At 36.2% G+C, this 142301-nt stretch overlaps 14 protein-coding genes, 1 long non-coding RNA gene, 2 other non-coding genes and 1 pseudogene across 27 annotated transcripts; 8 read left to right on the forward strand and 10 right to left on the reverse strand.

The window, feature by feature from the left end:
- The first annotated feature begins 3032 nt into the window (after positions 1 to 3032).
- Positions 3033 to 6012, forward strand: LOC149388961 (universal stress protein PHOS34-like). Its single transcript, XM_089622974.1, has 4 exons — positions 3033 to 3340; positions 3428 to 3522; positions 4929 to 5050; positions 5668 to 6012. The coding sequence occupies exons 1-4, from the start codon at positions 3160 to 3162 to the stop codon at positions 5753 to 5755; spliced, it is 486 nt and encodes a 161-aa protein (XP_089479100.1). The 5' UTR covers positions 3033 to 3159; the 3' UTR covers positions 5756 to 6012.
- Positions 6013 to 11831: 5819 nt separating this feature from the next.
- On the forward strand, positions 11832 to 14197 carry LOC149388962 (universal stress protein A-like protein). Its single transcript, XM_089623650.1, has 5 exons — positions 11832 to 11902; positions 11974 to 12181; positions 12269 to 12363; positions 13095 to 13216; positions 13905 to 14197. Exons 2-5 carry the CDS (start codon positions 12001 to 12003, stop codon positions 13990 to 13992), a joined length of 486 nt encoding a protein of 161 aa, XP_089479776.1. The 5' UTR covers positions 11832 to 11902; positions 11974 to 12000; the 3' UTR covers positions 13993 to 14197.
- Positions 14198 to 27618: 13421 nt separating this feature from the next.
- Positions 27619 to 30197, forward strand: LOC149388963 (universal stress protein PHOS32-like). Its single transcript, XM_089623651.1, has 5 exons — positions 27619 to 27750; positions 27837 to 28044; positions 28132 to 28226; positions 29248 to 29369; positions 29938 to 30197. Exons 2-5 carry the CDS (start codon positions 27864 to 27866, stop codon positions 30023 to 30025), a joined length of 486 nt encoding a protein of 161 aa, XP_089479777.1. The 5' UTR covers positions 27619 to 27750; positions 27837 to 27863; the 3' UTR covers positions 30026 to 30197.
- A 2505-nt stretch (positions 30198 to 32702) lies between these two features.
- On the reverse strand, positions 32703 to 33990 carry LOC149388964 (uncharacterized; annotated as a pseudogene).
- On the reverse strand, positions 33932 to 34057 carry LOC149388965 (U11 spliceosomal RNA). Its single transcript, XR_016301094.1, has one exon. It is a non-coding gene; the product is annotated as a U11 spliceosomal RNA (small nuclear RNA).
- On the forward strand, positions 33972 to 36820 carry LOC149388966 (E3 ubiquitin-protein ligase RFI2-like). Its single transcript, XM_089624092.1, has 4 exons — positions 33972 to 34416; positions 34807 to 34979; positions 35176 to 35237; positions 36226 to 36820. Exons 1-4 carry the CDS (start codon positions 34296 to 34298, stop codon positions 36656 to 36658), a joined length of 789 nt encoding a protein of 262 aa, XP_089480218.1. The 5' UTR covers positions 33972 to 34295; the 3' UTR covers positions 36659 to 36820.
- Positions 36821 to 38329: 1509 nt separating this feature from the next.
- Positions 38330 to 40640, forward strand: LOC149388967 (nitrobindin heme-binding domain protein). 2 transcript variants are annotated; one of them, XM_089623629.1, is made up of 4 exons: positions 38330 to 38584; positions 38670 to 38810; positions 39618 to 39686; positions 40356 to 40640. In XM_089623629.1, exons 1-4 carry the CDS (start codon positions 38420 to 38422, stop codon positions 40473 to 40475), a joined length of 495 nt encoding a protein of 164 aa, XP_089479755.1. In that variant the 5' UTR covers positions 38330 to 38419; the 3' UTR covers positions 40476 to 40640. The 2 variants fall into 2 exon arrangements, with proteins under 2 accessions (XP_089479755.1, XP_089479756.1); XM_089623630.1 differs by having other exon boundaries at positions 38691 to 38810.
- Positions 40641 to 41339: 699 nt separating this feature from the next.
- Positions 41340 to 42933, reverse strand: LOC149388968 (transcription termination factor MTERF8, chloroplastic-like). The gene has a single exon (XM_089623840.1). The coding sequence runs from the start codon at positions 42808 to 42810 to the stop codon at positions 41644 to 41646; it is 1167 nt and encodes a 388-aa protein (XP_089479966.1). The 5' UTR covers positions 42811 to 42933; the 3' UTR covers positions 41340 to 41643.
- Positions 42934 to 43541: 608 nt separating this feature from the next.
- Positions 43542 to 43645, forward strand: LOC149388969 (small nucleolar RNA R71). The gene has a single exon (XR_016301107.1). It is a non-coding gene; the product is annotated as a small nucleolar RNA R71 (small nucleolar RNA).
- A 10345-nt stretch (positions 43646 to 53990) lies between these two features.
- Positions 53991 to 54847, reverse strand: LOC149388970 (uncharacterized). Its single transcript, XM_089622537.1, has 2 exons — positions 54821 to 54847; positions 53991 to 54770 (listed from the first exon to the last, which is right to left on the reverse strand). Exons 1-2 carry the CDS (start codon positions 54845 to 54847, stop codon positions 53991 to 53993), a joined length of 807 nt encoding a protein of 268 aa, XP_089478663.1.
- Positions 54848 to 54938: 91 nt separating this feature from the next.
- Positions 54939 to 61559, reverse strand: LOC149388971 (uncharacterized). 6 transcript variants are annotated; one of them, XR_016300467.1, is made up of 8 exons: positions 59776 to 60244; positions 59444 to 59524; positions 59282 to 59369; positions 59037 to 59207; positions 58742 to 58853; positions 57889 to 57925; positions 57741 to 57792; positions 54939 to 56061 (listed from the first exon to the last, which is right to left on the reverse strand). XR_016300467.1 is itself a non-coding variant. In XM_089621605.1 (4 exons), exons 2-3 carry the CDS (start codon positions 61181 to 61183, stop codon positions 60748 to 60750), a joined length of 390 nt encoding a protein of 129 aa, XP_089477731.1. In that variant the 5' UTR covers positions 61184 to 61279; positions 61482 to 61559; the 3' UTR covers positions 57446 to 57792; positions 60730 to 60747. The 6 variants fall into 6 exon arrangements, 1 of the variants encoding a protein (XP_089477731.1); XR_016300466.1 differs by having other exon boundaries at positions 57731 to 57792; XR_016300463.1 differs by lacking the exon at positions 54939 to 56061 and having other exon boundaries at positions 57446 to 57792.
- A 105-nt stretch (positions 61560 to 61664) lies between these two features.
- LOC149388972 (uncharacterized) lies at positions 61665 to 62713 on the reverse strand. The gene is made up of 5 exons (XR_016300874.1): positions 62671 to 62713; positions 62469 to 62577; positions 62085 to 62355; positions 61852 to 61975; positions 61665 to 61771 (listed from the first exon to the last, which is right to left on the reverse strand). It is a non-coding gene; the product is annotated as an uncharacterized LOC149388972 (long non-coding RNA).
- Positions 62714 to 74240: 11527 nt separating this feature from the next.
- LOC149388973 (transcription termination factor MTERF8, chloroplastic-like) lies at positions 74241 to 75410 on the reverse strand. The gene has a single exon (XM_089622538.1). It carries the CDS (start codon positions 75408 to 75410, stop codon positions 74241 to 74243), a length of 1170 nt encoding a protein of 389 aa, XP_089478664.1.
- A 10972-nt stretch (positions 75411 to 86382) lies between these two features.
- On the forward strand, positions 86383 to 88270 carry LOC149388974 (chalcone synthase 1-like). Its single transcript, XM_089621886.1, has 2 exons — positions 86383 to 86712; positions 87088 to 88270. The coding sequence occupies exons 1-2, from the start codon at positions 86535 to 86537 to the stop codon at positions 88080 to 88082; spliced, it is 1173 nt and encodes a 390-aa protein (XP_089478012.1). The 5' UTR covers positions 86383 to 86534; the 3' UTR covers positions 88083 to 88270.
- A 15438-nt stretch (positions 88271 to 103708) lies between these two features.
- EID1 (F-box family protein) lies at positions 103709 to 105068 on the reverse strand. The gene has a single exon (XM_089624583.1). It carries the CDS (start codon positions 104921 to 104923, stop codon positions 104006 to 104008), a length of 918 nt encoding a protein of 305 aa, XP_089480709.1. The 5' UTR covers positions 104924 to 105068; the 3' UTR covers positions 103709 to 104005.
- A 10032-nt stretch (positions 105069 to 115100) lies between these two features.
- LOC149388976 (cytochrome P450 CYP736A12-like) lies at positions 115101 to 119612 on the reverse strand. Its single transcript, XM_089623799.1, has 3 exons — positions 119295 to 119612; positions 117124 to 117495; positions 115101 to 116021 (listed from the first exon to the last, which is right to left on the reverse strand). The coding sequence occupies exons 1-3, from the start codon at positions 119607 to 119609 to the stop codon at positions 115179 to 115181; spliced, it is 1530 nt and encodes a 509-aa protein (XP_089479925.1). The 5' UTR covers positions 119610 to 119612; the 3' UTR covers positions 115101 to 115178.
- A 2825-nt stretch (positions 119613 to 122437) lies between these two features.
- Positions 122438 to 127324, reverse strand: SR34B (RNA-binding (RRM/RBD/RNP motifs) family protein). Of its 5 annotated transcripts, XM_089622984.1 has the most exons (14): positions 127189 to 127324; positions 126853 to 126943; positions 126307 to 126372; positions 126151 to 126225; positions 125925 to 126057; positions 125793 to 125839; positions 125571 to 125628; positions 125202 to 125251; positions 125050 to 125106; positions 124714 to 124829; positions 124538 to 124639; positions 123436 to 123469; positions 122829 to 122923; positions 122438 to 122707 (listed from the first exon to the last, which is right to left on the reverse strand). In XM_089622984.1, exons 2-14 carry the CDS (start codon positions 126937 to 126939, stop codon positions 122704 to 122706), a joined length of 924 nt encoding a protein of 307 aa, XP_089479110.1. In that variant the 5' UTR covers positions 126940 to 126943; positions 127189 to 127324; the 3' UTR covers positions 122438 to 122703. The 5 variants fall into 5 exon arrangements, 4 of the variants coding, with proteins under 4 accessions (XP_089479110.1, XP_089479113.1, XP_089479112.1 ...); XM_089622987.1 differs by lacking the exons at positions 122438 to 122707; positions 122829 to 122923; positions 123436 to 123469 and adding exons at positions 123806 to 123945; positions 124027 to 124114; XR_016300682.1 differs by lacking the exons at positions 122438 to 122707; positions 122829 to 122923; positions 123436 to 123469 and adding exons at positions 124027 to 124114; positions 124192 to 124369.
- A 7825-nt stretch (positions 127325 to 135149) lies between these two features.
- Positions 135150 to 141273, forward strand: LOC149388978 (zinc finger (CCCH type) helicase family protein). Its single transcript, XM_089623938.1, has 14 exons — positions 135150 to 135415; positions 135802 to 135979; positions 136074 to 136247; positions 136323 to 136470; positions 137041 to 137358; positions 137924 to 138070; positions 138141 to 138321; positions 138424 to 138704; positions 138798 to 138920; positions 139006 to 139150; positions 139291 to 139556; positions 139647 to 139832; positions 140124 to 140666; positions 140756 to 141273. The coding sequence occupies exons 1-14, from the start codon at positions 135244 to 135246 to the stop codon at positions 140969 to 140971; spliced, it is 3078 nt and encodes a 1025-aa protein (XP_089480064.1). The 5' UTR covers positions 135150 to 135243; the 3' UTR covers positions 140972 to 141273.
- Positions 141274 to 142301: the final 1028 nt, after the last annotated feature.

The raw sequence follows: 142301 nt of genomic DNA on the forward strand, positions 1-142301 counted from the left end.
TAGATATATACTTGTGCAACAACCCGCAAAGATCAGGTATTTATGCCGCAATTTTCTCTATTTCTTTATAGGAAACCTGGATATCCAGGAACTGGATCAAGGCATATTAGCCAAACAAAGTTCTACAGCTTCTGGGGGAACATCATCCACCCGAACAGGACGGTCGGGAAAAAGTAAAGCTTTTTTCGCCAAAATGTGAGCAATCCGATTGCAAGTTCTAGATAAATGATAGAAATATTACGCCTTCTTTTTCGGAATTGATTATTGGTGGAGATTCATAGTAGACGAAGGATAACATTGGTTTGTTGTGAGAAACGTTTGAATTATTTTAGATGTTTCAACCATTAACTAATCACTTATGGACGTTTTCATGAGTTGGATGAGATGCCTTTGTCATCTCAAGTAACATCGATGGAAAAAAAATTAGATGTTAAAGAAGAAAGAAAAGACTAATTAATTGGGACAAGAATGGCAGGGTGAATCGGCAGGTTGAAGCTTGGCAGGCTCAGTCGAACGAGGTCAAATTAGGTCAAACCGATGCCAACCAAAGATGGACAGGGTATCAACAAACTGGCTAGGACTAGATGGGTGGGAACCATGGCCGGATTAATGACCTCAAGCAAGGTTTACCCATTGCGCTCGATAATTTCATTTAAGTTTGAAATGCACTCAATGGTTTATTAATTAAATGAAGGAAAAAAAAAAACCAAAATGAAATTGTTTTAGGCCAGAAAAATATATTGAGTTAGACTTGATGGGACCTAGAAGGTTGGGATGTGGTTGCATCAAAAGATGAAGCCGTATGATTCTGAAAAAGGTCACGAGGCAACTTAGGGCCAGGTTTAGTTCTATATGAATTGGACATTTCATCTTGTATGCATCCTCAAATTATTAAACCTACACTCTCAGATGGTTTTGCAACTGATTTGCAAAATAACATGTTGAACTACTATTACTACTGTTACTTTATGATAGATCAAACAAGCACATAATCAACGCAAATAGTAAAAATATAATGGACACATAGAATTGGTAACGTAGTTTCGTGATAAAAACACCTTGCCTGGGGGGTAGTGTGCTAATAGTGAAAACAAATTCACTACAACAAATAGAAGTACAAGGACTCAAACCCTCTCTCTCTCTCTCTCACGAACCTCTCAATGATCATTCAATGATAAAAAAACACCACGAGTAGTCATTTTCCACTACGGTGCGCACATAGATTGTCAACAAGAATAATAAATTACCGAAGCTAAGTCGGCGCATGTGACTGTAAATTCGATAATCCAAGCCCTATGAATTTTTTGTTAGAATCAAGAAACAAATTTTTCGTAGTATCGCGCGTAGATCGTTTAATCAAATCTTCAATCATATCTTCAATAATATTGAAAGTAGAAATCAAAGATATTTTAGTTCAATGTGCACGCGAAAGAGCACGTGGCTAACTCTGGAGCCTTAACAAATAGATTGCACAACATTTTGAATACATGAGTTCCTCTAAAACTAAACCATGCGACAAATAGCGAACACATCCCGTAGATCTTACATGACAATTCTAAAAATATTTGTAGAAAATGATAATATTCTAATCGGCTTAGATAAAAATTGCTATAAAAAAAAAATCAACTGTGTAAAACATAAATGACTCTTATGTACACCTCTGTAAGTAGGTGCACTTTTATTGATTTCAACCATGCTGAATAGTGCATAAACCAAATGTACAATTTAAATTGATAAATTAATCAATAAGAGACAAAGTTTAGCACCATTCTTAGTCAAATTTCACCTAGCGACGAAGTACGGCAACATTCTCAGCGAGATTGCCCCTCTTTGTATGATGTGAGAAGCTGAGAATATATAACTCACTGGCTGATTACTAATTAAAAAAAAAAAAGATCAAAATTTTGCTAAAAAAGGATCAAAATTAGGTATGAAGTATCAGCTATAATTTTTCAGATATTTCATGAACACGTATGTACCCATGCTAGTATAATTTACCATACGATAACAGAATCTTATCTTTAAAGTTATTTTTTCATATAGGTAGTATTTTTTTTAAGGTTACAATTTGCGTTATTGCTCATGACTTTGCTTTTTCATGTTGCCAGTTCAATCACGCAACTAAAATATTCGGTTGTACTTGTACTAATATAAATATCTATTGGCACAAATATTGAATCTGATCACACTTGCAGTATTTTGTTTTATGTAGTTGCCCAAACATATTCCGGGTCTTAATCTGTGAACACCTATATGGTTTAAATTAAATAAACAGTCACACGAAAAAGAGTAATCACATTCGTCGCTGTGTGTTTTAATTATGTAACTCAAATGAGTTTTGTACGTATGTTAAAGCATACCGCGCACAGTTTTGTATTGCATGCCAACTGGAAATTCAAAACTCCAAGCTCCTCTCACACGCCACGTGGACGACAGACATGCCTTCCCCAAATGGCCCGTTTTGATATCACAGTAGCTACTTTTTTTTTTCTTTTAATTTTTTTTTGTTAATTAATTTTTTTTAACTAAAAAAAATGAGAAATTGGACCTTAAATCCAAGTAGTATTTACCTGTATTTATTTTTTTTATAAATAAATAAAAATGTATTAAAAAAAATTTAAATACATTTTTTTAAATTTAAATATTTTTTGATATATCTCTATATATTTATTCCTTCGAACTAAAATATATTAATTATTACACGCAAAAAATTAATTGTAAATTATAAACTTACGATCCAATGAGAAAATAAAAAAAAATTAATTGAATCAATAATAAATGAAACATATCATAAAAATATGAGAAAAGATTTTCGGCACGATTCACGATCCGAAAACGATCCACTCACGGATTGACACGTGGATGTTCAGTGCCACGTGTCAATCCGTGAGTGGATCGTTTCGGATCGTGAATCGTGCCGAATAGCTTTACTCTAAAAATATTCAATTAATGTCTCTCTATCTTCTACCCGTCTCGAGCGGCTTCAAAAATCCTTCTTAACTTAACTCTCTCCCTCTCTCTCCCTCTCTCTCTAAGGTCTATAAATATATGTAAGCAGACACAGGGTCTCACTCTCACACTCTCTTTATTTCAAGTCAATAAAACTTGGAAGATTAATTATTAGTATTTCAACTCTAATATTATAGATCGTGAAAATCAATGGCAACGATTGAGAAGCCGGTGATGGTGGTGGGAATGGACGACAGCGATGAGTCCACGTACGCGTTGGAGTGGACGCTCGCGCATTTCTTCGGGCCGTACGGTTCGGAACCGCCCTTCAAGCTCGTCCTCGTCCACGCCAAACCCACCGCCACGTCAGCCGTTGGTCTCGCCGCTGGAGGTTTTTATATACTCGAATAATTAAATAAAATAAAAAGTATACCTTAATTGAAATTGTGAGATTAATTGCTGATATGGATCGAATTAGGCGCGGCTGAGGTTATGCCCTACGTGGATAAAGACCTCAAGAAAATTGCTGCGAGGGTCATTGACAAGGCTCAAGAAATATGTGCTGCTAAATCGGTACATAGATTCTTTCTTTTGTCTTTATAATTTTTTATTTATTAATTTGATGTGTTTGTTTTATCTCAAGTGATTTGGAAGAAAAAAAGCCAGCTTTATAGTTGTTAATGCGAAATATTTAGTGGTGACCATTACATGCTAAGGCAAGTTCTTGATAAATCTAGAGAATAAAATTTGAAAAAAAAGTTTAGAAGTTTTTTTTTTTTCTTTTATTTTAAAGCGACAACAAATTCCTTTTTTTTTTTTTTTTTTTTTTTTTTTCTCTAGGGGATACTAATAGTTTGTATGCTTAATTTGGTCAGTCTATTAACAGAGCGAACTCCATAGTTTTGCTTCTATTTTTTCAGCAATTTTTCCTACATTGAACACGTGTACCTACCGTTTATAGCCTTATAAGTTCTCGTGGAGAAAATCGTTTTTTTTTTTTAAGGGAAAAAGGCCTCACAGAGGAGACCTAAATGGAAAATTCTCATTAACGAATAGAACTTGACTACAACCATACAAAGATTCAACAAAATAAATGTCCTGAAATGAAAATGAGAATCAGAAGACGACAAAGCATAGCAAAAGAGTCAAGGTTTTACTTAGTTCGGAACGACGTCACGAACCCCTCGGACTCCTTCAAAGAGATCTTCTACCATTCTTGAAACGAGCACGACACCCACACCACTCTCGGAAATTTGAGAGACCCCATACTACTTACAAGCATATCCTTCCGTACCACGATTTTTTTTTTTTTTTTTTTTTACTTTCCTTTTTTTTTTTCCCCTGACGGATAGCACTTCAAAAACCATATAGGTGAACCAAGAATACAGCCTAAAAAGATAAACTGAAACACAACTACAATCCATAATGCAAAAACTAAACATAAAACCCCCAATCTCCAGACAAGCTCCTCAAGCCCTCACTCAACTCCACTCCATGGCAGCCCCGGCCGGAGAAGAAAGCAGAGCCAACCCCACTCGAACACCCGAACCGGACCCCCAATCGGATAGGAAGAAGTGCTGGCCGACGCAGCGGGAGGAGGAAGAAAGGAGAAAGAACTCGCCTTCCCCCAATCGTACTACCGACTTCCGGGTCTCAAGGGGGACGGCGGCGAGAAAGCAACTAGGGATTTAAACTTGAGAGAGAAAAGTGTGAACAAGTTGAAAAATGTTACGTGATTCATATTTTGGGGATACGATCTCATGGCGCGCAGCGGACAAAATCATTAACCGGTTACACCTTTAACCATTAACCCGATTAAAGGTTTAACTAGTGAAACGTGCTTTTTAGAATGATTAACAAATTTTATTATTTTTTTCTTGGTGATTGAAATTGACCAATTGATTAATTTTAATCAAAACCAACCGTAAAAAAAAATATAAATTAATCGATTCTATCAAAATGTCCACCTTTATTCGCAGGTAAAGCCGTTTGTGGCTGAGGTGGTTGAAGGAGACGCGAGGAATGTGATGTGCGAAGCAGTGGAGAGACACAACGCTGCGATCTTGGTCGTTGGTAGTCACGGCTATGGAGCTATCAAGAGGTTTTTATTTTTCTATTTCGTTTATGTCATCCAATCCAATTCAACCATCAAAATTATTGCTACTCTTATTTTGACCACATCAATGTATTTATTCATCTTCATATAAATATTGAACTTCATCATGAAAATTGTCATCTAAGAAACTTGATTCATGCACGTCAAATTCAAACAACTTGTTAATTTTATTTGGGGAAAATAATCTTTTAAACTATATTTTATTCTTAACCGTAAACACAGTTTGATAACAGCAGTTAAAAATTTGTAGAATAAGACGGTGTGCTATAGGGTGGTCATGATTTTTTTAGTTTAAATGACAAACAAATTTGTAAGCTTTTTAGGTTTTAGATTTTATCATATAAGCTAAATATTTATTATGAAAAAACTTGGAGGATTATTTTTCTAAAACATTAGTTTATGGACTACGTTTCTAAAAACTAATTAGTCTTTACTTGCTCTAAAAACTATACAACTATTTAGCTTTTGAATAATTCAACGTCGTGTTCTCCCTCGCTACGATTTCTTAAACATACAATACATATATTGTTATGAGGTCAACTATTTAGCTTGTCTATAACCTAACTTTTATTTGTCACTTTTTTTCCCCCCCTGATTTGCAGAGCGTTTTTGGGCAGCGTGAGTGACTATTGCGCTCACCACGCTCACTGCTCAGTGATGATAGTGAAGAAGCCCAAAATTAAACACTAAATTGAAGGGCTTGGTTCAACTTCAGAAAAGCAACGAATCCGGGTTTGGAATTGTGGAAATTACGTGATAATAACTTTGTGGTCTAATTATGTAATGTACGAATATGTATGAGGTATTTTGGCTGCTTTTATATGCTTGGCAAACTCGATCGGTTCTGTGTATATCAAATAAATTGATGTTTGTGTAGTGGAAGATTTTATGTTCACACCATCTTTTTGAAGCGTTTATATATTGAAGGTTTGAAACATTTCGTGCGATATCTCATTTTTCACACAGCCGCGAGAGTGGTTTGATTATCGTCCATATGCTTCAAGCGATATTTCACCCCTTGCGTTCTTCAACTGTTAATTTTTTGTATTTTCAATCATATTATTTTTTTTACTTTTTATTCAATTCTCATTGGTTGAAAAGAGAGTGAGACTCATTGGTTTTGCTAGTGCTCCATAAAGCAAATAATCAATAAGTGAAATAATGATAAAGCTAGTTGCTTCAATTTTATCTTATTGAATAACAAGTCCTTTGGACAACTAAAGATGCTCTAATAGGTTATTCATCAGAACATTGTTAAAATTCATCAAAGATAAGATTCGGTCAAATGTTTTAAATGATCTTTTTTTCATTAAATGAGGTATTAATTAATTTTGGAAAGAAGAAAACAAAATCATTAAAAATTAAAAATAATCTTAATAGAAAAAATAGACTTAAGATTAAGAGATTTGTAAACTAGCCTACTTATAGAGTGGACTTTTAAATTATAGCCCAACTATCTATTTATTTAGGGATATAGCTCATATTTCTCATACTTCCAAAATTGTCATTGGTTTCATAAAACTTCGTTTTTATTTGTTTGTTAATTTCAAATTTTTTCCAGTTATCATCGGATTTGAATCATGGAATCGTTCGTCAAATCGGAGACAGGTATTTTACTTTTTCGAATGGTAAATAATATTTACTATCGAATGACCGACTGTAAATATTATTTACCATTAAAATTATCATGTGATTTGCAACCAGGATATTCGACGACTCATTTGGAATAGATGTTTAGGATCACCGATTTTGTAGATGTTCTTCTATTGTTCTTATATTATATGTTCGTCTAGGTTAGTCATTTAATCATTCTTAGTTTATTTTGTCTAGTGTAGGTGTTTAGGTTCTTTGGTTTCATAAAACATCGTTCCTATTTTTTTGTTAATTCCAAATTTTTTCCAGTTATTCATCATCAGATTTGAATCATGGAATCGTTCGCCAAATCGGAGACAAGTATTTTGCTTTTTCGAATTGTAAATAATATTGAAAAATTAGTCGATCTAAGCCACATCAAACGTTGCAATTGTAATCTAGCCAACGTTTCGTTTAATTTTCGAATCTAGCCAAATTTGATGACGTGTCATATTTATGTAAGATGGTATTTACTATATTAGCCTTGGTTTGGTTTCAAAAATACTAGCCCACGTTTTGAAACTTGGTTTTGTAGCCGAATTTGTTATATTCGGTTTATATTTCGAATTTAAAAAAAAATTTATACTTGGCAAAGTTGTTTATTGAGCGTTTTTTTTTCTTTAATGAACATTATAGCCGTGTAAGCAAATACAGTGTAAATGTTCGTAAATGTTTGTTAATCTCCGTTGCTTTGTTAATTTCTGTTAATTATGGTAAATTTACATATGTGCAGGTAGAGCCGATTTCTTTCTTTTCCTTTAATATGCATTTAATACGGTATTTTTGTTTTCCAAATTTATTTTCTAATTTTGAATGGGATTTTATCATAATTATGTGTATTTATTATCTTGTTTGACTTATTCAATCAAATAAATATTTCCTTTCCCTTTTAATTACATCACCGAATCTCATATTATGAATTCAAAAAGCTGAAATTAAATTGCTGAAATTATAACCGTGTAAGCAAATACAGTGTAAATGTTTGTAAATTTTTGTTAATCTCCGCTGATTTGTTAATTTATGTTAATTATGGTAAAATTTTTGTGCATTTATTGCATTAAATTTTCTCTTTTAATTACATCACCGAATCTCCTATTAAATTAGCTAAATATCCAATTAAATTGCGAAAAAATCTGAAATTAATTGGCTGTATACAATTCAAACCGGTCAAACGTGGGCTAGTGTTTTGATCAAGTAAGTATAAGAAAAAAGGTAAATTAGGTATTTTTTATCCGTAAATTTCAGTAAATGACTAGATTGCAAAATTTACCAAACGTTGGCTAGATTCCAAAAACCATGTTTCAAAATGGCTACGTTGCTAGTTTACCCATAATATTTACTATCGAATGGCCCGACTGTAAATATTATTTACCATTAAAGTTTCAGAGTTTCGGTTATGGTGTTCTATGGGTTAATCGAATTGGAAATATTATTTACCATATTTTATAGTTAATCTAACAGAGAATTGATCGGAGAAGCGGGCTAGGGTTTCGATTATGGTGTTCTATGGGTTAATCGAATTGGAAATAATATTTACTTACCATTTTTTCCAAGTATGAGAACGGAGACGTCTTCGTCGGCTTCGGAAGTGACGAAATCAGAAAATTGGTGGCGGAAAAGGAGGTCGAACGCAATATCAGAGGATTGAAGGATTCGAAATCGACGGAGAGTTCAGAGGCAATATCGGAGGATTGAAGAATTCGGAGTCGGATGCGAAAATTTTGGTGTGTATTTGATGAGGGGTAAGATAGGAATATAATATTGTTTGGTAGTGGATTGAGCTAGTTACCTAATTTAAGTAATAGTTGGGCTATAATTTTAAAGAAGGTAGCCAATTTGGGCTAGTTACCTAACCGGCCCTAAGATTAATTGGCCGCAATCAACTATGAATTCGGATTCATCCAATTTTAGTGTATCTAGTGAGCATACTAGCCTCCCTCTCACAAAACACTGACCATTAATTTTTTTTTTTTGAATTTTTTATTTTTTTTGTTTAGAAAAAATAAAGATTGTATCATAAATACAAGTAGTGTTCAGTCGTACCGATTTTTTTTATCAGAAAGATAAAATAATTTTCAAAAAACTTTAAATACATTTTTTTCCAAACCTAAATATTTATGGACATATCTTTATATATTTTTTCTTTCAGACTAAAAGATATACTTTAAAAATATATTGCTTGTATATATATAAACGAAAGCAACACGCCACTGTTCATGTAGACACATTTTACTATTAAGTCTACAGTATAGTGAATAAATTATTCTTTTAAAATTGTACAATTACAAAACTTGACACTCGATAATAGTACAAAATTGTCACTCTGATTTATCATAGACAATTACATGTGAAAAGAAAAAAAAATTACAAATTTGTCACTTCTTAAAATTACTAATTTGCCACTGCTTAATTGGTTCTAAACTAAATTATTTTAGATAAATGACGGCCGGTATTTTTCGTTTGTAAATATAGCGGACTACACTCACGGCAACGCGTGAAAATTAACTTGTTATACATATAAGAGAAAATGACGGCATAAATACCTGATGTTTGTTGCTTGTTGCACTTATATACCTATTGTCTAAAAGTCGCGGGAGTCACTACCAAATTGTTAATTTTGGATGTCAATGTCATGTGTCAACATCTGGTGATTTTGATAATTAAAAAATAAATAATTAATTTTATTTATTAAAAATTAAACTCTCTCTCTTTCTCTCTCGTCCTTTCTTTTCAATTTTGCAGTGGTATAGATCTTACTAATTGGAAGAAGACAATAATGGTAAAAGAAAAAATTTGAAGTAAAAAATTAAAGTGTTTTCAATCTAAGAAGTTTAGCTGAAATTTTGAATTTTTTTAAGGTCATGAAATATTAATAGGGGATAGACTAGTCTTCATCGGTGATTTGGTGAATCAAAACGTGTGAGAATCGGTTAACTCGGTGAAAGATCCAAGGTCTCTAAATATGTTCTAGATCCTCGAAAAAGAAAAAGTGAACAGGAAAACCAGTACCGCTTTTTTGATTGTCCAGGCTATCATCTAAGATCTGTTGATCATCTTTGTCCTCGTCGTTCTCGATCTCCACCTCTTAGTAGTTCATGAGCAGGAAACCATGCCTGCCTCTATGTTGGACTCAAGAACTTGTTCCACGACAACTTTTGAAATCGTTGTGCTCTACAGGTTTTGTTTGGGATTTCTATTTGGCTTAATGGGACTGAGTTTATGTTATTTGGGCTGAAATTAAACAAATAAGAACCTCAAAAAATTAGACCTCAAATGTATTCATTTGGTTTTTGTGAATTTCTCTATCTGTTTTGAAGAAGTTATAGATCTATATAGGAATTTAGAAGTTAAGGTACTGATTTCGATTTGATTCGATTTGATTTTTCTTATATAAGAGTTAATATCAATGAAATAGAAATTTATAACACTGTTATTTATTTCAGGGTATAATTTCATCATTTTAGCTAAACAGATAATATGAACTCGATATTTTTAAAACTAAAAATTAAACTACATTTTAATAAAACACAAAATATATATGTATTATTTTCTCTCAAAGTTATCGTGTATATACATATAGCTAGTATTTTTTGAAGGTTACGATTTGCGTTATTAGCTATTTAGCTCATAACTTTACTTTTTCATGTTTCCAGTTCAATGACTTCAATCAAATACATAAAATATTCGTTGTACTAATATAAATATATATGGGTACAAATATTGAATCTAATCAATGGACACGAATATGATCAATGGACATTTGCACTATTTTATTATTACAGTAAATTAGAAAAATAGTCGACTTAAATGTTTCACATTGTTAAATAGTCGATGTTTAGTAAAGTTTAGGTAAGTAGTCACTTTCAGACATAAATCTTTAATAAATAGCCAACTTTTTGTAGTTCGTTATTTACTTAAAATTTACGTCTGAAAGTGGCTATTTACCTAAAATTTATCAAACGTTGACTATCTAGCAATGTCAAACATTTAAAGTGACTATTTTCCTAATGAACCCTTATTATTATTGAATCCGATCAGCGCCAACTTGCACTATTTTGTTTTATTAAGTTGCCCAAACATATTCCGCCTCTTAATCTGCAAACACCTATATGGTTTAAATTAAAGGAAAAATATTACATATATATCTTGTGTTTTAGTGAAATGTCGAGTTTAACTTTTGGTTTTCAAAAATGACAAGTTTGTATATCTGTTTAATTAAAATAACGAAATTATACCTTATAATAGATAACATCGCCGAAAATCTATCTTTTTCTAGTTTTTCATTGATGTTAACTCTGATATAAAAAACCGAACCAAACTCCAAATCAGTAACGTAACCCTCAAATTTTGAATTTTAAAATAGAAATAGCCCTAGATCGAAATAGACTAATAAAATTCATACCTCCCAAGAGATAGTTTCTTTATGTGTTCGAATTGCAAATCGGAGTTCTGGATTTCATGCTCAAATCATTGATTTTGATGACTATTGTCAGTTGATTGTTATCCTTTTCTTCTGGTTGCTTTCTCGACGATTCAGAAATTATTGATTGTTTTTTCGTTTTTAAATTAATAACATGTAAGACGCGAATGAATAATGGTAAAAATGAATTTTATATAAAAATAATAGAGTCAATATCAATGAAAAGAAAATAAAAAGATGATTCGAGACATTGTGATCTATTTTAGGGTAATAATGCCAATTCAATTAAATAAAAGTATAAACTCGATATTTTAAAAAATTAAAAATAAATTTGGCATTTAACTAAAATAAAGAATATATACATGTGTCATTTTTTCTAAATTATACAAACAGACACAAGAAAAGAGATCACATTCGTCGCCATGTGATTTATTTCTGCCACATTTTAACTCAAATGAGTTTTGTACGTATGTATGTTAAGGCGTAACACACACAGTTTTGTATAGCGTGCCAACTGGAAGTCCAAAACTCCAAACTCCTCTTACACACCACGTGGACAACAGACGTGCCTTCCCCAGAATCGCCGTTCTAATATAAATTATAAGCTCACGATTGAATGAAGAAATTAAAAAAAAAAAAAAAATTGAATCAATAATAAATTGAACATATCATAAAAATATTCAATAATGACTCGATATCCTCTATCTGTCTCGAGCGGCTTCTAAATCCTTCTTAACTTAAATTGTGTCACACACACTCTCTCTCTCTAAGGTCTATAAATACATGTAAGCAAACACACGGTCTCCACTCTCATTTAAGTCGAGAAAACTTGGAAGTTTAATTATTAGTATTTCAGCTCTAATATTATCGATCGTGAAAATCAATGGCGATGATTGAGAAGCCGGTGATGGTGGTGGGAATCGACGACAGCGATGAGTCCACGTACGCGTTGGAGTGGACGCTCGCGCATTTCTTCGTGCCGTACGGTTCTGAACCGCCCTTCAAGCTCGTCCTCGTCCACGCCAAACTCACCGCCACGTCAGCAGTTGGTCTCGCCGCTGGAGGTTTATATATACTTCAGTAATTAAATAAAATAAAAAGTAGACCTTAATTGAAATTGTGAGATTAATTGCTGATATGGATCGAGTTAGGCGCGGTTGAGGTTTTGCCGTACGTGGATAAAGACCTCAAGAAAATTGCTGCGAGGGTTATTAACAAGGCTCAAGAAATATGTGCTGCTAAATCGGTACATAGATTCTTTCTTTTGTCTTTATAATTTTTTCTTTATTAATTTGATGTGTTTGTTTTATCTCAATTGATTTGGAAGAAAAAAAGCCAGTTTTATAGGTGTTAATGTGAAATATTTAGCGGTTACCAGTACATTGCTAAGGCAAGTTCTGGATAAATCTAGAGAATAAAATTTGAAAGAAAAGTTTAGAAGTTTTTTTTTCTTTTTAATTTTTTTTTTCTTCTAGGGATACTAAAATCTTGTTTGCTTAATTTGGTCAGTCTATTAGCAGAGTTCTGGATAAATATCTAGAGAACAAAATTTGAAAGAAAAGTTTAAAAGTTTTTTGTTTTTTTTTTGTTTTTTTGTTTTTTTTTCTTATGGGGGATACTAAAATCTTGTTTGCTTAATTTGGTCAGTCTATTAGCAGAGCGAACTCCATATTTTTGCTTCTATTTTTTCAGCAACTTTTCCTACATTGAACACGTGTACCTACCGGTTATAGGTGGTCGTGGACAAAATAGTTAACTGGTTACACCTTTAACCATTTTGATCGAATTAACCATTAACCCGATTAAAGTTTTAACTAGTTAAACGTATTTTTTAGAATGATTTAACAAATGTTATTATTTTTTTCTTGGTGATTGGTTACCGGTTAAAATTGACCAATTGATTAATTTTAATCAAAACCAACCGTATAAAAAATATAAATTAATCGATCGGATCAAAATGTCCAACTTTATTCGCAGGTAAATCTGTTTGTGGCTGAGGTGGTTGAAGGAGACGCGAGGAATGTGATGTGCGAAGCAGTGGACAGACACAGCGCTGCGATCTTGGTCGTTGGTAGTCACGGCTATGGAGCTATCAAGAGGTTTTTACTTTTCTATTTCGTTTATGTCATCCTATCCAATTCAACCATCAAAATAATTGCTACTCTTATTTTGACCACATCAATGTATTTATTCATCTTCATATAAATATTGAACTTCATAATGAAAATTGTCATCTAAGAAACTTGTTTCATGTTCGTCAAATTCAAACAACTTAATAATTTTATGAAGGAAAAAAAAAACTTTTAAGCTAAATTTTATTCTTAACCGTAAACACAATTTGATAACAACAGTTTATATATATATATATATATATATATATATATATATATATATATATATATTTGTAGAATAGGATGGTGTGCTATAGGTTGGTCATGATTTTTTTTGGTTTAAATGACAAGCAAACTAGTTAGGTTTGTAAGCTTTTTATGTTTTAGATTTTATCATATAAGCTAAATATTTATTTCGAAAAAAACTTGAGGATTATTTTTCTAAAACCTTAGTTTATAGGCTACATTTCTAAAAACTAATTAGTCTTCACTTGTGCTAAAAACTATATAACTATTTAGCTTTTGAATAACTCAACGTCTACGTCATGTTCTCCCTCGCCACGATTTCTAAATCATACAATACATATATTGTTTTGAGGTCATGTAAGGGGAAACTAATACATGCTTGTCTATAATCTAACTTTTATTTGTCACTTTTTTTTTTCCTGATTTGCAGAGCGTTTTTGGGCAGCGTCAGTGACTACTGCGCTCACCACGCTCACTGCTCGGTGATGATAGTGAAGAAGCCCAAAATTAAACACTAAATTGAAGGGCTTGGTTCAACTTCAAATAAGCAACGAATCCGGGTTTTGAATTGTGGAAATTACGTGATAATAAGTTTGTGGTCTGTTTATGTTATGTATGAATATGTATGAGGTATTTTGGCTGCTTTTATATGCTTGGCAAACTCGATCGGTTCTGTTTATATCAAATAAATTGATGTTTGTGTAGTGGAAGATTTTATGTTCACACCATCTTTTTGAAGCGTTTAAATATTTAAGGTTTGAAACATTTTGTGCGATATCCCATTTTTCACACAGCTGCGAGAGAGTGGTTTGAACATCGCCCATATCCTTCAAGATAAATTTCACCCCTCGAGTTCTTTTAAGTGTTAATTTTTTTTTTCTATGAACGTTTTAGTGGTACGGTTAAAAAATCGTATATGGTTATGTTAAATTTTAAAGAGAAATTATAACCCTTGATGCACTGGAATATCATTCAGTTGTAGGCAGATGAGAAATTTATGGATAAGTTTAAGAGTACTGTGAGTTCTAATTGAATGAGAAATAAATGTGTGTCTTTTAACCGGTTAAGGGTTTAAGAACATCTTTAATGTTTAATGCTAAGTTAATATGACATTAGCTTTATTTGTCATATAACTTTCTCAATTTATTCGGGCAACAATCATCTTTAATAATCTTTAATGGTAAGTTAAATCATCTTTAGTTTTAATTCAATTCTCTTGAAAAAAGAGCGGGGCTCATTGATTTTGCTAGTGCTCCATAAAGCAAATAGGCAATAAGTGAAACAATGATAAAATTAGTTGCTTCAATTTTATCTTATTAACTAGCAAGTCCTTTTGGATAATCAGTAAAGATGCTTTAATAGTTATTCATAGAATGTTGTTAAAATCCATCAAAGATAAGATTCGGTAAATGTTTTAAATGATTTTTTTTTTATTAAATGAGGTTTTAATTGATTTTGGAAAGAAGAAAACAAAATCATTAAAAATAAAAATAATCTTAATAGAATAAATAGACTTAAGATTAATTAGCCAATAAGTGAAACAATAATAAAACTAGTTGCTTCAATTTTATCTTATTAACTAGTAAGTCCTTTTGGATAACCATTAAAGATGCTTTAATAGTTATTCATAGAATGTTGTTAAAATCCATGAAAGATAAGATTCGGTCAAAGAATTAAAGACAGAATTGCCCCCTAAACTATGGTTGTGACGAGAATACACTACCTGTAATATAAAATCGACTGTGTTACTCCTCAATATCACGGTTTGTAATAGTTTTGGGTCTTCCGTGTATTTTAACTCCCAAACTTCAGTTAAGTCAGCACGTTTTGATCACGTGATATTCATTTTACGTTTTTACCCTTATTTTAGTCTAATACTCGTGTGAATGTCGAAATTGGTTTGAAAATAGGGATAAGAAAATTATAAGAATATCGTTCGTCATTTTCAGAACTCTAGGGTTTGGTTTGAATCGATTACCCAGAGAGCTGTCCGATCGATCCTCCGCTCGAAATAGCTTTGCCTTTGAATCGATTACCCAAATCGTGTCTTAGTGTCCGACTCGCGATGGATACTCACAGCAGCAGCCCAAGTCGCAAAAAATCACCTGTCAATGATGACCTGCGACAGCGAAGATGTTTTTGCGGTCGGAGTAGTGTCGAATGGACGTCGTGGACAAAAGATAATCCCGGACGGCGATTTTTTGGATGTCCTAAGGTTTGTGATTGTGTGGATTTTTATCTGCCATTAATGTTGTTAATTTCTTTCTAAATCGTTGGTTTATTGTTTTTGCAGAATAAGAACCTGAAATGTGGGTTTTTTGAATGGTTGGATCCTCCAATGTGTTCACGATCGAAGCAAATCATCCCTGGGTTGTTGAAGAAAATCAACAGACTTGAAAACGATACCGAGTCTTTGTCGATTGAAGGCTCTGAAGATTATGGAGAAAATGGTCAATATTCAGATGTTGAGACTAGTGTTGTAATAAAATTGATAGCTACTGAATGTAAAAAATTGAAGTTGTTACTTGTTCTCATCGTTTTGCTTGTGGTAGTGATTTTGTTCAAGTAAATTGATAGCTACTGAGTGTAAATTGAAGTCCTGTTGTGTCTTTTTTGGAGTTTGTTTTAGTATGGCTAATTTCCTTGTTTTGTAACAACTTATTTTGAATTCTGTAATGTTGCACTGGCAGATTGAGTAAGTAATCAAGTTACCATGTTTCCATGTTTCATGAAGGACTTTATTTCTATACAAAGAAAGTTGCACAAAGCTGTAATAATTTGTAAAAGAATTCAAAGCATAAAAGTGTAGATAGCAGATTGATAAAGCATAAGAGAATTCTATTAACAACTTCAAAATACAGGCCAAAACAGCCTTGAAACATGTTTAAAATGCAGGTGAAAATGCTTCCCAAAATTAGTTGCACATTACAAAGTACACATAAAGACAATACACCTACATAAATTCAGAACAAAGTTTATAGGATTACACTTGTGCTTAAATAACCCTAACCAAAAAGACTACAAAATAACACGTCGTTCTAATCCCTGAATAAACCGCGGGGCTCCATTTGTCCTCCTTTAATGCAGGTGTGAAGTCGGAACCGAGGGCTTCGCTGTAAGTAGTGTATAAAACACATGAATCAGATACATGTAAGAAAATGAAAAGAGATGATCATTGGTTCTTTACCCTAAGCATCGGTTGTTGAACTTGAATCGTCTGAGTAGACTGTGTCGGTTCTGTGGTTCCTTGACCTTGACTCGTCTTAGTTGACTGCGTCGGTTGTGTAGCTCCTTGCCTTGTACGTCTTGTGTTTGCTCTTTCACGTCTCTGTAAGAGTTACAATTTCAAAACCTATGAAAATAAAGAACTTCATATTATTTGGTACAATTTAAAAACCTATGAAAATAAACCTTTTGTTCTTGCTCTCTTCTAAAACATGTTGTCTTGTTGTGTCCCTGTTTACCACAGTGTGAGCATGTTGTGGTAACATACTTCCGAGTCAATTTTGTGCCTCTACGAGGAACGACCTCGTCGTGTTCAACACGTCTTAATTTCTTGGGTCTTCCAGGCTTAGATCTATTTGGTGGCATTGACATAGGATTGAATCCTGTTTTTGGCCATTGATCTACAGGGTTGATTGGATTGATCTTGTTCATGTATGTCTTCTTGTAGCAGTCTTTTTTATACCAATCTGATGTGTAGTTAAGTGGTTCTTGATGTTGCTGCCATATGCAACTAATGGCGTGCGAACAAGGAATACCTGCCATAATTGATAAATTACACATTTAAGTAAAGAATTCTTAAGGAAATACGATATTAAGGTACCTGTCACAATTAAGCAGTTACCTGATACGTCCCAACGACGACATGAACATGTTCGTTCTGCCAGATTGACCCTGTAGAAGGAACCATACATGTTCGACACTTGAAACTCAGAATCGCCAGCCCAATAGGCTATATTCTCTGCACTGAGGACCTTGTTCGTCTCAAGAATTTTGTGAATGCGTGGTCCAAGTTCACCGGCCCATTTTTGAGCAGCAAGACGTTGTTTTGTGAAGCGCTGCAGTAGATACATTCGTATACGCTCAAGCATTGACATAATTGGCTTTTGTCTTGCCATTAGTATTGCTCGTGTACCATTGAAGCTTTCGCAGAGGTTGTTCAAAAGTATCTCACATTTAGGACCAGTCCTAAAATGACATCTAGCCCAGTTTTGAGGGCCTTTGCTAACTAGCCAGTCATAGGCATCCTGATTTTCACTTTTAATACTATCCATCTCTGCTTCAAACCTAGAGCTCGAGTAAGCCATCGCAGCCGCCATCATCCTGGTTTTCAGCGACTGTCCTTTGAAAACCTGAAACCATCAAGACAATTCTCAATGAGTATCTTATTTGCACAAAAACAAATCTGAATTATTCTCTCTTGTATCTCTCAATATTACATGTTTTTGGATTTTAGTCAAAGTACATGAAAAATAGTTATGATTTGAGTCAATAAGTCTGTGTACCTTAGTGAAATTGCCTTGAAGATGTCTAGCACAATGTCTATGTTCTGCTTGAACTGATCCTTCCTCCCACATCTCTGTCAATGCCTCTTGAAGACCTTTTTGTTTATCAGATATGAAAGTCCAGTGATGACCATTGACAATACTAATATCTTCTTTCAACAAGTTTAGAAACCACGTCCATGAAGACTTGCATTCGGACTCAACGACTGCATAGGCTATCGGAAAAATGCCATTATTCCCATCGATACCTACTGCAGTTAATAGCTGACCGGTGTGGTGGCCTTTAATGTGGCAACCATCAAGGCCAACCACAGGTCTACAATGTCTAACTCCAGATTTGCAACATTGGAAACAGACATACATTCTTTTGAATATTGGATTACCACTTGAGTCTGGCTCGGTTTCAAACTGAATAGTGGAACCTGGATTAGAGCGTTTCAATTCAGCACCGTAATCCCAAAGCGTAGAATATTGTTCTTTATAAGAACCCTCAATAACTTCTGCAGCAAGTTTCTTAGCTCGATAAGCCTTCACACGTGAACACTCGAGCACAAAGTCTTTTTGGACCTGATTCATAAAATCAACTGCCGACCACGATTCACTGTCCTTGAACTGCTGCATATACGTCTTAGATAGCCACTTTGACGTGGCAAACCTGTTGCGGTTAACCCTGGCGCAAGTATGTTCAGGTCGATACGTTTTAATAATGAACGTACCAGTGTTGCCCAATAATGACGCGAAACATGTCCATTTGCAAGTAGGATCTCTGCATTCTGCGCGAACACGTTGTGGATCGTTTTTTTTTAAGTGGATATCTTTACCGGCTCTGATTGCGTACTCTCTGATGGCATCTTTGAATAGTTTTGCGCTCTTGAAAACCAGTCCCAACTTCAAGCTTGGATTCTTCATGTCTGCATCTTTAAACTCCGTGAAGTTTGGGAGTTTTTTCTTCAGGTTTCTGTAGTCTCTAAATTTATTGGGACTTGAAGTTTCCCCAATATCTGCATCTTCTTCTTCTGATGACTCATATCCCACACCCATGTCTGCATCGATGTCATAGTCACTGTCTGTGTCGCTCAAAATACATTTCCCTTTATCACGCAATCCCGACAGACCAATATCAACAGCGTCTCCGTCAACTTGCACGTCATCGTCGCTGAACTCAAACCCTACATCTTGCTGCACTTCTTCATGCTCAGAGTGCTCTTCTACTTTAGCTTGCTCTTCAGGTTTCTCTTCAACATCAGCTTGCTCTTCAGGTTTCTCTTCAACATCAGCTTGCTCTTCGGGTTGCTCTTCTACTTCAGCTTGCTCTTCATGTTTCTCTTCAACATCAGCTTGGTCTTCAAGATCAACTTGCACTTGCTCTTCAGCTTGCAGTTCTGGATCAGGTATGTTTTGTATGCCTTGTATGTCTTGTGTGTCTTGTGTTTGGTCTCCCATGTTTTGAGGGTGATCTTCGACGTCAACTTCATCTGCAACATTCGTTGGAACCACGACAATCTGCCTGTCGTTATCAATGAGCACATCAGGCCATACATTCATAGGGTGATCGCAGAATATATCCACGTGCCACTTTGTTTTCAGTGTGGCCGCCATATATTCAAGCAAATCCTCGTCGTCTTCAACATACACCAACTTCTTACCACTTGGATCTCTCATGTAATATAATGGGACTTGAAGATGACCTAGCCTCTGCTTCACAATAGCCTTCAGTACAACAAGTGATATCCTGTCCAAATCCACACACTCCAGATGTGTTGCACTACCACCGACGTACTTGCACCCACCAGACTCAAAAATCATCGACCCCCCATAGTAAATATTGAGTACAAAGTTGTTGACCAAAGCATCTGCAGAAATAAACAAACAATGGAATATGAAATATATTATTATCACTCCACAACCAACCAACCCCACAGCAGGTGAATAATATTATGGACATTCTAATATTAAACAAACTGATATTAAACAAACTGGACCCACAGTTCTTCAAAATTTCCGACAACAAATAAGCAACAAAACAAATAAGGGGACAAAAATAAAGGAAAGAAACAAAACCAAGAATCTTTAATGTGTGGTCCCCAAAATCAAACCCTATTTATACTTTAATGTTTGTATTGACATACCAAAAACTTCTTCTGTATGAGGCTGCGTAAAACCCTTTTTTGGAGTCGATTTTTTCTTCTTCGTCAACTGTCTAGTCTCTGGGGAGTTTCTCTTCGCCGGGGATTTCGAGGTGGCCGGCGATTTCGACGGAGTCTTTGCCGGGATGACGATGTTGCAGCAGAAGTTGTCTTCGTCAGTCGTGGCGATGACCGCGTCGGAGACTCCACCGGGAACTTTCGAGGGGATTTAGTCTTGGCCGGCGATTTCAAGGGAGTCTTTGTCGATGTTGAAGCAGAAGTTTTCATCTTCAGTCGTTGAGACGACCGCTTCTCTGGGGATTTTCTCTTCCCAGGGGATTTCGCCATTTCTACTCGTTTAGGTTTTTTCAAAATTCTTTTATTTTTCCCTTCTTGATTTCGCCATTTAATAAAAAGAAGAATTCCAAAAAGAATGAAGAGAAAGAAATTGAAATTACACATAACACCCTGGACTGGTTTGATTTAACTGACGTCCGGACTACATAATAGACGGAAGGACATTAGTGATACCAACACAAAGACTGAGGAGAAAACATCGAGTTTTAAAACTTTGAGGGGTTTATTTCGATAACCACCATAGTTTAGGGGGCAATTCTGTCTTTTATCCATGTTTTAAATGATTTTTTTTTTATTAAATGAGGTTTTAATTGATTTTGGAAAGAAGAAAACAAAATCATTAAAAATTAAAAATAATCTTAATAGAAAAAATAGACTTAAATTAAGTGGCTGCAATCAACTATGAATTCGGATCCATCCAATTTTAGTGAATCTCCAATTAAAATAAATCATATTATCATAATATTTAATTATTAGTTTATATTTATTTAAGAATAAATTAAAATAATTAAATTAGCTTATTCTAATTGAAAGGAAACCAGGAGAAACACCAATAAAAGACAGAAAATCTGATACCTTCAATTGACCACAATCAAGCGCAACGGACCGCATAAAATAAAAGTTAACTTTAAAATTTTAAGTTGGAAATTATTTTATTTGAAAACTACGTCTAAGAACATTTAAGTAAATATTAAATTGTACATATATTTTATATTTTTAATTGTTTACGTACTCATTATATATATATATATATAAACGAAAGCAGCCCGTCACTGTTCACATAGACACATTTCACTATTTAGTCTATAGTGTAGTGACAAAACTATTCTTTAAAAATTGTATAATTATAAAACTTGACACTCGATGATATTACAAAATTGTCACTTTGATTTATCATAGGCAATTACTTATGAAAAGAAAAGAAAATTACAAATTTGTCACTGCTTAAAATTAATAATTTGCCACTGCTTAATTGGTTCTAACCTAAATTATTTTGGATACATGACGGTTGGTATTTTTCGTGTGTATATATAACAAATTACACTCAAACTTGTTATACATATAAGAGAAAATTGCGGCATAATACATGATGTTTGCGGGTTGTTGCACTTATATACCTATAGTCTAAAATTGCTGGATAAAAATTTAATGTTGACTTTTTGTATCTCCGTCACTAACAAACTGTTAACTTTGGATGTCAATGCCACGTGTCAACATCTGGTAATATTGATAATTAAAAAATTAATTAATTAATTTTACTCTCTCTCTCTCTATCGTATTTTCTGTTCAATTTTACAGTTGTAAATACCTTACTAATCTGAAGAAGGCAATAATGGTAAAAGAAAAAATTGGAAGTCGAAAATTAAAGTGTTTTCAATCTAGGAATTTTTGCTGAAATTTTTTAAGGTCAGAATTATATTGAAAATCTTAATAGGGAATAGACTAGTCTTCATCGGTGATTTGGTGAATCAAAACGTGTGAGAATCGCTATTAACTCGGTGAAAGATCCAAGGTCTCTAAATATGTTCCAGATCCTCGAAAAAGAGAAAGTGAACAGGAAAACTAGCGCCGCCTCTTTGTTTGTCCAGGTTGTCATCTAAGATATGTTGATTATCCTTGTCCTCGTCGTTCTACCTCTTAGCAGTTCATGAGCAGGAAGCCCTGCAGCCTCTATGTTGGACTCAAGAACTTGCTCCATGACAACTTTTGAAATCATTGTGCTCTTCAGGTTTTGTTTGGGATTTCTAATGGGACTGAGTTTATGTCATTTGGGCTGAAATTAAAAAAATAAGAACCTCAAAAAATTAGACCTCAAATGTATTCATTTGGTTTTTGTGAATTTCTCTATATGTTTGGAAGAAGTTATAGATCTATATATGTTTTCAATTTGGAATGCATACAGAGCAAAGCATGAGTACAGAGAGAGATATTTAGTAATACCTTTCGGTTGAGTAAAAAATAATCCGTTTTTATATTGATTCTTTATTATTATTAAAATATTATATAAACATTCTTTTAATGACAAATTGCTTAATTTTTATAAAAATAAAACCATAACTGTGGAAAATTTATGGAAAACGAAACGTAAACATAATAAAATATATCCTCCATATCAATTGTACATATTTACATTGCCAGGAAAAAAAAGCCAACAATCCCTTCTACAATAATCATTTGAATGCTTGCAATATGTTTTGTTCAATTTAATTTCTTAAATTGTGAACAAAGTGTCATTCGTACCATCTTATAAGTTGTATTTGAAATACAGCCAGATGTGGCATAAAATTTCCATCACTTTTTTTTATATCGAAATTAGGAGAAACAAATTTATTTTCCCTCACCTTTGCATAGTTACAAAAAAAAAAAAAAAAAAAAATGGCATCTTGAATTTTCTAGATTATTGTGAGTTAATACCAAACTACATTCGTTGTTTTTGAAAAGAAATAAAACGTAACCGCCTTTGTTCTTTTACATTTAATGTTGAAAACTGTATAATAATTTGATCCTAAAAAAAAAAAATCTTTCTCTTATTTAATGTTTATCTTTATCCATGGCTTCTTTTTAATATCTATTATGCCGTTATTTTTCACAACTGAAAATGACACTCCTAATAAAAAAAAACGACAAGCAAACGACTCTGAAGGTTGAGCCGCAAAATGGCTCTGGAAGCTGAGCCACAAATGGCTCTAAAGGCGGAGCCTCTGACGGCTCTGAGTCCCAAACGTTCCCACAAGCGACTCTAAAGGCTTAGCCGCAAAACGGCTTTGGAGGCTGAACCACAAATGACTCTGAAGGCAGAGCCTCTAACAGCTCTGAGCCTCAAACGCTCCCACAAGCGACTCTGAAGGCTGAGCCGCAAAACGGTTCTGGAGGCTGAGCCACAAATGGCTCTGAAAAGGCAGAGCCTTTAACGGCTCTGAGCCCCAAACGTTCCCACAAGCGACTCTGAAGGCTGAGCAGTAAAACGACTCTGGAGGCTGAACCACAAATGTCTCTGAAGGCAGAGCCTCTAACGACTCTGAGCCCCTAATGTTCACACAGTGTGAAACCACCATTTGAGACAAGTTAAAGTTCAACTCTCCCTATAAATACCATTCATGATGTAGAAGAAGGAGAAGCTAATTCGAAGAGAAGAAAAATACTACAACTTCTCTCTCTCTAACTTCTCTCTCTCTTTCTCTCTCTAAAAATTCACTCAACACAAACGTGCAAAATAATACTGGAGTTACTCCACATCCCTCATCTTTTATTTAGAAAAACACAAAAGAGGAATGATCTACTTTCTTTTTCTCTAGAACTGAAGAATAATTATTCTCTCTCTCTCATATTTTTTTTCACAAACAAAACTGAAATTATGTCACATTACATTCCCTCTAAAAATGTGTCCAATAACTTGAGAAATCCAATTCTCATGTTCTTTACTTAGTAAGAGAAACATTCCATTATATATCACCCTTTGTGTCTTCTATTTCAGCTAAGGAAAAGGAAGATGACGGCAAATCACACCACCCACGTCGAGTTCCCGAAGGTCTCCACTACAGTCGTAACGCCACGGGATATCCTCGACCCGTTACGATCCATTCGGAGCAATAGGAGATTCGATGCCTGCAACCCAAGATCGATACACGTTGCAAGCTAGCGCGCCGACACGTGTCTCATGAATGTTGATAAAAAAAAATGCATTAACAATATCCAATCTCTTTGTTAATATTAATGGTGTATTTGGTTGAAGGTATGTAATCAGATTTCAGAGAATGTAAGATCATAGTGTTTGATTCTAAAATTAATATTTTAAGAAAATTCATGGGAATGTGACATTACTGTGTTTGGTTTAACAAAGTAAAATAAACTGGTTAGGACTAGAGGTGTGGGAACTAGGGCCGGATTGATGACCTTAGGCAAGGTTTACCCATTGTACTCAATAATTTCATTTTAAGGTTGAAATGCACTCGATGGCTTAATTAAATGAAGAAAAAAAAAAATTTGTTTTAGGCCCCACTATAATTGCATATAGACTGTCAATGAATAACAAGAATAATAAATTACCGAAGCTAATAAGTTGGCACATATAGATTGTAAATTCGATAATCAAATTCCTATGAATTTTTTGTTAGAATCTAAAAACAAATTTTTCCGTATCGCGTAGATTGCTTAATCAAATTCAATCATATCTCCAATAATATTGGAAGTAGAAATCAAAGATATTTTAGTTCGATTCACACGGGAAAGAGCATGTGCCTAACTCTGAAGACTTAAACAAATAGGTAACATTTTGAACACACGAGTTTCTCTAAAACTAAACCATGCGAAAAATAGCAAACACATCCGGTAGATCTTACATGACAATTCTAAAAATACTTGTAGAAAAGAATAATATTCTAATCGATTTAGATAAAAATTGCTATAAAAAAACTCAACTGTGTAAAACATAAATGACTCTTATTTACACCTCTATAGGTGCACTTTTATCGATTTCAACCATGCTGAATAAAGCATAAACCAAACGTATAATTCAATTGATAAATTAATCAACAAGAGACAAAGTTTAGCACCATTCTTAGTGAGATTTCACCTAGCGACGATGTACAGCAACATTCTCAGCGAGATTGCAGCATTGTGGGAGTTTATTTCTGTTTTTCAGTCTCTTCCTTCCTAGAAAAGGAAACTATATGACATAATATAGCTAAATATATTTTTGTATTCGAGTGGACAATCGTTAGTTGGGATTGGCCCTTCTATGTATGATGTGAGAAGATTAGAATATAAAACTCATTGGCTGATTACTAAATAAATAAATAAATAAATAAAAGATCAAAATTTTTCTTAAAAAAGGATCAAAATCAGTTATGATGTATGAGCTATAATTTTTCAGATATTTCATGAACATGTACCCATGCTAGTATAATTTACCATACGATAACAATAGTGTACATTTAAAGTTAGAGAAAATGACACACACGCGCGCGCATATATATATATATATATATATATATATATATATATCATGTTTTAGTGAAATATCGAGTTTAATCTTTGGTTTTCAAAAATATCGAATTCATACCCCCTGTTTAACTAAAATGACAAAATTATACATTGAAATAGAAAACAGTGCAACAAATCTTCTTTTTATTGAATTTGTATTGACTTTTCATTAACGTTGACTATAATATTTATATGTAACCAATTATCTTTATTCATTCGCGCCATATATGTAAGTTATTTAAAAACTAAAAATTAAGCAACAATATCTTAATCGTGAAAAACACAAAAATAGATATATGGGTAAAAATAGACAATAAATAAACTGTTGCTAGTCATCAAAATCACATATTCGAACAAAGAATTCAGAATTTAGAGTTACAATTCGAACATGGAATGAAGTCATATCTTTAGGAGATAAGAATTTTATTATTTAATTTTAATATAAGGCTATTTTTATTTCAAAATTGGGAATTTAGAAGTTAAAGGTACTGATTTGGATTTGATTCGAGTTTTCTTATAAAGTGAAAGAGAAATTTATAACAGTGTTATCGATTTTATGGTATAATTTTGTCATTTTAGCTAAATAGATAGAATGAACTCGACATTTAGAAAACCAAATATTAAACTCGACATTTTACTAAAACACAATATATTTATGTGTTATTTTTCACTAAAGTTATCATGTATATTCACAGTTAGTATTTTTTGAAGGTTACAATTTGCGTTATTAGCTAATAACCGTTGCCAGTTCAACTTCTATCACGTAAATAAAATATTCGGTTGTACTAATATAAATATCTATTGGCACAATTATTGAATCTAATCAATGGACACGAATCTGATCAATGGACACTTGCACTATTTTATTATTACAGAAAATTAGAAAATAGCCAATGTTTCACATTACTAAATAGCAAACATTTGGTAAATCGTAGATAAATAGTAATTTTCAGATGTAAATCTTACATAAATAGCCAACGTTTTATATAAAAATTGTTATTTATTTAAAATTTCTGCTTGAAAGTGATTATTTACCTAAGATTTCTCAGACATTGGCTATTTAATTATGTCAAACGTTTAAAGTGGCTATTTTCCTAATGAACCCTTATTCTTATTGTTATTATTATTATTATTGAATCCGATCAGCGCCCAATTCCACTATTTTGTTTTATTTAGTAGCCCAAACATATTCCGGCTCTTAATCTGCAAACACCTACATGGTTTAAATTAAAAGAAAAATAATACATATATATCTTGTGTTTTAGTGAAATGTCGAGTTTAAACCTTTGGTTTTCAAAAATGTCGAGTTTGTACCTCTGTTTAATTAAAATAACGAAATTATACCTTATAATAGATAACATCGCTGAAAATCTTCCTTTCACTAATTATTCATTGATGTTAACTCTGATATAAGAAACCGAACCAAACTCCAAATCAATTACGTAACCCTCAAATTTTGCATTTTAAAATTAAAATATTCCTGATTCGAAATAGACTAATAAAATTCATAACTCGCAAGAGATAGCTTCTTTCTGTGTTCGAATTGTAAATCGGAGTTCTTGATTTCACACTAGAATAATTGATTTTGATGACTATCGTCAGTCGATTGTTATCCTTTTCCTATGACTGTGTTCTCAACGATTCAAAGATTATTGTTTATTTTTTCGTTTTTAAATTAATTACATATAAGATGTGAATGAATAATGGTAAAATGGAATTTATATATAAATATTAGAGTTAATATCAATGAAAAGTCGACAAAAAGATGATTAGAGACACTGTGATCTATTTTAGAGTAATAATATCAATTTAATTAAATAAAAAGAACAAACTCCATATTTTTAAAAATAAAAAATTAAATTTGACGTTGAATGAAAACACAGAACATAGATACTTGTCATTTTTCCTAAATTAAATAAACAGTCAGGAAAAAGAGTAATCACATTCGTCGCCATGTGATTTAATTCTGTAACATTTAACTCAATTGAGTTTTGTACGTATGTATATTAAAGGCAGAGTTTTATATTGCGTGCCGACTGGAAATCCAAAACTCCAAACTCCTCTCACACGCCACGTGGACGACAGACGTGCCTTCCCAAGAATCGCCGTTATAATATAAATTATAAAACTCACGATCGAATGAGGAAAAATAAAAATGAATCAATAATAAACTGAACATATCATAAAAAAATATTCAATAACGCGCGTCTCTATATCCTCTATCTGTCTCGAGCGGCTTCTAAATCCTTCTTAACTTAATTGTGTCATACACACTCTCTCTCTCTAAGGTCTATAAATACATGTAAGCAAACACACGGTCTCACTCTCATTCACTCTTTCTTTATTTCAAGTCGAGAAAACGTGGAAGTTTAATTATTAGTATTTCAGCTCTAATATTACCGATCGTGAAAATCAATGGCGACGATTGAGAAGCCGGTGATGGTGGTGGGAATCGACGACAGCGATGAGTCCACGTACGCGTTGGAGTGGACGATCGCGCATTTCTTCGGGCCGTACGGTTCGGAACCGCCCTTCAAGCTCGTCCTCGTCCACGCCAAACTCACCGCCACGTCAGCAGTTGGTCTCGCCGCTGCAGGTTTTTATATACTTCAATAACTAAATAAAATAAAAAGCAGACCTTAATTGAAATTGTGAGATTAATTGCTGATATGGATCGAGCTAGGCGCGGTTGAGGTTTTGCCGTACGTGGATAAAAACCTCAACAAAATTGCTGCGAGGGTTATTAACAAGGCTCAAGAAATATGTGCTGCTAAATCGGTACATAGATTCTTTCTTTTGTCTTTATAATTTTTTATTTATTAATTTGATGTGTTTGTTTTATCTCAATTGATTTGGAAGAAAAAAAGCCAGCTTTAAGTGTTGTAAAGCGAAATATTTAGTGGTGACCGTTACATGCTAAGGCAAGTTCTCGATAAATCTAGGGAATAAAATTTGAAAGAAAAGTTTAGGTAAGTTTTTTTTTTTTTTTTTTTTTTTATAGGGGATACTAAAATCATGTTTGCTTAATTTGGTCAGTCTATTAGCAGAGCGAACTCCATAGTTTGCTTCTATTTTTTCAGGAACTTTTCCTACATGAACACGTGTACCTACCGGTTATAGCCTTATAGGTCATCGTGGACAAAATCGTTAACCGGTTACACCTTTAACCATTAACCCGATTAAAGGTTTAACTAGTTAAACGTGTTTTTTAGAATGATTAACAAATGTTATTATATTTTTTCTTGGTGATTGTTTACCGGTTAAAATTGACCAATTGATTCAGCGGTGACCATTACATGCTAAGGCAAGTTCTGGATAAATCTAGAGAATGAAATTTGAAAGAAAAGTTAAGATTTTTTTTTTTTTTTTTTTTAATAGGGGATACGCACTAAAACTTTGTTTGCTTAATTTGGTTAGTCTATTAGCAGAGTTCTAGATAAATCTAGAGGATAAAATTTGAAAGAAAAGTTTAGAAGTTTTTATTATTTTTTATTTTCTTTTCTTATAGGGGATACTAAAATCTTGTTTGCTTAATTTGGTCAGTCTATTAGTAGAGCGAACTCCATAGTTTTGCTTCTATTTTTTCAGCAACTTTTCCTACATTGAACACGTGTACCTACCGGTTATAGGTTTAACTAGTTAAACGTATTTTTTAGAATGATTTAACAAATGTTATTATTTTTTTCTTGGTGATTGGTTACCGGTTAAAATTGACCAATTGATTAATTTTAATCAAAACCAACCGTAAAAAAAAATATAAATTAATCGATCGGATCAAAATGTCCACCTTTATTCGCAGGTAAAGCCGTTTGTGGCTGAGGTGGTTGAAGGAGACGCGAGGAATGTGATGTGCGAAGCAGCGGAGAGACACAACGCTGTGATCTTGGTCGTTGGTAGTCACGGCTATGGAGCTATCAAGAGGTTTTTACTTTTCTATTTCGTTTATGTCATCCTATCCAATTCAACCATCAAAATAATTGCTACTCTTATTTTGACCACATCAATGTATTTATTCATCTTCATATAAATATTGAACTTCATAATGAAAATTGTCATCTAAGAAACTTGATTCATGTACGTCAAATTCAAACAACTTGTTAATTTTATTAGGGAAAAAAAATCTTTTAATCTAAATTTTATTCTTAAACCGTAAACACAATTTGATAACAACAGTTTTAAATTTGTAGAATAAGATGGTGCGCTATAGGGTGGTCATGAGGATTATTATATACTAAATATTTATAATGAAAAAAACTTGAGGATTATTTTTTTATAACATTAGTTTATAGGCTACATTTCTAAAAACTAATTAGTCTTTACTTGCGCTAAAAACTATACAACTATTTAGCTTTTGAATAATTCAACGTCCTCGCTACGATTTCTTAATCATACAAAACATGTATTCTTTTGAGGTCATGTAAGGGGAAACTAATACATGCTTGTCTACAACCTAATTTTATTTGTCACTTTTTTTTTTCCTGATTTGCAGAGCGTTTTTGGGCAGCGTAAGTGACTACTGCGCTCACCACGCTCAGTGCTCAGTGATGATAGTGAAGAAGCCCGAAATTAAACACTAAATTGAAGGGCTTGGTTTAACTTCAAACAAGCAAAAAGTCAGGGTTTTGAATTGTGGAAATTACGTGATAATAAGTTTATGGTCTAATTATGTAATATATGAATATGTATGAGGTATTTTGGCTGCTTTTATATGCTTGGCAAACTCGATCGGTTCTGCGTATTTCAAATAAATTGATGTTTGTGTAGTGGAAGATTATATGTTCACACCATCTTTTTGAAGCGTATAAATATTGAAGGTTTGAAACATTTCGTGCGATATCTCATTTTTTACATAGCTACTGGAGAGGGGTTTGACCTGATGATCGAATTACCGTTATCGTTAACGTTCTGGGATTTAGATTTTACTGGTATCCGAAGGTAAGCCAGATAAATACCATAGAATTCAAAAAAGGAAAATGAAAATTGTACCGTTGAGAATACCGTTACCATCGAGAAATACCGTCAAATATCGTACTTACTGAGAGGAAATACCGTACTTACCGAGAGGAATGTTGTGAATAAATATTAAAAAAAAATTCATAAATAATATAGGATAAAAATGGAAAAATCTATAATAATAATTCAACAAAAATCTAACACAAACTTAATGACATAGATCAATACAAAGTACAAAATCAAAATAAGGATAATATTCATGAAATCAACTAATTATACATAAATTTCATATTCTACAACTAATTTAACAAAAAAAAGCCAAGAACACGTTCAAATCTAAACCTTATTATCTGATGTAATAAAAAAAATTGAAAAAAAATTAGATACATATTCCAATTTAAACATAATAATGAAGTTAGAAACTAAGAATTTGAACTAAATCATTAAAAGCTAATGAGAGATTTCGTGAAGAAAACTAAATATCATCAGATTTTAAGAATTGTTGGTATTTGATCACTTACCGATAAATTTCCATCGGAATACATGAGAATTTGCCTAAAGACAACCAGAAAGTGCAAAGATTCCCTCGAAAACACCGAAAACTGGAACAGTTTCCTCGGAATCCAAGAAAAAATCCAGTTTTGTACATATCGATACCGAGACTTTCAAAAAACCGGTTTTCGATCCGGTTTCTGATCCAGAATCCGCGAAATTTCAATCCTTTGTTTGAACATCGCCCATATGTTTCAAGCGAAATTTTACCCCTTGCGTTCTTTAAGTGTTAATTTATTTTTAATTTTTTTATGAACGTTGTAATGGTACGGTGAAATTTAATAGAGAAATTATAACCCCTGATGCAGTGGAATATCATCCAATGAAAATATTGTAGGCTGATGATAAATTTATGGATAAGTTTAAGAGTACGGGTATAAGTGTGAATGTGTGTATATATATGTATGTATGTAATTTAAATAAAATATGTATGTCTGAAAAAAAAAAATTAAATATATACGTAAAAAAGCATACACGTATAAAATTAGAAAATAATAAACAAGATTCTCATGAGATTATAATATGAATAATAGTTATTTGGTGATATTAAGATTACACTATTTTTAAGATAATCACATTATCTAGTCAATCACATTTAGAGACATTAGCTTATGACAAACAAAATCATTTTTAAGATTTTTGGAAATGTGATTAACATTAGGCATAACCAATCACCCTGATTTGTTTAGACAATATTTTAGATGAGAAAATAGGACATGACGATAGTGTCACTAGCAATTTATTTTTAAAGTGCACTATATAATAATTCAGAAATTCATCTGGACATATCCTATTATATAGAAGTAAGAACAAAAAAAAAAAAAAAAAAAAAAAAAAAAAAAAAAAAAAAAAAAAAAAAAAAACTTCAGGCTTCAAGCGGTCCTCTTTTAGTGATATATAACTTCATTATTTAATTTAAGGGTTTAGTTATATCTTTGAATAGCATGTTACTTAATAATTTTAAATTGTTCCGAGTTTTACATTCATTTTAATTAATTAGCAGGGTACGAGTTAGATTATAATTAGAATAGAAAAGTTGTTTTCAATTTTATTATATAAATATATTACAGCTAATTGTTATTAATATAAATAAAATAAATTGTAATACTGTATTTATAAAATTTATATAAACAAATGACACAATCAGAAATAAAAGGAGTTGAGGAGACCTTAACAATGCGATTTTTAATGCATGTACATAAAGAAATAAATACATATACTCCATCAATGTTTATGTACACACTCCCTCCCTTTTGTTCAGATTAAGATAAATAGAACTAATAAACTAAAATAACTATGAACCTAACATACTACAATTCATAAGTTAAAAACTTACATATAAGTGTCTTATAATTTTAAACTACATGTTATTATTTTTTGGGCCGGCTAAACAATTAGCCAAAACAACACCCTTACTTTAAAATTATAGCCCAACTATTAACATATTTAAAAAAATAACCAATTTATCATGACAACATTCTAATATTCCAATAATAGTCTTAGGTTAATATTATTAACTATCATAATAAATAATATCATCCATAACAAAAAAAAATAGTAAATCTTATTTACCGTAACAAAAACAATAGTAAATCTTATTTATCGTAACAAGAAAACAATAAATGTTATTTACCGTAACAAGAACAACAGTAAATCTTATTTACCGTAACAAGAACAACAATAAATCTTATTTACCGTAACAAGAACAAAAGTAAATCTTATTTACCGTAACAAGAATAATAGTAAATATTATTTACCGTTACAAGAACAATAGTAAATACGATTAACCATAACATTTTTTTGTTAAATCCAACAAAAAAAAAATATCAGAGATGAGGACTAGTTAATCTAACAGTAAATATGATTTACTAGTTAGTCTAACCGTAACAAACCCGACACCTCCACAAACCTCGCCTACGACACCTCCGCCGCCGATTTCCTCGCCGACTCCATCTCCCTCTTCGGCTTCGGCACCACTACAAACCTCGGTGCTGGAATCTCCGACTTCTCCACACTCTCTGGGGCTGGATTGGAAGCCACCGTACTCTCCTCCTCGCCGTCCGATCATCAACGATGGTCGAGAAACTCTTGCGAGGACGAACGTACGGACGCCAAGGCTTCCGGTGAGAGAAAGCTCCATCTTCGGGTGGACGAGCTTAGAGTATCTGTTCCTGACGAAGCTCGAGAATCCTGACCTAGGTTTCATCGTCAGATACTCTTTCGCCGTCCTCGCCGATTTAACCTCCACGAATCTCGCGAAGAATCTCTCCCTCCGCCACCGCTTCTCCTCCTCTGTCTCCGGCTCCGATGACGATCTCGAAACCCTCGCGCTGTGGAAATTGGGGAAACAGAAACCTTCGAAGATCTCCCTAGAGACGCGACTCCACAGCGAAATTCTGGTGTTCTTCCCGCCAGAAAACCGCCTCCGGCTGAATCGTCCTCACCACGGCGTTCAGATCCCAGCCAGACGACCTCATTCCGTTCCAGATCGTCCTGGTGAAGCCTCGAATTGATCTCGCGGCGTGACGGAGCACGGCGACGAAGTGCACGGAACTCGGGCCGGAGAAATAGAGGTTGTCGAGGAGAGAGGAGAACTGACCGTTTTGGTTCAGCTTCTTCTCCATCAATCTATTATTTCCGTTTAGATCTTCGAGCTTCTCTATGAGAGAAACGAGTTCGGTCTCTTTGATCATGGCTTGATACTCTAGCTTCCTCGCCGTGTTCTCGTAAGTCTTCAACAAGCTCTTCTACTCCTGAATCTCGGCCTTGGCAAGAGCGATCTCCGGCGAAAAATGGAAATGGTGGGCGAACTAATTTTGACGAGAGTTGTGGGGACATTTTGGGCAATCGAATTTCATGTTGACTATTGTTTTAAATAAATAAATTTTAAATAAATAAATAGATTGACTATAATTTTAAATCACCTTTCTAATTAGGCTACTTGTTAACAAATCTCACTAATTTTTTTTTAATCAGACAGGAGGGTCGGCCAAAGCGAGCCAACCCTATTGAGGGTTCCACAAATTATGTCGGCCATATGTCTTGATAGCCATACAGCACTCACTCACAGTGAGCGTGGCATATATAGCCAACCGACCCTTTTAAATCCTTTTCGTCGGACTACGGACTGTATTTATACTCTCTCTTCGCTCTTATTGTCCCGTTTGTTTCCGATGTGGGACTACTTAACTTGGCTCACATGCCAACAAACAAACAAACAACCCTTTTCTTTTGGTTCATGAGTTGATGCAACACATGGCCTGGGCTTGCGCAGTCAATCCTAAACCCTTTTTATAAAGTTAACTTTCTTTAACCGACGGAAAAACACTTTACATCATCACCATGGACGATCATCATAGCTCGTCTTCTGAGGATATTTCGTGCTCGATTTGCCTTGATTCGGTTCACGCCAATGGTGTTAGATCCGTCGCGAAACTCAAGTGCGGGCACGAATTCCATCTTGGTTCGTCTCTCTCTCTCGTTCGTTCATTAGTTTAAAATTACGCTTTTTGAATTTTGTTTGCGTATAAGAGTTGTGTATCTAAGGCAACCGATTATCTTAATTAAAAAAAAAACGATTAATCTCTGCGAATAGTCACTAAAAACTGAGAAAGTCGGTTCAATTTGCTACGAAGAACTTTCATTATAAGATTACTGTAGTCCTAAAAAAGGATGCTTTCTTGCCATGTCTCTGTTTACAATGTGTTTGGTTAATCAGCTGTACTCTTGCAGTGACTGTAATTTTCAAATCTAAGTACGGATAGTTCTAAGTGTTGACCTCAAAAACGGTGTTAATAGTTATATATTATATGATTTGCTATATTCATATTCTGACTATTGATATTATCTCTAGATTGCATCGGTTCGCAATTCAATATGAAGGGTAAGATGCAATGTCCGAACTGCCGGGAAGTTGAGAGCGGAAACTGGTTATATGTGAACGGTTCTACTTCTTCGGCCCCTGAGCCTAGCATCGAGGATTGGTTTTCTGATGTAGAAACCTTTGATTTCCTTGATACTGATATGGTAAATTAATATCACTTTCTTTTTTCTTTTTCTTTTTCTTTTTTGTATAATGAAGTCATCGATACCCTTTACAGCTTCAGTTATTCTGTCTAGCAATTGAGATGCACATTGTACCCTGGATTTTTTACTCTTGTTATTTATGATTCTTATTTTTTTTTTTTTACTTCTCTTTTTTGGGGATTGCTTGTTCTTTCAGGGATCAAGTTATCGCTGGTGCCTTGTTGAGAATGCAAGCCAAACGCAACCATCTTATCACGAGTAAGCAGTATTTCTGTCATGTTACTTATTTCTAGTTTTATTTTCTAATTTTAAGTTGTGAGTGAATCGATTTGAATAGCCCTGGCTGGTCCAAGTGAGGCCAAACTCTTATCACATTGCAAACCTTTCGAAACCTAGCGTTCTCTTCTGATGTAACCTTAAAGCTACATGAATCTGATACAAGTGTAGTACTATAAGTCACTCTCTCTCTCTCTCTCTCTCTCTCTCTCTCTCTCTCTCTGTACTGAGGTGAGATACATGAATTAAATTCATCCCTATCTGGTATTTCACTCAATAATGCTGAATAGTATCCCATAAAGTAATTTAATTCCAAAAGTGATAGTAGTGGGGCCTAGCATTTTGATATCTTACACGGATAATATTATCTCTTAAAAAGAGTTTGGGAGTCATTTTGGTCCTTATTTTTATCCTCGTTGCCCTGTCTGCGACTTTGAGATGTAATGATCCTCACGGAAAATAATGAAATTTCTCATCGATCCCATGTAATTATCAATTAAATTGACTGACTACTGACATTTGAGGATCTTCCGGCGACTATTGAATTAGCTTTAGAGGGCACATTAATTCCCTTAATCATCATCCTTTTTCCTGCAATTCACTTTTGTCCCATCTAATAGTGATCGAAACACTTCAAATCCGTCAGAAACACTCTCCGCGATTCTAGTTCTTTAGTGAGGTCTAGAGCAAGCGAGTATGTCATAGTAAAATTAAAAAAAAAACTTCAGAGAGTGAGAATGTGCTTCTGTACTTTCCATCTAAACTCCGCTTATTTTGTTGCTACTACGCTTTGGGTTTGCAGGCCACATTTGAGAGTAAAATCGCAAAAGGTGGTAAAAAGCTGTGTCAATGTTGGGACACCATAACAAGTCAATATATCAATGCCATAGTTTTTGAATGAATATTGGTTAAAATGGTTGAATTTTAAATAATGATTGTATTTTTTTTTTCTTTTTTTGCCACCTGATAGGCGTGCTCGTAGCACGGCGAACATATTCCCGGGAGCACTTGCTCATCAAGCCAACACGAGGGTCGAGGCCGTCCATGATCACCATCATCATCACCAACACCACCTTTGGCATTGGTACGATCGTCATCACCAGCAGCAGCAACGACAATATAGCATCCCATCGCCGGATGCTCCAAGCACGAGGCGGTTGCTCAACAGTCGCCGGAGCTCGCCGGAAATCCCGTGTGATTTGGGCTCGAGTTCGTCGGAGACGGGGCATCACTTTCCCGGGTGTGGGAGGGGGCGAGACCCGAACGCCTTCTCTGAAAGAGACTCGATTTGGGGACCGCCACCTCATCGTAGCTACGGTGGCGGCACCCAAGATTCTTCTGGTGTCCGGACTGGGGGTCCTCAGGGAGTGGGTGTGGCCTCGGTGAACTCTTGGTTTATATAGTTTTTCTCTTTCTTTAATTAAGAAAAAAAATAAAAAAACAGTTTTGTTTATTTTATGGATTTGAACCAAGATTATTATATTGTTTTATAAGGTTTTAGTTCGTTATATCAATTTATTTTTTATTTATAAATTCCATTTAAAAAAAGGATGAATCGACATTAGGGCTATAACCCCTATTTCTCCAATTAAACATTTAGGCTGAACTTTCATTTATATTTTATATGGTTGGCCAGAGGCTTATGGTGACATAAATTATAAAATTATGATATAAATATAGTTATATTTTCTATGTCATACTTAATAGTGACATAAATTATAAAATTATGTACATCTATTTATGTTTTTTGAAACAAAATAATTGAATCTATTTTAAATTGCAAAAAATTGTGTGCTGCCACATACAATCATATGCTATCGAATTTAGTGTATACTATCAAATGCAAATGTTGTCAAATAAATTCTAATGTGTGAAACAGCACAAAATTCAATAATCATGTGCTAAGTGATAAAATTTAGAAATCATGTGCATAAATTCTGTTATGTCTCATCAATCTGCTGCACAACACGGCAGTCCGTCGTACGTTGTCGTAGTAATGAACTCATTTTCGTACAAAGTGTGTGCTGCTTAATCTTCGTAGCCCCTCAATGATTCGTTTCTCTGCCCTTTTGAAATATGTGGTTCGGTAGTTGGTAGAGAAATATCCCTAAGGTCCACCAATCCACCGTGGTCCCCACTAACGACATGGACCGCATATTTGTTGGCTTGGCCATGAGCTCCCGTTGAAAATGCCCTGGTTTGTACGCTATCCTGTTATGAGGTTCAGTGGGTAGCAAGCCCCTAGGGGGAAGCGCAAGGGATGTGAAATAGGACAATATCCCAAAGGGCCACCAGTTGAAAGGGTTGTGGCCGGACAATTTTCGGTGGCAACCATTCGTGGGTCTGCATCAACCAAACCGACCACAGGATGATGAACTATGTTAGTAACAAAATCAAATTAATTTTTACAAGACAACATCAACTCTAAAAAGACTCATTGTTGGCCGCCATTAATTTTATTTAAGACATAAGTGTAGAACAAGAGCAAATATGAACATAAGATGTACTTATTTAAATATGTACTTATTTTTCATATTTTCAAAATTGTATATTTGATGGATAAAAAATTATCGCTCCCATTAATTTCTTTGGACAAAAAAATGGAAAAATATCAACAGTATCGCATGTGTTTGATCGAAATGCATGATTTATCCTTTCAATTTTTAGAAAATATCGGACATCTTCTTTTAATTTAATATAAATGACACACAGATCCCCTAAAAATATGTTATATCGCAAATACCACTTTTAAAAAAATAAATTTCTCAAAATGTAATTAATAAAATTCATGTTTATTTACTATTTTATTAAAAAAAAATCAAAACCTCTCTTTACAAAAAAAAAAAAAAAAAAAAAAAAATCTTTGAGTTTTATAAAGAAATATTTTAACTTAATTTTTTTATATATAAAATAAAGAGTTATTTCATTAAGAGTATTGGGGGGGTTTAAATTTATTTATTTGTTTGTAAAAAATAAATTAAAATAATAGTATTTGAGATATATCATATATATATTTTTTTTTCTAAGGATACGTATCATTTATATAAAATTAAAAAGAGATGTCTAATATTATTTTATTGAAGGAGAAATCGCTATAGAATAATGTTGAAATTTCATATAAGAATGGAGGAAGTAAACCGGCAATTTAGGCAAAGAACTTGAATATGGCACAGAAGATGGGCGAGTCTGATTCGCCGGCAATTCACCCAGCCGTAGAACCTATCTCATTTCTCATCGGGAAATGGAGAGGCCAAGGAGATGGCAGTTTTCCGACGATTAATTCCTTCTCTTACGGCGAAGAGCTTCATTTCACTCACTCTGCTGCCAAGGTAAATCGCTCTCTCTTTCTATCTCTCTCTCGCTCCAATAGTGGCTCCGAAATTGATATGTATTCCGTGAAAAAAATGTGAGAAGCCCGTGATGGGTTATACGCAGAAGACGTGGAAGTTAGGGTCCGGAGAGGCAATGCACGCTGAGAGTGGGTATTGGAGGCCTAAACCTGATGGCACTCTTGAGGTTGTTATTGCTCAAAGCACCGGTCTTGTTGAGGTTCAGGTACAATTGTTATCATTCATTTTTTTGGGATTATTTAAGGAACGCCGACCAAACACATGATGAATAAAGTTCTCTGGTATAGCATATATTTCAGAATAATTTTGCGACCATTTCATTCGAATGAATATTGAGATTTGGCATGAACAATACGCGTAGAAGGCTTTTTTTTTTTTTTTTTTTTGAAATGTATATAGAAGGTTAAGTATCATGAGTTTCATTGGTCCTTGTTAAGCCGCGTTATTTGTGTGACTTAGATCCCAGGCCTACCTGTTTAAGATGGTGAGTTTTGTAGGCTCTGATACAATGTAAATATTACGTGGTTTGATCTCAAACTATGTTGCAAAAAACTAAGTAGCTCGTGACCTTACGAAGCTTGTTGAGTGGGAGATTCTTGACATTTACAGAGATATGGATGCCTTTCTTCCTCAGAAGTGGAAGCGTCTCTTAAACTGATTTTTTAGATGGGTAAAACCTAATGGGGTTTTTAAACTTATGGCTGAAACAAATATGTTTTTGTGCTTATAAAAACAGAGTTTGGCTTGCAAGTTAAAAAGACTTGTTGAGGATTCTTTAGACCAGCAAAGTATTTAGTATGAACTGGCTTTTCTGAGACAATGGATGTTGATGCTTATAAAGGTCTAATAAGAAAGCCTTTCTTTTTCTTCTGTATCTTGTTTTGGTCTTTGTACCTGTTTTTATTTTTATTTTAAATCCTCGAATTCATAACTTGGATGTGAGCTGATCTGAATTCACTCGTTCTAGATTTATCTCAACAACTTGATTCGCCATTTTCAATTTGATTTGCAGAAAGGGACATATGATGCCAAAGAAAAGGTGATAGAGCTAAAAAGTGAACTTGTTGGGAATGCTTCCAAGGTAATTAAACTTATTATCTTGTTGGGCATAATTCCCCTAAAATATCAATGGTCTTACCATCTTTACATGGATGAGAATATCGATGCCTGATTCCCGGTTTCGGGCTGGATACATGAAGTTAAACTATCAAGGTTTGGTTAAAATGATAATCTTTTCCGTATTCTGCCGTGTTGAATTAGACCTTTAACTTTTCTTCGACTTGTCGAGAATCGCTGTTCTTTTTCTGAATACAAGACAACTAAAAATAACAAATTTGATCGAATTCCTGTGTGGTTTTTACTTCCATCAAAAGGCCGATTCGCCCAAAATTTTCTATCACCATGCTTTAACCTCAGTAGCTCACCACAATCTCTGCATTATAATACGAGTTTTATCAAGCTGTGAATGTAGGCTCTTCAGCACAAAATATTTAGTGGTTGAGGTTTCATAAAGTTCGGAATCTTTCATTCCTGCACCAAAGACTTCACCAATCATTAAAAAAAAAAAAGTTTAATTCATCCCAGGAAGTAGAGATCTCAAATTCCCGTGACATTTATTTTCTTTGGTTGATGATCAGTTTAAAACTTTAAATGGGATATATGATTTTCTTCATTTCTCTATAATGGCATCGGCTGCTAGAATGATTTTTATATTTACATTTCAAGTTTTTTTTTAATCTTGTGGGAACAGGTAAGGGAGATTACCCGAGTTTTCGAGTTAAAAGATGGAGAATTGTCATACACGGTTCAGATGGCTACGAATCTCACTACACTCCGTCCACATCTTAAGGCTTTGCTCAAGAAACTATGATGATGCCGAGCACAAGGATTGGCAATCCATTACTCAAGTCACTGAGTTTCTCTGTTGGATTTTGCTATATGAGGCTGTAATTTCATAGTAACTTAGCCACCTAAAACGTTTTAATTGCTATATAACCAAAGTTTAATGAATGTTTACAAAATTGTATTTTTAGCATACGTGGCATTACCAAGGTTTTTGTTCATTTACAATTTATCTCTAGAAAGTTGATTTTTTTTAATGAGAGACGAAAACCCTTTTTAGAACTGTGAACATAACTGTGTAACGAGTGCTATTGTGTATACCGGAGCACCGTAATATATTGTACACCTCAATACTTGTCTACATAGATATATGTAACACTTACACCTAAGTTAAAGTCAGTCAAAGAAGTAATAACAGATTCAATCCTTTGAGCTAACACTTTCTCTGTATAACCGTAATCTCTCTGTGTTTCTTCATCGTCTTCTTCCATGGCTGCTCAAACAAATATCACTTAATCTCCGCCGTCCAGTAATCCAGTAACAGCTAATCCAAATGTCAGTCCATTTTTAAAGAAAAATGATGAATCGACAGTAGGGCTATAACCCCTATTTCTGCAACTTAACAGTAAGGTTGAACTTTAATTTATGTTTTATATGGTTGGTCAATTTTTTTTTTTCCTCGAGGTCTGAGATTCTGTATGGAAATGGACGTGGATTGGACTAAAATCAAGGCAAAAGACAAATGCCTTTCTTTTTTTTTTTTTTTTGGTAAATAGACAAAATAACCTCATGCAAATGTGAAATAATTTTTTATATTATTTTTAATATTCAGTCTGGTCCGAACTCAATTTTTACAAACAAGTCTAAAATGATATTCTGGTACATATTGAGCTTGTAATAATAATAATTTTAGTCGTGCGCGGTGTTCATAGTGATTAGTAAATAAAACAGGAATACCAGTGTAGAAGAGAGTATTAATGAAAATGTATTCTCGATGGCAGATATGAAACGAAGAAACTACACTCCATAATCATGTTCTAATCGCTACTTTCTTCTTTTCCCCTTAATACAAGTGAATATCAAAAAAAAAAAAAAAAAAAAAACAGCACATAGCAACCTGTTGAAAGGAGATCCAAAATTATACCTGCAATTCATCGACTTTTGAAAGAAAGAAAATATCAGCATTGCAAAAGCATCTAAGCGTCGTCGATGTCAAGTTTGCCTTGATACACACTCATCAAAAGAGGCACTTCCTTCTCATACTTGCTCACATACTTGGCCAAGAATGTATTTTCATTGGCCATTACCAAAGCATAAAGCTTGAAATCGCCTCTCTCTAACAATCCCTTCCTCAATAGAACTCTGACAACCGAACATCTCGGCCGTATTCTCTTCTCGAGGCTGTAGCACAGAATCACAGGGATTCTCGCGATCTCTTTTGTCGGATGTCCCATCACATTCACCAGATAATCCATTAGTTTATTGATTCTCTCCTCGGAAAACACCATACAATCCGGGTGATATTTATACGCGTCCAAAATATCGGATTCAGACCAACCCCACTTCTCGTAAACCTTGAAATTCTCTCTCCATCTCTTCTCGTAGCACGGCATTGAAAATGTCCGCAGCGCAAATGTAAACACAGATTTATTCGGATCGAAACCCATGTCCGTGACCTTCTTCACAACTTGATTCAATCTTTCTGGCTCGAGGACCATAACAACTGGAAGATTTACGAACACAGAAACAATTCTCAAATCGCTGATTCCTAAACCTTGTAATAGCCTGACGTTAGAGAAAACCCTTTCCTGGTGTTTCTTGATTGAGATCCTGTGCTTCAAGACACATAGAACTTGTTCGTCGGACGCGGAGATGCTCTTGAGGAGGTCGTAAGTCGGAACAATACAGTTAGTCAAGCTTCTCCGCAAAACATATGCATTTGAAGATAGAGCTTTTGCCACGGTCTCCTTCGACATCCCTTTCGAGTAGAAAAACTCGAGCTTGGGCAAAAATGACTTCGAGTGATCCGACAACAGATAATGTGGATGCTTCATAATAAAATTGGAGATCTGGGCATTCGAGAGCTCGTGGTCTCTGAGGAATGCGAGTACAGAATCGGGGGTTTCAGGGTTTCGGAGCCGTACCTTCTCGGAAGCGACAATGGCGGCTTCAGGGGTCAAGCCGCAAGAGTTCACCAAGTAAGAGACAGTAAAAGATTGAGCCTTTTGGAGTTCATCTGAGTCTGAAGAAGAAGAAGAGGTGGTCGAACTGAGAAATCGAAGGGAGGGTCTTGATTCTGAGAGAGAAACTCCAGTAATAGCTGCGGAGATTCGGAGCCTTCCGTACAGAAAAACACGAAACATAACTGGTATGTGAGACTTCGTTTACGCTTTAAATTACGCTTTGGAGAGAATGCAAACACAGAAGAGAAAGAGAAAGATTGTGCGAGCGGGAATCCAGAGTCCTGAGTTCTTACACCTTTTTTTATTTCCTTCCGCTCTATCAATATTTCATATCTGCATTTCTAGGTTTTTGATAGCATTAAGGAAAAAAAAAAAAAGAGTTTTTAACTTTAATAATTTTTGAAAAAAAAAAATCTAAATCAATTAGATACATTAAATTAGAGGAAATGGTGGCATAAAGACACAAAGTTTTCGGCTTATAATACTTAAGTTGATTGTAGTTGTTATAATTCTTGTTGGGCGGCCGATTGTTGACGAAATTTGCTTGTGGGCCATTGTCCCCTGACGCACACTCATCGCTAGAATGAGGGCCGGCACACCAGAAGCACGGCTCGGGAGTAGGGGCTTGGACAGCCTGAACTGTAGCTTTCTGCTCGTGGAGCGTTTTGGTGAGGTCGGCCACCTGTGCCGCAAGAACTTTTATCAATTCCATCTCGGGCGTGACTGGCTCGCGCTTCTGAATCCTTCGCTCGGAAGGACATTGGTCGTTGTTGTACGCGAGTTCCTCGAGGATGGCATGAGCTTCTTCCTCAGTCTTTTGGAAGAAGGATCATCCCGCGGCGGTGTTGACGAGGGTGCGCGATGAAGGAGAGAGGTCGCCATAGAAGATTTGCACCATCATCCACCCTTGGATGCCATGATTGGGGCACTTTCGCTCAAGCTCTTTGAAGCGCCCCCAAGCTTCAAATAAAGACTCACCATCGAACTGGGAGAACGAATGGATTTCATTACGCCTCTTATGCATCTTCTCGAATGGGAAGAACTTCGAGATGAACTTTACGCGCAAGTCCGCCCACGAGGTGATGGAGCCAGGAGGGAGCGAGTTGAGCCAATTTTTGGCTCGATCTCGCAGAGAGAACGGGAAAAGGCGGAGGCGGATTGCTTCGTCAGAGATGTTGTGGAGCTTGAACGTGTTACTGATCTCGACGAAGTTGGTGAGATGGTCTTGCGGGTCTTCGGCCGGTGATCCCGAAAATTGGGATTGTTGCACCATATGGATCACGTCGGTCTTGATTTCGAAATTCTGATTACCCGCCAGAACCGGAAGAACAATGGCCGATTGTGTGGCATCGGTCGGTGGTAGCCCGTATTGGAATAGGGTCTTGGGCTCCTCGGCATTGTTCCTGTTCTCTTCCATTGCTCGTTCCTTTGATTCTTTTCGATTTTTCCTGCAAAATTTTTCGATCTCGGAGTTTATTGGAACGAGAGCTGATGACCCGTATTTTCGCATACACCTTCAAAAGTAAGAAAGTGACACAAAAAGTTAGAAAACAAAAATTAAGAAATTAAATAGCAAGAGCAAGTAAATTCAATCGCTATTGTAAACTAGTCCCCGGCAACGGCGCCAAAAACTTGTTGCGAAAATAACTCGCGCACGCAAGCGTACGTGTGTCGCTCAAGTAATATAGAACGTAAATTCGAGTATCGTACCCACAGAGACTAGTGAAACAGCGATTTCCTAAAACTTGATGCTAATTAACTCCAAATAATATTAAGAAGATGTTTGTAGCAAGAGTAATAATAAACTAAAGCAGAGAATTAAATACGAGTTTTGCAAGAAAAGAAGGTAGGTGTCGCGATTTCACCGGAACTAACTAGGTTGGGGGTTTCGGGTTTGAACAACAAAATCTACTCCTATGGATGCTAATCTCACTCTATCAAAATTATTCACTAGCCTCTCTCGAGTGTCCTAGCAAACCTATGTAATTGACGGATTATTATCCTCTCGGCATCTAATCCTATTAAAACAATCACACGCAATAAAACAAGAGTTCAAACGATTACATAAATTGCCTAGATTTTCTAACCTAGGATCAACTATGAAGACATGAACAAAAGCACGATTATTTATTTGGATAGATTCTTTCCATCATTGGATAGAGCTATCTCTTAGCTTTCCAACGCATATTTATTTGCGAAAATCGGACATCGGAGCAAGAAGATACGGCCGATACAAAAACAGTGCGCGCGTCCGGAAGAATCCTCGCGCCGCGAGAAAAAAGTGCGCGCCGCGAGGATCTCCAGACTACCAGTGCGCGCCGCGAGCATTCGACACACACACCGCGCGTTCCTTCGGGTTTTGACGGACTTTCTTTCCGTTTTTGATGTTTTTGGGTCATTTGAACCCTTCCAAAGGCCCAATATGCTCCGAAAATCACCCATTGACCTATATAATCGTGCTTTTGTCGCACCTGATGCCCATATTTGTAGTAGTGAAAGCGTCGTCGTGGGACCCGTATAGCCTTCTAGTGTCATCCTCGTTAAACGAGATCGTGGTATCTACTTTCTCTTGAGATTGCCTTTCCCCTTTTTGGGGAGGGATTTCCTCGGGGTCTAGCGTTAAATTCCTTTTTCTGTGGTGGTGGGCCCAGATCGATATTCTTTAGCTCTCCGTTTTTATATTTTTCGATGAGCACTTTCCGAGCTACGACACAATCTAAGGAGTCATGTCCGTAGTTCTTATGGAAGTCGAAATACTTCTTCTTGTTACGAGGCCATTTTGAGGCGCCTTCCTCAGAAGTTCCCTCATCGTTTACTTTAAAGGTATGCTCCGGGGCGTTCGGGGGCTTCCTCCATTCATTGTTTCGGTACGGTCTTACGCTAGGTGTCCTAGCCATGGCTGGGACGGGCGTCATGGAATGGGCCTTCCTTGGATTGTGTCTCTTGGCTAAGAGGGCCCTCTCCTCCTCAGCCTTTGCGTAGTTTGAGGCGCGGTGAATCGCGTCCTCGATGGTGGGTGGCCTATTCACGGTCATTTCCTCTCGGAATTTGGACTCATGCCAGAGTCCATTTTTTAGAGCATTCAGGGTTGATTCCCTTTCAACGGAAGGGATTTTTGACATGACGGTCTTAATCCTTGTCATGAAATTCTTCACAGTTTCGTCTCGGGTTTGCTGGGTGTTCCACAGGTCTGCCATGGTCGCCTCGTCTTCCACTAACATCTAGTAGTGTTTTATGAAGGCGGACGACAGCTGTTGAAAAGAGTTTATCGACCCTTCCTCGAGACGTGAAAAGCAATCTAAGGCGTTTACTGACAAGTTCTCGGCGAATAACTGACAGTGTCCAGCTTCTCTCTCATCGTCTCTCAAACATGCCTGACCCATCGCGATGCGAAAGGCCGTCATGTACGTTTTTGGGTTAGAAGTACCAGAGTATTTGGGAAGTCTTACCTTCCCGGCGTCCCCAATTCTAACCTGGGTTATGTTCGGAGCGAAAGGGGTTCGCCGAGTGTCTGCCACCAGCCAGTCGATCTCGGGGGCCGAGCTCGCGGCATAGTGCATTCGGGAGTCCACAGCTCGGAAATTTTCCTCCACCATCTGGCGGAAGGCATTGAACGCGGGATGATCGTCTCCTGGGATCTCTACGACGAACTGTTCTCCTCTTGCTCGGACTTGTCTTCCCTGGGGGTTGTTTTCTCCTTGTCGAGCTGCGGGTTCGAAATAATTCGGCTCCTCTTGAATCCGTTCCTCACGAGGGAAGTTGATGATTTGAGGGACATATCCAGGAGGAGGGACTCCTGGAGGGGGGAGGCAGATCGCCTTGAGTCGGTCGAGCTCGCCAGTCACTGGCCTCGACCTGTCCATCAGACTGACCAATTCCAGCCGTATTGCGAGGGCCGCCTGTGTTAGAAGACATCTGAATTCCGGAGAAGCTCAGACGCCTTCTGGGCGGGGCGAACCTACGCCCGTTTATGGTGGTCGGACCAGCAGAACTCAGCAGAGTAGCTCGCTCGGCATCGAGCTGATCCTGAAGCGAAGACTGCCCAACTGTCAAGCTATCGAGCTGGGATCGGGTTGATCTCTGGAACTCGGCGGTGGTTTCGACAAGTTTCAGCAGAAGAGCCCGCATTTCTGGATTGACTCCATAAACTGGTATTTCATGCTCACTGTTAGAGGACGTATTTTCAGATTCGATTTGTGCTCTTCGGCGTTAGGTTTCTGATAGTGTTTCCCATAGACGGCGTCAAATTGTTGAACCAATTTCTCGTTCAAACAATCTATACGAATGTTATTGAAAGTTGAGGATTCATATGTTTATTTTAAGAGGGAAGGGTCTTGGAATCCGATTATGAAGAAGGGACCGAAATTTGAAGACGTTAAGATATAAATATATAGATATTAAAAACGAGCGAAAGAAAAATTTCTTTATTGGATTATTAGCATGAACAAAACAAATAAATACAAGAGGAGCGTGAAACAAATGAACTGAAGGCAAAAAGGAAAAACACGAAATTGTATCAGCTTCTTTTTTTTTTATAAGAAAAATCATTCCCTTTAAAATGGTAAGTGATCGGCTTTTATAGCTAGCTCGCTGGTCATCTCCTTCTCTCAGCTTGTTCTACGTGTACGGCGGGAAACAATCTCTATCTCGCCGATCTCGGGTTTCATCCTCTTCTTTAGGCGGCTTGACCGCTACCTTGAAGAAGAGGCTGGTATACGCTATTTTAGGGGGCTTATCTTTCAGAGACGTAAAACTTATGGGCCTCGGACTTGGAACTGGGCCTTACTGCTCCCTTGCTGGAGAGATACCATCACTGCGCTGGGCCGAACTAGCGATGATCTTTTATTTGGGCCGAACTGGCTTTGGGCCTAGTTAGTCCAACTCGCCTGGGGGGCGATATCCACTCTCACAGTTACTCTATTGAATTATTTGCTTGATGTACAACAATTATAGTCACACCCTCTTCATGTATTTATGTAGTAGATAATTTATTGGCCTTTAATAGTAATAGACAACGTTGTGGTTAGACTTTCAATTATTAGCAACACCACATCTTTATTTATGTAAAGTTTGTTATTTTGAATTAGTGCAAGTTTAATTATTACTTGAAATATGATATGGCAGCAGGGCAGACCCAAGTGGTAGAAGGAAGACGCTTGGGCCCCCCAAAACTGAATGGGCTAATTCCCCAATGGGCTAGGATCGCCTTTATATGGCTGATTGTAATTTAAAACCAAATCAACAAATCATGATATTTATTGATATATATATATATATATATATATATATATATATATATCATTAAATCTGCAAACACAAGCTCAAATTTGATGACACGTATGTCAACAAATAATGTCATTTGATCACACAATAATCACTAAAGCCCCAAACCTAATTGTACAGGGAATAATTCACACTAACCCAAGCAAAATTCACAAAACGACCGAGACTTTCAAAAACCTCAAAGAAATCTTAAAGAGAAAACTAGAAGGTAAGGTCCGACGAGAGAATAAAGGACAAAAAACAGCGGCGAAAAAAGACGATAAATCCTATCGGCGAAAGGAACGTCGGCGTGGCGAGCTCTAGGGAGAGTCTAAGCAGCAGAAGCTGGTCACCTTGACGAGGATGAAGAGAGTGAGGATGGTCGAGCCGCCGTGCGCGTCGGTGTGGCGACATGTGAGGAAGACGAAGAGAATGGTGATGAGGTGAGGGATGAAGAGGAAGTTGGCGGTGGGTGAAAAGAAAACGCTGGTGGAGGAAAAAAAAAGTCCGATGAGAGAGAGAGAGACTAAAAGCATTCAAAAAAATATTCTCTAAATTTTATTAACAGTTTTGTCCTGATTATAATTTTGATTGGTAAAAATCTTTCAAACTACTAATATTATTTACCAAATCTCATCTTAATAATTCGCGTTTCATGAATTATTTGAATATGTGACTGAGTTTGACTAAATTTTTCTCGAGTTAAATTTGTAGCACATGCTTGGGATACTTATAATATATCCATTTGTTCTTCGTGCGGGGTGGGACAAGGATTCACCTTTAATGAGATTATAATACTCCATTATTGATAGTCCTTTTGTCAAGACACCAGTTGTTGTCCGATCCACGATTGCTACCATGTCACTATGAAAAAAATGCACATTTAAGGCATGGTCTACGAAGTTTGTAGCAACTGAGGCGACTCCGATGTTGTCACGCCATATCACCGGAGCTAGAGGAAGTTTCACGCGAGCGCGCGATACTCAGCCTCTGTACTCGAGCATGCCATCGCATGTTGCTTGCGTGAAATTCAAGACACCAAACAGGCACCAAAAAATACGTACAAGCTAGACTATATATTTATTCGTCGAATCCGTAAGGGAAAAAATGCGCTAATTCTCAATGCTCTTTAATGTTTTTTCTCATATTTAACACTAATAATTAACATTGGTACTCCCGAGTAATGGTCTCCTTTTGTAAATGCCTGGGTTTGTCTTCAATATTTAAAGTTTAAAGTATCTTTGTAATTCATGTTTAAGTGTCCAATATAATTACTATTATACACATTCATCACAAGTAAGAATACATTTCTATTGTAAGAATAAAAGGGTCAAACTTGTCCAAACCTCAATTTATGTCAAGTTTTTTTAAGAGGAAATATAAAAGTATTATTAATATATAAAATGATAAATTACGCTGTTGCCATTTTAACTATATCACTTGTAACGTATCACTCCTTCAAATTTAAAATCATGCACCACAGTCCCTGAAATACTACATAGTAACAAACACCTCTTTCTGTAAAAATATTTGTGACGGCCGTGCAGTATGAGATTATACTTTATGCACGTGAACGATTTTTTTTAGAAATTACGATAATACCCCTTACTGATGACTAGAATAAATCATTAAAGAAAAATATTAAATAAATATTTGTTGTAGCATTTTTTTTCTTTTTTGATTTATCTTCTTCTTTATCTTTCAAGTCCTTCATCGAACCTTCATGCCCTCCGTCGAGTTCAACAGCAGCTACATAATTCTCTCCTACATCGACCTCTCCTATGCGCCCAACCACACCAAACTCAAGTTCCTCCTTTTCTTCCTCCTCAAATCCCGGCGCGAGAGAATCATCTCCGAGTCCGAGTCGTGACCGTCCCTATATTGTCAGTACCAAATTCACCAAAGCCAGAAGTCAATGTCAACGAGTCTTGGTCTGTTTTCATTCTCGAGGAAGAGATAGAACGATTCATATCAATGTAACCTCATTTATTTTTGTGGGGTCATTTATTCGAACTTCTTGTGTGCACGCTTGTGGAGGCGATGAAGCTCACTGATAGAGGTCATCATGGATTGGTAGCGCGGGGGCTTACTCGTGCGTCGGTGTGTGGCAACACGACTAAGTCGTAATCAACACCGAGAACCCCATCAACACTATCTTCGATGTGAATAGGTTGATTGTAAAGATATTCAATAATGCCAGACTGAACCGCACGCATATGTGAGTTGTTTTTGGCCTAGAAACGGACCGCACGCAAAACAACATGTCAGACCCGTAAAAAGAAGACCGAAAAGAAAAACCACCACCAAACCAGAAAAAAAATGTTTTCTTTACATTATATCTTCTAGCTCCTAGCCAGTCCCTAAGGATGAATTATTATACTTCGAGCACAAAGAATGAAGCCATAATAAAAACATGTTTTGATTTACATTCTCAAGAAGTGACATTCCATCTTTCGTTGTTGAAAAAGACTTCCATCTCTGACCCTTTTTTAATTCCAAAATTCGGCCAAAACACCGACTTTGACGGCCTCAACCTACTATGAGCCCTCGTTTGATTTCGATGCAGAGAAAATAAGTCGATGAATGAAAATTACGGCTTTTCAAATACCACGATATTATAATTTCAAAAATTTCACCGACGAAATTTCAAAAATTTAAGCAAAAATTAAATTTCAACACTAAACTTTTGTTAACATTTTTCTCAATTAGTCATCGATCATCGACATCTTTATCACTAATTACACTTATGACACGTATTTTATAGTTTATTAGACTAGCATGATGAATTAGAAAACTATAATCATCTAAATGATCGAGACTGCTATCTATGAAAGATATTTGCAGGAACAAACTCCCTTCGAGTTAATTGCAATACCGTGGCTCACCAAACCTTCAAATATTGCACTATGCTCGTCAAATCATTGTTGAGATAGAATTGACCTCTCATGTTTTAGCTCTAAAACCTCTTAACTATACTCGATTGGAAGCTTTGACATTCTCTTTACTTCTCTTTATCCTCGATCAAAGTTAAATAGATTCTAACTTTTTTTATTTTTATTTCAAGTCTTCAAACTTTTCATATCGAAAAAATGTTTTACCGTCTTTGTTATTTTAGAACCTTTTCATACAAACGATAGTGATTTGCAGTAACTTATATTTTTCATAGTTACTCAGACTCCCACATCGGTCACCATCCAGGCTCAACCGCTTAAATTGTTAAATGAAAAATGAATCAGCAACTTGAAACATAAATTGTTGTTTGAAAAAAAAAACACATTAATTATAGTATTAATGACATTATAAAATTTAGATACTATATATTTTTACATTATCATATTTGATACTTTAAATTCTTCTTTTCGTAGGTGCATGTTTACGTGAAGATCCGAAGATAGCAATTCTTCAGAGCCAATAGTTTGATTAGCTATATAAAAAAGACTATAAAAAAGATAGAGTCAACTTCGAGACAAATCTCAAAAGATAACTCATCGACATTTTAAACCAAAAAACAACAAAAATACCAACAAAGTAAAATGCTCCAACAGACTGCCATTTGGGAAAATAATGATATCACGAGAAACAAAACTACCAACCAATGTATATCTAAAATGTATTGATAAATAAATAAAACGAAGTTATAAAAAAAAGGCCTAAACAGCTTGCATAAAACCACCATTAAAACTAGGGTCCAGTAGCTATCTAATCATATGAAACATTAGAAATTTTAAAATAGCAAACGTTAAACCATGTAAATCTATTTACGCTATCAAAATAATAAAAAAAAAACAGTATAAATTTCTAGTAAATACGATTATTTACGAAATATTTACAATAGTTTTTGGTTATTTATGAAAAATTTACAAAATATTGGCTAAAATGCAAACGTTTATGTTTACGTGGTTTATATCGTTACATTTTTGTTAAAACTATCATAGTATGCCACATCAATACAAACGTATATAGACTGATTTCTAAATCAAAAGTTGACTGAATAAACATACAAATTTTATATTATATATATATATATATATATATATATATTAGTGTAAATATAAATAAATAATGTCTATCATGCACTATGAAAGCATAATCTACTGACCAAAACAAATAAAATACACCGTGAGGTAGACATTAAATAAATAAATAATCTCACCGTCACACACCCACACGACATAAGAAAGATAGAAAGCTAACAACACGAACATATAGTATAGACTAAAAATCATATCACAAAAGGAAAGTATAAACAACAAACAAATAAATTACACTGATGAGCATCATACTCAAAACCAATTTTTTTTTTATTATGCCACGATCATCACGCACTACACAAAATACAAGTATTTAAAGCCACACACCCACAAAAATAAAAGACAACCCATTAAAGAGAAAGTAAACTAAGTAAACAATAATGAGTACAAGCTCAAAATATATTCATAAGGCTACATCTTCAAAGTACTATCACGCGCAAATTCATAGAAACCAAACAAAAAATGAAGAATTTGCATGAACGATACTACAAAGGGATCTACTTATAATATAACTAATATAGATTATAAAAGAAAATGGTAAAGCTAAACAAACAGTACTGTATACATCTAGAGATTCAATCATCAAAAACCAAGTAAAAAAAATCTAAGAAATTCAATCATTTAAGAACCAAGTAAGAAGAATCTAAGAGGTTAAATCATAGAGTACCGTAAAAATCTAAGAGATTCAATCGCAAACCAATTAAAAAAAATCAGCAATAAATGCAAGGAAAGCCAAAAGACATAATATGGATATTCATGCAAGACCAATAGCATCTTGATACTTGACCTCCACGGAGACCGAGAATAGAACTTTTCTCCCGGAATGATCGATAATCCAAGCATGGTGTGACGATAATCAGACGGATCACATATAAGAATTCACCATTCACAGATTATACCGATCCTCACAACCAGAAAATAAATACTCGAGACAGCCAGGGATCCAATATCAAAGCCCAACGCAAATCAGTACCCACCAAAAAGAAGTGTTGACCAACGACTCATTCAATTCCCTATTATAACCAGCAAAGAAGCTTGACATCTGGAAATACGTGTCTGTTTATATACCAAAACGTCCTAAATTCAACCATTTAACCTCAAATAAAGGGCACAAAAGCATCTAGTACCGGCTCAGAAGCAAATCATCATCCCAAAATAGAAGTAATCAAACCAAAATATAAGACCCTTGAAGTCAATACACGGTCCCAAAATAAAAGCAACCAAACACATGGAATAAGCCCCTTGGAGAACTGATACCATAGTGACTCTCCACAGGGAAGAATCCGTACAGAAAAACTGAGAACCAAATAAGTTCTAACCACTGATCAATTCCGCAACCAGGTGTCGCACTAGGATCATGGCAAGAAACTTACATAAGAGAAACCCGATATAAAGAACAAATCAACATCACTCGGTATAAATGCCCAAACCATCTTGAACAGAGAAGTATGCACAAAGGAAATATACAATCTCGCACATGAGCAACCTCACAGAGACCAATACCTTAAAGAAACTGCGCCCCAATCCATGAAGTAGTTCTCGAAACAATTGCGAAATCTTGACTGATTTGCAAAATAATAAATTTCAAATAAAGAAATTGCTCAACTGCACAATGAAACGTGATTTTAATTTTTAATTTGGCTGCAATTTTATCTAAGATACTTACCTCCTCCGTCCCTATCTTGCCCTTATCCATTCACCGATGCCACTTCGAATGGCGTTTCGATGTCTCTGACAGAGGATCCGCACGAGAGCGACCTTTTCACGTCAGAAGCGGCGTAGACCACGTTCCGAATTTTGACACTCCGCCCGACTTCACCATGATTTTGTCACATTCCGGAGTGGGTCCTGAGCACAAGGCCAGGTACATCTTGGAGACCTCGCTGGCCGTCAATGCACTTTGTGGGACTTTGTGAAAACAGAACTCGTATCGAATAAGACATCCATAGTTTAAAAGAAACTGTTGACTTTATTATAACTGCGGCAAAGCCGGAAAATCCAGAACAAGAATTACAAAAAACCACTAGGGGAAACCCCAGTCAAAACAGAAACCCTAGAAGAATAAAATTACAGCGAACTAGACCAATCCCTAGCCAAGTCCGCTAAAGAAAAGGACTCGAACTCGTTACAACAGGAAAAAATCCAAAGAGCGATACAATGATTAACACTATCAGTCAACACGTTCAAGTTCCACGCCTCGTCATTGAAGATGGATTTATTCCGGGTGTTCCAGATACACCACAAACCTGCCAAAACCCCGGTCTTAGCAGCTGCGACCCTTTTGGAGTTAAACCCTGGAGAGCCATATAATAGAAACAATTCCTCAACGGAGTTAGGACGTGAGACGAGACCCAACTTTGTGCAAAGCCATCCCCATAAAGTAGTAGCCACTCTACACCGGATGAAGAGATGGTCGGCATCTTCGCTTGCGCTGAGACACATCGGACAAATATTTGGCGACAGAGAAAGGTGGGGGTTTAGCTTTTGAAGGCGATCTTTTGTGTTCGTTCTCTTAGTAGCCACCAGCCACGCAAAAATTTGGACTTTGTTCGAAACCGGAACTTTCCATATCCCTTCAAAAAACAGAAACAGGGGCTTAGAGGAAGCGGGGGAAATATCGAAAGCCATTGACTTCACCGAAAACACCTCTTCATCACCCAACCACATGCGTCGATCCACCAAACCTTCCCACAACTTAAAAGAATCTAGCACCCCCATCAAATCAGTGGCTTCTTCCAGCTCCCTAATCGACAGGTTCCTTGGGAAGCCAAAGTTCCAATCCACATGACCGAGAAGTGACGGGGTAGAAGACAGAGTCTGGCCAAATCCGGGAAACGATCTTTCAAGCTACCACACCAAACGTCCTCCCAAAAACGCACAATGGACCCATCGAAAACCTTCCAAGAGCAACGGGTCAAGAACATGTCACGGACTACCGAAACTGAACGCCATGGACTTCGAAATGTACGATCCTGAGAATCCCCCGGATCCCACACGTTGGGTAGTGTACCGTATATGGCCCTTATGACCTTGTGCCACAAAGCATCTTCTTCGATCGGGAATCGCCATAACCATTTTGTCAGAAGAGCATTATTTTTATCCTCAAGCCTACCAAAGCCTAGTCCCCCTTTGTTCTTCGGCCAGCAACACTTATTCCAAGCCACCACCGCACGAGACCTATTGCTCCCAAAACCCTCCCAAAAGAACCGATGCATAATCTTCTCAATGTCGGCAGCGACACCCATCGGCATTTTAAAAACCGACATGAAGTAGGTCGGGAGCGCCGAAAGGACAGCGTTAATAAGCGTCATCTTCCCACCCTTAGAGAGGAAACCTTTCTTCCATCTGTCAAGACTCTTCACCACTTTAGCCAAAACCGGGTCCCAAAACGCTTTCCTTCTCGGGCTGTCTCCCAGGGGCATCCCCAAGTAACTAATCGGCCAATTAGCTTCTTGGCAGCCTAAACACCCAGCAAGAACAGCGACCTCTTCCTCGGAACAGTTAATGCCCACTAAATTACTCTTCTCGAAGTTCATCGTGAGACCGGAGGCTGCACAGAATTCCTTGACAATAGAGACCAAATTCTCTCAACTCGACAAATCATCCTCGCCGAAAACCAACGTGTCGTCAGCATAGTACAGCACATTAATCTTTAAATTTACGAATTAGAAAAATACGTAAATCATTTCAAGAGAACTAGTTCATTTTAAGAAAATTCCCTTCTACTTTACTGAGATGATATGTATTCATAAAACATGAAACTTTTAAAAGCATACAAAGGTTAGTAAGCTAAAAGGTAAAATAAAAAATGGTATAAAGGATGTGCACGGCCAAAAAAAATAAAGATAAAAATGAGAATATAGAGTTGATCTGAGTCAGAGGCTTCTTTACCGCAACAAGCCATTCGTCTTTGTGTATAAAGTTGGCTCTGGTACGAAAAGAAACTGAGTCCCAATCCATAAAGATATGTCATGCTTGAGTAAGAGAGAAGCCATGGAAATAAATTCGCTTTTGCTAAACTGACCCAGACAATCTTGAAAGATGAGAAAAAAGCAAGCCAATAGACCATTCAGCAGAAAATCAACCGATCACAAAAATAGCAAAATCCAAAAGCATTGGGTTTGTGTCTTGACCATATCTGCAAAAGAGTAATTCCACAAGAATTTAAATTTAAAGCACACCAAGACATCACTCGGCTAATAAAGTAGTGATCTTATTTTAAGGCTTTGATGCCATGGAAAAACAGTGGCTAATACTGATATTAAGGATTTTCATGAGCCTGAAACCTTAAACTATGTATAAAATTAAACACACATAAAGATAGAAACTCAATGGGGCCACAAGTTTTGATATTATTATTGTAGGTAAGAGCATGACCGACTATATCATAGAATAATAGATAATAAAAAAAAAGAGTTATATGTCCCTACCATCCAAAGGAAGGTCAAGACAATCTACAAGGCTTACAAAGGAAACTACCTTCATATATAAATAATATAAGAAAAAATAAGAAGATAATTCTATCAATATCACAGTAGAATATACCTAAATTTATTGATATTATAATGTCCTAGCTTATGTTCTCATTGTGAATTTCCTTCCAGACTCGAAAAGCACAACAATAGCTCAAATACCAGTTTTTTATTATTAGAAAGGGAATTCAGTAGAAATATTACCCATCAAAGGTCACGCTTACTAAAAAAAAATCTTATGTTAAAGCCCTATTCTAAAAACTTTATGACAAAAAAGTGAGATACTTGGGGAGCCACTCACATGGCCGTGAGCAAGGTTTCATAAATCCTGGAAGCTAAAAAAAACATCATAGAATACTTACTATAAAGAAGTAGAGATAGAGAAACCTTGGGCTATATCTATTTTGATACAACTAGTTACTGTGAGAAGCAACATTTGGATTATCGCAAAGCACCTCAAAGTAGAGATAAAATAGCAAAGCACGCGAAGAAACTAATTCGTCGAGGCATAAGATAAATGATTCTGTGTCATTCACATCTTGCTCAAAATAAAACTGGAAAAACACATCACTGTTGAGTTATATTATCCAGTGCAACAATACCATTTGAAAAGAAGTAATAAAGAACCAGAGATCGACTCCGACTCACACAGATCAAAATCGACTCCGACTCACACAGATCAAAACGCTTCAACTAAAAAGAGCAACAAAATATAAAAGTAAAATTGGCAACAAAATCACTTCAAAGTATAAGTATCAAAGCACATTAAGAAACTGAGTCATCAAGGCATAAGAGAAATGGTACTGTAGTCATCAAGGCACATGAAGTAACTGAAAACACATCAATGTTAAGTTTATTCGGTGCGACATTAACACTCGTAAATAAATAAATAAATAAAAGAACCAGAGATCGATTAGGACTAACACATACCAAAGCGCTCCGACTAAAAAGAGCCAATACTAAATAAATATGTACAGATAAAGTACATCATAATAGAATCGAGCTTGACGGAGGTTCATATTGTTGACCACACACACACACCTACAGAGACACAGGGTTATGTTTTACGGTGTAAAAAGAACGCTAAAAATAAAGGTGTCAGGAGTTAGCTATGTTATCATGACTTTACATAATGTCTGGTTATTTAACTTTCCTTTTCTACGAAAATGAAGCACAACTTTCTATCACCCCTGGTGCCATTCATGATTTTTTTTTTATATATGGGTTAGGCCTATGATTTGATATAACTTCATATATAGACTTTTAATTTGTCCCATAGGAAGAGGCGATCAAAACAGATTTGCTTCGGCTCAATCAAAAGGGAAAAATACCAACCTATTCTGACCTTTTGACAATTGAGTGAAGTGATCCTCCCAACGCCATTGAAATCCCGAGTCCTACAGGAATGAGACAGAACTAATAAATCTCTGAGAGCTTGAAGATATATTGGCATGCAAAAGCTGATAAGAACAGTTTTCAGATGAGAATCCAACCTGCTTTGCACTGAATCTCCAATTCCGGCCAGATTACCTGTCACAAGAGAACTGCTATATCATATCTTCACCCCGGCCCCACCACCATGATGAATTAACAACGCAAATTTGAATCCATAAGCTAGTATCTCCATGAAATATTCCACAAAGACGAGAGATTGTTTAGAAAACATAGACAAAGTGACAAGTGTAGAATATAGCGTATTTATTCGGCATAATGACAACAGTAATAGTAAGATTCACTCAGACGTTAGCAAGAGGCCAACGGGATATAAAGCCTAGGCCTTATAGTACAAATTTTGAACCATGCTATATCTAACACATTTACCCGCATATTTGTAAATTCCATGAGACATGCCCATTGAGATATCAACAAATGAAAGAAATAATCAAATAATTAAAAAAAAAAAAAAAAAACGACAGTACAAGAGGATAATCTCGCTTGATATTCATATTCATAAGGAATACTTTCTTTTTATTTCTGAAGTTAGTTCAGGAAAAATCTCAGAAGGAATTTCCGGTCCCAAAACAAATTACAGTTATTTTTGTTTGGAATAAGAAGTGAAAACTGCTTAGTTTGTGAACTCCTTTTGTGAGATGAAGCATAATACTTTCAAACAAAAATAATTGCATATGTAAAACTCGGTGATTTACATAGTTCCCATCTCTTATCTTAGTAATGCAACAAATTAAACAAGCAGATTAAGAAGATGAGTGCCTAAACAAAGACAATAAAAAGGAGTTAAGAGAAGAATACATGTCTTCCTCTTCCACTTCGTGTGATAAACACATAGAAACATACATGGCTATTAAACGAGCAGATTTCAAACACATAGATATAAAAACAAATTACCTCAAAAGCTGAATGAGATCCCTCATCACGCTCTGTCCTTGGATAGTGCTCCTAACCGACGAGGTTGGTCTGGTCAAACTAGACCTTCGTGTTCAAAAGACCAATCCATGATCTACAAAGAGCATAGTTGAAAAGACCTTTTGATTAAATTTGAATTTTGAGAGAGGTTATAAAATCCACCAACATGAAAAAAAACGCGTCGATAACATTATTTTCCTGTAATGAAAAACTATTCCTAACATTGTGTTTCGAAATTCTTATAAAGGGTATATACTTTTTTTCTTTTGCAGGTTACCTCTCTCAAGGTTATAAGTTGACTGACATTGTACCGTGAAACACAGGTTTCAAAGTTTCATAAATCATCAAAGGCACAGATATCTCCTTGTAGTTCTCAACAAAGGATCGAATAGGTACTCTCCAACTGGTCTGGTACGGGATTGTCCAGAACTCGAAGCCATAATTTCACCTGTAACAAAAAAAAACACACTGAACAAACGTAAATTCTCACATCAGTACTGAGATTATGATAGTTTCACACACCTTTTTGCAGGTGAAGACTCCAGGAATGCTCTTCGACTAGGTCTCTCGAACCATGAAATGTTTTCCTTCTTACAGGATATACCTTCACCTGTAACAAAAAAAAACACACTGAACAAACATAAATTCTCACATCAGTACTGAGATTATGATAGTTTCACACACCTTTTTGCAGGTGAAGACTCCAGGAATGCTCTCGACTAGGTCTCTCGAACCATGAAATGTTTTCCTTCTTACAGGATATACCTTCACAGCACAAAAAAAAAAAAAAAAAAAAAAAAAAAAAAAAAAAAGTGGAGAGCTTTGAATAAGAAAAAGCTTGGATCCAAGCCCCAAGTCCTTCTTCATGTCAGAGATGTTCAGCAAAGTGCCCAGCTAGCCTAGTTCAATATTGCATCTAACGCAAAATAAAAATAATTTTTTTTTAACATGGTCAATTTCATACAATAATAGATACACTGATCAGGAATCGGATAATTATTGTCTTACATACTAACCTGAGAGTCATCCCGGAACAAATAAGGTTCTTGAGTCTGTGTAAAGATTTCGGGTTAGAAACAATTACACAAAAATGGGGAAAAAAAAAGTTACTCCCTGTTTACAAAATTCTTGTCTATGCTTCTTATATGTCAACATTGTATTCTTATTCCCTATCTTCTACTCATCTACCTTTCATACAAATACTGAAAGACATCGATAAGATTCCTGAGACAGCGTCCTTGTGGTTCGCGACAACAGGGAATGACCCGCCTGGAGTTGAACTGCCAACAGAATGTGCTTCCAAAGAACAAAAAATCAACTATTACAAGCAATTTCAGAAAGAATTAGCAAAAAAAAACAAACAGAGAGGGACAACACGTGATACTGGAGGATTCACTGTGGGGCGGGGCGGGCCGAGGAGTGCCATGGTTGAGTCGAAACGACACTAGTTAGAGAGTGAGAGGTCTTATCTACTAACCTGAGAGTCATCCCATAACAAATGAGGTTCTTGAGAGCATTGGTGATGTTGATTCCAGGGTATCATGACCGAAGCGAACAAACTTCTACGAGTAGTCAACTCTGGAGGCCGACCACCTCTTCGATGATGCGCTCCAACTATGTGCAATGGGAGGTCAAGTTGGCCCTTCCTTGAGGCAATTGGTAAAGGTAACTACTAAGCAATTCATAACAACACCGCTTGTAGAAACCAACAGCAAATAAAAGAAGACATTATTCACATATACTCTTATTATTAACTAATTGTCACGTCATCAAATTAGCTAATTACTATTTATTAACTATTTGTTAGCTAAAATACAATTTACAAGTTCCATATGGCTTAGTAAGATTTAAGTGCACTCTCATCTTTAGGTGTAGTATAAAAAACTAGGGAAATAAGTTTCTCATTAACAACTTCCTATTAAAAAAAAAAACTGATTTTTTTTATGATCCTTTAATTCACGAAAAATGACCTCAATCATTCTTCATCATCAGCAATGGCCCGATCCGATGGAAGCCCAACCATACCCGTCATACCTGCGAACAATACCCGAAATTCAAATGGTTTTCTTACCCGTCATACCTGAGAACAGTCCCAGCCTCGCCGAAGTGGTCCGGCCGATTCTTGGCCCGCACGCACTGCGGTCGAGACTCGGTGGAAGGTTCGCGTGCATCACCGCCGACTGCGGCTCCGGCGACACTGGTGGAGTTCACGCTAAACAGCGTGGAGGGGCTGGACTTCTTCGACGTGAGCCTCGTGGACAGGTTCAACCTCCCAGTCGTGGTGGTGCCACGTGGCGGGGCGGGGCGTGGAGGCCCACGGGGTGCCTGGTGGACCTGAACGGCGTGTGCCCGGCAGGGCTCAGGGTGGCAGCAGGGGCGCGTGGCATGCCGCAGCGCGTGCGAGGTTCTGCTGCGGCGAGGCATATTCGCTGGAGACTTGCGGGCCGTCGGAGTATTCGCTGTATTTCAAGCGGGCCGTCGGAGTATCCTTGTGGGTTGCGACAGCAGGGAATGACCTGTCTGGATAGATTTTAATTTGATCTCAGCACAACTAGTCTCTGAACTATTCTAGCATGTTTGTGACATCTTGGTTCTTGATATATTTCTACGAAATTCAACACCTGAACAACTTTATAAGTTTTTTACACATTTGTTGTTCTCTGATCAACTATGTCAATATCAACTAATGTCACTCACAAACATAATCATTCATTTTTTTTACCTGAAATTCTTCGAAATCAGCTTGATCCCACAGGTCCTTTGTCTTCATTACTTAGTCCATAGCAGTGTCCAATCAAATTCAGCTTTGAAAGCCAAACAAACATCAAGCTTATTAAGTTTAAGTGTAAATTAACATACTTTATTCTAGAGACAGAGATCACGGCAATATATATTTCTACGTACCGTCGAAGCTTCGCAAAAGCCACTGTAAGTAATGCAATCATTGTCGGAATCAGCCTTGAGGAACGCAACCGCGTCGTGCTCTGTCAGCGAAGCTCTGCGTAGTAGATACTGAAAACAAAAAAACACAATGAATACTAGAAACATTTTATAGAGACAAATAAAACAGAACGTAAAATAATCAAACTGACCTTAAACATGCCAAAGACTGCTTCGGTCCAAATAGTCTCAAGGAGCTTCTTATAACCGTTGGGATTGAGAAGCCAAATGAATCGACCCCGTAAACGTTCCACGATGGTTCCGATGACTAACCCACTTTAAAAAAAAAAAAAAAAAAAAGACATTTATTTCCAATAAGAACATTTTAAGAAAAAATAAATAAATATGGACATCTACCAATATAAAAATGGTTTTGCGAACCAACCTTGTGGGAATCTGCATCGGTGTACTGATGAGCCGTGTCGTAAGACGACATGAAGCCTTGTGACCTAAGGAACTTGTAAACATGCCAGCTTTTGCAGGGTCATAACTTCCAGAGGTGCTCTGGACTAGGTATCTCAAACCATGAAATGTGTTCCTTCCTACACAATATACCTTCGCAGCGAAAAAGTACGGAGCTTCGAATAACAAAAAGCTTGGATCCAAAGCCCCAAGTCCGTCATCCCCTGGGACGTTCAGCAAAGTGCCATGCTAGCCTAGTTCAATATCGCATCAAGCCCAAAATAAATAAATAAAATGAATTAGAACATGGTTAATTACATATGATAATAGACACACTGATAAATTGGATAATGACTTATATGCTAACCTGGGAGTCACCCCGGAACAAACAAGGTTCTTGAGAGCATCGGGGAGAAGTCAGCTATGGGAGGCCGACCACCTCTTCGATGACAATGGGAGGTCAAGTTTGCCCTTCCCTGAGGCAATCGATAAAGGTAACAGATAATACAATTCATAATAACGCATCTTATAGAAATCAGTAAATAAGACAAGATAGTGTTCACATATACCGGCAGACAAGATAGTGTTCCTCGGCTTCAATTTCTCGTATGAGGTTGCGGCCCTTCTCGATCCGACCTTCCTTACAAAGCGCGCCGATCTCGTTCGCAATAGAGATGCCAAAGAAATTCTTCTTGCCAAGTCTGCTTCAAGATATCGAGATAGTAACAAATACATAAAAGGGCAAAAAAGAAAAAGAAATGCATAGAAATACTGAATGGCATCACAAGATTCCTGAGACAGCGTCCTTCAGGCGGCGACGGCAGGTAGGGAGATCGGGCTGGTGACCCACTTCGATTCGAACTGGTAACAGAGTGTGTTTCTAAACCTTGAATCAACAAACAACAACATATCTACAATTAAAGACAATTTCAGAAGGAATTAGCAAAAATATAAAAAGAGGGAGGGCTCGTGATACTGAAGACGACCAAGTGGATTCGCGGCAGGGCGAGCTGGGGAGCCGAAACGAAAAGAATAAGAGAAACTGAGAGCGGGTGAGGGGTTTAAGCTATTCTTTCTAGGGTTTTTACGGCAGCGATGAAGCTGGAAGGGACGGGTCAAGGGCAGCCGACTCCTGATAACCGGTAAGAGGGATTACCTCTTTTCGTTTGCAGATTACGATTGTTTCACATACCTCCACAGAGAAAAAAATATGGAGCTTTGAACATATAAAAAATAAAACTTGGATCCAAAACCCCCCAGTCCTTCATGCCTGGGATGTTCAATAAAGTGCCAATTAGATATGATAATAGATACACTGTCATGAATTAGATATGTCTTATATACTAACCTGAGAGTTCCCCGGAACAAGTGAGGTACTTAAGGGCATTGGCGATGTCTTATATACACTCTCATCACCGGATCAGACGAACTTCAGCGAGCAGTCAACTGTGGGAGCCCGGCCATCTCTTCAATGACGCACTCAAGCTCTGTGCTATGGGAGGTCAAGTTTGCCCTTCCTTGATGCAATTGGTAAAGGTAAGTAAAAAAAACAATGCATAATAATGCCGCTTGTAGAAATCAGTAAATAAAACAAGATATTGTAGAAATCGGTAATTAAAACAAGATATTGTTCACATATACCAGTGGTCTTCTTGAGTGTTGAAAGACCCATGTTCCCTGGCTTCAATTTCTTGCACAAGGTTGCCATCTTTTTCGATTCCGACCTTGCTTACAAAGAGCATCGATCTCACTCGCCAGAGAGAACGAGCCGAATTACTCTCTCGCAAAGCCTGTGTAAGGATATCGAGTTAGAAACAAATGCACAAAAGGACTATAAAGAAAAGGAAGAAAAAAATATGCAAAAGAAAAAAGTACTCCCTGTTTACAACTTTCTTTGTTCGACATTGACCACAATAGTGTTTATATCTCAACACTGTATTGTTCTCCCCTTTCTACCATTCATCCTTTCGTACAAATACAAAAAGACATCATCCGTGACCCGCGTGGAGTCGAACCGGCAACAGAGTGTGCTTCCATACCCTGGATCAACAAACAACAACAATACTACAATTAAAAGCAATTTCAGAAAGAATTAGCAAAAAAAACATACATAGAGGAACGAAACGTGATACTGGTGGAATCACGGCGGGGGGCTTTAGGTTTCTTTCTAGGGTTTTTACGAAATCTCTCGCTCGATATCGCGAAGGCACTATTCTCAGGCATCTCCGGCAGCGGGACTTGTCTCCGCAGCCAATCTCGCTCTCCACCCGCGCTTTTAGCCCAATAACCGCCTCTGGAGCCCAGACATAAGCTCGCCGGACGGGCTGAGATCTGGTGGTTGTGACATGAACTGGCCTCCGGACACACCGCAGATCAAGACAACCAACACCAGTCTCGGCAGAAGATTGAAGTACCCGTTATCGGCGCGCTTCTTGCTAAGGTCACGATCGGCCTTGCAATGCCAGAGACGGAATCGAGGTTTGGCGACAAGGCAGAGAGGGAAAGACTAGGAACTAACGAAACAAGTTAGAGCGGGTGAGGGGTTTTAGCTTTTCTTTCTAGGGTTTTCCGGCACCGACGAAGCTGGAAGGAACGGGTCAAGGGGCAACCAATCTCGCTCTCCACCCGCGCTTTTAGCCCGATAACCGCCTCCGGAGAACCGGTAGAAGCTTCGCCGGACGGGTTGAGACCTGTTGGTGGTGGCACGATCTGGCCTCCGGACACACCGCAGATCGACACCAACATCAACGACGCTAGTCTCGGCAGAAGATTGAAATTCCCGTTACCGGCGAGCTTCTTGCTAAGGTCACGGCGATTCCGGGGACGGCATCGAGGTTTGGCGACGGGGCAGAGATGGAATGGCTGGGAACGAACGAGATGCGACGGTGCCGTAAAACCCTAGATCGCCATTTCATGCCGGACGGGTTAAAGGAGGTGCAATCTGGAAGATCAACACCACCAACTCCAAGAGGAGTACCCGCAACCCGAACATGGCGACCTTTCGACTGGGCTCGGCGCCGACGATCGGACATACGATGTTGGAAGGGACGGGTCAAGGGACTTTTGCATCCACAGCCAATCTCGCTTCTCCACCCGCGCTTTTAGCCCGATTCCACGCTCGCCGGTTGGGCTGAGATCTGGTGGTGGTGGCGCGACCTGGCCTCCGGACACACCGCAGATCGGCACCACCACTCCAGTCTCGGCAGAAGATTGAAGTACCCGATATTCGAACACTGAGGACCGGCGATATTTTTTATGAGGTCGGCGACGGCGTCGAGGTTTGGCGACGGGGCAGAGAGGGAATGGCTGGGAACGAATGAGCTGAGACGGTGAAACCCTAAATCGCAATTTACACGCCGGTGATCCCTTTTTTATATACCACCAGAAACTTGGCCTCCAATTAACTTTCCCTTTTCCTTTCCCTCTCTCCTCGCTGTTAGATTATATTTTGATCCAGCGGCTGTAATCTGTTGTAGTTATAATATTATTTAATTACGATTCACCCCCAATATATACACCAACGGATATAAAAACACACGGTATTATAATATTAATAATCATCAAATGACTCTTTTTTTCGCTTAAAGGGACCATCAAATGACTCGCCCAGCATTAAGTTTAGCTCTCCGCGTCAAATTAATTTCTTTTTCTTTCTTCTCGCCGTTAGATCAGGTTTATGATCCAACGATGGTGTTGTGACTTTTGATCGAAATTATGTTTGTATAAGTCCCTGCTTCATTAACATTTTCCACTTGGAATACAACACATTGACAATTCACATAATCCACTTATAAGATCTCATAATTAATTACCAGACATAATCGTAAACATATTAGACTTTCATTTCCAAAAATTAAGTTGTGATATTTTATAGAGTTGAAAAATTAATATACATGTATTTACGCCATCTTAATTATCAATTTTGCAAAATCCACATTGAATCTTATATTTCTTTATACGTATATCCCTCTGAAAATTTCCATACACACTATTGATATTTCAAAGTGGTATATATAATCCAATCATGTTTTTTGTTTTATATATTTTTTAATATCTATGAGATTTTTCAACTCTATTTCTTCCATTATGTTGTATCAACGTCGATAAAGGTTATTCTATTGAATTATTTGCTTGATGTACAACGATTATAATCACACATTCTTCATGTATTTTATGTAGTAGATTATTTATTGGCCTTTAATAGTAATAGACAATGTTGTGGTTAGACTTTCAATTATTAGCAATATTTCATCCTTATTTATGTAAAGTTTGTGATTTTGAATTAGTCCAATTTTTTTATTACTTGAAATATAATATGGCAAAAGGGCGGACCCAAGTGGTAGAGGGAAGAAGCTTGGGCCCCTAAAACTCAAATTTTTTGCCCAAAATTTTTAGCCCAAATGGGCTCGGATCGCCTTTATATGGTTGATTGTAATTTAAAAACAAAATCAACAAATCTTGATATTTATTGACATATATGTCATTAAATCTTCAAACATAAGCTCAAATTTGATGACACGTATGCCAACAAATAATGTCATTTGATCACACAATAATCACTAAAGCCCCAAACCTAATTGTACAGGGAACAATTCGCACTAACCCAAGCAAAATTCACAAAAAGACCGAGACTTTCAAAAACCTCAAAGAAATCTTAAAGAGAAAACTAGAAGGTAGGGTCCCGCGAAAGAATAAAGGACAATGAACAGCGGCGAAAAAAGACGATAAATCCTATCGGTGAAAGGAAAACTGATATTATTTGTCCTGATTATAATTTTGCTTGGTAAATTTTTTTCAAACTACTGATATTATTTACCAAATCTCATCTTAATAATTCGCGTTTCATGACTTATTTGAATATGTGACTGAGTTTGACTAAATTTTTCTCGAGTTAAATTTGTAGCACATGTTTGGGATACTTATAATATATCCATTTGTTCTTCGTGCGGGGTGGGACAAGGATTCGCCTTTATTGAGATTATAATACTCCATTATTGATAGTCCTTTTGTCAAGACATCAGTTGTTGTCCGATCCACGATTGCTACCATGTCACTATGAAAAAATGAACATTTAAGGCATGGTCTACGAAGTTTGTAGCAACTGAGGCGACTCCGATGTTGTCACGCCATATCACTGGAGCTAGAGGAAGTTCCACGCGAGCGCGCGATACTCAGCCTTCGTACTTGAGCATGCCATCGCATGTTGCTTGCGCGAAATCCAAGACACCAATCAGGCACCAAAAAATACGTACAAGCTAGACTATATATTTATTTGTCGAATCCGTAGAGGAAAAAATGCGCTAATTCTCAATGCTCTTTAATGTTTTTCTCATATTTAACACTAATAATTAACATTGGTACTCCCGAGTAATGGTCTCCTTTTATAAATGCAGGGGTTTGTCTTCAATATTTAAAGTTTAAAGTATCTTTGTAATTCATGTTTAAGTGTCCAATATAATTACTATTATACACATTCATCTCAAGTAAGAATATATTTCTATAGTAATAACAAACGGGTCAAACTTGTCCAAACCTCAATTCATGTCAAGTATTTTTAAAAGGAAACAGAAAAGTATTATTAATATATAAAATGATAAATTACACTGTTGCCCTTTTAACTATATCACTTGTAACGTATCACTTTTTCAAATTTAAAATCATGCACCACAAATGCTGAAATTCTACATTGTAACAAACATCTTCTATCAAAATATTTGTGACGCCCGTCCAGTATGAGATTATACTTTATGCACGTGGATGACTTATTTTGGAAATTACGATAATATCCCTTATTGATGACTATAATAAATCATTAAAGAAAAATATTAAATAAATATTTGTTATAGCCTTTTTTTTCTTTTTTGATTTATCTTCTTCTTTATCATTCAAGTCCTTCATCGAACCTTCATGCCCTCCGTTGAGTTCAACAACAGCTACATAATTCTCTCCTACCTCGACCTCTCCTATGTGCCCAACCACATCAAACTCAAGTTCCTCCTTTTCTTCCTCCTCAAATCCCGGCGCGAGAGAATCATCCCTGAGTCCGAGTCGTGACCGTCCCTTTTTGTCAGTACCAAATTCGCCAAAGCCAGAAGTCAATGTCAGCGAGTCCTGATCTGTTTTCATTCTCGAAGAAGAGATAGAACAATTCATATCAATGTCAGCCCCATTTATTTTTGTGGGGTCATTTATTCGAACATCTTGTGTGCATGCATGTGGAGGCGATGAAGCTCACTGATGGAGGTCATCATGGATTGGTAGCGCGGGGGCTTACTCGTGCATCGGTGTTTGGCAACACGATTGAGTCGTAATCAACACCGGGAACCCCCTCAACACCATCTTCGATGCAAATAGGTTGATTGTAAAGATATTCAATAATGCCAAACCGGACCACACGCATATGTGAGTTGTTTTTTGGCCTAGAAACGGACCGCACACAAAACAAACATGTCGGGCCCGTAAAAAGAAGACCGAAAAGGAAAACCACCACCAAACCAGAAAAAAAATGTTTTCTTTACAATATATCTTATAGCTCCCGACCTGTCCCTAAGGAAGAATTATTATACTTCGAGCACAAAGAATGAAGCCATAATAAAAACATGTTTTGATTTACATTCTCAAAAAGTGACATTCCATCTTTCGTTGTTGAAAAAGACTTCCATCTCTGACCTTTTTTTAATTCCAAAATCCGGCCAAAACACCGACTTTAACGGCCTCAGAACTACTATGAACCCTCGTTAGATTTCGGTGCAGAGAAAATAAGTCGCTGAATGAAAATTGCGGCTTTTCAGGTACCACGATATTATAATTTCAAAAATTTCACCGACGAAATCTAAAAAATTTAAGCAAAAATGAAATTTCAACACTAAATTTTTGTTAACATTTTTCTCAATTAGTCATCGATCACCGACATCTTTATCACTAATTACAGTTATGACACGTATTTTCTAGTTGATTAGACTAGCATGAAAAATAAGAAACCTATAATCATCTGAATGATCGAGAATGATCGAGACTGGTATCCATGAAAGAAATTTGCAGGAACACTCCCTTCGAGTTAATGGCAATACTGTGGCTCACCAAACCTTCGAATATTGCACTATGCTCGTCAAATCATTGTTGAGATAGAATTGACCTCTCATGTTTTAGCTCTAAAACCTCTTAACTATACTCGATTGGAAGCTTTGGCATTCTCTTTACTTCCCTTTATCCTCGATCAAAGTTAAATAGATTCTAACTTTTTATTTTTATTTCAAGTCTTCAAACTTTTCATATCGAAAAAAATGTTTTACCGTCTTTGTTATTTTAGAATTTTTTCATAAAAACGTTAGTGATTTGTAGTAACGTATATTTTTCATAGTTACTCAGACTCCCACCGCGGTTCACCATCCAGGCTCAACCGCATAAATTGTTAGATGAAAAATGAATCTACAACTTGAAACATAAATTGTTGTTTGAAAAAAAAAAACACATTAATTATAGTATTAATGACATTGTAAAATTTGGATACTATATATTTTTACATTATCATATTTGATACTTTAAATTCTTCTTTTTGTAGGTGCATGTTTACGTGAAGATCCGAAGATAGCAATTCTTCGGAGCCAATAGTTTGATTAGCTATATAAAAAAAACTATATCAAAAAGATAAAGTCAACTTTGAGACAAATCTCAAAAGATAACTCATGTACATTTTAAACCAAGAAACAACAAAAATAAAATAACTAAAACTAGCAAAGTAAAATGCTCACTCGGGGAAATAATGATATCACGAGAAACAAAGCTACCAACCAATGTATATCTAAAATTATTAGATAAATAAATAAAACGAAGTTATAAAAAAAACGCCTAAATAGCTTGCATAAAACCACCACAAAAACTATCATAGCATGCCACATCAATACAAACGTATATAGACTGATTTCTAAATCAAAAGTTGACTGAATAAACATACAAATTATATATATACATATATATTAGTGTAAATATAAATAAATAATGTGTCTATCGTGCACTATGAAAGCATAATCTACTGACCAAAACAAATCAAATACACCGTGAGGTAGACATTAAATAAATAAATAATCTCACCGTCACACACCCACACGACATAAGAAAGATAGAAAGCTAACAACGCAAACATATAGTATAGACTAAAAATCATATCACAAAAGAAAAGTATAAACAACAAACAAATAAATTACACTGATATGAGCATCATACTCAAAACCAATTTTTTTATTATGCCACGATCATCACGCACTACACAAAATACAAGTATTTAAAGCCACACACCACAAAAATAAAAGACAACCCATTAAAGAGAAAGTAAACTAAGTAAACAATAATGAGTACAAGCTCAAAATATATTCATAAGGCTACATCTTCAAAGTACTATCACGCACAAATTCATAGAAACCAAACAAAAAATGGAGAATTTGCATGAACGACACTACAAAGGAACCTACTTATAATATAAGAATTAATCTCATTTTTACCCCCTGGACTCGTACCTCGATTACATTTCACCCCATGTACTCGGAAATGTTGCAGAACTAATATCAGAACTTAGAGACGTGTTACAACTTGCCACTTCCGTCAGTATTTGGACGTTAAGTTTAACTTTTTTATGACGTGGCAATATTTTAAAGGGTATAAGAGTATTTTCTATTATTCGAAATACTTTTAATATTTAAATATTGTTATCAGATTAAATATTTAAATAATTTCTATTATTCGCTCTCTCCTCTCTCTCTCTCTTTCCTTTCTTCTTCTTTTCTTCTCTGCATTTTTTTCTTTCCTGGTTCGCGTGGGTTGTGTTTTGTTTCAGCGTGTCATCCTTTTTCGAAACCTTTAATTTCTTCCATAGACTCGCTAATGTGTCATCCATTCCGCCCAAACCCTCATCTTCAGCCTCGGCCTTCTTTCCCTTCTCCAACCCCGCCGCCTTTCCCTTCTTGGGATTCCGAGGTTTCTTCAACTTTAACAACGATCCAATTAGCGCATCGTCGTCTGAATCAAGACCAACGACGATTTGCTTCGGACGTTTTTTCGAACCAAACTTTCTCTCACCGCCATCCATCTTCTCGTCGCTACCTCTCCAGGTCTCAACTTTTTCCCCTGATCCTAAACCAGATTCAATGCCCAAATCAACAAGCATCGATCTCCGAAATAAATCTTCACCCGAGGTTTTAAAAAACGTTAAAAATATTCGTACTGAGGAGTGGAAACAGTAAAACGCCTCACCACTTTGCAGATTTTCACTCACTTTTACTCAGTTTCAACTAAAAAACGCAACCCTAAACTTCTAAGTCAAAACCCAGGACAAAATCCCCTAAAATCCAAATACACGAAAAATCCTCCGGCGGGAAGACCGGCTTCACGGGCCTGGCGGGTCGCGATTGGGCCTGGGCCGAGACTCTGGGCCCACTAAAGGACTCGACGGTGTTGCTAAGGCTGCTCGAAGCCTGAACAGCGTCTTTCCCGTGGACATCTTCGACGACAGCCCGGCCCAGGTTAGTAGACTGTGTTAGACTGAGACCTCAGCGTGTGAAGGAACGACTATGCTTGAAGCGTCGTTGTATAAACGATGCTCGTGTATGTCGTTTGCTATGCCGCTGATTAAAGGATAACACTTGGTCTACGTGGATGGCCAGGATTGAATGTCAACTCAATATATATATCTGGAGTTGGACTCAGAAGGAATCCTCTTGAGTGAATCTAGGGTTTTCTCTATACGAAAAAACATAGAGTTGTTCAGAGCTATGGTCGGTGAGATCGATTGACACGGTCTAGTGTCTGAGAGTTGTTCTTGATTACTGGGAGTCTTTGAGCTGTAATTTTTTCGTCAATTCTTCTTGTATCTTGTAATTCTCTGTAAAAACCTAAAGTCTGAGTGAGAGTTGGTAAGCGAGTTCCACTACCGGAGCTCAACGTGCATGTAGTTGTATTTTACAATGAAGCACGGTAAAAATCCCTTGTGTTCTTTTTCTTTTCTGCTCAAATCGTATATCGTCTTGCGTGCTTAGCGTGTTCTTTGTGCTTGGATTTCATACAAATTCACAACAGTGGTAATAGAGCCTTCATCCCAAACACAAATCCCCAACCAGAAAGCTTTCTCGTGTCTTGCCTCCTATAAAACCCCAATTTCCAGGGTTTTGGGCTGATTCCCTGAATAAACCATCTCCTCTTGCGATACTCCTCTACCTAACGTTTCTTCAACAACACAATTTGCTCGATGAAGATGGAGTTCTTTGTGTTCGACGGAAAAGGCGACTTCATCGGTTGGTCCAAGAGAATCTGGGCGTTGCTGTCCCACCACAAGGTTCTCATGGCCCTGGAATCCGACGAGGCCAAGTGGTCACCGGATGCGCTAATGAGGAAGTCAGAGATACTCGAAGAGGCGTACAACCTGCTCATCCTCAACCTCTCAGACGCAGTCCTTAGAAAGGTAGATGGGCTAGATCCAGCCCTAGAGGTATGGTACAAACTCAAGAACCTTTATCCTGACCAGACTGCTCCTTCTCTTGCTTTCTTGAAAGGTGCCATTTTCATTTATAAAATGAATGTCTATGTGTATTGATGATAATCTAAATGAGTTCCTTAAGATGAACCAGTTGTTGAAAGGCTCTAAACAAGCCCTTGATGATACTAGCTTGGCTGTGATTCTCCTGAACTCCTTGCCGGAATCTTATTATATTGTTAAAGATTCTCTTCAATACACTGGTATTGTGCCTTCGCTTGAGTTGGTTATTGCAGGTCTAAAGACTCGTGAAATAGAGGTCAAGAATCAGAAGCTAAGTGCAGGGTCAAGTATTTATGTTAAGGACAGAGTTGACTCAACACCAGGCAACAACACAACCAACAAGAATAAGAAAAAGTCCAAGAACAGCAACCCCAGTTCCAAGACAGAGACCATGAAGTGTTTCTACTGCAAGAATCCATGCCACATCAAGAAAGACTGTTACAAGTGGATCGCAAAACAGAAAACCACTAGCCCAGAAACAAATGTGGCTTCCACAAGTGCCACTGACGACAAGGTCTTTGACGTCCTTAATGTCAACGACAGTATCAGATCTTCTGAGTGGATCCTCGACTCTGGATGTAGTTTTCACATGTGTCCTTACAAGGACTAGTTTGTTGACCTTAACACAGTTGTCACTTAAACTGTGTATATGGGTAACAACCATCCATGCAAGGTCGAGGGAATAGGCAACATCACCCTGAAGACCCATGATGACAGAAAAGTCTTATTCACAGAAGTGCGTTTTATCCCTTGTCTCAAAAGGAATCTCATATCCTTGGACGTGTTCGATGACAATGGATTCTCTAATCACATAGAAGACGGTGTTATCACCATAAGCAAGAAGGGTAAGAATCTTTTGACAGGTAAAAGGCAGAATGGCCTATATGTCCTGTGTGGCTCTTACTATTCTTTTAGCACTTTTGTCGCTCTTGTGAGTACTAACCTTGCAGATTCTGACAAGTGGCATCTCAGACTCGGTCACATGAGTCAGAAGGGCCTGGATATACTTGGGAAGCAGGGTAAGTTCGGTAAGGACAAATTCCATTTCATAAGTTTTCGTGAGACGTGTATAATGGGAAAACAACATAGACAAAAGTTTACAAAAGGAAATCATTTTTCAAATCATGTTCTTGAATACTTGCATGCTGATCTATGGGGTCCTGATAAGACTCCAACCCATGGTGGTTTCAAACATTTATGGTCTATTGTCCATGATCATAGCAGGATGGTGTGGACTCACTTGCTGAAGTCCAAAGATGAAGCTCTGGAACATTTTAAGAGTTGGCAAACTCTTGTGGAAAACCAATCTGAGAAAAGGGTGATATTCTGGTCCATTTTGTGCTTGTAATAATAATAATTTTAGTCGTGCGCGGTGTTCAAAGTGATTAGTAAATAAAACAGGAATACCAGTGTAGAATAGAGTATTAATGAAAATGTATTCTTGATGGCAGATATGAAACGAAGAAACAACTCCATAATCATGTTCTAATCGCTACTTTCTTCTTTTCCCCTTAATACAAGTGAATACCAAAAAAAAAAATTAAACAAAAAACAAAATTATACCTGCAATTCATGACTTTTGAAAGAAAGAAAATATCAGCATTGCAAAAGCATCTAAGCGTCGTCGATGTCAAGTTTGCCTTGATACACACTCATCAAAAGAGGCACTTCCTTCTCATACTTGCTCACATACTTGGCCAAGAATGTTTTTTCATTGGCCGTTAGAAAAGTATTAAGCTTCAAATTTCCTCTCCCCACCAATCCCTTCCTCGATAGAACTTTCACAACCGAACATCTTGGCCGTATTCTCTTCTTGAGGCTGTAGCACAGAATCACAGGATATCTCATGATCTCCATCGTCGGATGTCCCATCACATTCACCAGATAATCCATGGATCTGTGAATCCTCTCCTCACTATATGCCATACAATCCGGGTGATATTTATACGCACACAAAATATCGGATTCCGACCAACCCCACTTCTTGTAAACCTTGAAATTCTCTCTCCATCTCTTCTCACAAGCCTCCGAAGAAAACGTCCGCAGCGCAAATGTAAACACAGTTTTATTCGGATCGAAACCCATGTCCGTGACCTTCTTCACAACTTGATTCAATCTTTCTGGCTCGAGGACCATAACAACTGGAAAATTTACGAACACAGAAACAATTCTCGAATCGCTGATTCCTAAACCTCGCAATAGCCTGACGTTAGAGGAAACATTTTCCCAGTGTTTCTTAATTGAGTACCTGTGCTTCAAGACACAGAGAACTTGTTCGTCGGACGCGGACATGCTCTTGAGGAGGTCGAAAGTCGGAACAATACAGTTAGTCAAGCTTCTCCGCAAAAAATCTGCATCTGAAGATAGAGCTTTTGCCACGGTCTCCTTTGACATCCCTTTCGAGTAGAAAAATTCGAGCTTGGGCAAAAATGACTTCGAGTGATCCGACAACAGATAATGTGGATTCTTCATAATAAAATTGGAGATCTGGGCATTCGAGAGCTCGTAGTCTCTGAGGAATGCGAGTACAGAATCGGGGGTTTCAGGGTTTCGGAGCCGTACCTTCTCGGAAGCGACAATGGCGGCTTCAGGGGTCAAGCCGCAAGAGTTCACCAAGTAAGAGACAGTAAAAGATTGAGCCTTTTGGAGTTCATTGTTCTCTGAGTCTGACGAAGAAGAGGTGGTCGAACTGAGAAATCGAAGGCAGGGTCTTGATTCTGAGAGAGAAACTCCATTAATGGCTGCGGAGATTCGGAGCCTTCCGTACAGAAAAACACGAAACATAACTGGTATGTGACTTCGTTTACGCTTTAAATTACGCTTTGGAGAGAATGCAAACACAAAAGAGAAAGAGAAAGATTGTGCGAGCGGGAATCCAGAGTCCTGAGTTCTTACACTTTTTTTTTTTTTTCCTTCTGCTCTATCAATATTTCATATCTGCATTTCTAGGTTTTGATACACGAGAATAAAGAAAAAAAAGAAGAGTTTTTAACTTTAATAATTTTTGTAAAAAAAAAATCTAAATCAATTAGATACATTAAATTATTATTTTTATAAGGCCATTGTGCACATTTGGGGTCTTTTTTAAATTTTTTTAATTTTTTTTTGTATTCTTGAAAAAAAAACATTTTATTTTGTAAATGTAAAGAGAAAAAAAAAATGAAAAGTGAAAAATTGTCCAATTTTTTTTTAGTAAAATAAGAAAATTAGTTGGTTTTGAAATTTAATCTACAAAGTCGGTATTCATGTCATTTTTTCCTTAAAGAAAATGTCCCCTTATATACTTCATTTGCGCTCTATTTAACGCCAGTGTCAATTAAATTTGGGTGTTCAAGTTGGAACTATCCTTTCGATTTTGGCCAGACTCTACTTTCAGTCTTGGCTGGAACAATACATTGCTACTAATAAGGAACGGAAATTCCTTCCTAGATGAAAAATTCTAATTCAAAACCAAAAACATTTGATTCCATGAATTATTAAAATTGGCTTTCTTTGCCAGGGAAGATGGAGAAGAAGGTTGCACCACATAACACTTGATGCTCTTGCGGCGGATGAGGACAGAAGGGTTCTGCTGGTGATAGTAGTGATACTAAACCGCTAAGTTCCGGTTGTGGACCTAATGGCCATGGACCATGGTTGTGGTTGTTGCTGAGAAACTCCATAGCTAAAAAATCTTGAGATAAATTTGAATCGTTGGAGATAAATCCAAACGGGTGGGTGTTTGAAGACGGTTGGAACTGTAAATTCTGGTCCCTTCCAGTTCTAATGCCCACATATGTAGTGCAAGTATTCAATCTTCAGTATTATTTTTATCATTTTCAAATTTAGCTCTTGTGTTTTCATAGTTTGAGATGTCTAAACATACTCTCTTAAAACAATTTTTGAATTATTTGGAGAGTTTTTCACAAGTAGTTTTTTTTTTTTTTTTTTATAAAGTTTACATAGATTTGAAGGTTGTAGAAGGTCAAGGAGCGGAAGAAGACGTTGGTGCCGAATGTTCTTTACATATGATAAGCCATTTCTTCTTACATTTTTGCTCTTCCTCCTTCATCGAGGGTCATCCATCGCCGGGACAAAAATCTTTAACTATAAAGCAGTCATGTCCTCTTAGTATCACCTATCACGATACACACTCCACAGAAATTGCCGTAACAATGATTCATGAAATAACATAACCAAGTTTAACTTGTTCGATTTTGATCATACCAATTAAGAGAAGACATTTATGTTATGAATGGTGTTTGAAGATTTCACATTTGTTTTGAAGATTTCCTACATTGATTGTTTTGTTTCGAGATTTTTCATTTTTTTTTTTTTTTTTTTTGCAGATTTCCTGCATTGATTGTTGGAGATTTGCTATTCCCCGTTACCCATTGAACCCGCTCTGAATAATCCTCATTGGTTGTTTTGGAGATTTCCCGCATTGATTGCTTGGAGGAGTCGCATTGCTTTTGGAGATTCACATTGGTTATTTGGAGATTTCAAATTGTTTTGAATTCTCATTTAGAGATATCACAAAGGCTTGCCCACTATATTTAGCGCTTCGGTTTGTTTTTCTTTTTGTCCGACAAACTCTCGATGTTTACCTTTGTAGTATCGTGAGTTTGCAGGGGGATATTAACATATATTATTATTATATTGTAAAAGTAGTTTAGTCTTTAGCTTTTTATTATCTTGCCTATTTATATTTCTCTTTGATGTATTATTTATTAGCACTTCACAATGCAACCCTAAGGCTTTGTTTGGTACGAAGGATAGAAATATGGGTGGATGGATTGTTTAGGATGGAAAAGAAAGGAAAGGAAATGAGTGGATTGTAACTTTTTTAAAAGTTGATTGGTATGATGAGAGGAAAGATTAATATCAATCCGTCCTGTTGTTTGGTATGAATAGAGAAAAAAATAGAGTGATTAATTTTTAATATGGTAAAGTACAATAATACCCTTATATATTATCAAATTGATATTTAATTTGCACATATTTTATTTATATTATAAAAGCCATATGCATGCAATTACGTAGCTGAATAATTATATTATATATATAATGTTATTAAATGCAAAATTGCATATATTATAAAGTATTTAAACAAAAGTAATTGCCCTACAAAAATTATAAATATTACAACTTCTTGTACTTTTTTTTACGTTCACAAGATTAATATTTTAACTATTAATATCCCGTCTTAATAAGCAAAATAAATTTATGGACTAGAGCAAAATAGGCAATTACTAATAATTTTTTTACAAAAAAGTGTTATATGATGTTCTAGAATCACACAAGCACAAAGTTTCACTCCTTGTTGTTTGAAGGCATCATCTTTTGAAGAAGTTCAAGACGACGCTCGCTTGGGACGGCAAAGAAAGCTCGGACTTTAGAGGAGTCCTTGATTAAAAATAGAAAAGCATCAAGTTGAATATGATCCGGAACATCAATCTTCAATAGTTCGGCATAAACTTCCTCCTCCGAATAAACTTTTGGCCTTCCTCTCTCAATTGCATCAATTCCTTTTTCGGCTATGATGTTGCTCTCTCGAATGACGAGATTACCTTCTTTCATTACATCAACAACGCCTCCTATGCTTGATTGCATAGCTTCCATATGTTTATCAAACGAATCCATCATAGTTAATTTTCTTTTTGTACCTCTAGATGAGTTTGGAGTTTGGGAGGCTTGTTGTGAAGTCTTTTGTTGGGAGATGTTAGTTTGGGTAGTCTCGTCAACCTCAAGATCAACAAATTCATTTTCTTCAACTTCATCTTGCCATTTCTTAGCCTTCTCTTTTGCACTTATTGCATGTTCCCCGGTCGCTCTATCTTTGGCAAATAACTCAAATAATTTATCATAATTTTGAGTTGCACTATATCTCCACTTGTTTGCTTTAGGATTTTTCTACACATATTCACAACAACATGACAAAAAAATAAATAAAAAAGAAGATAATAACAATAATAATAGTGATAAAAATGCAAGACCATTTAAAAATATTAACAATCTACGATTACCTCTATAAGAGCGTTCCAAACTTCGGGTTCGGCCTCAAATAACTTTGTCGTTGGGTTCCAAGCAAAGCCACTTAATCCTTTGAAAAGATCATGAATTCCATTGAAATTACTTTTCAATGTTTTGATTCTATTTTTGAGGTGGTCTTTATCAAATGGATATTTCAACTCCTCTTGACAGATTTTGAGAACATTATTATATGCACTTGTTGTAAAAGTTCCATCAACCCTATTTCCATTAACATGTTGCTCCAATAAAGCATCGATAAGTACAACATCCATTTGTTCCGTCCATTTCACCGTCTCTCTCTTTGTGTGTTCAACCTCAAGTGCACTCTTTCCTTTTTTCGTCATATTGATTATATGTTCGAATATCTGCATGAATATAAATTATAAAGATGATATTATAACAAAAATAATCATAAGTCTCATTATATATATCATAAGAGTATCATAGTAGTCACTACCACAAAAGTACAAACATACAAGTAGGAAAATAATTCACATAGCATAAAACAAAATAAAACTTATTCCCTATTCATTAAGTAGTCATGCCACATGACTTGTGCTATATTATCCCTCAAGACGGCTCCTTTTCTAGCATCTTCTCCATCATTTGATATGTTATTAAACTCTTCTACTTCCGGTTCTCGGTCCATAAGTTCTCGATCTACTTGTCTAATTAATTCATCATCCGGATCCACGCCCATTAGATAGTTATGCAAAATAAAACAAGCTAATACAATTTCCGTGAGTGTCTTGATAGGATATTGAGGCTCGGTACCACTCGATATGATTGTAAACCGTTTTTTTAACACACCAAAGGCTCTCTCTATGACATTGCGTAATGACGCGTGTCGAAGATTAAATAACTCTTCTAGATTTTCCGGACCACGTTGTGAGTACTCTTTCAAATGATAGCGCACTCCTCTATATGGGGTGATAAGCCCGCTTCGTAACATATAGCCCGCATCAACTAAATAATATTTTCCTATACAAAAGAATTTTGTGTTTAGTTAGTTATGTTAGCATAAAATTATATTTATATATATGAAAATAGTCTACTTGTCTACCTTTAGGAATCATTAGTTTATCTTCCCTTACTAAAGCATCTTTGATAATCCTTGAATCCGACGCCGTTCCTTCCCACCCGGGCAAAACATAAGTAAATTTCATATCAAATCCACATGCGGCCATTATATTTTGTGTAGGATATTCTTTTCTTCCTCGATATCGTGAAGCCTCATTTCGAGGCACTTTCACTCGGACATGAGTTCCATCAATTGCTCCAACACAATCCTGAAATTAACTTATACTTCAATTTCTAACTAAATATTCCTATCAAGTCAATTATATGAATTATATTAGTGGTAATGAATACCTTAAAATAAGGGTAGAATCTGAAGTTGTTGAGTATTTCATCGGGTATTTTTTCTCCATCGGGTTGCCTCAAAAAAGTGTCTTCTAATGATATTATTGCTCTTAACACTTCGTGGAAATGTCTACTTATTGTCTCACCACTCCGACGAAAGAAAAATGATACAAGACGATTTTTAGCACAATGTGATATTACATAGAGGAACTTAGCCACTTGTTCCTCTATTATTGAGTTTTTGTTATCCTTGAGACGACCCGATTGTCGAAGTAGATCACACAACTTAACAAATGCAAATGGACTCATTCGTATGACATCACGGCATTTCTCGTCAACACTCATACGGTTTATAAGTTGATTCCTAATTGTTTCACTATCGACACTACTATTACGTAAGCCCGGATCTACGTAATTGGAGCAATAAAACAATTCCATCATGCAAATAATCTCCACTATGTAGCACACGAGTTGGATAGTAGCTATGCGTCTTTGTCTTTCCCATTCATTCTTGAACCTTCTAATATTTTCTTGGAATGTTACAATGACATTCTCTCCTAAATTCTCATCTCTTGAACTTATCTCCCAATCATTTGTTGAGTTTTCTTGTTCATCCATCTATGTAAAAAAAATAATTTTTAACCATATAGCAAATAAGTTGTATTACCAAATACACAAAATTCAAGCAAAGAAAAATAAATCGATATGCAAAGTGATAAAAATATTCAAACTTTTGTTCGAGTAAACAATTATTTGATCATGACAAAAGAAAAGCTAGTCATAAATTGGTGATGAAAGAACATAACCACACAATGAAAATGGAAATAAATGTACTTAATAAGCAACATAAAAAAAAAAAAAAAAAAAGAGACTAGAATGCACATAAATTTCATATAGATATATAAAAAAGAGGAAATCAAAAGAGATAAAATACATACCAATGAAGCAATATATTATGAAGAGATTAGAATAAGACTTTGATTCTAGTAACATACAAGAATTTTATCAAGCATTAGATAGTTAAAATATTTAAAATAAAAAAAACTTACTTGTGAACTCAAGTTGTCAATGGTGGAGAAACTCATTCACCAAACTCCATTGTTATGTGAGATGTGTGAGATGTAGAAGATGAAGTTATGGAAGTGAAAAAGTCATTTTTACTCTAATATATTATATAGATATTATAAGTGAAGGTTAGTTTTGTAATTTTATAAAAATTTGTTGCTCTCATTTCTTCATCCGTGCAAAATGGGAGGGGGGCATTTTTGGTGGGTCCCATGGATTTAAATCCATCCCTCCATACCTCACAACATTTCCCTCTTTAATACCAAACAATAAATAAATACAACCCATCCTCTCAAATCCATTTATTCTAATCCATCCCTCCAAAATCCTTCATACCAAACAAAGTGTAAAGTATTCAGTCTCTCTTTTTCGTTTATCTCTCGATTTTATTTCTATTTTGCAAAGTTATCAAAGGTCATCAACAAATAAACAAAAACGTGGTGAATCTAATGACCAATATTATATCATGCAAATGTAAAATAATTCTCTTTCCCCCTTTTTAATGTCTTTCTTAATACAAAATTCAATTTTTAAGGACCAAATATAATAAATATGTGTCTTTTAACAATAATAATAATAATAATAATAATTCATTTCCTCTTGTTGACCATAGTGCATTTAATTAGGCATGTACATCGGGTTGGGTTATTTAGGTTTGTATATTCATGAACCCGACTAGAAATCTTCGGTTCGTCATTTTTATAACCCAACCCAAACCGTTTAAGGTACTGAAACCAAACCAACCCGAACCGATATTAATCGAGTTGGTTTTTGGTTTGATTTATTTGGGATGGCTTAAGTCGATTTGTTCGAATTAATTTGTCACAAGAAAGGTACAATATTGAATCATTTAATCAAATTCATAAAAAAAAACCATGCAAATATTAAAAATAAATAAATTATGTCTCATCTCAAATTTCATACTCTATAAAAATGTAGACCTCATGAAAAATTTGTAAAGTAATAAAAAAAGAGAGTTGTAGAAACTAATATAAGTAAGTCGTTATGATCATACCGAATCTACTTGTATTATTTATTTTTAACTATCGCGAGCATAAATATACACCTACAAAATAATTAACTAATTTAAAAATGCATTTATATTTCCATATTAAAGCCATAAAGCATATGATGTATTTTTTTTTACCTTGATTACATTTTTTGTATTATTTATTTGTCAACTGTTGCGAGCATAAGTATACACCCTACAAAATAATTAACTAATTTAAAAATACATTTATATTTTCATATTAAAACCATAAAGCATATGATGTATTTTTTTAATTTTACCTTAATAACAGTTTTCATTATTCTAGAGAAAACATTTTTACTTTAACGAGATGGGGTTGGTTTGGTTCAACACAATCTCATGATGATCAAAAATCAAACCAACCCGAAACACTTGCAGGTTAGGTTGATTTCAACCCAAATTTCCTCGGGTTGTAATGGGGTTAAAAATGTGCGGTTTAATTTGGTTTGAATGATCGGGGTATTTGATTTGTCGGTTCTTATGAGCACCCTTACATTTAATTGTGGTCAGTTGCGGTCAATTGCGGCCAACTAAGAGTTAAAATGTTCAAGTTTGAAAACTATTTGTCCATATATGTGTCTATGGGAATTTAGGTAAAGTTTTACATATATTTAGGATATCTAATTTTTGACACATATAAACTGAATTAGACTTACAAAATCACCGTGTTTTTAGAATTTTCTAGGAACTGTTTAGGAAATAAGTATGTCATATTTATGTTACACGTGCAACTAATTTTATGCACATACGATGATATGAACTAGGAAGGATGTTATTTTTATGGGTTATTTAGATATATAATCGCATCAAAACTCAAGTATTACAATATAGCTAATTTTTATAGTAAATTTTGAATAAATAGTCACGAGATTTTATTTATAAAGTCTAAAAGATATTAATTGCTGTAAATATTATTAATATCATAACAATTATTTATTTTTACAAAAAAAAATTAACTATTTAACAAATCTCTAATGGCTTAATTACTCAATTAATTTTATTTTTATAATGACTCCTAAACAAAGTAGTTTCGTTGAAACGGAAAAACAAATTCTTACCACTTGTCCTGATTTTGGTTCAATCAATGTCCATCCCAATTCTGTATCTATAGTCTAAACAAGTAATATTATGAGTTTCCTCTCCCAAGTCGACCGGTCACAGCAACACAAACCCAGCAATGCCAAATTTGTTGTTGAAAGAAGTATTTGTATTTCAATAACTCTTTCCTCAGGCTATAATAGTTAGCGAGCATTAATACATCAACCCATTGTGCGGACAAGTAGCCCTACAAGCCTAATTTAAGAAGACTTATTTAGAGTTTCATACATACATAGATACATACATATATATACATATACGCATACATAGCTTAGTTGTGGAAGCGGTTGTAGCGTATCACGGATTGTGGCACTGCTTTTTTCTTGACTCGATGCTCAGTGATGACGAGGCCGCCGAACATTTTTGCGGCTTGATAACTGTCGAGAATTTCTCTTCCATTGTTGTTGTTGGCGTTGTGGTTGTGGTGAGCGCCGACGTTGATCTTATTGTGGCGTTGGAATTCGTCGAGCATCTCAAACGCTTCCATTCCGATCTTTGCCATATCTTGTTTTTCCATTTGCTCTACAATTTTCGAAACTTGATTGATAACCAAAACGCCTCTATGGTTTATGTTTTTATAGCCGTTTCTTGTTTCTTATCTTTTTCGAATTTTTCTTATCCATTGAAACAATTCTCTGCTTTCGGTTGATTATTTCAGGATTCTAATCCATCTAGTGTCACCAAGTGATACATGGCATTGACCCAAAATGTGCTTTTGAGAAGATAAATGGAATAAAGGAATTTTTTTGAATCTTTCATATGCTCGTGATATCGATGAGGCCAGAGGGTAAGGAATATCTTAAGCATCATTCTTCTTTCTTTTCCTTCTTTTTTTCTCTCTTTTTTTTTCTTTGAAAGATTCTCTTGTTTTTTTTCAACCTTTATGATAAGTGGTATCGCAATGACATTTGTGGATGCAACATGGAAAAGTTGGTATATCAGCGATGCTTGGTCGTTTTGATTCTGTCTTAGCTGAAGTTTGTCTCAGAGAAAAAAAAGTTAAAACAAAGAAGTTATAGAATATTATTTGTAAAGAGTTCTTTTTTTTTTTTTTTTTTTTTGAAACGTCTAAAGAGGTGATTCTTAAGGCTTAAATTATTTTCAAATCGTTGAAAACAGAGACTACTATTCAGGTTTTAAAAAAAAAATAATGATAATTAATACAGTAATGAATATATAGCTTCCTCATAAAAGAAATTATAGGAAAATAAAAATAATTTTTTTTCATGTATGTAGACATTCTACAGTATACATCTCGAGACGTATGATATCAACCTGTATGATTTGGATGAATAACTCAAGCAAAAGCCATGTATATTATATATACATGAAATAAAATAACAAAAACAGAAAGTGACGAAGTGAACAAGTGGAACAAAATAGTATGGTAAGTTGTGACTTTTGACAGAACATAAACCATATTTTTCACTATCAATTAGAATGAATTATATAGAGAAAATTGAGAAATATGAGCAGGAGTTATGAATTTGAGTTCTGTCTAAAGTAGTAAAAAATTAAAATATATATATATATATATATATATATATATATATATGACTCATTAAATTTTTGTAGTTAAATATATTTCGAATTTTTACTTTATTGAGTAAAAAACCAAATTTCATGACTTATGAGACATATTTTTCAGATTTTCTATACAAATAGTGTGTCGAACCCATAAAGAAAAATTAGGTAAAAAAATTACCAATATTACATTTTGCGGTGGGACTTCTTCCTCTTTAAGAAAAAAAATATATGAATTTTTCATTAAATGTGAGACTGTAACGTGTTTTTTCATCCTATTTAAGTACCTACAGTGCAACTAAAATGTAATATTATGTATGTTTGTTGCCGAAAAAAAAAGAGTACGATTTTTGAAAAACATAAAGTTTTTGCTCTAACTAATAAAAATGATAACTTATGTTAGTTGGGCTAATAAATGTCCATACTACCCTTGTATATAAATTGTCTCATGTCTTTTCTTTTTTCTCCTCTTTTCCTTGAAGACGCAAAACCTGGAAATGAAGCGGTTCACGTTTTGTAGAGACGAACACGACGATTTCGAGGAAATGAGGCTCCTCGACTACTATGACGCCATAGACAAAACGGAGGTGATGATGTAGGGGATTCAGCTCAGAGTCAATGGAACAACTTGCTCCCCCACGTGTCACCTCTGTCGAATTAGCTCTCACAGCCCTACCCATTGATGCTCTCATCCAAAGCCGAGCGTCCGAGTTCAAAGTGAGAGAGAATGGAAACATAGGGAATGAGAATGCAAAAAATAGGAGAAATAGAGGGAGGTAAAGGAAAAAGAAGAAAGAAATGAGAAAAAAAAATACAAGGGTAATCTGGACGTCTCATGTAAGTCTAACTAACATAGGTATGAAAACAAATTATCAAAGTAAAATGCATTGCCTTCAAAAATAAGTGAAACTAATAAGTGACCAGAGTAAATTAAATCTGGATTTATCGTCAAATATATATATTTTTTTTACAATTGTAGCCCTTCTAAGTATATAACTTTCATATTTTCGATTAAAAATTGCATGTTTCAAATTTATGACTATTTGTATGCATATTTTAAGGTATCATTAACTATTCCTTAGAAAGAAAAGTATCGTTAATTATAATATACTATAAAAATATAAAATGATTTTTTGAATAGATTTTTACTCGTATCTTTTGTGTCTTTAATCAATAAATAATGAACAATTAGTAATATTACAAAAAAAAAAAAAAAAAAAAAAAAAAAAAAGTGCACTATATATTTGTTAGTTTACGACCGGTGTAATTTTTGCTGAAAATATAAACGGAATTCTTTAGAGGAGTTGGAAAAAAGTGAAGGCCAAAAAATAGTTACATACGACTAAAAACCAGCGATTTGCAAATTTTAGAGATAAGCGGTCCCAAAAAGTAAATAAGAGGAATTAAAAAACACGCAAGTGAATATGGCATTTCACAAATTTATGGTGTTCCTACATGTTTTATTGATTTGTATCTAACCCTTTAGTTTGTTAGTTATTTTGGTTAGTGCCGTCTCAAAGCATGTGCTACGATGGTTTTCTTTTACCTAACCAAACTCTCAAAAGTTGTTAGAATGCCTCGGCTCACACAGTCACACGACTCAAGCACGTGACTCCTATCTACCATATATATTTATTTTCCTACATACTCCTCATATCATATAGTATAAATACAGAGCTTTGTCACACTTTTTTGTATCACCGACATTCTAGCAGCTAGCACTAAAACAAGAAAAATAAAAATACTTGGGCAGTTACAATCAGGTGATTTTGTGAGGTTATTAGGATTTTAAATTTCCAAAAAAAATATAAAAAAAAATGGTGACCGTCGAGGAAGTTCGCAAGGCTCAACGGGCTGAGGGACCCGCGACAGTGATGGCGATCGGGACAGCCACGCCACCCAACTGCGTTGATCAAAGCACTTATCCGGATTACTATTTCCGTATCACTAACAGCGAACACAAAACCGAGCTCAAAGAAAAATTCAAGCGCATGTGTAAGTATTATTATTATTATAATTATTATTGAGTTTCAGTATACCATTTATTATATGATTGGTGCAAAAAAAAAATATTTTTAATAAATACTTCGCTAAGAGATCTTATCAATAAATTTTGTGACATTATTAAACGATTTGTGATATTCTTATGTAGCTTAAGGGAGAGATTTTCATAATTAAAAATTGGAGATTTTTGTAACCGTGCGTTTTGATTTAGATGTTGATCATAATATCCAGTGTATGAATAAACACGTGTATTCTTATATTTGGATCGATCCGGTTTGAAATAATTCATGTTGTTTACCTGCCCGTTTATGCGATCCTAAAATATATATAGACTTATCTTTTTTTAATTTTGATTAAAATGGGCAGGCGAGAAATCAATGATCAAGAAGCGTTACATGTACTTGAACGAGGAGATTCTAAAGGAGAACCCGAGCGTGTGCGCTTACGAGGCTCCGTCGCTGGACGCGAGGCAAGACATGGTCGTCGTCGAGGTCCCGAGGCTGGGCAAAGAGGCCGCGACAAAGGCCATCAAGGAGTGGGGTCAACCCAAGTCCAAAATCACTCACTTGGTCTTTTGCACCACAAGCGGCGTCGACATGCCCGGCGCCGATTACCAGCTCACCAAGCTCTTGGGGCTCCGATCCTCCGTGAAGCGCCTCATGATGTACCAGCAGGGCTGCTTCGCCGGGGGCACGGTCCTCCGTCTCGCCAAAGACCTGGCCGAGAACAATAGAGGAGCTCGGGTCCTCGTCGTGTGCTCCGAGGTCACCGCGGTCACTTTCCGTGGGCCCAGCGAGGCCCACCTCGACAGCCTCGTGGGCCAGGCCCTATTTGGGGACGGCGCGGCCGCCATTATCGTCGGATCGGACCCAATCCCGAACGTCGAGAAGCCCTTGTTCGAGTTGGTGTCCGCGGCCCAGACCATCCTCCCCGATAGCGACGGGGCGATCGACGGACACCTCCGAGAAGTCGGCCTCACCTTTCACCTCCTCAAGGACGTCCCGGGCCTCATCTCGAAGAACATCGAGAAGAGCCTCGTCGAGGCTTTCAAGCCTCTTGGGATCTCTGATTGGAACTCTATATTCTGGGTCGCGCATCCCGGCGGGCCCGCCATTCTTGACCAAGTGGAGCTCAAGTTGGGCCTCAAGCCCGACAAGCTCAGGGCCACGAGGCAAGTGCTTAGCGATTACGGGAACATGTCGAGCGCGTGTGTGCTCTTCATTTTGGATGAGATGAGGAACAAGTGCGCCGAGGATGGGCTCAAGACCACCGGAGAAGGGCTCGAGTGGGGGGTCCTATTCGGATTCGGGCCCGGGCTCACCGTTGAGACCGTTGTGCTCCACAGTGTGGCTGCCAATTAGCTATCTTTTCTTTGCATCTAATTTGCCTCTTGTTTCCCCACTTTTCTTTTTCTTTTCTTTTTTTTGCATTTGTTTGTCTGCTTTGAGACATTACTTGAGATTGTCTTGTTAAATTTGGCGTTTCGCACCACTGTGTTGTGATGTGCTTTACAATGAATAAGAACCAAATAATTGATTAACCGCAAAAATTAGTGGAAATGGTTTGTGGAATGTGTGTTTTCTTAAAGCTTATCCTAACAACAGTGTGTCTACATTTTTTTTTTATCGCGAAAATAGCGTTTTTTAAATGTAAATAATAATTTTTTCTTCATGTTTATAGATTATTTATTTTAGGCTCTTTAACTTTGTTTATTGTTTATTTATATAAAAAAAATCTCAAATACTTTACATTTTTTTAAAAATCATTATTATTAAAAATATTCTAAATAGCCACTATACTTAAAAATATTATACTTTCAAATTGCTCTTGTGATCTTCCCCGTATATTACAAATTCTGGCAGTAAGAGCACGACTATAGCCTACCGCGACTCCACAATAATTTTTATTTTATTGTACGAAAATCGGATGATTAATGTTGGCTTAACATTTAAATTGGGGATACCCAATCTAAGAATAAGGTTATTGGATAATTATGGATTCTAAACGACAGCAGTTTCAGTTTATTTAAACAATTTTGGTACAATTCTAACAAGTGTTCATTAGGTATATAACCATATTTACACTTTGATATTGCTATTTAGCCAAGTTTTGATAAATAGTTGCATCCACATTTTTTACACTCTTAAATTGACGTAAATACTCCACCATTTTATTTCAATAAAATGGCAAACTAAGATGAAATAAAATGGCAAACTAAGAATATTTTTCATCATGTTTATAATTATTTATCAAATATTTAACAAACATTAACTATATAACAATCACAAACAAACGTCTAAACTGATTAGTTACCCTCTAAAAATTCCAAGCATTTGTTACTTATTGAGAAATTACCAATATTGATCTTAACTTGGGTCACACACGACATGCGTCATTTTTTTGTCTTATCCAACAGATAATAAAATATCAACAAATAAATACTCTAACGCCTTAGAGCAAGCGGGTTGACCGGTCCGTCTCTTTATTTTAGGTTTTGGGTTGGGTTAGCTTGATTTGCAAAATGGCTGAGGTAAACAAAGTTCATTAAAGGATGTGGTACAGGCCCTCGAGCTCGATCTCACCCGAGCATTAAAAAGCGTCCAGGGCAAGCTTGGCACAAGCCTACCATTATATGATTAACAAATCATATTTATTTTAGATAAATAACTATTTGAAATAGCTCAATGACTAGCCTTGATTAAAATGATTAAAATTACATGATCCACACCATTTAAAAAAAAAAATAGTTTCTAATAATAATCAGTTTTTCATTCTTATTTCGAGAATATCTCATTTTTACATTGTTGTTTACCGATTTATTTGACTTGCTTCTTTTTTTCTCATCCCAATTTCATTTAACTAATTCTTAGTTTTTATGATTTCACTTAAAATAATTAATACAAATATCGAACAGTTTTCATTACATTTAACTTGGTGTTTAAAGGTTAATGCTTCCAATAAAAGATGAACATTAAGCATTGGGAGAATTTTATGAAAACGGTTTTGACATGGTGGAGTCTTATCAATAGGGACACATCAAAATAAATTATTTTACTATCCTCTTCTTATCGGGTTTATTCCTCTTTCTCTAGTTGTACGGCTAGTTCTCACATGTGATTCTATCTCTAGTCCGTCGGAGTCAAACACTAGTACGTAGGGCTATTGTATTCTAGAAAATTTTTGCTGATCGATTCCAATAACTATAGGAGAACAACATCCCTTTAAGGAAAATTCCCGATAACCTTCCACGTTTCTCGTTTCTCCATGACTTAACAAAAAGGATTGTTAGTTGTTAGGGTTAAAAAAGTTTGGGTCAACCATGCAAAACCAAGCCAATATTATATAATTAAGCGTCTCACAAATCAACAATTGAGTCTTAATTTAATTGTATATGTAGTTTCTCTATTCATAAAGAAAAATGGGTCTATCACATATCTATTTAGAATAATAATATGCATTTGATTGGAAGCGAAAGAAGCTGATTTATTTATTACAATAAACATGAAGAAGAGAAAGCATGATCACAGACATACAAATCCACACACACACATGTAACAACATAAATGAATTCAACATAAGTATAAAAGTACTGAAACCATGAAACAATCAGCCCCAAGAAGTTCGAGACGTCGTCCTCCTAGGGTGATCCCTTCAGCAATACACCTGCGGGAAATCCTACTCCTTTAGGAAATCTATCGGGAAATGCTCCTCCCCTAGGAAATTCATCGGGAAATCCTGCTCCTCCCCTAGGAAATCCATTGGGAAATGCCTCTCCCCTAGGAAATCCATCGGGAAATCCTACTCCCCTAAAAATTTATTGGGAAATCCATCAGGAAATGCTCCTCCCCTAGGAAATTCATCGGGAAATCGTACTCCTGTAGGAATTTATCGGGAAATTCTACTTCTCTCCTAGGAAATCCATCGGGAAATGCTCCTCCCCTGGAAATTTCTCATTTCTCAGGAAGCGTCTGCGCACAACAAGTGATACAAATGTAGAAGCTGCAAAAGCAACAAAGAAAAGAAAACACGGGGATTTGGAAGACTTAAATTTTGTATTTATCATATTAACTAATTTACTTCCTCACAATCTAAAAAAAACAGTTACTTTGTCTCTCTCGCTCTCTCTGTTAACTTGTGTCTTTTGTTTTATTTTTCTGTATTGGCTATTTGAGTTCTAGATATTTGATAAAAAAAAGTGCAAGTACTCCCACATATATATAGGTGATTGAGTGAAAGGAATTCATAATTTTCTCTATCATATAAATCTACACCAAAAGATAGAACTAAATATTCGTCCGCCCTAGATATGCTAACAGAATAATGATCACATTTTTTTCCTACCATGAAAAAATCTCTCGACTTATTTCTTGTTGTGTTCCGAATCTAAAATTGAGTTGTGCAAGTATAGTAATCCAAGCATATAGTAATCCAAACAAAAAAAAAAGTATAGAGCATCTTTAATGGTTTGTGGCTTAACAATTGTGAGGACTTAATAGCAATTAGCAAAAACTGTAAACTAGTTGCTTACCATTATTTTGCACTTTACCTATTAGCTTAACTAAGCTACCTAGCTTAGCAAATTATATGGACTCATTTTTAATTTTTTTAATTTAATAAGTTGGAATGGAATAAAAAATAATAATAAAATATTAATTATTGACATGTGAGATAAAGTTAAGTTAGGAGAGTGATTTAACTTACCAATAGAGAGTAAATTTACTTAAATTAGTTGTAGCTTAAATTGCTTATGTGGCAAGTTAAGCAAATATGATATTTGCTTACCATTAAAGATGTTCATCCAAGCGTATACACATTTCTTGTGGCTTTCTATATGCTCTTATTACAGTCTTTGTACTCTTTTAAGTGGGCACTAGTTTCTTAGTGGCCCAAACAATAAAAAAAATCTACATTAGTGAGACAAAATTGTGAAAAATAAATTAAGGGAATATTTGGGCTGACTCCATCAACTTAATGAATAATAATAAATAAATAAAAATACCCAGATTGGGATACCGATCTTTTGTCTAACTAAACGTATATTTTATCATACAAAATAATAATTTGATTAGCAAAATCTTACAAAATTTTGAGTTTTTTTTAGCAAAATAGTCAAAATTAGATTGTCGAAAATTCTTTTGACATTTTATATAAACAATTTACAACATTCAAAAATATTTAAAATAAGGTAAAAAATGTTAAACTCAAAACTTGTGCATTTTTGTAAACTTCGACTATTTAATCAATTTATTACCAACTTTTAGTATTTTAAAATTTTATTAATTTCAATTGGCTAGTTACCTATGCATATCATATCTTAGAAGGGACATTATTTTGTGCTCTCCCCGTATTTGTGCACAGTTATTGTCATATCTTAGATATGCACTTACGAGCGCACATGACAATGCAAGGGGCGGATCCGACATGCAACGTGCACTAAAGAGGTTGGTTTTTCCGTTTCTCTATCGGCCTCGAGAAAGTGGTGAAAATGCAAGGGGCGAACCCGAGATGCCGCGTGCACTAAAGAGTTTATTCTTGTCATTTATCCATCAGACTCGAGAGGGCTGTGTCTATAGAAGGGTCGACCCGTCATGCCGCGCTCTATAGAGTCATCAGAAAGTCAACAAAAATAAGGGGTCGGTGTGGTTGTTAATATTGTTTTTTCGTTGCTCGAGAGGACCATGACTATGAAAGGGGCGAATCTAATATGCCACGACCAATAAAGAGCTTTTAGACCATAAAAATAAGGACGGTGACCGACGGTCTTGATCTTCTCTTTACCCAAAAGTCAATTCCGATCTCCATCACTTGAGTTAAACGAGAAATTGCGCTAAGGCGGTTTTTCATTCTTATTTCGAGAATATCTCATTTTTTACAAATTTACATTGTTGTTTCCCGTTTAATTTGACTTACTTTTTTTTTCTCTTCCAATTTCATTTAACTAATTCTTAGCTTTTTACGATTTCATGTAAAATAATTAATACAAATATCGAACAGTTTTTATTACATTTAACTTTGTGTTTAAAAGCTACTGCTTCCAATAAATGATGAATAGTAAGCATTAAGAGGAATTTATTAAAAACGGTTTTGACGTGGCAGAGTCTTTGCTTCTCAATAGAGACACATCAAAATAAATTATTTTACTATCCTCCTCTTATCGGGCTTATTCCTCTTTCTCTAGTTGTAGGGCAAGTTCTCACCCGTGATTCTATCTCTAGCTCGCCGGAGTCTAATACTAGTACGTAGTGCACTGTTTTGCTTGGACGCTACTGTATTCCAATACCTATAGGAGCAGTGGCTTCCACGTTTCTCGTTTCTCCATGACTTGACAACAAGGATTGTTAGTTAGGGTTCAAAAAGTTTGGGTCAACCATCCAAAACCAAACAAATATTATACGGTAAAGATTTTTGTCCCGATTCACACGACTCACGATTGTCTAATAAAAAGCCTAAACACTATTTAAAATTGTACACGTGTCAGGCAGTGTGTGGATAGTTAAAAATCGTGAGTAGTGTCAGATAGCATCACTCAATATTATATAATTAAGCGTCTAAGAAATCAACAATTGAGTCTTTTTTAGAAAAAGGTGTCGATCACATATCTTTTTAGAATAATAATAGAGGAAATGGCGTAAAAAAAAAGACTCAAATGTTTACGGGTTGTAACACTTAAGTATCAATTCTTTAAAACTTACGGGGAAAATACTCAAGGTCAAGAATTTGTTCCTCCATTAGTACCCGAGCCGTTAAATTGGATGAAATGACACGTGTCACCATAATTAAAAAATAAAAATATAAAGGATAAATGACATTTTTGGTCCCTCATCTTTGACCACTTTAACAAGTTGCAACCCGAACGAAAAAAACTGATTTATCAATCCTTTATGATAATCACTTTTTCACTTTCAGTCCTTCTATTAGCATTGTTGTTAAAATTAACTGAAAATTCTCACGTGTAGAACAAAAAAAAAAGAAATTATCAGAATACCCTTAACTATTATACTTCCTAATTATTGTTAATAGATAAATAAATAAATCTTCTCTCTCTCCCCACTACCGCCACCTCGTCATCCCCGAGTCCCTCCAGAGCCACCCCGTCGGAATCCTCACCTTCGGGTCCTCGGAGACGCCTCTCGCGGACTGCGAAAACCAGTCGAGCTCGTCTTCCGTGACGACCTCAAACTCGTCCGATCACCACCACAACCACCAAGCTCCGGCGAGCTTCCCGGGCCCGCCTCCCGCGTGGCCGTACTGGGCTCCTCAGGGGTTCTGCCACTCGGGCTACCCCGTCTCGTTCTACCCGCCGGGCCCGTTCTGGGGCCCGGGCCCCGCGGGGCCGTGGACAGCTCAGCAGTCGGGGGCCGGTTCTCGGGAAATGCTCGAGAGTCGTCGACGGGGAGGTTTTGATACCGAAGACGCTGAGGATCGACAACCCGGCCGATGCCGCAAAGAGCTCGATTTGGGCCACGCTCGGGATCAGGAACGAGAAGACCGGCTCTTCGAGCCTTTCCAGTCAAAGTCAAAGGCCGACGAAGTGGTCGAAGTGTCTCCAGCGATGCACGCAAATCCCGCGGCCATGTCGAGATCGCTCAGGTTTCTCGAGAGAGCGTAAAATTAATCATAATTGTCTCGAGTCTCTGTTTTTGACTAATTAGCCAGCCTAGTTCTCGATGATCATCGTCTGCGTCGACGGAGAAGCAACGCAAGAGATAGAGAAGAAGAAGAAGAAGAAGAAGAAGAAGAAGAAGATATGATTTGTTTTTTATTTTTATTTTATTAATTTTAATTGTAATATGATTTGTTTTTTAATTTATTATTAAATTACGATTTTGTCCTCATTTAAAAAGCACAAGATAAGCACATGATCCATTTTTCATCTGTTTTGACGGTTTTTTTAACAGAATGACTGAAAGTGAAAAAATGACTATCATAAAGGATTGATAAAGCAGTTTTTTCGTTCGGGGTGCAACTTTTAAAGTGGTCAAAGATGAGGGACCAAAAATGTCATCTATTCAAAAATAAATAATTTTTTTAATTATGTTTAAATTAAAAAAAAAATTGCTCTCTCTTTATTTATGGTGAGACTTAATCATACATATTATAATAAAACTGCAACAACAACTATTAACGTATAATATATATATATATATATATATATATATATATATATATATATATATATTCAACACGTCTAATATAATAAACATTTAAGATTTTGAAGAATTAATGACAGTGAAACGCAAGTAATGACAAAATAAGACTTTATGTTTTCGTTTGTTACATGAGGTTGGATTGATATATTTACGAGTTGTATATTTAAGTGCATATATTAGACGTTAATAGTTGTTGTTGCAGTTTTATTCTAATATGTATGATAAAGTCCCACCATAAATCAAATGAGAGCAATTTTTATTTTTCTTTTTCTTTTTTTTTTCATTTAAAGATAGTTAATTTTTTTTAATTTTGAGATTGTGACACGTGTCATCTCATCCAATTTAACGACTCGGGTACTGACGGATGAATAAATTCTTGACCTTGAGTATTTTTCCCGTAACTTTTAACGAATGGGTACTTAAGTGTTACAATCCGTAAACATTGGGTCTTCTTGCTGTCATTTCCTCATAATAACATGCATTTGATTGGAACCGGAAGAAGCTGATTTATTTATTACAATAGACATGAAGAAGAGAAAGCAAGATCAAAGACAGAAAAACGCACACATATAACAAAGAAAAATGAACTTAACATAAGTATAAAAGTACTGAAACCATCAAACAATCAACTACCAAGAAGTTCGACATGTCCTCGCCCGAGATGTCATCCTCCTAGGTTGATCCCTTCGGAAATACTCCCCCGAGAAATCCTAATCTTACCCTAGGAAATCCATTAGGAAATCCTACTCCATGAAACCTATTGGGAAATCCATTGGGAAATCTTACTCCACCGGGAAGTCCATTGGGAAATCCTACTCCCCTAGGAAATCCATTGGGAAATGCTTCTCACCTTGAAACTTCTCGTTTCTCGGGAAGCGTCTGCGCACAACAAGTGAAGCAAAGAGAGGAAGTTGCAAAAACAAGAAAGAAAAGAAAACACGGAGATTTGAAAGATTTAAATTTTGTATTCATCGTGTTTAACTAATTTACTTCCTCACAACCAAAAAAAATTACTTCCTCTCTCTCTCTCTCTCTCTCTCAATCTCTCTCTCTCTCTCTCTCTCTCTCTCTCTCTCTCTCTCTCTCTCTCTCTCTCTCTCTCTCTCTCTCTCTATCTCATGTATCATCTATTTGAGTTCTAGATATAAGATAATAGTGCAAATACACCCACATTTATGTATAGGTGATTGAGTGGAAGGAATATATAATTTTCTCATTCTATCATATATATCTACACCAAAAGTTAGAACAACCTCCCTAGATAAGAACAAATCTCTTGTCTTATTTCTTGTTGTGTTCCGAATCTAAAATAGTCGAGATTTGAATGAGATGATTCCTAAATCACAATCACACAACGAGAGAGAATGTGAGAATCAAGATCTGATTGATTGATTGATTCTCGTTACATTTTTCATTATAAATACTCTACGTATTCTTGACTACATCCAATGTATCTGTATATCAGAATTCTAACTAACTGATCCTAGTGGGCTTGCTGACTCATCATCATTGGCTCCGTGAGTATCCAATGATGTTGACGTGGCTGTGTCCTTAATATCCCCCCTCAAGCTAAACGGGGAAGGCTTCACGTTGAGCTTGGACTTGAGCTTTAGGAACCGAGCCACTGACAGACCTTTGGTCAACAGATCAGCAATTTGATCATCTGTGGGCACATATTAAATATCGAGTTCTTTGCGAATGACCATGTCTCGCACGAAGTGAGTGTCAATCTCTATGTGCTTCGTCTTTGCGTGATGTACTGGATTTGCTACCATCGCTGCAACACTAAGATTGTCACACGATATTACTGCGTATGGGGAAAGTTAACCCAGAGTTCTCGTAGAAGTGATTTGATCCATATTATCTCACAGCTTGCATGAGCCAGAGCCTTGTACTCAGCTTCAGTGCTTGACCACGCCACAACATGCTGCTTGCGTGAGCTCCAGGAAACCAAGCAGCCACCTAAGTACTCACAATAGGCGCTTGTTGATCGTCGATTGTCTGGGCAGCTATCCCAATCTGCATCAGCAAACGCCACAAGAGAGAGATTGAGAGGTGTAAGTCATGGTTGTGTCTAGTGGTGGGGTTGAGAGGTGTCTGAGTTTCTGTTGGTTGATGGTCTTGTCTGATATCAGTTGTGGCTGTGTGATGTGAGGGACTATGTGTGTAGGGCTGTAAAGTGGTAGAGTTGAGTGTTGTACCTTCTTCAGAATGCGCTTGAACCTGAACTCTACCAATGTCACGGCCTTGATTCAAAGATGTATTTGGAGTGAAGCTCAGGGTTAGCAAAATTACAGGATTTGACTCCACATTTAGACACACTTTTGACCTAAAAAGACTCACATATGGGAACTCAGACTCATTAAAGACAACATTTCTCATGACATACACTCTACCTGAAGAACTAAGGCACTTGTACCCTTTGTGACTAGGACTATATCCTAGGAAGAGACACTTTTTTTTATCTAAACATCAACTTATTTTTGTTATAAGGCCTTAAACTACCAAAGACTCTTAGGTGAATCACTACAAAGAATACAATTATCTCACATTCTCTTTTATCTCACTGCGTTCGATACGTCATTATCTCACTAAAATCGAGCGTTCGATACCTCAATACCTTCGTATATAGTATCTTCGCATTTATCTCACTCTGTTATCTCACTGCGTTATCTTCGATACCTTATCTGATTTTGCAACACAATAGTATGCAGTGTATTTATGACATATGTGGCAGTACTAAAAGCATCCCACCAGAATGAGAGTGGCATTTGAGCCTGCGCAAGTATTGTAATTCCTAGTTCCATTATATGCCTATGTTTTCTTTCTGCCCATCCATTTTGGCCATGGACATGTCGACAAGGGTGTTGCATATGGATCCCATGTTCCTTTAAGAAAGGTGCAAAAAATAGATATTCACCACCCCAGTCACTTTGGACAGTGCAAATTTGATATTTGAGAGACTTTTCAACAAAGATTTTGAACTGTTTCAAAGTTGTAAAAGCTTCAGATTTTAGTCTTAAAGGATACATCCAAGTAAAATGTGTGAAGTCTTCGACAAAATGAATGTAGTATCTATAGCCATGAGATGAGGTGACTGGTGCAGGACCCCATAAATCAGTGTGAATCAATTGTAAAGGGTGAGTAGTTTTTGTTTCAGCACTAGTAAAAGGTAACACATGACTTTTTCCAAGTTGACGAGAATCACAAAAATCAGACATTTTATTAATGGAACAGTGGATATTACAATGCTTGAGAACACTAGAGACGGTTTTTGTTGATGCATGTCCTAGTCTTCTATGCCATAAATGCCACTTATCTGCTACAGTGTTGACATTGTTACAAACAGGTACAATATCCTTGACTCTAGACTCTAATGGTTTATTGGTAATAGAACTACAATTGACCTTATTTTGTGGATGAAAAACAACATTGCGGGATTTTGAGGCAGGACTTGAACTCTGAGGGAGGTTTGAGTTTGAGCTGAGATGGCTCGAGGCTGGTGACATGAGGTAGATTCCATTTTCAAGATCACCTTGAATAAGTTCCATCCCTATTCTCAAGTCCTTTACATCACAGAAAGTAGGGTGAAGTTCCATTAAAACATTGTTATCTTTGGTTAGTTTTGATATACTGACTAGGCTTTTCTTAATTTCTGGTACTTTGATGACATTTTTCAAGGTTAGAGGTCGTTTGGTTGCTTTACTGTTGTTGCATAGTTTAGTAGAACTAACATGTGTAATAGCAAGAGTCTTACCATTTCCAATCATTAGCTTTCCTTTGCCTTTTAGTCTGAGCTGACTTGTAGACCTTGGATCTCTGCAGTCACATAATTTGTAGCTCCAGAGTCAACGTACCAGCTTGGGTCACTGACAGTTTAAGGACTTGCAAAGATTGCAGAGGCTGGTTTTTCTTCAGTTTGTGCGGAATTCTGGCGCTGCTTCTCTGCCTAGAAGGACTCGTCCATCCTATGCCAACAAGCCAAGGTAGTGTGGCCTTGCTTTCCACAAATCTGACATACCATTTTGGAGTTCGAACCACGTCCATATGAATGGCCACCACTTCGTCCATGATGGCCTCATCTTCCTCTTGATCGACCATGTCCATCATATCTCTCAGTGAAATTGGCCATGACATTGTGTGCCTCAATCAAAGATGAAGACTTTTGTTGCTCGATTCGTGTCTCTTTTGACAATGTCATTGCTTGCACTTCTTGAACAGAGATCACAGGTCCAATAAACTCCTGATCACAGAAATTGGTGCAAGCATTTTGCAATTTGTTGCTAACAAGCGCAACAATCACATCATATTCAACTGGTAATCCAGCCAAAATTTCCATCACTAGTTCTTCTTCCAAGACTTCATGGCCTGCGAGGAAGAGCGCATCTGCAATTCCTTCCATTTTGACGAATTAATCTGAGATCATCATGGCTCATTTCTTCGTTGTCTGTAGCTGAGTCTTCAGTGGCAAGATTCGTGCTCTAGATCTCACAGCAAAAAATTTCTCCAGTCCATTCCACAAGCCAAACGAGGTTTGAACACGGGTTATAGACCTGAGAATTGTCATGGAGAGAGAAGATAGATGTCAGCTCAGGAGCAGTTTATCTTCTCGATTCCACTGCTCCCGCTCTAGATTAAACTATGAGGTGACTTTTCCATCATCGTCAACTTTCTCAATCATTTTCGGTGGACACGTTCTAGCTCCGGTGATGAAGCCTTGAAGGTTGTGACCTTTGATCGCTGGTAGGAATTGTGAGCGCCAAACAGAGTAATTATCTCGATCGAGCTTCACAGAGATCGATGTGCTCAGCGAGGAGAAAATGGAGATATGTTGCGATGAAGACTAGCTTGCAATCCAGACGAAGAGGATGAGATCTTGTTTATGTGTTCGAATGCCATTGAAGCGTTGATACCAAGTCGAGATTTGAACGAGATGATTCCTAAATCACAATCATATTGGTGATTAATGCATCTTAAATAACCAATTAAATGCGGAAAAGAATAATTACGCTAATAACAAGAGCTAATTATTAACATGGTTATCAAACAAGATCTTGATTACTTAATTAATTAATCATAATAAACTTCATCAAGCAACCATATCGTATAAAAGACGAGTTTAAGAAAACTTACAGTTTTAGGCTCACGAACTGAAAGCTTTCACAATCCGTCTTCGTCTTGAACGTACAAGCCTCCACACGATCTAATCTAGAACTCTTCTTTCAAGGACTCGATGTGATGACACCAAAGTCTTCTGAAACGTAATCTCTGAGGAAGATAAGATAAAAGAGTGGGCTTCGTTATATCTCACTAGATCTGGAAACGGGGTGTTTCCGATCTTTCTCTCTTATTTCTAAGAATGGAATTGAAGCAATTCCGATGGGAGGAAGGAGAAGCAAGCACACGGCCACAAAGGAGAGTGTGTGGGCATTTTTAGCTGTATGACTAGGTTTCATTTTGCTTCACATCAGCCCTCTATTTATAGCAGTTTAAAATGTATCTTTATAGAATATTCCAGAATATTCTAAAAGATATTATTTTCTTTCATTGTGTTCACACTAGTGGATTAAAGCTCAGCCCTTGGATCTCAACAAGTGAATCTTATTTTTCCTCTCATCCATCAGATCAATATCTATGATTTTATTTTAGACAACAGTATAAAATATTTTCTGTTGAGAAAATCTAGGAAATTATATTCTCCTAAATATACTCCTAATATTTAGCCTAAATATCAGGAAAGAATATAGGAAAATATATCTCATATTTATTCTCCTATATTTTAGGAACAGAAAAAAAAATACTGATTACCACACCAGTGTAAAAAAAACGTCCAACACCGTAGGGGGTATGCGATTTTTTTGCTTTTTCAATGCCCAATAGATTAAAGCCCATTAAACACTTATTTACTTGTCCGACAATAAATAATAAGTTTATTTGCTTGATCTAGCAATAAATAAACAGCTTTACTATAAATATTTATTTAATTCCCAAAATACCCTTTTTGGAATTTAATGCTGTCAATCACTATTACAACAAGTGAGATTATAATAATAATACATACTATTATATTAACGTTCTTATCCTCCTTTATCGAAGTCGAATCAGGGACGATGAACCTAGTAGTAGAAGCTTAACAGTTCCGATAAAAAAAAGACGAAAAAAGTCATTTCTCTTTTTCGATCGATTCGTCTAATCTTAGTCAATAGATTGAACTCTCCTTTAATACTAGAATTATATTTACTCATCGTAACGAATGTCCACTGATTTAGTCAGTACGTGATCATAACCCTCCAGGTTCTGCCCGTATCGAGATAGGTCAATTTGTTCTGTTATACATTTCTCGTTACATATAAGCCCTAAGCATCGTTGCTCCCCCAGCGAAAGATTCAACCGAACGTAAGCCAACTTCGGAAGTGTGCACAATTAATCGGTTCTGAAATCAACCCTTAGGTGAGAGAACATTAACCTTCTTTCAGGAATGCTGGATTCCGTATCTGTAAACCACTTTCTTCTACAATCATGTCCCGAGTTCCCAAAACATCCATTTATTCAACCTTCATTGGCCTTTAACGTGATGAATCAAAGAACCCGGTAACACGACCTAGAAGTCCATGATCACTTCAGGATTAAGATCAAGTGTCACTGTGACCATCATTCGTGACCCTGGCTAGTGTGTCGTAACGGTTCTTAAACGACACATCTACAGGCAAGGTCTGTCCGGGTCGTACACTTGTGCAGAATGCTCCCACTAAGTGATCAATCTTCACTTGCGTTCCACATATATGACTTTAGATAAGGCTTTCCAGGTACATATCAGTCATCGACCAAGTTTTAGTTCACCGCCCGATCTCGGATGCCCAGCATGCGATTCAGTTTGATACGGAGACTATGGATGATAATTGTTATTGATTCTGAATGTTATCAGGCCTCAACCCACTAATCATATGATGCTAATAAAATAACTTATTATCTTATTTAGTAATCATCATCTTCTAGTGGGCAATATTCCTAACAAATCACACAACTAGAGAGAATTTAGGAATCAAGATCTGATTGATTGATTGATTCTCGTTACATTGTTCATTATAAATATTCTACGTGCTCTTGACTACGTACAATGTATATGTATAACAGAATTCTAACTAACTGATCCTAGTGGGCTTGCTGACTCATCATCATTGGCTCCGTGAGTATCCAATGATGCTGACGTGGCTGTGCCCTCAATAAAAATTGAGTTGTGCAAGTATAGAAATCAAAGCATATACCCATTTCACGTGGTGTTCTACATGCTCTTGTTATATGGTCTTTGCATTCTTGGAAGTGGGCACTAGTTTCTCAGAGTTAGTCAAAGTTATTAGCAAAATTCTTTTACCTAAATTGTCAAAAATTATTTTGACATTTTGTATAAGCAATTTAGCACTTTTAAAAATCTTAATAATAAGGTCAAAAAATTATTAAACTCAACATTCACATATTTTTGTAAAATTCGACTATTTAATCAATTACTTACAAACTTTTATTATTTTACAAATTCATTAATTTCAATTGATTAGTTACCTAAGTATAACATATCTTAGAAGGGATGGTATTCTGTCTATAGTACTAACTAAGAAGATTATCAAATCTTACTCACAGTACATCCTCTCGTCCATAACAATTAATGTCCCAACTCTTACCTTGTTGTGCTCTTACCATATTTTGTGCACTATATTAATGTCATTTCATGGATCAGCACTTAAGAGCGCATGTGACAATGCAAGGGGCGGATCTGAGATGTCACGTGTACTAAGGAGGTTGGTTTTTCCATTTCTCCATGGACCTTAAGAAAGTCATGATAATGCAAGGGGCGGACCCGAGATGCCATGTGCACTAAAGAGTTCATAGAGTTCTATAATTAATAAAAGTTGTTTGTTTCTGGTTAATGCAATTTCTAACTGTCAACTCAAGAGGGTTGTAACTATGAAAGGATGGACTCGACATGCCACGCTCTATAGAGTCATCGGAAAGTTAACCAGAAGGACGGGTCGGTGAGATTGTTAATATCACTTCTCCGTCTTGCTCGAGAGTGCCGTGATTATGAAAAGGGCGATCCCGGTATGCCACGAGCATTAATGAATTTTAGAATAGACCATAAAAATAAGGACGGTGACTGTCGGTCTTGATCTTCTCTTCACTCAAAGTTGATTTTCCAATCTCCGTCACTTGAATTAAACAATAAATTGAGCTAAGAGGGCGTGGAGGGATTTCACTCGATGCACGCTCTGACGTTCAACATCGGTCCAGTGAGCTATGTGAGGTGGGGGATCTTATATCATCTCTAAATTGTAGAGAGAGGAAGTGCAGATAGAAAGAGAGAGAATTTTGTAATGTTTCAAGTTAGATGCAACTTATCTCAAAGTTTTGTTTAAGGCTTATAGGAAGCTTTGTGCTCAAGGAGGCCTTTGGTAGATAGCTTTGTGAGGTAAACTTGAACCCCTATAGCTTGGTTTCTCTTTAGAGAAGAAAAAAAAGTGGCAAAAGTAATGGTAGATAAGTGCATTTTATACATTTCCCACTCAAAATCACCCCACTGTAAAGGAAACAGAAATGAGCCCCAGAATTTGGAGTATTATACCCAAACAGAGGCGTTGTCATTCACTCACAATAAAATATAGTTCTCCTCAACACTTTGTCCATCATTATAATAGGAATCCCAAAAATAAATAAATTAAAGAAGAGGCTTAATATATGTATATATACATATATATAAATAAATATACCCTATTGCTCTTCTCATATATAATTTAACCTGCTAACAAAACCTAGCAAGTAGCAACAGAACTAAGATACTCGTACAGTTATCAAGCAAACACATTGCGACATTCCATCTGATTATGATTCAGTCAAAGACATCAAAGAACACAATCTCCACAAATCCATAACAACAAATAACAAAAACCATTATGTTTTCCACCACGAACAAGAAGATAAAAACAACAATCTGAATTCGATGCAAAATTCAAATCTGCGTCTTTCTTGACTAACGAAAACAGAGAGAGATCAACTAAGTTGCTCTGATACATGTTAGAAGAAGTGTGCAATTGATTAACAAACAATAAAAGTGATATTAAGTAGAGAGAGAGAGAGAGAGAGAGTCAAGCGTACAAGGGGAGGTCGGTCCAGGCGCCGGAGACGTGGCCGAGGGGGCAGACATAGGCGCGGACGACGGGATCTCCGTCGTCGTGGAAGCCGAAGACACGGCGGAGACAGAAAGTGGAGTGGAGGTCCCACACGGCGGAGGAGGAGCAGAAAGCGCAGTGGAGATCGATCGGAGGGCGGTTCGAGTCTTTGATGGCCCTCCAAACTCCCGAAGCCTTGAAATCCTTGAAGACGCCGCGGAAGAGCATGTAGTTCCGCTTCTCCTCCACGTGGACGCAGCCAGGCCAGTCGCTGATGTACAGGCTGTCGCCCCTGAACCGGCTGTGCAGAAGCTTCCCTCCCTGCTCCCGCTGGAGCTTCCACCCCGCCGCCGCCATGTGCGCCTTCACCTGCCGCGTAACTCTCCTCCTCTTCACCGGAGAAGAACCAGAAACGGAACTCTCTTCTTCTCCTTCTCCGACGACCTCCGAGTCTCCCTCGTCGGCGTTGTAGAGCGTGTCGTGGTACAAATCGTCGTACAGAGACCACGAGGGCGGCGGCTCCGGGAGGGATTCCGAGGAGGAAGGGACGGAATCGGAGTGGATGGTGAGATTGGGGCCTAGGTCGCGGTCGAGGCCGAAGTCGGAGTTGTCGAGGAGGACGCCGGAGAGGACGAGGCCGGGGCAGCAGACGGCGATTTTGTGGAGGGAGGACCAGCCGCCGGGAGGAGAGGAGTCGGCGGCGGAGAGGAGATCGGCGGCGATGGAGGGGATCGAGGAGAGGCACTTTGTTTTCCAGCACACGTTTCGGACGAGGGAAGAGAATTTGGTGCAGACGCAGGCTAGCCTCGCCCAGTTTCGAGGATCGTCTTCGAGCTTCCCCAGGATTTTCAGCACCAAATCCTCCGATAGCTTCCCAAACGTAGTCTCTTCCATTGTCGCAATGAAATGAAATGAGAATTTTTTTTTTTTTTTTTTTTGGCTTTCACTTCTCTTTTCTTGTTTATTTATGTAGGGATGCAGAAAAAAAAAAGTGGTGATTCTCTTTGTTTGGCCGTGGGAAATTCCCTTCAATAATGATAAAGTTAGTAAATATTTTTATTAAAATTACAATAAAAGCTTAATTTTGTTTTAAAGATAAATTACAAAATTCTCCCTGAACTCAGTACCAAATAACAATGTAGACCCTCATCTCGCATTTATTGCATAAATTATTCTGAACTTTCAGTCTGTTAAAATTTTGCTCCTTCCGTCAAAAAATTCCGTAATAATTCACATTTTGAACATGTGATTTTCACATGATCAGTATTTAAATGATAATTTAATAATATTACTAAAATAAATTAATAAACAATTTTTTAAAAACAAAATAAAAATCATTATTCAAAATTTATTTCTCTATCTAGAGAGAGACTAGAAAGAGAGATAGAAAATCTGAAAAAACCAACAAAGCTCCGCCGAAACAAGAACTCTAGACCTGACACGAAGCTCCGCCGGAACGACCCTCCAATCTTGGCCGAGCCTCGCCGTCAACGAAGACAACCACCAACGGCGAGGCTCTCCTCATCTCCGCAAGAAATCTTGACGATGCCGACGAGCAGCTACCGCAGCGAAGCACAACGGCGGAGAGGAGCATCGCGAGCCTCTCGCCCTCGACGAGCTTGACAGACTTGAAGGATAAGACCTTGAAGGTCCTCGAAGGCCAATCCAAAATCGGAAATCTTCCGAAGCTCCGTCACCGAATACTTAAGTTCTCCGGCGGAAATCCAGATCCACATAAGGAAAAAAGAGCGGAAGATTCCACGACCTAAGAGAAAAATGTGTACAAGGCCGTATTATCGTCAAAGAAAAACGCCGGATAACCCTTCGAGCATTGAAGCTTTTTCTCATCCAGATCCATCGCCTTGGCCGAGGAAGGTGGTGGGTGGATCATCATCAAACCCTTCTTCATCTTCGTCTAACTGAACATTACATTTTAATGAGAGAACCGAGGAACGAAAATGGAATCAGAGCCGATTAGGTCTTCAAATCGATCCGTAAATCATCGTCGTAAGGTGTTCAGCCGTCACCTCGGCGTCGATTAGGCTCCACACCTCCAACAATCTCCCACTTGGAGATTAATCTCATCACATGTTTCCATTTATAGCGGCAACTCCGATCCTCAAGCAAAAAGTCCAACCGAAGTCGAGCACAACTTCAATTTGTCATATGGCACTGACTTTGACTTCGTCAACATGTCAGCTGGATTCTAACTTCCACCGATCTTTTCAAGCACTAGCACTGCATCTTCCAATATCGATCTGATGAAGTGGTATCACATATGTACATGCGTCGTCTGAGCATGATACACCGGGCAAAGAACCCGATGGGAGTGTGTTATACAGTGATAGTCATATATAATCAAGACCACCGCGTGAATTCATATGTAAAAGACGTTCGTCATTAGATAATAAATGGTGAATAATAATTTAAAAAAAAATTAGGAACAACAAAGAAGTATGTAGAAATGATATTGATTTTTATCAGCGATATCAGCGACTGTGAAATAGACAGTGAGTCTCCCATGCAGGTGAGTCTCGCAAATGTATATCACTACTCATGTAGAAATCAAGAGAATTATGTCACAAACTTAGACAAATTCACCCAAACACCACAAATAAATCTTAGCAATAAAAATTATTAGAATACAAATCCCCATATTTCGATTTTTCTTTTTAAATAAACAATATCAAATCGATTTATGGAATTTTTTAAAAAAATATTGACGATTCCGATTCTAATAATAAAATTAGTTTTAACCCCCTTTTTAGAAAGAGACTATTAGAAAGACACTAATCATTCCTTTTTTTGATATTAGAGATTAACAAGAGGTTAACGAGAATATTCAATCCTTATTTGGTACTAATTACTAACGTGACCCGTCATCTTTCTTCATTAAAACTTGCTAAGTTAGATTACATGACAAACGTCACGAAACACCATTACGTTACTACCTATATAATATATTAATATTATATCAAGATATGGAATCTGCATCGTCATGTACATAGAAATCTATAATGATATGATTGATAGAATCGAATACACGGCACTATAGTTCATTGCATAAACCTTATTAACTATATTCTATTCATATTTTTTTCCAAGAAAAAATCAATTATTTTTTAATTAATTTGGTCATTTTTTAGTCTATTTATTATTAAATAAACTTAATGGTTTAGTTGCTCTCTGTTTAACAGGGAATAATGCATCTCTATACAGAGCCGGTCCTGACTATAGGCGAGTAAAGCCGGTGCCTTAGGCCTCCGATTAGGTTGGACCCCAAAATTTTAAATATATATTATATATATGTCCAAAATATTTAAATTTTTATATTTTTTTCTTTTATATTTAAATTTTTATTATTATCAAAGGGCCCCGAAATATTAATTCGCCTAGGGCCCTTAATGAATTCGGGTGAGTTTGGGTCGGCCCTGTCTCTATATAACTGTTTAAAAAAGAGAAAATATTATCGAGTGCTAGTATTTACTATATGTTCTGTCGTCATTTTTATATGATAAAAATGACATTCCGAAAGCAAAAAACGACAAGGCAAACTATAATACAAAAGTCCGATCCCACTATTAGAAGATTTAAACCCAAATATATATTTGTGCTAAGACCTTCTCAACACCAAGTACTCGGCCTCCATGAAGAAAGTAAGTACTCGGCCAGCCAGAAGAGATGACCACTCGGCCATCATGAATGAGTGACCAACCACTCGGCTGTCATGAAAAATGTGAGTACTCGGTCAACCAAAGAAAAAAAACCACTCGGCCACACAAGGAAATGAGCACTCGGCCAAAAGAGGGAAAGACCACTTGACCACATGCACCAAGCACTCGGCCACCAACAACTTGGTCAAGACCACGGGCCACCAACCACTTGGCCGATACCGCCTGACCAAGACAAGTCGGCCAAATCTCCACCACTAGGCCAAGGCTACCACTCGGCCATCTCCACCTCTCGCCCACAAGACCACTCGTTCAAACGAGACCACTCGTCCAAACAAGACCACTCATCCATGGGACCACTCGTCCAAACAAGAGCACTTGTCCAAATGAAACCACCCGCCCACGAGACCATTCCGTCGTCAACCACTCAGCCATAACCACTCATCCATCAACCACTCATCTACTAAGTCATGATCACTCATCCAACAACCACTCATCCATGACCATTCATCCATCAACCACTCAGCCGTGACGACTCGGCCATCAACCACTCATCTGTCACCACCAAACTCATTGACTCCTATAAATACCCCCTCCAGTCACAACACAAAGTAGATTCTCTCAACTTGTCAAAACGCTATACAATCAACACCACGACTCTATGTCTCTCTAGAAAACATAGAGACACGTGCGGATCATTAACAAAAACACAATACAACACGACTAATATCGAGCGTCGAAGCTCGTGCCGATGGAAAACACAATGCGTCCCTCTAGATTCACGTTTCTCTTGCTTTAGGTGAATGTGCAAAGATCCAAAGTTTCGATGAGGAACGCGAAGAACACGAAAAACGTTGAAGATTCGAAGACCCGTACTCGAATATCCAAAGAGCGTGAAGAACACAAAGAGCGTGGAAGATCCGAAGACTCGGAGACTCGAAGATCCGAAGAACGTGAAGAACACAACGAGAGGGAGGTGACGAGAAAAGAAAACTTCACCACACCTAACAGACGTACTGTCATAAGGTCTGGCCCTAAATCGAACCACGAACGGTTCTAAGTGTTAATTCGAAAACACGATTAACACTACCATTGAAGATATTTATTATTTTTTTTATAAAATGTAAAAGTGTTTATTATTTTTTTTATAAAATGTAAAGTGTTGCTTTTTTCTTTTTCTATTATCGTTGTCTTCGAAAATTTCAAACAATACCCTTGATAAACTTCAAAGTCTTGCATAGAAACTGAAAGTCGGGTTTTTTTTTTAAAACCCCTTGTCATAATTTAAATAAATAGTACCATAAATTATGGCAAGCTTATTACTGATATGATAGCACATCAAATCCCTCATTTTCATGAACCGGAATTTCCGGTTCAATAATTGCGAATGCCTTTCTAGTTTCTACTAGTAGTACTAGTAGCCAATGAATTTTGCTATCATATACATAACTATCCGTTATTTTGATTTTTAGGTGTGTTTGGTAATCTAGATTGGCTAAAAAAAAAAAAAAAAATACAATCTTAATCTTTACATAGGAAGTTCATGTTTATAATTATCTATTCACTATCTCTCCTAATTTTCTCTTACGTTTCCATAACTATTAAGCATATCATAAAAATTTTGATTTCCCCTTCACATTTTCTGTTCATTTAAATTTGTACTTGCCTTAAAATAAGAATAAAAATTCATGCAGGCACTAAAGTTTAGCGAATCCGTGCGTATTTCTATTGCAGTTTAGGGATGAGTATAATATTTAATTGGGATGGGCAACAAAACTAGCTAAAAGCCTAAAACCACCCCAAAAAAAAAAATTAAAAAGTCTTGAACTTTAGCTATAAAATATAATATATTAGTATTACTTTAGTTTCGGACTTTCGGCCTAGTTTCGGCTCCTCTTGGGGACCCCAAAGTAAAAAATGGTCAAACTTAATTTCCTGTGTGTGTGTGTGTGTGAGAGAGAGAGAGAGAGTTGCAGTTTTTGGCTCAACACGTGTTTGGAATTTATGTCAGCTCTCATTAATTTAATACGTCATGCATTTTATAATAATAAATATTATGTGTCGTCATAATTAAGGAATAATAAAGTATATAATATATACTGGTAACAAAAACAAGCAAATAATAATTATAATTTACAGCAAAATTGTATATAAATCTATCATTTTGAATTTAAGCCAAGCTTCATGGACAAACATGTAAAATATTACATCAATAGCACTTACATACACTTGATTTATAATTCAAGCAAGAAAAAAAAACTTGATTTAAAAAAAATTAAATATTATCATGTCAGTGACGTCAGTCAAATAGTAGGAATGGATACTCTTATTCTTATGCCATGGTTGTATAAAAAATCAATAATAATAAAAAAATTAAAGTTAACATCTTCTTGGTTTTCGGGCTCTTTTTTTTTTTTTTTTTTGGTTTTGGGTGGAAGGCGTGAGAGTGAGTTGAAGGCCACAAGAAAGAACAGGTACGAATAACGAGTGGCTTGAAACGAAACCGCTCACAATAAAAATAATAATAATAAACTTAAATAATAAACTATAAGCGAACGCTTGGACAGAAATAGGTGATGAAGCCAATTCAAGTCACAGGTCTTATCACTTTGTCCTCTTCAGGATAAGGGTTCGTTGTCCATTTAAGTCTCAATCAAAGACGTCTCTCGCTCTCTTCTCTCGCTCTCGTGGACAAGATACTGAAATATTTGGTAGCGTGGTTGACAACTGGGTCTAAAATAAACACCACAAAAATTGCACCCTAACCTGCGAGAAACGAAATTGGACATGTTACTCCATTAATTAGCATCTTCCAACAACAACAACAACAAGAAGATTATTCACTATATAAACAAATGCAAGGAGGGCTTGAGTTTGTCATATTTATTAGGGCATTTCCGCATATAAATTGTTTGAAGCAAGGTTCAAAATACTGTTTTCGACGTCGTTTCGAGCTTCTTGATTTACGGAAAATCGACTAGTCGATGGAAAATTGAACGAAAAAATGTGGAAAATAGCAAATAAAATACCGATATACCGGTGGAAAACAGAACGGAAATAATGTTGCAAAATATATATATATATATACATATGTGTTTCAATTTTTTTGAGTTTAGTGGATAACGATTAAAAGAAAAAAGTGTTATGAGTTTTATGTAATATCTATACTTGAGTAAAAGAATAATGAATTAAAGTTTGATAATTTTAATTGTCTAAACTTAGCGTGATATGCATTTAATGTCTAAAAATTTGCTATATTATTTTTCATAATAATATCACATTCAAATGCCTTCATTATCAATTAATACTAGTGTCTTGTAGGGGTGTACAAAAATTGACCGAAAATTGGTTAAACCGATAACCGAACCGATCCGAAACCGAAATTCGGTGCCACGTCATCAAACCGAAAATTCGGTTCGGTTAACCGAAACCGAATTTAAGAATCGGTTCGGTTATCGGTTTTGAAAATCCAAAAAATCGGTTATCGGTTATTTAACCGATTTTTTTTTATCCGGTTTTGAAACCGGATAACCAGTTTTAAAACCGGATAACCGATTTTAATCGGTTAACCGATTTGAACCGGATAACCGATTTGGATAATTGTAACATCTTTAAAACTGGTTAACCAGTTTTGAAATCGGTTAACCGATTTTTTCGGTTAACCGGTTTCAAAACTGGTTAACCAGTTTTAAAACGGTTATAAAACCGGTTATCGGTTTTACAAAACCGGTTAACCGAAAATTCGGTTAACCGATTTTCGGTTTTGGACCAATTCGGTTCGGTCATTGGTCCAAAATTTTCAAAACCGAAAATTCGGTTTCGGTTTTCAAATTGGTCCAAAACCGAACCGAACCGAACCGATTTCACCCCTAGTGTCTTGCATGACCGGTTACAATATGTGTTAAACTAAATAACTTATTATTAAATTGTATAGTCATCTGTAGCTTTTTATAGCCTGCCTATTGCACTGGGTGTCCTGAAATTGATTTTTTATGTGTACGTAATCAATGTAGCTACTTTTTCGGTTATCCCTCGCTTCCTCTCTCCTCTGGTTTTTATTTTTTTAAATTGAAACCCAACTTTTCTCTCCTTCCTCTCCGATTTTTGTTCTGCATAACGGCACGTCGTTTTCGGCGAAAATCGACGACATCAAACGAAAAAACGATAATATGTGTCTTCGTCAGCCGTTTTTGCTCCGGCTGCAACGCTGCAGTTGACTTTCGCCGGCATTTAAAACACTGGTTTGAAGATAGTAATTCTTAGGGCACTCTCCTTTTCAAATCTTCCATAAATACTTTGATTTTTACTTTTTACACGAATTTGTTTTTATTCTAAATGAAACTCTTATACCGTCATTTTCACAAGGTAAAAATGACTCCCCTAGAGCAAAAAATGACACATCGAGCTCATGATCAAAGCTCAACACATGACCAAAACGCTCAAATCAAACTCTCGAAATAAGATGCACGAAACGACTCGAGAACGAGTCAGAGACATCGTCTGAAAAGTTCACAAAGCGACTCGACTCGAAATCACAGCTAAAGAATATATCACTCAAGAGCACGAATCAAATTCACGATTCCTCACGACGATTCGAAATCAAGTTCGCAAACTCACGCAACAATCTCTGAATCAAGATTCATATATGTCCCTCCAACAAGCTCTATAGATATTCAAATCGAATTTTCAAGACCAATTCCTTGACAAAACCTTTAGACAAAGTCACAAGAAAAACACTTGAAACAAGCTCGCAAACAAGCTCACAAACAAGCACAGACGAAGCTCCGAAATGGCTGTGAAGCTTCTTTTTTCTTTGCCTTGCTACCACCTACCCTCCCTTGCCCCCAACTTCAACTTGGTCGCCAACTCCATGGAGCCGCCGCCAGCCCACCAAATGCCGCCAACCCCAACTTTGCCGCCAACCTAAGCCACCACCAAGACCATTTTGCTACCAACTCCTAGCCCATATGCCGCCAACTTCAAGCTATCTCCAATCTCCCTTGTTTCCGCCAACTAGCCCTCTAGGAGAGCTGTTGCCGCCAACCCCATGTTCCACAAGAGAACGCTCGCCTCCAACCTCTTTGCCCCCAACTCAAAGCCTCTCCTAAGTTTCCAAAACACTATAAATACCAATCCATCTCTCACTCTCAAGGTAAGTTCACTTGACTTGTCAAAACTCTACGAAATTCACACCACAACTATCACTCTCTCTCTCTCTCTCTATATATAGAAAAGATAGAGACGAGCACGAATCGTTCACAAAAAAAAACACAATACAACATGACTAATGTTAAGCGTCGGAGCGCGCGCCAATGGAAAACCCCCCGCGTCACTCTATATTCACGTTTTCTTATGCTTTAGGTGAGAGTGTGAAGATTCAAAGATTCAACGAGGAACACGAAGAACGCGAGGACATGGCGACTCGAAGAAAAGGTCAATGGTTCAAGAGAGGTTTTACGGGTTGAAGGCAAACTCCGGAGGGAGATTCCACGGGTTAAACGCAAAGTCTCAAAGAAAGGTCCAAAGAGGTTGAAGAACGCGAAGATCCAAGAACGCGAGGACGTGGGGGCTCGAAGAGAGGATCAAGGAGTTGAAGGCAAGAGACGAGGAATGCGACGAGCGCAAAGAGAGATTAAAAGATGAAGACAAAGATTCGGAAGAGGTTTCACGGGTTGAAGGCAAATCTTCAGAGAGAGATTCAAAGGATTTTAAGGAAGTAAAGAACTCGACGAAGAACATGAAGAACGCGAAAGACCCAAAGATCCGGAGACTCGAAGATCCAAAGGGCATGAGGAACGCAAAGAGAATGATGAGCGCGACAAAAGCACAATGGAGATTCGTTGACGAGACAAAGACGAAGAAAAGAGTAAAACTTCACCACACTCAACTTACGTGCGATTATAGGGTCCAGCCCTAAATCGAACCAAGGACGATTTTAAGCGTTAATCCAAAAATATTTAAACAACGTTAAAATTAATGATAATTAATAAACAAAAATTAGAATTGAAGGAGAAAGGAAAAAAAATGGTTCAATACACGAAATTGATGATGAGAACATAATATAATGTTTAATATTTAAAGATCTCCATATATCGGCAATGAAGCATGGAAATTTTCACCAATATATGTCATGCCGAACTTGATTCTAAATTATCTGAAAATATTGAGAAAAAAATTCACGTGCTTCACCTACCCAATTGTTCATGCATACTTGTTAAATTTATATACACAATACATAACACAAAATACAACATTATCATTAGAATGATTTGAAACTACCACTAATAAAAAAAATAAAAAAAGTAGCACTTATCATAACATGCTTTTGGCTTGTACAAGGCCATCTGACCATCACAAAAGTAACTACAACAAATTTCTGTGTAACAATCGTATATAGAGAGGTAGCGATACAGAGGAGAGACAATAGAGAAACAGAGAGGTGAGCGTGAGCGATAGAGGGAAAAAGAGAGAAAGTGACGGAGAGAGAAAGAGAGAGGAGCGATAAAGAGGGAGAAAGATACACGTTAAATAATATTTGTTCAATAACTACTTATTAATAATAAAAGAATATTTTGTTTGAATTAATAAAAAAAAAAACCACTTGATATACGAGAAAATGATATATTCGAGAATATTACATACTTAAAAAAAAATTGTCACAGCGAAAATGACTATTTGTCTAAAAGTTTGGACACGTTGACTAAACTATAATCTCACGTTTAAAGTGGTCTAATTGGTTACAATTTTTTTATTTTTTTTTAGCACCTTAACAAACTAGCCATTTGAAACGTTGCAATTTTAATTTGACTAATGTTTCAAATATTTTAGTTAAATAGCCATTGTTTTTTAAAAACTTACCCAGTAAATATCTTACCCAAAAGAATTAAAATGTTGGCTAGAGTGCAATTGACTAATTATGTGTAGCTTAATTAATTATAAATCTCTTAAATAAAAAGTGTAAACAGTACAAAAAAAACTGCAAACAACTAAAAAAAATATATTGTAAGCAAGAGATAATTATGATCACATCCGAATCCACATAGTAGTAATAGGGACTTTAGCCCTCCTGATTTATTTTATAAACTAATCCCTCCAAAATTTAATTAAAAAGAAAAAAAAAATAGAAGCTCATTTACTCTGTGATGTTTAAAATAGCCAGCCCCTCATGAGACTGATTTATCAATAAGATTTTATGGCGATCAACAAATGTTACTGGTACATGGAACAAAATTCTTGATAAAATTTAGAAGGTCGGTTTGAATTTTTTATATACCCGGAAAAACAATCTTGGCTTTGTCCATGTTCTTACCAATAGTCTTTCACATTTCGACGAAAAGTACATAACTACGTATCTTGCAATATCAGATTCAGATCTTATTTCATCATACAAAAAAGTTCAGGGAGGGGACATAAAATATTAAGAAAAGATATTATAGAGCTACAATGCAACACACGACAAGTAAATGAAAAATGACATTTTAAATCAACAAAAGGTTCTTTGAAAGGCGATAAGTGGGGTTGGCAAGCAGAGGATGAGCTCTTCCTGTGGCTAGGCCAAACTTCTCGGTCATGTCCAAATCAGCGGGCTTCATGCCGTTGGGAAGCTCCCAGTTGAAACAATGCACCAATTGAGCTACACAAATATAAAATGTAGTGAGCCCTAATTGTACACCGGGACACCCTCGACGACCAGACCCGAATGGGAGAAGCTCGTAATCGCGGCCTCGAAAATCAATGTTCTTTTCGATAAACCTTTCAGGGTAGAAATCTTCCACATTCTCCGACCACACATTTGGATCTCTTCCTATCGCCCAAGCGTTCACTATGACTCTCGACTTCTTAGGAATGTGATATCCATCCATGATTATATCTTCCCTCGACTCGCGAGGGACTAGTAGCGGTCCGATCGGGTGGAGCCTATAAGTCTCCTTCACCACCATATCCAAGTAACCGAGCTTGTTTAGGTCATTTTCTTCCACCATCCGATCCAGCCCAACGACACGATCCAGCTCTTCTTGAAGCTTTTTCATGACACTAGGGTTTCTCATAAGCTCGGAAAGAGTCCACTCGACGGATATGGCCGAGGACTCGAAACTGCCTACGATCATGTCGAGTATGATTGCTTTGCAATTTGTTCGGTCGAGTATACACGGATTTTCATCTTGAGGATTCATTGGTTTATCCATCATCGAAAGCAATATGTCGACGAAATCCATTTCTTTGTATGATTGCTTGTTTGCCACTTTCTCGTGCTCCACGAATATCTTCTCTAGCACTTCATCAATGGACTTCGCATTTTTCTTCATAGCCTTCTTCAGCCCCTACACAAACAATTTTTTTTTTTTATTAATTCCGAAAATTCGTACGGTAAAGGAAACATCTCCAAGCAATATCATTTCACATTCAAAATTACTATGAATACAAATGCTAGTAGCCATCTGAAATTTATAGGTCTAAAAAATAGGAAAAGTTATAAAATTAGTGAAACAGTCAAAATGTGCCCGTATAATATTTCAATAATTTTTTTGACCATGTGATTATTTTCTTAAATGAGCTAAATTATTTATATAAATCATCAAAATATTAATGACAATGTCCTAAACAGTGTAATGTGATTATTTCAAATGGTTATCTTATATAATTTTATTATGTTTCTTTCAAATTGATTTTTATAATGTATTTCAATTTAGATTGTTAAGATTATGCACATATAAACATGAAGAAACTTACCTCCAAATTAAAAATATAAGCAACTAAGCCACATCAAATTTATTGTTTTCTAAGTAGCCAACGTAATAGCCACCAATTCTATTAACAAAAAATAGTTTACAATTTTGCCTGAATAACTTTCGCACATTAATTTTTAACAGGCGGAAATTAATTGGGCAAAATTGTCAATTAAATTATTGTTAATAGAATCAGTGGCTAATTAATTATAATTAACCAAACATTGGCTATTATGCAAATTTATATTATAGAGCCCTTCAATTATTCAAATATTAAAAATATAGTTCCATCATTCAAATATTAAAAATATAGCTCCATCGTACCTAATTCTATAATGATATATATGGTGCATACATGCATTGGTTAGTTAAAAACAACCCATTTTTTTCAAATTTATCAGTCGTTCCATTTTTATTTTATTTTCACTTAGAAAACAAAACATTTTTTTGTACTTAGAAAACAAACCAAACAAATAAAAGATGACACTGTAGACGATGAATTGGTGTTTTAGTCTAGATTATAACCTAAATGTTTTCAACGTGAAATAGGATTATCTAAGAAATCCACAAGAATTAATTAATTTCAATACAGATGTTTGATAAATTAATCAAACTTATCGGCATGAATTCAAAACTACAATTATAAGAATTATTTTTGGTTAAGGGCTTAGTAAAAGTGAGAGTTAAAGGAAGAAACCTGAAGATCAAAGGGCTCGAGATAAGGAAGAAAATCAGCAATGTTGAAAGTACCGACAAGGAATACACTCTCTTTCACAAGCTCCTTCATCTTACACGTGTCCTCGACGTTTGGCCCGAGAATCATCCTCGCGGCGGTGTTGGCTACAAACTCTCCAACCTTTTGGCTTACGTTGATTGCCTTGCTGGCACGAGCTGCTACTAGGATATGGCCTATGAGTGCGTCCATTTCTTCCATCCTCAACGCCGCAAAGGACTCGATCCGAGAAGCACTGAGGAGGTTGAGCATGCATAGCTTCCTCGTGTTTCGCCAATACGAGCCGTATTCTTGGAAGACAACCCCTTTGCTGCCGTACGATATCAGGTCGGTGGCCTGGATGAAACGATTCGAAACTTAGATGTATCTATGATAGATTTATTCAGCTGCATATAGAAATTAATTTTATTCGAAAAAATGAGAAAAAAAAAAATTATTTTATTTTTCCAACTAGACGAGTGGAATTTTAATATGATACCATTTGAATTAGTTGAATAGTTATCTTCGGTTAATTAAAATTATTTATCGTCTAAGTATTCAAGTATTAAGAATACAGCATCATCAATGGTATTGGACTTATGAATATTCAGACTATAACTGTTCCGATGAACAGTCATACGAGCTTTATCATAATATGTTGCATACGTGTTGTCTTAGTCACTGGGTGGAGCCAGAAATTAAAGTCATGGATGGTGTATTTGGTCAAAATATAATATTTTTAAAATTTCAATACCTCCGCCTTTGTCTATATGTACATCTACTATATCGAATATTCGATGCCCCTACACTTTTAGAAATTGCATTTTTATGCACAATTTGTTATTTTATTTATACTTTTGCCCAAAAGTTATACGATTTTTTTTTTATAATTGCCTCCCACGCCCTTGAATTTTTATAAAAATTTTATATGTTTTATGAAAAAAAAAGAGATTTGTAAGTAACTAGGCCACTTTAAACATGTGATTTTGTATCTAGCCTATGTTTGACAATTTTTAGGGATATAGCCAAATGACTTATGTGGCAATAATTAAGGTCTGATTTGCCCTTATTTATTAACAAATTCGTCACTTTCTCTCTTCTATTTTTTTCAAATAATTTTTTTTGTATCAAAACTTCAAAAATTCATATCTTTCTCATACGAACTCGAAATTGAGTGATTTCAGATCCTACAAATTCGTGGCGTCGAGATCTTCAAAAATAGACCCATTGTGTTTGATGAAAAATTATGTTTAATGCATCATAGTTACGTTTCCATTTATTTTTTTGATAATTTCAAAAATTTCCAGTTATTTCCATATTTAAAGTAATAACGTGATTTTTCTACATCTATGGTATTAAACATGATTTTTCATCAAACACAATGGATCTATTTCTGAAGATCTCGGCGTCACGAATCCGTAGGATTTGGAATCACTCAATTTCGAGTTCATATGAGATAGATATGGTTTTTTGAAGTTTTTATGTAAAAAAAATGTAGGAAAAAAGTAGGAGAGAGAAAGTGACGAATTTGTTAATAAATAAGGGTAAATCAGACATTAATTATTGTCACATAAGTTTGTTGGCTATTTCCCTAAAAATTGTGAAACATAAGCTAAAAACAAATTTCATACTTTCATTTTGGTTATTTCGCTACACTGCAAAAAAAAAAAAACCTAAAGTTCAAAATTTGGCTCCACCTTTGTATATAAATATAGTTCAAATTTTATCAAACCTCTACATATGTTAGATGTCAATGCTTCTCTCTCATGTTATTCGAATTGCATCGACATTGAAGCTTTCATCCGAATTTTCACATGGTTTGTCATGACGGTTTCAGCGCTTTCAAGACAATTTCTCTTTCAAGGAAGCAAAGGCGGCCCTACGTCTTTGCTTTTGGTGGACTTTGGAGGGGATTGTATATCCACTTTATAGAGTTAGATGCATAAGACGTCGATCCATACTTTAGAGATGCGATTTTCAATACGATGGTTATATAATCATTGGCAAGCCATTCTGAATCACCCATAATATATACTATCTTCAACGGGACATTATCATTTATTTTATTTACAGATTCTATTTATATATATATATATATATATATATATATATATATATATATATTGAGAGCGAGAGAGGGGGTTTGGGTTCCTTGCCTGAGTTCTTGGACGGTTGGCAAAGGCGATATCGTTGTCCTTTAGGATGAGGCGGGCGACGCGGGGCGAGGAGGCCACGATAGTCGGGACTTGACCGAGGCGAAGACTCATGAGCTGGCCGTATTTGCGGGAGAGGCTGCGGAGCCCACGGTGCGGCAACGACGTCAGCTGATGAAGGTTCCCAATCACCGGCAGCGGCCTCGGCCCGGGAGGAAGCACGTGCCGCCGATGACGCTTGGGTTTATTAATCACTCGCATTACGAGAGCTGCAACTAAGCACACAAATGTGAGGATCCAAGCCTGAGATGGACTCATCTTTTGGAGATAAATAAGTATATCTTGTTCAATAGACATAGGGGTTCTTTTTTTCTTTTCTTTTTTTAAATGTCTAAAAAATATAATCAATCAGGCACGGTCGTTGCATTTATAGTGTATCTGATGTCCGCTGTTTGACATCTAAATGGGATTTGATGGGAGTCCAGTTTTGCAAGAAAAACGACATTTACATTTGAGAGCGACGTTGCTTTAAGAAAATTACGTTTAAGGGGAATTTTGTGGGAAATTGTCTAGATTGCCTCTTTTTTTGAGCAGTAAACATATATGTCCCATTCTACATTTATTTCCAAATAAATGCTTTTTTTAGTGTAAAATTTTATACAAATATGAGGCATTTTTAAGAAGAAAAAAAAATGAAAAAAAAACATAGAATCTACCGATCTCAATATTCCTATTCTATGACTCCCACAATAATTTTGGACCAAAATCCAATAAGTCCAATTTAATCCTAAAATATGACTACATGAATTGAGCTATTACATTTATATCCTTTCAATTTAGTTTCTCTTTATAAACAATTAAAACTTTTTTCTTTTCATTTGAAACCGTCCAAAATCTTTTCTTTTCTTCTTCTGCGTTTCTTTTCTTCTTCTTCTTCGTCCAAAATATCTCTCTCTCTCTCTCTCTCTCTCTCTCTCTCTCTCTCTCTCTCTCTTGCGGGAGTCGCCGTAGACGAAAAAAAAGAACTCCGTCGAGGCTTATCACGGGGGTTTCAAACCCCTAAAATTAGTTTGGGGTTCTCGTGGTTTGTCGCCGAGTTGAGCGAGGAAGAAGAAGAACGAGAATTCGGGAGAGAGTGAGAGTGAGACGGAGTTGAGCTCGCGGAGGAAGAGGAAGCTCGGCCGACAGCTCAAGCCACCAGTTCTCCACCGTGCGCGCCTTGGCCGAGGAGACGAGAACGCCGCGCGTCGCCGTGGACACCGACCGGGAAGCGAACGCCGGGAAAGGAAGAGAACCCACCGAGGAGAGTGAATTTCACAGGAATTTGGTAAGAAAAATCAAACCCGAAAATGGATTTTTAGATTAGGGTTTGTTCATGAGATTGAGATTTTTTATTTTCTGGTTTCATTTCGTGAAATTGATGTACTCTGGACGTGATTTGAGCTCGGTTGTGATGTTGTTACTCGGATTCATGGATTAAGATTATTGTTTGGATTTTCTCTTGATTATTTTGGCCGAAAAATCAGGGTATGTTCATTAGAAATTGGGGGTTTTGATAATCTTGAGAATTGTTGATATTGTGAGTCGATTTTGTGTTTGGAATTATGCTTGGGATTGTTGATTTGGGCTGTTTTCGAATTTTGGATGAATTTACCATGGATTTGCTGATTTTTTGACGTGTTTTGGACTTCGCTGTGAGACTTGACCGTGTATGCTGTTTTTTTTTGCCGTGTGTAACTGAGTTGTTATGGATTTTGTTTGGTCTTCGTTTGAGTTTTGTTCTCGAGGGTCTAGGCTCGATTAGGGCGGGCTACGCAGAGCCCACAGCGGCGGTTCGGGTCGACGAGGACACGGCCCGAGACATGACGGAGCTGCCGCACGAGCGTCGGCGAGGCGAGGCCGGGTAGAACCGAGAGAACATCGGGTGGATAACTGCGCCCAAATGTGTGTTTATACAATATTGTTGATTCCCAATTTTGATAACATGTGTTTGGTGTTGCCGGGGTTGACAGTAGCTGGTTTATTGACATTGATGTTAATAAACTGTCTAGTTTATTAACATTGATGTCAATAAACCATCTGTTTTATTGACATTGGAACTTATTTGTATTAAGGGATCCCTTGTATTAATTCATGTTCTTTTTTATTTATATTAATGTCAATAAACATTGGAACTTATTTGTATTAATGTCAATAAAAAGTCACAGTGAGTTATTGAAAAATAATTAATTCATGTTCTTTTTTTATTTATATTAATGTCAATAAACATTGGAACTTATTTGTATTAATGTCAATAAAAAGTCACAGTGAGTTATTGAAAAATAATTAATTCTTGTTCTTTTTTATTTATTTATATTAATGTCAATAAACATTGGAACTTATTTGTATTGATGTCAATAAAAAGTCACAGTGAGTTATTGAGGGTATTTTTGTACTTAAAGAAAATAGATAGTCATAGTTTAGGATTAAATTGAACTTATTTTATTTTGGTCCAAAATCATTGTGGAGGTCATAGAATAGGAATAATCCCATACAATTTTCTCGAATTTCGCTCTCTATACCTATGAGAAACGGTACTTGTATATTGATAAAATTAGAATTTTGACATGTTTTTTTAACCAAAAACATCAATAACAAAAAAAATTCATTTCATGAAATTTATTACACGTCTTTTCACAGTGGAAAAAGAAAATATATATAACGTTTGTGACACAACCACCGTCGATTTCCAACGTTTAATTTTTTTGTAAAAAGCAAAAAAAACGTTTAATTTGAAGGACACGGGCTATTTATGATTCGTACTACTCTCTACTCACAAAGAAATAATAAGAAAATCAAGCAAATGACTCTCCTAACCCTTTCAACTCTAATTAATCGCACCACATTGTATTGCATACAACTATAGATACAAAACACCGTCACATGACCAAGTTATCACCTTGAATAATTAGTCTTTCTTTACAATTCGTGGGTATTGGGTATTATATTTGCGTAAAAGCAACTACGTATCGAACATTAAAAAATATTCTTGATATAAATATCATCTATAATCGAAGTTTAGAAACTGAAAGATTTATGTTTGTTTCATATGTTTGTTTAACAAGGAGCAAGCATCCTGTAACATGAGCAGATCTTAAACAGCAAGGTAAAAATAAGGTCTTCGGGTCATATATTGTATAGCATAATAGAGTAAACAAACTTCAAGACTTTCAACAACTTCAACAAGATTCCCAAGAAAATGGAAAACAAAATATATATCTAAAATCCCATCCAAACCCTTAAAACAAACACCTAGCAACAAGCCTCTGATCCTTACATGGGAACCATATGTAGCTTTACCTAAGCAAAACCTAGGAAGGTTTCACGGTGAGGATCACAAAGTAGAGGTGAGCAACAATTGGAGTTCAAGATCTCACCTGTCAAGAAATACGGATATGCAGAGAAAAGAAATATAACATGTCAACAAAAGGAAGAAAATAATTTGAAAATTGAGAGAAAAAAAAAATGTATAAAAAGTAGTGGAGTAAAGAATGAGACCCAGATAAGCTCTTGCTCCGGCTTCGGCTGCGACTTCTGCTTTTGTTGGGACTCTTGCTAACACTGCGCTTCTTGGGACTTGCACTTGCAGGCTTCTGATATATAAAAATAATATACAAAGCCAAACGTACAATAAGTGAAGGGGATCGGGACATCGGAGTGCCAAAACTGACCATGTAATCTAAACGTGTGCATATATATATATAATCCAGATAACAAGGTGAATTCAGAAACCAAGCTTTTCTCATTAATGGATTCCCAATATTCAGGGGATCAGTTCATCTGGCATTTTCTCTCTCTTTTCTGTTTGAACCATATAAAGGGGAGAGGGAGATGAGGAAATGGTTGTTAAAAGAGCAAGTGATTGTTAAACGAGCAGAATGAAGTAAGGCTTTGTGTATATATGGTTACTGTTTTCAAAAGGTACTATTGAAATAATATCTATCTAAAAAGCTAAGAAATGTTCCAAATGTTTACTTCTTATTTTTTTCTCTCAAACTCCAAATCTTTACATCACTTTGTTATATGGGGCATAGTCTGACATACCAAGGCGCCGAAAAGAGGAAAACTTGTATTGCGCATATTAAAACCAAATAAGAGCACTTACTGGCAGAGGTGGTGATCTAGATCTTGAACGAGATCTGCAAAAGTTCCAGAAACAACCAATTTAAATTCCACAGGTTCCTTTTACCAAATTCGATCCAAGATCCGTGATGCCTCTTCCACGTCAAAGATATCAGAAAGAATATGGATGAGAGGAAAAACATAAAAATAAAAAAAAGTTCAGTAGACTAGAAACGAAAGTCAAGTCAATGCACATGATTACTTCGCTTCCTACAGACATGTTAGATTCAAGAGGGGGGAAAAAAAAAGAAGACAAAAAAGCACGATTTTTTTTTATTGATTGCTAACACTAGTGAGGACAGTAGAGGGGCATTCTTTCCAACTGTACCACCAGAATCAAGGGAATCCAGTAAATGTCGCCCTAAGCGTTGGAGCGGGAAATTAAAGTGAAGTTTCTCAACAGCAAATTGATGGAGACTCCAAATTTCAATGGTCCTTAGTACACGGTTATCCAGCTCTACTATGGCAGTCCATGACCTCCTTTGTTCCCAATCTAGCACCCACGGATATATGCAATGCTAAAAGCATTAGAACATTGGAACCATCAAGGCTGCCTAACTTAGAAACATCATACCTCCACAACCCACAGAGTTGCAAGCAATTGAACCATATCCAATCAAGATCCTAATATCCAATCCCCAGTTTGCTGCATAAATCCAAATCTAGTAGAAGAACAAAGTATATAATTTGCAAAAATGAAAAACGGGGAAAAAAAACAAAAAAAACTTTACGCGGCTACCGGATTATTTCCATGCATCCCGGTTGCTGAACCAAGTAAATTAAAATAAAGAAGCCAGCCCAAGTTGATGTTGGAGTTCAAACATGTGCCTCCACAGAACTAAAACTGCCTTCTACGTAAATCCCAATGATATGATCCCACGGACGAAGGAACAAAGGTAGTATCATCACCCATGCTGCTACCAGAGCCATGCAGCGGAAATTGCAATAACCAAACCACAATGCATCACCACAATAGGCTAGCATAGAATGTTATAGAAAATAGAGATGCCCGCAATTGAACACACGGAAACTAATTGACAACCAGATGCGGTCGATAAAGAAGTGAGCAATGAAACAAAACTTACCCCACTGGGGATTGCGACTTGGATCTTGCAGGCGAGCGAGATCTAGACCTTGAGCCTGATTTGGCGGGTGAGCGGCGAGAAGATTTAGCTTTTGGAGATTTGCTGCATCACAATTATGATATCAGAAACGGAAAACGACTGCAAACTCACAAGTTTTACGTAGAGAGAAGTATAACCTCCTGCTTCTGCTCCGGCTGTAACTTCGGCTCCGACTACGGCTGCGGCTTAGGCTTCTGGACCGTCCTCGGCCAGGACTCTTGGATGAATCTCGCTTAGAGTCATATTCCCTTACCTACAGTAACCGAACAGTTTTAAGGAACGTAAGTAGCAAGAAAGTTGGCAAGCTTTAACTGTCTCGCCCTATTGGGTTCGCGTGTTGGACTAGCGTTGGATCTAGGGGCTAGGCTTTTCTCGTCTCACCTTTTTTGTGTAAATCGGCTCACGCCTTAATTAATATAAGTAGTTATTGTTTAAAAAAAAAAAAAACACTGATTAGGAAAGTAGATTCATACTCGAACATATGACCGAGAAAATGCATTACGGAACTCGGAGTCATCAAGCTTCCTAATCTGCAAAACAAAGATATTATAAACTTGACTCCCATCATACAACAACTCTGGTAAACAACAAATATCCAAGATACAAAAGCAGGAAAGTGACTAACCGCATATCTCATGTCTTCATAGTTAGTGTAGTCAACAATTCCTGTTGTGCCTATAATTAAGGCAGAACCAGACTCAAGAACTGAATAAATAATTACAAAATCCTAAAAAATGCAAAATTTGAACGAAGAAAAAAAATACGAAACCTATTTAGCAGATCATGATTTATTTATTAGAAAATTAGCTGGTTACACACATCATGGCATAAAAAAGAACACATAACACGTGAAAGATGAAAACAATATGCTCAGTTCTTAACGATTAGAACATTCTAAAACCTTCCAAAAGTTTCCCAGAGAAAACCAGAATCACAGTCTCTTAACTGATGCACCATAGAAACATGCCAAAGTAATATATTATCCACAACTTACCACTAGCATCACGAAAGACTTGAGAGAAACAGACATCTCCAGCACGCCGCATGTGATCCTGCCCAAGAATTCCAGCATTAATGTAAAATTGGAAAGACACCACCAAAAAAAAAATCCATATGAAAAAAACAGAGGTCAGGAGAGACTTTGTGCATGAAAATGAATAAAATCAGGGACAGTGACACAGAGGGAGAATTACAAAAAAGAAAGTCTAATACCCACCTTAAGATCCTGCCACGAAGCCGATGAGGGTAGCCCAGAGATCAGTACTGAAAATGACAAGACAAAAATTAACAATCAAGTGCATAAAATGAAATAACAGTCTCTGTAAAAAATATCTAATACTACACAAACCGCGATACTCAGACCGCCTTGATACTCCACGTCCACCGCGGCTGCCACCGCCTCCACCGCCGCCGCCGCCGCCGCCATAACCGCTGTGACGATCAGATGATGAATTTCCACGTCCACCATGTGCAAGCTCCACCTTAAAAAAATTCAAGATGCAAGTAGGCTCATCTTGGGAAGTCTACCACAGAAAGCACGAAAAACCTAGACAAACCATGAAAAAGTGACCAACCCGCAAACGATGCCCATCAAAATCATAGCCATCACGACCCCGTATAGCTTCTTCAGCATCTCTGGCATCCTCAAACTGTAGCACACACATCTTAGGAGGACGAAAAACAAAGTACCAAACGCATAAATATATTTTCACTATCAGAGAGAGACACACCTCAACGAATGCATAGCCAGGAGGCCTCGGAGGAACCTTTAAGTCAACGTGAGCTATGCGTCCATACTGCACAGTGGATTCACATTAGACAATTACCATCATGATATCTCTTTTCATAGAACAATTGCGATAAATGACAGCAAGCAAAACAAACAAAATTAGAAGAGCTATCGAACATTGTTTTCAGACGGTTACTCCTCTCCAATTGTAAACCTCTTTTGGGCGAGCAATTGTACATCAGCAAGCAAAAAAAATTATATATATATATATATAGAAGAGCTATCGAACATTGTTTTCATACGGTTACTCCTCTCCAATTGTAGACCTCTTTCGGGCGAGAAATTGTACACCAGCAAGCAAAAAAAAAATAGAAGAGCTATAAAACATTGTTTTCAAACGGTTACTCCTCTCCAATTCTAGACCTCTTTTGAGTGAGAAATTGTACATTAGCTTTTAACATACATAATTGCACTAGAAAACCGATATAAATAGCTACACTAAAGAATCGTTCACAAAACCAGACCAAACGGTGTTTAAAGAATTCACCTTGTAAAACAAATCCTCCACTTCCCTTTCACGAATATCCCCTGGAAGATTCCCAACGTAGAGGGTTCTGCTCGCGCGGCTACTCATTTTCCTAACGAAACCCATGGCGAATCAGAAACTCAATTTCCGAAAAAAGACAACAGAAATGGCAGTTCTAAAGAAAAACAATCACCGCTTTTTCATTAGGACACAGAAAACCCTAATAACATCCTAAGAAGCACAGACTTGTCCGAAAACTCAGAATTCGGTTTTGATTCAGTTTCTCATGGGCTAAACACGAAAAAATAATAAGCAGATGCGACTTTTAGGGTTCGACGAAGGTTAGAAAGGTGTTACCTCGGACGAATTCGGAGATCGCACCGAGAACTCAGAACTGAGCTTGAACGCTTCAAGATTAGGGTTTTGAACTAGCGCGAGACTCTTAAATTTAAGTTGGCTTTTGTACAGAAAAAATAAAATAAAATTTTAAAAATAAAACAAGAGAAAAACAAAAGGGAAATTTGGGAAACTATGGCCACGCCATTTGAACTAATCATTTTTTGAGATTTATAAACCTACTATCTATTTATTTAGGGAAATACCTCATATTTCTCGTACTTCCAAAATTGTCTTTGGTTTCGTAAAAATTCGTTCTTATTTGTTTGTTAATTCTAGATTTTTTCCAGTTAGTCATCATCGGATTTGAATCATGGAATCATTCGCCAAATCGGAGACATGTATTTTATTTGTTCGAATGGTAAATAATATTTACTATCGGATAGCCCGACTGTAAATATTATTTACCATTAAAATTATCCTGCAATTTGCAACCAGGATATTCGACAACTCATTTGGAATAGTAGGATCATCGATTTCGTAGATGTTCTTCTATTATTCTTATATTATCTGTTCGTTTAGGTTAGTCATTTAATCCTTCTTAGTTTATGTTTGTCTAGTGTAGGTGTTTAGGTTCTTTAGTTTCTTACAACTCCATTCTTATTTGCTTGTTAATTCCAAATTTTTTCCAGTTATTCATCATCAAATTTGAATCATGGAATCGTTCGTCAAATCGGAGACAAGTATTTTGTTTTTTCGAATGGTAAATAATATTTACTATCGGATGGTCCGATAGTAAATATTATTTACCATTCGAAAAAGCATATTTTATAGTTAATCTAACAGAGAATTGATCGGAGATGCGAGGGAGGGTTTCGATTACGGTGTTCTATGGGTTAATCGAATTGGAAATAATATATACTTACCATTTTTTCAAGTCTGAGAACGGAGACGCTTCGTCGGGTTCGGAAGTGGAAAAATCGGAAAATTGGTGGCGGAAAAGGAGGTCGGACGCAATATCGGAGGATTGAGGGATTCGAAATCGATGGAGTTCGAAATCGACGGAGAGTTCGGAGGCAATATCGGAGGATTGAAGGATTTTGAGTCGGATCCGAAAATTTTGGTGTGTATTTGATGAGGGGTAAGATAGGAATATAATATTGTTTGGTAGTGGATTTGGCTAGTTACCTAATTTAAGTAATAGTTGGGCTATAATTTTAAAAGATGTGGTCAATTTGGGCTAGATACCTAACCGGCCTTTTTTTTTAAACTAATCATCTCATCCACACTATTTCATTATGATTGAACATCCAAATTGATCATTTAAACTGCACATTTAAAATTTTGTTCGAAAAATTACGTAAAAAAAAAGCAATTCAAATAGAAAACTGATAAATTAGCGTTCGATTAGCATCATCTAAACAATAGATAATACAAGTGATGTAAAAAATTAAAACTGATGTTATTGAGAAAATTGCTCGTAATAAATCGTTTAAAATCGACGCAAAATTCTCAACTATTCTTAATTATTTTTATTTTTACTCCAATTTGTACAAATATTTCATTATGATTTGTCTTACATACAGGTAATTAAAAGCAATAAACAAAATTAAAAAAGTTTGTATAAATTAACTTAAATAAATTAGGTTCAATGTAGAATAAAAAGCGGAAAATTTTAATTAATGATGTCTATCCTAATTTCTTTTTTCTTTTCATTTTTACATAAGGCAATGTGTAGAAAGATCTATTCATAAATCTTATGTATTATGTCGGTTATTGCGTATCTTTCAAAAAGGTCAAGTACAAAATACTTTGGTTATTTAGTTGCACTGTTTTATTATTAATTTAAATAAATTATAATTAATACAAAATACATTGGTATATCTTATTTTATTATATTATTCAATAAATCAATAAATACCTATTTATAATATTATTAAAATTATGAACGTCACTTGTTGGCTAATATAATTTATTGTAGTTGGTTTATAAATGAGAATTTGCAATGTTATATTTACCTAATATAATTTATTTTTTTAATATAATCCAGCATTATTATTATCATCATCATCAAATATGAAAATTAAATTGTGCATGCTTCATTTTTTTAGGTAAAAAAAAAAATTCGCTTTAGGCCTCCAAGCGTGCCAAGCCCACCCTGCCTAAGACCAAACTAAAATCAATTAAGTAACTCAATTAAACATCAATCAAAATATAACTTCTAACTAAGAAACAGTAAAAAGAAAAAAAAATCAACATTCTAACCTAAAATAAAGATTGGACAAATCTTGAAGAAACGTGGATGAAGACAAGGAGAGGAGATGGACGAGGAGCGTTCGAGTTTGAGAGAAGATAAAGAAAAAAGTCAAGAGAGGATCTAGTGGTAAGGACGATTCTTGGGACCTTGTATGTCCCCGGTTCGGTTCTCCATGGGTCGATAATTGTTGGTTCTCGTCTCTCCCCGTCGCTACTCTCCACGAAAAAATCCTTGAAAAAGTCCTCGAGAATCACATCACTCTTATCGCGGTAAAATCTCATTTAAAGCCCATTTTGTGCACAAAGCCGTAGTTGTCTCTATTGCTAAAATTGTGGCAAAAGCTCGCAAGTGTGAAATCGGAGGAGAGGTCGGGTATCACATTGGTCATTCGAAGAACTTATAGCAAGGTATTGCGTTACTCGCTGATATGTTTATTATCAGCAACGAATATGAAGATGATGATAATCGCCTATAGTTGCATTCCTTTTTATTGTATTTATTTTACAGCTCGAAACTTGTTTTCAAAATTGCTGGAGTTCTGGTTTGAGTCTGCTTTATCGATCGGTTGAGTTAAAGCCCGGCCATGTTCGGCAGCCACTGTTGTCTCGGCAGGGGAACTTGTAACGATGATGTCATTCCCGTTCTAATAGTTCGAGCTTGCTCGATTTGATGTCGAGCGGCCTGCACAGTTGAAATCAAGTAACCATTATTTTTAACATGGTGTAATCGGGAAAGGTTCATCATTTTTTTCATCATGTAAAAACAACTTGAACCACTACACTATTTTTTATATTTTAAACTCAAACAAACCTGATAAAAAGCTAAACCAATGCAAACTGAAAATAATCTGTTTGGTTTGCGGTGGCTTTCTTAGAATTATTTTTCTCGATACATAAATTTATAACTTAGATGAATGAATAATGAATTGAGTCTGTGTGAATAATAAATTATTGCTCTCCTTTATATATATATATATATATATATATATATATATATATATATATATATATATATATACAAGCAAAAATGCCCGCGCCTTGCTGCGGGTTGATGTATATTGGTACTAAAAAGTTCTTGAAATAATTAATTGTACTTTTGTGATAATAAATATGACATACTCGTTGAGCTATTTTAGTTAATATTACCTTATATTTTTTATTTTTGTAATTTGTATGTTTAAAAGCAATAATGTTTGTCTTGGGAGAAAAGATCCAACTATCTTGATCTTGGGCCTAAGCTCATACAACAAATCAACGCAAGAAAAGAATATAAAGACTTCATAAGTTAAACGAAAGGCATTAGAAACAAATCCGAGCCGTCTGTGTGCTTCAGATCCTGCGGTCAATAGTGATCCGGGTCTAGCAATAAAGTGGGCCAGATTGAATGAGGTTATGACTCATGAAACCCTTGCTGGAGATCAAAACACATCTTGCCTCTCTCTCTCTCTCTCTCAAATACTCGGCCAATAAATCTAAATAATCACTTTGTTCTTCTTCCTGTCTTGTGCGACCCTGTGATAGTGTTTTCGTGTGTTAGAACTTTTTGGTAGTGGTGGAAGATTTTCCAGATTCGTGGCCCTGAGGTTGAGTAACGACCGAGACCTAGGGTTTGCAGGTTTTTTTGTTTGTATTTGACTTGTGTTGATGATTCTTGTGTAATTTTTTATGTCTTTTACGTTTATTGCATGTTTATTGTCATGGTTAGTGACAAAGTAATTTAGGCATTTAACTCTTGGGTTTTTTCTTTTCATGTTTCTTCAACTTGCAATTTGGCATATTCTGGAGTGGACTTATGCCATATATTTTATTTCTGGTGTTTCAAGAATTTTTTGTTTCCTTTAAGTGCGTTGCCAGATTTCCATTAAACGTAGATAGATATTGTTTTGGAAATTTGGATATCCACATATAAATGCAGCTATATAAAATTTTGCTGAATAGGAATTCAAATATATCTAATTGTTACTGAAAATTGACGCCTCTTGAACATTTAAGATTTATTTATAGATTATTGTGATAAAGAAATATGTGATCTAAAAAGGTCTATTACTTTTGAATAAGTAATTATTTTGCTCAAGTAAGAATAGAGAGAATTTGTGGATAAAAATGTTGCAGATGCTTGTTCCTGTGTGCGAAAAGGTTAGTTTGTTTAGGATTTTTCTATTATGTCTTTTGCAACAGCAAAAATATAATTTTCATGTGGTTTTATATTTATAATGGTAACTGGATTGACTCTTGTGTTGGATGCAATTATGAATTATGTCTGGTAGAGTGTGTAGTATTGTTAAGCAATGATCTTCTTTTTCATCTAAATAATAATTAGGCAAAAAGAAAAAAAAAAATCATGATAGGTGAGAAATATGTTTCCATATTTTTTTCCTGGAATTCTGCTCTTAGATGACGTATTTTGTTGCTCTGAAACAAACTTGAACCTGGATAGACGTAGGAGTAGCTTTGTTGACTTCAATATGGTGGCTTTGATTTTTTATTTGGTGGATTTCAACTGATGACGATATTGACAAACTTGTTACTGGCTTTGTTGATTTCAATACGGTGGATTTGATGCTTTATATATGGTGTTTTTTTTAAACTGATGATCTGAGTGACTTTGTTGATTTGTATATGCTGTAATTTTTTTTCCAGCTTGATTCACATTTATAGTCCCTGCATTTCTAGAATTTTCTGTACAATACGTGAACTTCTTTGCCAACGCCAACAATTCTGGAAGTTTCTAGCTTAAATCTGAAAGCTTTGGAGTGGCAAAGTTGTAATTTTTTATGAGTGACATTCTTGTAATATCGTCGAATAGCGCACAATGTAATTATGATATGTTTAAATGACATTTCTAGAATTTTCTGTACCGTGAGCTTTTTTGACAACGTCAATAATTCTGGAAGTGTCTAGCTTAATTCAGAAAGCTTTGGAGTGGCAAAGCTGTAAATTGTTGTGAGTGGCATTATCCGAATGGCTAGAAGTGTAATAATGAAACGTTTAAAGGGTATTTTCGTCATTTAACTGTAGACTTAATAGGAAACTGAGTCTGTGTGAACAGTTCACACCGGCTCTTCTTTATAAATATATAATAATATATATATATATAATAATTGGAATTTGAGATTTTTTTTTAGTAATTGATTGAGATGTTTTATATATACTATCAACTTGGATGCATATATAGTTGATTGAGTAAGAGAAATGCAAAATTTTCTCATATTTCATACAAAAGATTTTAACAGTTTAAAATTCATTAATTATAATGAATAAAACTACATGAATTATATTCAAATTTGATTATGAAATAACTTGTAGCACATCGTATCATTTGACTTCTTCCGGGTTCAAATCAACTTGTCCTTGTTGCATGGTTTGAATCACCACCATATGTATCAAGCTTTTTCTTATGTTTTCCTGCTCAGTGAGCTGATAAAAGTCCATTTTTTTCTATAATAAAAAACAAAATATTATGTAACTAGGCCACTCAAATTTGAAAATTTGCTAAATAATTAATCTTTTTAAGTGTTAAATAAATAGTCACTATAGTGATGTAAGATTGTTTGAGCATTTTTAGCATTCTATTCATGCCTTAGGAGTCTAATAATTTATTTACAATTATTAATGTCTTTTTGACTTTGTATTAAAAGTCTTGTGACTATTTACTTAACATTTATCTAAAGTTGACTATATGAAAAAACTTGAGTTCTCATATGGTTTTATATCTAAAGAACCCATAAAAAATTAGCGATTACGAATATAGTTTTTGAAGTTTTAAAAGATGTTTTGAATTTTTTTTTAATCGAACCATCTAATCACCTCACAATGATGAGATTTTGCCACTCCCGCTTATAATAGCTCAAAATCTTACTAATTATGAAATATATGTGTAGTACAAGGTGTGATTATGTAAATATGAATAAATGGTAGACCGCAACGGAATGCACGAGAAGGCATCGGACAACACAACACCGCAGCGAACCACACAGGAGACCGCAACGAATTGCACAAGAGCAAATGATTAGTTTAGATTCTTGTTCTAACGTAAAACTCTGTTTTGAAAACTCTATAATCACAACCTAAAACCAAACTAAAATCAATTAACTAACTCAATAAAACATAGATCAAAATAGAACCTCTAACTAATTAGATATAGTAAAAATAATCAACATTCTAACTTAAAATGAAGATTGAACAAATCTCGAAAAAATGAGGACGAAGATGAGGAGGAGGAAAAGACATGGACGAAGGGCATCTGAGTTTTCCGACGACGTCGCGTAACGAAGAGAAAGAGAAAGTAGAGAAAAATGTCGGCATGCGGTGATTGATGGCTTGTTAAGTTGTTTGCGTTCGAGAATAAGTTTGTGAGAAGTGATAGAAGAGGATTGAGAGATGATTTAGTGGGAAGGGAGATTTTTGGGACCTTGTAGGCCCGTTGTTCCATTTTCCATGGACGCAATAATTGGAGCCACTGAGGTATTAAGATAGTCTTTCAGTCGATAATGTCAGAGCCTCGTGGATATTAGTCGGGTCTAATCCGGACACCACCATTATATAAAACAAGAGGTTCGAGAGAGAAGAGGAATAATAAATTAGAGATTTATTTTAAAATTAAAGGCACGTACTTGATATCTGTTTTCTTAGTAAACCAGTTAGACCAGAGCTATATGCGCGTCCATATCCAAAGAAGGACTTTCCTAACCATCTGTAAAGGCATATTTGTTAAAATGTAGATATATTAAGAATTTTAGACACACTGCAAATATTTACATAATTACACCTTGCATTAAACATATTTTCAAAATTTATCTAATAAAACTTAAATTTCTTGGATTTTTACTGATTTCAAATTTTTTTTTTCCTTCATGTATAATAATAATTGTGGGGTTGTTTGGTAGTTAACTCAAAAAGTTTTTGTTTTCTATTTTCTAATTTTTGTAGTTGTACTGAAAAATTATTTTGCAGTTGTTTTCAAAAAGTTGTTTGGTACAATTTTCATTTTTGTTTTTGAGAAATTGAAAAAACTGAAAAAAGTGTTTGGTACCGTTTTCATTTTTGTTTTTGAAAAAATGAAAAGACATAAGATGAGGAGAAGGAGGAGAGAAGAGAATAAATTTTTTTCCAAAAATACATTTTATTTGTTTTCAGTTTTCTTTACTCTTTTACAAAATAATTTCAAAATTTTTTTAAAAAATTTTCCGAAAAATTAAAACAAACACCATTTTCACTTTTTGTTTCTAATTTTTTTAACTTAAAAAGTGAAAAAACTGTTTTTGAAATGGTTACCATGACCTATATCCTATACTTTATGACTTACTATTTTCCCAAACCTAGTCCCAGAAATACGTACGTCCAGGCTCCACGTGGACCCACTACACTCTTCGAATAGCTTGCCAAAGAATAAACCCCTGCGCGCTTCCCTACTATTCGTCTCATATAATACATTATTAAACCCAACCACCATTGGCTAAGCCTAAAACTATTTAAAAGTCAAATGTTTTTTTTTTGCTCAGATATTTAAAGTCAAATACCTCACTGTTCAGGTCGTTCATCAAGGTCTTCGTGTCGTCTTTTTCTATTGACGTCACGTACACTGGGCCACATACGATCGATAGCGCCGGACATAGCGACAAAAATTTCTCAAAGAGGAGGGAGAATTAAAGGAGAGAGAAGTTGCCTTTTTGATTTTAATTGTTTATTTATTAATATTATAAAAAAAAGGTTTATTCTTTTCCTTTTAAAATATTTTAGTTTGCTTTGGAAGCCAAGGCAGCGGAGTGGAAGAGTAATCGCCATCGACGATCTAAGAGAGAGCTCTTGGTAACTCCAACAATGGCGACGCCGTCGTCTCCAACGTCATCGTCTCGGTCGGCGTTCTCGTCGTCGTTCCCGGCCGCCTCGTCCTCAAGGTTCTCGGCTCTCCCCGTCGCCGCTCTCCGAGAAAAAATCGTCGAGAAAGTCCTCGAGAATCGCGTCACTCTCATCGTTGGCGACACTGGCTGCGGTTTGTACCGTCTCACACTCACTCTAGCTGTATGTATTTATTTATGTGCGTATATAGTTTATCTGTCTGAGACGGCTTTTGGCCGAGAATGGAAATATAGAAGTACTCGTTTTTTTATTTTGTGTGTGCGCGTATGTGTTTTTCCTTATAATTTTAGAAATGAGCCTTCAGGTTTTGCGCTGTGCATTTGAAAATCGCTTTTTGCCCTAGATTACGTTTACGTTTTTGCTGTTAGTGGCTTTTGACTCGCAGCCTCGGGATCAAGCTCTGGTTTTCTCTGGTTTTCGTATTCTAATGTCATATATTTGAAATCAAACTCAAACACAAAACTTATTTTACTGTTGCATTTCATGTTATTTTGTATAATTATTTTGCTGGTCTTGTAGGCAAGAGCTCGCAGGTCCCGCAGTATCTTCTTGAAGCCAATTTGAAGCCCATTTTGTGCACACAGCCTAGGAGATTCGCAGTTGTCGCTGTTGCTAAAACTGTGGCAAAAGCTCGTAAGTGTGAAATTGGAGGAGAGGTCGGGTATCACATTGGTCATTCGAAGAACTTATCAGAAAGGTATTTCGTGTCTTGTTGATATTTTAATTATCAGCGGTAAATGTGATAATGATGATAATTGCCTTGTTATAGTTGCATTCCTTTTATTTTACAGCTCGAAGCTTGTTTTTAAAACTGCCGGAGTTCTGGTTGAGGAAATGCGAGATAAAGGTTCCAATGCACTTAACTATAAAGTGATCATTCTAGACGAAGTTCATGAAAGATCTATCGAGTCTGACCTCGTTCTTGTCTGCGTGAAGCAGTATCTGATGAAGAACAAAGACTTGAGGTTTGGCATATTTTCATTTAAAGACTCTTCCCTTTTATTGCTCGCTTATGAGTTTGGTTGGTTTTAAATTTCCAGGGTAGTATTGATGTCGGCAACGGCCGATACGTTGAGATACAAAGACTACTTCAAGGATCTCGGAAGGGATGAAAGAGTAGAGGTTTTGGCAATCCCTACCTTGAACCAAAAAGCGGTCTTTGACCGGAAGGTTCTTTATCTTGAGCAGGTATTTGTGGATAAGAAGATTTGATGGGGCTGGTTAAATTCTCAATGTCAGAATATAATAATCAATGAATAACCACGCAAGCTTAACATTGATGTTAAGAAAGCTTTTGATCTCATAATGATAGACCTGATTTCAATTGTGTTATTCTTTTCTTTTAGATCTTTGGCTTGTAATTATATCGACTTGTTAATGTAAGGATGGTCATTTTTTTGGGTGGTCTCATCTTTGCTTCTTGGTTTGGGTTGGCGTGTTGGTTTGGCGCTTGGTCCGTTTCCAAGATTCAAACATGAATCACCTCTATTGTAAACTATCCCTTCATCTTATACAATACACTGTTACTTAGAAAAATATCAACAAGATCCATACGAGTATTGAATAGGGTACTGAAACATTTTTTAGATGCTTGAGTATGTCGGTATAAGAGCTTACTGTTTCTTGAGTAAGAGCATGTATAAGATGCTAAAGTATGTTATGGTTTTATTTGAATTTATGGGGTTAATATTTTCCTTTTTTTTTTTTTTTTTTTTTTTTTTTTTTTTTTTTATCTTGGTACTTACCTTGTGAATTCAGATTAATGATATAATTGGATCAAGCGCCAACTTATCCTCCTCGACCCTGGGTAGTTCTGATTCAACATCTTTCACACCTAATGTTGATATCAAACCAGAAGTACACAAACTTATTCATGACCTGGTGCTTCATATACATGACAATGAACCGGATATTGAGAAGAGCATTTTGGTTTTCCTTCCAACATACTATTCCTTGGAGCAGCAGTGGTACCTGTTAATGCCACTCAGTTCAGCTTTCAAAGTTCACATTTTACACGGTAGTGTTGACACCAATGAAGCCCTCAATGCGATGAAGATATGGAAATCACATCGGAAGGTCTGCCTCTTCTTTCTGAAGGAAATGTCTTTCAAGTTTATTATAATATTTCTATTCATATTATTACTGTTATTATTAGTAGTAGTTTCTCTTTTATTATATATGCTCTGCATTGGTATCTATAAATATCACCTTTTTTTTTATTATTTATTTTTTTATCAAAGTACTCTCTCCATTCGCCAGTTTCCAGCCTCCATATTATGCGTAGTGATTTTAATGCATATACTCTAGCGGATTTTTGTCGGGACTGGTCAAGTACTTTGTAATCTTTCACTACGTGTCTTTTTGTCTCTTTGGCTGCCAAGGGTTGGTTTGGAGTCTCGGGGTGACGTGTTAGTCGTTAGCTCCGGTCTCCTAAGTCTCTCTTGCAGCCTGGTTGTTGTATCATTTCACGGCACTGCAGTTTCTTAATAAAAGCTCCCGCTGTTTCTTAAAAAAAAATTATTATGTGTAACATTGAAATTTTAAAATCCGTCTTCAAGTCTTCTGTTCTGAGCATGTAGATCTATTATATGTTTTGTTTCTATTGCCATGGTTTGTGTTTTGAAGATCCAAGTTTTCGCAGGTAATACTAGCAACAAATATTGCTGAGTCATCTGTGACTATACCTAAAGTGGCTTATGTCATTGATTCTTGTCGATCTTTACAAGTATCCTGGGACAAGAATAGGAGAAAAGAATCTGCCAAGCTTGTTTGGGTTTCCAAGTCCCAGGTATTGAGAACCTTACCCATAAATTTAAATTTGACTTTTGCTAAGTTCTTATGTGTCAAGTTACCTGTAGGCTGAACAGCGTAGAGGGAGAACTGGAAGAACTTGCGATGGTAAGGTATATCGGTTGGTTACTGGGTCATTTTTCAGCAAGCTTGAGGATTATGAACTTCCGGCCATATTGAGGCTGTCGTTGAGGCAGCAAGTGCTTCAAATTTGCTGTTCCGAGTCTAAAGCGATTAATGATCCCAAGGGTATGTTTGTAATATTTATACTCGCAAATGCCAATCCATAGCATTTCTTTCGCTCGTCAGAGCACAACACAATGAATTCATTTTTATGTCACTTTGATGCAGTGCTGCTGCAGAGAACTCTAGATCCACCGAATCTTGAAGTTGTTGAAGAGGCATTGAATTTGTTAGTTCACATGAATGTACTAGAAAAGATATCTCCAAGGGGTCGTTATGAGCCTACGTTCTTTGGCCGATTGCTTGCGAGCTTTTCGTTGTCTTTTGATGCTTCTGTGCTCGTTCTTAAGTTTGGTGCCATTGGGATGCTGCGAGAAGGAATACTTTTGGGGGTGCTGATGGATTCTCAGCCTTTGCCCATTCTCCGTCCTTTTGGCGATGGTTGTTTGGTATTAACTTGGTTAACAAACCCCCTTATTTCATACTGCTCTTTTTAATTGCTCAAAGAGTTTGTCTCTTATTCAGTGGATTATGCAACGCAGGCCACAGACTATACGGACTGCTATTTTAGGGAAGATATTAGTGACACTAAACTTACTGGTCGAAAGGAGATATCATTAATGGGAAATTTATGCGCATTTCAATTTTGGCAGCGGGCCTTCAAGGTAAAGTTATCGCATGAGAACGTTCCTAGAGCCCTCAATAATAGATTTATGAAATACCTGATTTTAGAATCTTAATATTCTGAAGGATAAGCAACGGGTTAAGCATTTAAGGAAACTTCTGGTATCAGACGAGATCCAAGTTTCCACTTTGCTGCAAAATAAGGTCGAGGAAGAATGGTGCTCTTTCCATTATCTTGTGCAGCCATCCTTAAACAGTGTTTCTGACACATGTATGTCTCTCTTTCATATTTTATGTATAGATTTCTATGTAAATGTGTCTAGACAAATAATTTTCAGATGCTTTAATGCTTGGTCAGAAAATATAATATCATTATTGCCCATACTTAAATTTGTTTCTGTTGGTTTTCAGACGAAGATGTCTTGAACTCCATCCACCGATTTCGCCCAAACTTTTTGGCGATATATGACGGTCTTCCTTTGTGTTATGACTCAAACGAGTTTGAGCATACCTGCCTTCTCGAACGCGATCCAAAGGGAATCGATGCGCTTAAAGTGAGTGATAACCAGAATGAGCCGTTTTATGAGGAGAAGATATGCTCTGCTGTGCCATTTGTTGAATCCTACGAATTTGGGAAACCTGTTGTGGCCAATAACTTTGCAGCCATCATCAAAGAGGTAATTGCAACATAATATTTGCCTTCAGTTTCTGGGTTTTTTTTAACTCTGCGAAAACTGATTAGTCCCTGGTTATCTTGTTTCTAATAGATAAAATCTCAGCTTACAGAAGAGGTTTATGATAATCAGTATGGAAATGATTTCTCTCCTGCCAATGAAGGGGTTCCTTTATGCATATACTTTCAAAAGGGGACCTGTACCAGAGGCAGTCAATGCCCATTTTCACACTCACTGCAAGCAAACAAACCTACATGCAAATTCTTCTTCTCTCTCAAGGTGACATGCATTTTATTACCCTGTAGGAAAAATAAAGTTCTTAATTTTCAAGTTACAAGTCACAACCACAATACTCATAAACTAAAATAAATCTATGCTTGGACTGAAACCTTTTACGCGATTATACAGAGAAGTTTGTTTCTGTAAAACCCTTCATGATTATCAAATATACGTAGAAGGAATTAATGTCTAAACTCAAATTGTTGCCAAGCATGCAAATTTACGATGTTTAAAAGTTTTGTGCTTCTAAAATAACAATAACAATAAACCTCCTCATTTTTGGATTCACAGGGTTGTAGAAACGGAGCATCGTGCTCCTTTTCTCATGATACAGGTCCACCAGCACAAATATCATCAACATCATCATCATCGAGCCCAGCTATATGTCTCCCAGAAGGCGATTATGCAGATACTTCTTCCCTTCTCGGATTGCTTCCTTCGAATCCAAATGGGCGTGTTCTAATTTTGGACGACACCGAATTGTGTTTCTCCACGAACCTTTCCCGATACTTCGATCCATCCAAAATCCTTGCCACCTCATCGCAATCGTCGACCTCCATTTTCGATCCGTCATTGGACGGTGTCGAAATTTTCTGGGGTCTTCGTCATCCGTACCAGACCATCATCTCCACTGGAGGGAAGATTATCCCGTGGAAGGAGATCGAGTGCGTTCTATGGTTTCCAAACTTCGAAGGAGCCGAAGAACAAATCGAAACGCAAAGAATGCTCGTGAGGAATTTCTTTGAGTACCTTGCCATTCGTATGCTTGCCGATTCCTTGGGCGAAGCACCTGTGATTCTCACCATGAACAATATCAGATTTTCACAGCTCCAGGTGATAAAAGGGTTCCATCTACGACAATTATATCGACGACGAATCCTCCGTAAGATCATTTGCTTATTAGATGTGTATGGTTTTTTCAGGTGGAGAAACTGGGCAGAGAGAGTTTCTTTTTCCTCACTGGTTCGTTCCCACATGCTGAGAGTAGCTTTGGGAAGCTGAGAGACACGGTGAGCACCAAGAAGCCAATGGTGGTTTCGAGGCCTATTTCGTACGTTTTCAACTTAAACCCTCCGTCCCGAGTTCAGTTCGGCGATTTATCAGCTAGATTTAAGCGAGTTCTTAACGAGATTCAATGAAGAGACTTCACTGACTGTACATCATCCATGCCAAGTTGCCAACTACTGAAACTGGCGGTATAGGATGAGACCTTTTATCCTAGATATATTTCATATTTTAATTTCTCATAATTTTATGCTATACTCGCTCTATATATAAGGCTGTTTCATGCGGGTTGGGTTCTTCAATATATGAATAATGAACTCAATGCTTAGGTATCTATTATAGCGCTATATATTCGTGGTATCTCTTCTAACTCTGAGAATAACTCTTGTATTAATACTTTCTTTCGTGTTATGCATGATAATAGTCTGAACCTACGGATCACTTCCAGAGTGGTATCTCACTGATGGCTCGGCCCCCCCCCCCCCCGGAAGGGGGCTTTATTGGCCTTCGAATGTCTAATGTTTTTTTACCCGGAGAACTATTTTCCAGCCTCAAGTAATTTTGTTTATAATTTTTTTTTTCTTTTTTTAAGTTTACATGCGCTCATTTCTAGCCCCGAGAATTAAAATTTAAAAAAGTGCGAACTGCGAAGTTTCTTAAATTTTTATTTGATGCCAAAAAATAAAAATAAAAATAAAGAGATTTGTAACTAATTAAGTCACTTTAAACACGTGATTTTGGATCTAGTATATGTTTGACAATTTTTAGGGATATAGCCAAATGACTTATGTGGCAATAATTAAGGTCTTATTTGCCCTTATTTATTAATAAATTCGTCACTTTCTCTCTCCTATTTTTTTTTCAAATAATTTTTTTTTCATCAAAACTTCAAAAATTTGTATATTTCTCATACGAACTCGAAATTGAGTGATTTCAATTCCTACAAATTTGTGGCGTCGAGATATTCAAAAATAGACCCATTGTGTTTGATAAAAATTATTTTTAATGCATCATATTTACATTTCCATTTATTTTTTTTTATAATTTCAAAAAATTTCAGTTATTTCCATATTTAAGGTAGATTTTTCTACATCTATGGTATTAAACATTATTTTTTATCAAACACAATGGATCTATTTTCGAAGATCTCGGCGTCACGAATCCGTAGGATTTGGAATCACTCAATTTTGAGTTCATATGAGATAGATATGATTTTTTGAAGTTTTTATGTAAAAAAAAGTGTAGGAAAAAAATAAGAGAGAGAAAATGACGAATTTATTAATAAATAAGGGTAAATAAGACCTTAATTATTGTCACATAATCATGTTGGCTATTTCCTTAAAAGTTGTGAAACATAGGCTAAAAACAAATTTTATAGTTTCATTTTGGCTATTTCGCTACAATGTCCAAAAATAAAAGTGACTTAAAATTATAATTTATTGTCTTTTTTAAATTTGTCTTTAT

This window comes from Urtica dioica, chromosome 8, assembly GCF_054948205.1.
Source record: "Urtica dioica subsp. dioica isolate 48M chromosome 8, U.dioica_male_clone48M_v1_H2, whole genome shotgun sequence".
Lineage (NCBI taxonomy): Eukaryota > Viridiplantae > Streptophyta > Magnoliopsida > Rosales > Urticaceae > Urtica > Urtica dioica.

Excerpts from the sequence above, each read along its gene's own strand:
- LOC149388968 (XM_089623840.1), bottom strand. The coding sequence starts at position 42,810 with ATGTTTCGTGTTTTTCTGTACGGAAGGCTCCGAATCTCCGCAGCTATT.
- LOC149388970 (XM_089622537.1), bottom strand. The coding sequence starts at position 54,847 with ATGTTCTTGACCCGTTGCTCTTGGAAG. Across the intron at positions 54,771-54,820 it reads TGACCCGTTGCTCTTGGAAG|CTTGAAAGATCGTTTCCCGG; the intron begins GTTTTCGATGGG and ends TTGGTGTGGTAG.
- EID1 (XM_089624583.1), bottom strand. The coding sequence starts at position 104,923 with ATGGAAGAGACTACGTTTGGGAAGCTATCGGAGGATTTGGTGCTGAAA.
- LOC149388976 (XM_089623799.1), bottom strand. The coding sequence starts at position 119,609 with ATGAGTCCATCTCAGGCTTGGATCCTCACATTTGTGTGCTTAGTTGCA. Across the intron at positions 117,496-119,294 it reads CCAACCGTCCAAGAACTCAG|GCCACCGACCTGATATCGTA; the intron begins GCAAGGAACCCA and ends CGTTTCATCCAG. Across the intron at positions 116,022-117,123 it reads TCGAGCCCTTTGATCTTCAG|GGGCTGAAGAAGGCTATGAA; the intron begins GTTTCTTCCTTT and ends TTGTTTGTGTAG.
- LOC149388963 (XM_089623651.1), top strand. The coding sequence starts at position 27,864 with ATGGCGACGATTGAGAAGCCGGTGATGGTGGTGGGAATCGACGACAGC. Across the intron at positions 28,045-28,131 it reads AGTTGGTCTCGCCGCTGCAG|GCGCGGTTGAGGTTTTGCCG; the intron begins GTTTTTATATAC and ends GGATCGAGCTAG. Across the intron at positions 29,370-29,937 it reads GGCTATGGAGCTATCAAGAG|AGCGTTTTTGGGCAGCGTAA; the intron begins GTTTTTACTTTT and ends CCTGATTTGCAG.
- SR34B (XM_089622984.1), bottom strand. The coding sequence starts at position 126,939 with ATGAGTAGCCGCGCGAGCAGAACCCTCTACGTTGGGAATCTTCCAGGG. Across the intron at positions 126,058-126,150 it reads TTGATGGGCATCGTTTGCGG|GTGGAGCTTGCACATGGTGG; the intron begins GTTGGTCACTTT and ends AATTTTTTTAAG. Across the intron at positions 125,252-125,570 it reads AGTCTTTCGTGATGCTAGTG|GCACAACAGGAATTGTTGAC; the intron begins GTAAGTTGTGGA and ends CCTTAATTATAG.
- LOC149388966 (XM_089624092.1), top strand. The coding sequence starts at position 34,296 with ATGGACGATCATCATAGCTCGTCTTCTGAGGATATTTCGTGCTCGATT. Across the intron at positions 34,417-34,806 it reads CGGGCACGAATTCCATCTTG|ATTGCATCGGTTCGCAATTC; the intron begins GTTCGTCTCTCT and ends TATTATCTCTAG. Across the intron at positions 34,980-35,175 it reads ATTTCCTTGATACTGATATG|GGATCAAGTTATCGCTGGTG; the intron begins GTAAATTAATAT and ends TTGTTCTTTCAG.
- LOC149388967 (XM_089623629.1), top strand. The coding sequence starts at position 38,420 with ATGGCACAGAAGATGGGCGAGTCTGATTCGCCGGCAATTCACCCAGCC. Across the intron at positions 38,585-38,669 it reads TCACTCACTCTGCTGCCAAG|CCCGTGATGGGTTATACGCA; the intron begins GTAAATCGCTCT and ends AAATGTGAGAAG. Across the intron at positions 38,811-39,617 it reads CCGGTCTTGTTGAGGTTCAG|AAAGGGACATATGATGCCAA; the intron begins GTACAATTGTTA and ends TTTGATTTGCAG.
- LOC149388973 (XM_089622538.1), bottom strand. The coding sequence starts at position 75,410 with ATGTTTCGTGTTTTTCTGTACGGAAGGCTCCGAATCTCCGCAGCCATT.
- LOC149388971 (XM_089621605.1), bottom strand. The coding sequence starts at position 61,183 with ATGCCTCGCCGCAGCAGAACCTCGCACGCGCTGCGGCATGCCACGCGC. Across the intron at positions 60,794-60,839 it reads GAGGCTGGGACTGTTCTCAG|GTATGACGGGTATGGTTGGG; the intron begins GTATGACGGGTA and ends TATTGTTCGCAG.
- LOC149388962 (XM_089623650.1), top strand. The coding sequence starts at position 12,001 with ATGGCGATGATTGAGAAGCCGGTGATGGTGGTGGGAATCGACGACAGC. Across the intron at positions 12,182-12,268 it reads AGTTGGTCTCGCCGCTGGAG|GCGCGGTTGAGGTTTTGCCG; the intron begins GTTTATATATAC and ends GGATCGAGTTAG. Across the intron at positions 12,364-13,094 it reads AAATATGTGCTGCTAAATCG|GTAAATCTGTTTGTGGCTGA; the intron begins GTACATAGATTC and ends CTTTATTCGCAG.
- LOC149388978 (XM_089623938.1), top strand. The coding sequence starts at position 135,244 with ATGGCGACGCCGTCGTCTCCAACGTCATCGTCTCGGTCGGCGTTCTCG. Across the intron at positions 135,980-136,073 it reads TCGAAGAACTTATCAGAAAG|CTCGAAGCTTGTTTTTAAAA; the intron begins GTATTTCGTGTC and ends TTTATTTTACAG. Across the intron at positions 136,248-136,322 it reads ATGAAGAACAAAGACTTGAG|GGTAGTATTGATGTCGGCAA; the intron begins GTTTGGCATATT and ends TTAAATTTCCAG.
- LOC149388961 (XM_089622974.1), top strand. The coding sequence starts at position 3,160 with ATGGCAACGATTGAGAAGCCGGTGATGGTGGTGGGAATGGACGACAGC. Across the intron at positions 3,341-3,427 it reads CGTTGGTCTCGCCGCTGGAG|GCGCGGCTGAGGTTATGCCC; the intron begins GTTTTTATATAC and ends GGATCGAATTAG. Across the intron at positions 5,051-5,667 it reads GGCTATGGAGCTATCAAGAG|AGCGTTTTTGGGCAGCGTGA; the intron begins GTTTTTATTTTT and ends CCTGATTTGCAG.
- LOC149388974 (XM_089621886.1), top strand. The coding sequence starts at position 86,535 with ATGGTGACCGTCGAGGAAGTTCGCAAGGCTCAACGGGCTGAGGGACCC. Across the intron at positions 86,713-87,087 it reads AGAAAAATTCAAGCGCATGT|GCGAGAAATCAATGATCAAG; the intron begins GTAAGTATTATT and ends TAAAATGGGCAG.